At 50.9% G+C, this 111380-nt stretch overlaps 5 protein-coding genes across 15 annotated transcripts in view; 2 read left to right on the top strand and 3 right to left on the bottom strand.

Moving 5' to 3' along the window:
• Positions 1-24808: 24808 nt before the first annotated feature.
• On the top strand, positions 24809-29872 carry CRIP3 (cysteine rich protein 3). 2 transcript variants are annotated; one of them, XM_032140323.2, is made up of 8 exons: positions 24809-25411; positions 25752-25846; positions 26245-26302; positions 26395-26526; positions 27608-27679; positions 27812-27906; positions 28001-28058; positions 28237-29872. In XM_032140323.2, the coding sequence occupies exons 1-8, from the start codon at positions 25369-25371 to the stop codon at positions 28296-28298; spliced, it is 615 nt and encodes a 204-aa protein (XP_031996214.1). In that variant the 5' UTR covers positions 24809-25368; the 3' UTR covers positions 28299-29872. The 2 variants fall into 2 exon arrangements, with proteins under 2 accessions (XP_031996214.1, XP_031996218.1); XM_032140327.2 differs by lacking the exon at positions 26395-26526.
• On the bottom strand, positions 29387-35854 carry SLC22A7 (solute carrier family 22 member 7). The gene is given in 11 exon segments (XM_032140328.2): positions 29387-29441; positions 29867-30073; positions 31361-31469; positions 31710-31924; positions 32438-32547; positions 32872-32995; positions 34079-34271; positions 34274-34518; positions 34652-34755; positions 35046-35051; positions 35392-35854. Coding segments are annotated over 11 exon segments (1761 nt in total). The 5' UTR covers positions 35785-35854.
• A 9251-nt stretch (positions 35855-45105) lies between these two features.
• TTBK1 (tau tubulin kinase 1) lies at positions 45106-90549 on the bottom strand. 3 transcript variants are annotated; one of them, XM_058432342.1, is made up of 16 exons: positions 90322-90532; positions 87254-87415; positions 81135-81282; positions 80657-80730; positions 80313-80453; positions 79373-79477; positions 78911-78976; positions 78381-78473; positions 78169-78294; positions 76059-76213; positions 74757-74988; positions 74320-74495; positions 70661-71222; positions 64130-64408; positions 49113-50710; positions 45106-48385 (listed from the first exon to the last, which is right to left on the bottom strand). In XM_058432342.1, the coding sequence occupies exons 2-16, from the start codon at positions 87359-87361 to the stop codon at positions 47989-47991; spliced, it is 4260 nt and encodes a 1419-aa protein (XP_058288325.1). In that variant the 5' UTR covers positions 87362-87415; positions 90322-90532; the 3' UTR covers positions 45106-47988. The 3 variants fall into 3 exon arrangements, with proteins under 3 accessions (XP_058288325.1, XP_031997342.1, XP_058288326.1); XM_032141451.2 differs by lacking the exon at positions 64130-64408 and having other exon boundaries at positions 45106-48382; positions 90322-90549; XM_058432343.1 differs by lacking the exon at positions 64130-64408.
• A 12159-nt stretch (positions 90550-102708) lies between these two features.
• Positions 102709-106593, top strand: DNPH1 (2'-deoxynucleoside 5'-phosphate N-hydrolase 1). 4 transcript variants are annotated; one of them, XM_058432402.1, is made up of 5 exons: positions 102723-102938; positions 104133-104219; positions 105798-105866; positions 106050-106160; positions 106341-106584. In XM_058432402.1, exons 1-5 carry the CDS (start codon positions 102734-102736, stop codon positions 106487-106489), a joined length of 621 nt encoding a protein of 206 aa, XP_058288385.1. In that variant the 5' UTR covers positions 102723-102733; the 3' UTR covers positions 106490-106584. The 4 variants fall into 4 exon arrangements, with proteins under 4 accessions (XP_031997341.1, XP_058288385.1, XP_058288384.1 ...); XM_058432401.1 differs by having other exon boundaries at positions 104103-104219; XM_032141450.2 differs by lacking the exon at positions 104133-104219 and having other exon boundaries at positions 102709-102938; positions 106341-106593.
• A 727-nt stretch (positions 106594-107320) lies between these two features.
• Positions 107321-111380, bottom strand: part of CUL9 (cullin 9) — a 41828-nt gene continuing 37768 nt past the window's right edge. For all 5 annotated transcript variants that reach the window (XM_032141448.2, XM_032141446.2, XM_032141449.2 and 2 more), the window contains 10 exons: positions 111300-111380; positions 110989-111153; positions 110579-110742; positions 110123-110216; positions 109511-109585; positions 109261-109371; positions 109006-109123; positions 108505-108638; positions 107733-107806; positions 107321-107654 (listed from right to left, as the gene is read on the bottom strand). The exon at positions 111300-111380 is cut by the window's right edge and continues 60 nt beyond it. In XM_032141448.2, the coding sequence (XP_031997339.1) occupies positions 107459-107654; positions 107733-107806; positions 108505-108638; positions 109006-109123; positions 109261-109371; positions 109511-109585; positions 110123-110216; positions 110579-110742; positions 110989-111153; positions 111300-111380 (1212 nt within the window). In that variant the 3' untranslated portion in view covers positions 107321-107458. The remainder of the gene's footprint in view (positions 107655-107732; positions 107807-108504; positions 108639-109005; positions 109124-109260; positions 109372-109510; positions 109586-110122; positions 110217-110578; positions 110743-110988; positions 111154-111299) is intronic.

Below are 111380 nucleotides of genomic sequence, written 5' to 3'. Positions count from 1 at the left end.
CACATGCAAAAGGACAGAAGATAACATATCTAGATGTAATGATTTAAAGATTTACAGGCTTTGGTTCCATTTGTGGAGGATTAGGCAAGAAAGGTTTTGTAGAAAATAAGGGAAATGAGTATGTTTAAGGGAAGTGAACGAACAGGGTGAAAACAGGCAGAGTTACATAACGGGAGAACAAAAGGTAGAGGATGTGGAGAAAGCAGAGATAAAATCAACCATATTAAGATATTATTTTCTTTCGTCTCTCTGATACTCTGCCCCTGCTAAGTTTCCACCCAGCCTTCCTGTAACCACCTTCCTAAGGATGACTATGTTCACATTGTTACTGACTCTCACCCACTTATCTTCCTTTCTTTTCAGGGGCAATTCCAGAAGTCTTCAGATTTCCAAAAGGAAGGACTGCAGCAGACATTTCTGCCCCCAGAAAGGCAGGGATAGAAACCACAGAGGCCACGGAAATGATGGGTGCCCTTGTGGCCAGTAGGCAATCACCTGAAGGATCTGACTTCCAGAAGGTGGGTATGACTGATGGGGGTGGGTATAAGTTGTAGAGAAGATCCTGTCATTTTAGCTGCCAGGAAATGATGAGTTGGGTGATGAATGTGTATATTGTTGTACCTGCAGAGGATGAACAAGATTAGAACGTACATAGAGGGTATGTATTTTAGACTTGCCACTCCTCACCTCATTTAGCATTGAATAAATTATTCCTGAAGCCCCATCTCTCATTTTGTGCATGATACTTACATTAAAGCTATAGAGTTCAGGTCTTCATATTCTTCCTGGGCCCTGGGCTCCAATGTGCCCCTAAGTAGAACATCTCTTATCTTAGTTCTAGCCTCTTTTATTGGTCCATACAAAGACAAAGTAAAATTGGGTATATCGTTAGAAGATTGGGCTATGAGTAAGCAAAGGAGACTCAGTGAAGTGGGGACAATCATAAAGGAGATGTTTGATCCTTCGATATCAGACTACAGAGCAGCTGTCCACCAGTTTTCACTCAGTCTTGTACTTGTCCCACACACATTGAAACCTCTGGTACACAGTAGCAGGCAAGCATCATTTCAAAACATCAAGGAAACCCATTACTCTCTGCTCATTTAAAATGCCAGTAGGGGACCAGGCATGGTGGCTCATGCCTATAATCCCAGCACTTTGGGAGGCTGAGGTGGGTGGAACGCTTTGAGGCCAGGAGTTTGAGACCAGCCTGGCCAACATGGTGAAACCCCATCTCTACTACAAATACAAAAATTATCCAGGTGTGGTGGCGCACACCTATAATCCCAACTACTCAGGAGGCTGAGGCAGGAGAACTGCTTGAAACTGGGAGGCAGAGGTTGCAGTGAGCCAAGATCATGCCACTGCACTCCAGCCTGGGTGACAGAGCGAGACTCCATCTTGAAAAAAATAAAAAATAAAATCCCAGTAGGGGCTGGGCATGGTAGCTCACACCTATAATCCCAGCACTTTGAGAGGCCGAGGTCAGCAGATCAGTTGAGCCCAGGAGTTCAAGACCAGCCAGGCAACATAGTGAGACCCTGTCTCTACAAAAAATAAATTAGCCTGGCATGGTGGTCCATGCCTGTAGTCCCAGCTACTCGGGAGGCTGAGGTGGGAGGATCGCTTTGAACCCTGGAGGTTGAAGCTGCAGTGAACTCTGATTGCACTATTGCACTCCAGCCTGAGCAACAGAACAAGACCCTGTCTCAAAAATAAATAAATAAAAAACTAAAAATGGGCCAGGCGTGGTGGCTCATGCCTGTAATCCCAGCACTTTGGGAGGCCAAGGTGGGCAGGTCACCTGAGGTCAGGAGTTCGAGACCAGCCTGGCCAACATGGCGAAACCCTGTCTCTACTAAAAATACAAAAATTAGCTGGGCATGGTGGCATATATCTGTAATCCCAGCTACTTGGGAGGCTGAGGCAGGTGAATTGCTTGAACCCGGGAGGTGGAGGTTGCAGTGAGCCTTGATTGGGCTACTGCACCTCAGCCTGGGCGACAGAGACACCATCTCAAAAAAAAAAAAAAAAAAAAGGGCTGGGTGCGGTGGGTCATGCCTGTAATCTCAGTACTTTGCGGGGCCAAGGCTGGCAGATCACTTGAGGTCAGGAGTTCAAGACCAGCCTGGCCAACATGGTGAAACCCTGTCTCTACTAAAAATACAAAAAATTAGCCAGGCATGGTGGCGGTCATCTATAATCCCAGCTACTTGGGAGGCTGGGAGGCTGAGGCAGGAGAATCGCTTGAATCTGGGAGGCAGAGGTCACAATGAGCCAAGATTGCGCCATTCCACTCCAGCCTGCGTGACGAGAGCGAAACTCTGTCTCAAAAAAAAAAAAAAAAAGAAAAAAAAGGAAAAAATGCTAATGTGTACTCTTTTTTTTGAGACAGAGTCTTACTTTTCGGCCAGGCTGGAGTGGAATGGCGCAATCTCAGCTCACTATAACCTCCACCTTCCGGCTACAAACAATTCTCGTGCCTCAGCCTCCCAAGTAGCTGGAATTAAGGCATGTGCCACCATGCCCTGCTAATTTTTTTATTTTTAGTAGAGATGGGGTTTCATCGTGTTAGCCAGGCTGGTCTCAAACTCCTGACTTCAAGTGATACACTCGCCTTAGCCTCACTAGGTGCTGAGATTACAGGCGTGAGCCACTGTGCCTGGCCAAAAAATGCTAATAGGTACTTTTGTTCCTCTTTGTACTTTGGCATTACGGGCTCAGAAACACAGTGGGAATGAGAACAAGAACCTAGTAAAATTTAGCTGACCTTTAAATCCTGTAAACTCTGAGGTTTATTTAAATCTAAGCTGTGTCAATTCCAGATTTATCCTGAAAACTATTAGCCTGGTTTTGTTTTTTTGTTTTGTTTTGCTTTTGGGGTTTTTTTTTGAGACAGAGTTTCATTCTGTTGCCCAGGCTGGAGTGCAGTGGCGCGATCTCGGCTCACTGCAACCTCTGTCTCCCGGGTTCAAACGATTCTCCTGCCTCAGCCTCCTGAGTAGCTGGGATTACAGGCGTGTGCCACCATGCCTGGCTAATTTTTGTATTTTTAGTAGAGACGGAGTTTCACTATGTTGGCCAAGCTGGTCATGAACTTCTGACCTCAAGTGATCCGCCCACTTCGGCCTCCCAAAGTGCTCGGATTACAGGCGCGAGCACCACGCCAGGCTGGTTTTGTTTTTGATTTGTAAGTCCAGGCATTTTTAGAGTCCTGGAGATCTAGTTTACTGCCCAAATACATCTATGGTTTTAGTAACTTTCGGAAATTTTCATGATATAAGCAAAGCCATCAGTGGAATAAGAAGTCAATAAAGAGCAAAAAGTACCTCAGGGCCTCATGTTGCTAATATATTAGTTAAGGATTACTTATTCCTGAGGCATGACCTGGTGGATCAAGCAACAGAAAGCAACCTGGTGCTAGGGCTACCAACACGTTGGTCACCACCACTTTCTCTCCTTTGTTCCAGCCCAAGATCTGTTTCTTATCAACTGTCACATTCCTCTGTTCAGGGACAGTCAAAGATGTTGGTCACAAGCTTTCATACAAACTATGACTCACAGCCCTACCTCCATCACCTGCTTTGCTGCTTAGACCTCAGTTCTCCAATGGTGTCTGAGTTGTACTGATCTGGGGGATAGGTGAGGGAAAGGGAACATTTTTTAGAATACTGTTTTTCCTTTCGGACTTCTTTTTTCTGTTATTATTATTCAAAAAGCTTCATTTTTATTTAGCTTTCTGACTTCAATACTTTCACAACGATTTTCTGCTCTTCAGTAAGGAAAGCACGCTTGATCTTGTCATGAACACATTTAACACACATGGAACCACCATAGGCCCTGCTGACATGTCTTTTTGTTTTGCACGATCTCATAAGAACTTCAGGTCTCACACTACAAACCCCTTGAAGTCTGCGTGGGCACACACCACATGCAGAATTTGGTGCTTTCCCAACCTTCTTGGTATAAAGGTAAACAATTATATTACCAGGGGTTTGGGACAGCCTAGTTTTGTTAGAGGCTATATTGTAGGAAAGCCTATGATGGTATATCAAATGCTGGACCATTCTGAGTGCCCCTACACAAGCTCAAAGGACTGCTCCTGAGAGCTCTAGGCTTCCTCAACTTTTCAATGGTGGCCGATTGTAAAGGAAATATAGACAGGGGAAAGAGAACATCTGCCATACCTCTAGACCCCTTTGGATTTCTTTTATTTTATATGAATTCACATGTATTATGAATGATGAAATATTTAAGATCATTTTTATTGAATTACAGTTAATATGTTGAATTTCACATAACATAAAATTCACCTTTATTTTTTTGAGACAGGGTTTCACTCTGTCTTCCAGGCTGGAGTAGTACAGTGCTGCAATCATGGCACACGGCAGCCTCCACCTCCTGGGCTCAAGTGATCCTTCTACCTTAGCCTCCCAAAGTGATATGATTAGAGGCGTGAGCCACTGTGCCTGGCCAAATTCACCATTTTTAAGTGTATAGTTCTGTGATTTTTAATATCTTTAGTGTTGTACAACTATCACCACTATCTAATTCCAGAACATTTCCATCATCCTCTAAAAAAAACACATACCCGTTAGCAGATACTCCCAGTCACCCCTACTCCCAAGCCACTGGCAATCACCAGTCTCCTTTCTGTCTCTATGGATTTGCCTATTTTGATCATTTAATATAAATGGAATCATGCAATAAATTTCTTTTGTGTCTGGCTTCTTTCACTTAGCATGATGTTGTCAAAGTTCATCCATGTTATACCATGTATCATTGTATTTTATGGCTAATTATTCCACTTTATGGATATGCCATGTTTTGTCTACTAATTATTGGACATTTGGGCTATTTTCATATTTTGCCTATTATGAATAATCTATGAACATTCATGTACAAGTTTTTGTGTAAATATACGTTTTCAGTTCCCTAGGGTACACAACTAGGAATATATAGTCATATGGTAACCATTTAACTTTTTTCTTTTTTTTTTTTTTTTGAGATGGAGTCTCGCTGTTGTTGCCCAGGCTGGAGTGCAATGGCACGATCTCAGCTCACTGAAACCTCTGCTTCCTGGATTCCAGCAATTCTCCTGCCTCAACCTCCTGAGTAGCTGAGATTTCAGGCGCCCGCCACCATTCCCGGCTAATTTTTGTATTTTTAGTAGTGATGGGGTTTCACCATGTTGGCCAGGCTGGTCTCGAACTCCTGACATCAGGTGATCCATGCGCCTCGGCCTCCCAAAGTGCTGGGATTACAGGGTGAGCCACCATGCCCGGCCCCATTTAACTTTTTTTTTCTTTTTCTTTTCTTTTTTTTTTTGAGACGGATTCTCACTCTGTCCCTCTGTTGCCCAGGCTGGAGTGCAGTGGTGCAATCTCGGCTCACTGCAAGCTCTGCCTCCCAGGTTCAGACCATTCTCCTGCCTCAGCCTCCTGAGTAGCTGGGACTACAGGTGCCCGCCAGCACTCCTGGCTAATTTTTTGTATTTTTAGTAGAGATGGGGTTTCACCGTGTTAGCCAGGACATTCTAGATTTCCTGACCTTGTGATCCACCTGCCTTGGCCTCCCAAAGTGCTGGGATTACAGGCATGAGCCACTGCACCTGGCCTTAACTTCTTTTCTAAGTAAACTTTTATATTAAAGTACAATGTTCATATTTTAAAAACAGGCTGGGCACAGGGGCTCTTGCCTGTAATCCTAGCACTTTAGGAGGCCAAGGCGGGAGAATCACTTGTGTCTAGGAGTTCAAGACCAGCCTGGGAAAAATAACAAGACCCTGTCTCTACAAAAAATAAAAAAATTAGCTGGGCATGGGAGCAGGTGCCTTTAGTCCCAGCTACTCAGGAGGCTGAGGTGGGAGGATCGCTTGAGGCCACGAGGTGGAGGCTACAGTGAGCCATGATTGCACCACTGCACTCTGGCCTGGGTGATAGTAAAACTCTATCTCAAAAACAAAAAACAAAACACATTACAAGTGTTAAGCTTAACAATTTCACAAAGTGAACAGACCTAGGTAACCAACACTCAAATCAAAAAATAAAATATGACCAACACCCCGGAAGCTCCTCTCATGTTATCTTCCAGTTACCACTTCCCCAAAATGTAACCAATAATATGACTGTTATAACAATCTCTGGTGCTTTTTAAAAAAAAAGAGGTGAAATTTACATTATAAAATATGTAAAATTTTCATCACCCAAAATAAAACCCTATTTCCCTTAAGCAGTTAGTCCCCATTCCCACCTACCTGCAGCCCCTGGCAGTCACCAATCTGTTTTCTATCTCTATGGATTTATCTATTCTGGACATTTCATATAAATAAAATCATACAATATGTGACCTTTTGTCTGTATTTTTGTGTTACTATTTTTTCACTTAGCATAATGTTTTTGAGATTCATCCATGTTGTAGTATGTATCAGTGTTTTATTCCTTTTTATAGCTGAATAATACTCCATTATATGTATATATCACAATTTGTTTATCTGTTCATTTGCTGATGGACATTTGAGTTGTTTCCACTTTTGGCTATTTCGAATAATGCTGCTATGAACATTTCATGCATAAGTATTTGAGTACCTGTTTTTTTATTCTTTCAGGTATTTACTAGAAGTAAAATTGCTGGGTCATACGATTATTCTATGTTTAATTTTTTGAGGAACTGCCAAACAGTTTTCCGTAGCACCTGAATCATTTTACATCCCTACAGCATTGTACAATTTCTCCATAACATTTGTTATTCCTCTTTTTAAAAATATAACCATCCTAGTATCTCATTGTGGTTTCAATTTACATTTTCCTTATGACAGTGATACTGAGCATCTCTTTTGTTGTTGTTTTTGAGACAGGGTCTTGCTCTGTTGCCCTGGCTGGCATGCAGTGGTGGGAACATGGTTCACTGCAGCATCAACCTTCTGGGCTCCAGTGATCCTCCCACCTTAGCCTCCTGAGTAGCTGGGGCCAAAGGCACACACCACCACACCCAGCTAATTTTTTATTTTTTTGTAGAGATGGGGTCTTGCTTGTTGCCTAGGCTGGTCTTAAACTCCTGGGCTCAAGCAATCCTTCTGTTTGGCCTCCCAAAGTACTGTGATTACAGGTGTGAGCCACTGCTCCCAGCAGTGAGCATCTTTTCATGTACTTATTGGCCATTTTTTTTTTAATTGAGACGGAATCTCACTCTCTCACCCAGACTGGAGTGCAGTGGCACAGTCTCAGCTCACTGCAGCCTTCACCTCCTGGGTTCAAGTGATTCTCCTGCCTCAGCCTCTGTAGTAGCTGGGATTACAGGCGTGGGCCACCATGCCCAGCTAATACTTATATTTTTAGTAGAGATGGGGTTTTGCCATTTTGGCCAGACTGGTCTTGAACTCCTGACCTCAAGTGATCCGGCTGCCTTGGCCTCCCAAAATGCTGGGATTACAGGCGTGAGCCACTGTGCCCGGACTTACTGGCCGTTTTTATAGCTTCTTTGCAGAAATATTTATTCAAGTCCTTTACCTATTTTAAAATTGGAATGTTTGTCTTTCTGTTGTAGAATTGTAAGGATTCTTTATATATTCTGCATACTAGGTTTTTATCAGATACATGACTTACAACTATTCTCTAGGTTGTCTTTTCAGTTTCATGATGTCCTTTGATTGCCAAATCCAGGGTCTTAAAGATTTACCCTTTTGTTTTCTTCTAAGAGTTTTACAGTTTTAGCTCTTATGTTTAGGTTGTTGTTCCATTTTGAGTAATTTTTATATATGGTGTGAGGGATCCAACTCCATTTGTTGCACATGAATATCTGGTTGTCCCAGCATCATTTATGAAAAGACTGTTTATTCGCCCATTAAGAATCATGGCACCCTTAGTGAAAATCAGTTGGCCATAGATGTATGGGTTTATTTCTGAACTCATCATTCTACTCCATTGGTTTATATGTGTTTCCTTATGCCAGTCCCACACTGTTTTGGTTACTGTAGCTTTGGAGTATGTTTTGAAATTGAGAAGGAGGAGTCCACCAACCTTGTTCTTTTTCCAGATTGTTTTAGCTGTTTGGGCTCTGTTGCAATTTCATGTGAATTTGAGGATCAGCTTTTCCATTTCTGCAAAAAAGTCTTGAAATTGTGATAGGGAATGCACTGAATCTGTAGATTGCTTTGAATATTATCATCTTGATATCAAGTATTCTGATCCCTACATGTGGGATACTTTTTCATTTATTTAGGTCGTCTTTAATCACTTTCAGCAGTATTTTGTAGTTTTTGTGTATGTCTTTCACCTCCATGGCTAAATCTAATACTAAGTATTTTATTATTTTATATGCTATTGTAAATGTAATTGGTTTCTTAATTTTCTCTCAAAGTATTCATTGCAGGTATACAGAAACACAACTGATTTTCATGTGTTGATCTTGTACCCTGAAACTTTGCTGAATTCATTTATTTGTTCTAGTAGATTTTGTGTGTGTATAGATTCTTTGGGAATTTTTATTTTTATTATATTTTATTTATTTATTTACTTATTTGAGACAGTCTTGCTCTGTCACCCAGAATGGAGTACAGTGATGCGATCATGGCTCACTACACCTTCAGCCTAGGCTCAAGCAATCTTCCCACCTCAGTTCCCCAGGCAGCTGGGACCACAGATGTACACCACCATACCCGGCTAATTTTTAAAATTTATAGAGACAGGGTCTCACTATACTGCTTAGGCGGTCTCAAACTCCTGGGCTAGAGCAGTTCTCCTGCCTCAGCCTCCCCAAGTGCTGGGATTACAGGAGTGAGCCACCACACCCACCCTGGGATTTTTATATGCATAGAATCATGTCATCTTACAATAGAGATAGTTTTACTTTTTCTTTTTCTTGCCTAATTTCTCCAGCTAGAACTTCCAATACAATGTTAAGTAGCAGTGGTGAAAGTAGCATCCTTGTCTTACTGCTGATCATAAGGGGAAAACTTTAGTCTGAGTATGAAGTTAGCTGTAGGTCTTTCATAGATGGGCTTTATCATGTTGAAGGAGTTCCCTTCTATTCCTAGTATCTTGAGAATTTTTATTATGAAAGGGTGTTGGATTTTATCAAATATTTTTTCTGTGTCAATTAAGATGATCATATGTGGAGTTTTTTCTTTTATTAATGTGGTATATTACATTGATTGATTTTCTTTTCCTTTTTTTTTTGAGATATAGAGCCTTGCTCTGTTGCCCAGGCTGGAGTACAGTGGCGTGATCACAGCTCACGACAATCTCTGCCTCCTGGGTTCACGCAATTCTCCTGCCTCAGCCTCCTGAATAGCTGGGATTACAGGTGCGGGCCACCACGCCTGGCTTCTTTTTTATATTTTAGTAGAGACAGGGTTTCACCATTTTGGCCAGGCTGGTCTCAAACTTCTGACCTCAGGTGATCTGCCTGTCTCAGCCTCCCAAAGTGTTGGGATTACAGGCGTGAGCCACTGTGCCTGGCCTCTATTGTTTTTCTATTCTTTATTTCCTTTATCTCTGCTCTAATTGTTTCTGTTTCCTTCCTCCTGCTAGCTTCTCATTTAATTTACATTTCTTTTTTCAGTTCCTCAAGGTGTAATATTTGGTTGTTGATTGGAGATCTTTCGTTTTTTGTTTTTGAGACAGAGTCTTACTCTGTCACCCTAGCTGAAGTGCAGAGGCATGATCTCAGCTCACTGCAACTTCCACCTCCTGGGTTCAAGTGATTCTCATGCCTCAGCCTCCCAAGTAGCTGGGATTACAGGCATGTGCCACCACGCTTGGCTAATTTTTGTATTTTTAGTAGAGATAGGGTTTTACCACGTTGGCCAGGCTGGTCTCGAACTCCTTCCCTCAGGTGGATCCACCCGCCTTGGCCTCCCAAAGTGCTGGGATTACAGGCAAGAGCCACTGCACCTGGCCAGATTGGAAATCTTTTAATAAAGTAAGTGTTTACAGCTATAATTTCTCTTGGCACATTTTTAACAGCATCCTATAAGTTTTGAAGTGTTGTGGTTTTGTTTTTATTCATCTCAAAGTGTTTTATACTTTCTTTTATGAGTTCTTTGACGCATTGATTGTTTTAAGACTGTATTGTTTATCCAGGTGTAGTGGCTCATGCTTCTAATGGTTTACAGTGTAATCCCAGCATTTTGAGAGGCTGCGGTGGGAGGATTGCTTGAAGCCAGGAGTTTGAGATCATTTCAGGCAACAAAGCAAAACTTCACCTCTACCAAAAAATAAAAAATAAAAAAAGTTAGCTGGCTGTGGTGGCTTGAGCCTATAGTCCTAGCTACTCAGGAGGCTGAGGTGGGAGGATCACTTGATCCCAGGAGTTCAGGGTGCAGTGAGCTATGATTATGCTACCGCACTCCAGCCTGAGTGACAGAGCAAGACCCTGACTCAAAAAAAAAAAAAAAATGTGTTGTTTAATTTCTATATGCTTGTGAACTTCTCAGTTTTCCTTGTTATTGATTTCTAGCTTCATTGCATTGTGGTTGGTGAAGATACTTTTATGATTTAGGTATTTTTCTAATGTATTATTTTGTAGCCACACTTGCTTTATGGCCTAACACATCATCTGTCCTGGAGAATGTTTCATACACTTGAAAAGAATGCACATTCTGCTATTGTTGGGTAAAGTGTTTTATATGTCTGTTAGGTCTACTTGGTTTAGTGTTGTTAAAGTCTTCTGTTTTCTTATCAAAGTTCTGTCTAGATATTCTATTTACTATTGAAGTGTCGTACTGGAGTCTCCAACTATTATTGTAGAACTGTCTATGGTCAGCTGTCCATAACCATGGATTCCACATCCACAGATTCAACCAACCATGGATCAAAAATATTTGAAAAAGTTAAAATAAAAAATAATACAATTAAAAAATACAAATAAAAACAATTGTGGTATACTAACTATTTACATAGCATTTACATTTTATTAGGTATTATAAGTAATCTAGAGATTATTTAAAGTATCTAGGAGGATGTGCATAGGTTATATGCAAATAGTACACCACTTCATATAAGGGATTTGAGTACGTGCAGAGTTTGTTATCCAGCAGAGGTCCTGGAACCAATCCCCTGCATATACAGAAGGACAACCATATTTCTCTCCCTTCAGTTTTGTCAGTGCTTGCTACATATATGTTGGGCTTCTGTTGTCTGATGCATGTATGTTTATAGCTGTTATATTTCTTCTTGATCAGTTGACCCTTTTATCAATATATAATGACTTTCTTTGTCTCTTGTAACAACTTTTTAATTTTTTTTTTTTTTTAGGAAACAGGGTCTTGCTCTGTTGCTTGGGTAGGCATGAGTGCAATGGCAGGATCATAGTTCACTGCAGCCTTGAGCTCCTGGGCTCAAGCAATCCTCCCACTTCAGCCTCCAAGTAACTGGGACTATAGGCTCATGCCATGGCGCCCAGCTAATTATTTTAAAATTATTTTGTAGAAATGGGAGTCTTACTGTGTTGCCCAGGCTGGTCTTGAACTCCTGGCCTCAAGTGATCCTCCTTCCTCAGCTTCCCAAAGTGCTGGGATTACAGGCATGAGCCACTACATTCAGCCTCTCTTAACAATTTTTTTTACTTAAAGTCTATTTTATCTGGTGTTAGTATATCTATCTCAACTCTCTTTTGCTTACTATTCCCATGGAATATCTTTTTTCATTCTTTTCAACCTATGTTTATCTTTGGATCTAAAATGAGTCTCCTTCAGGTAAGAAAGGAGCTGTAAACAAAATTTTAAGAAGAATAAAGTAAAATAAAATGAATCTCTTATATACAGCATATAGTTGGATCATGTTTTTTCTTATCCATTCTGCCAATTTCTGTCATTGATGTTTTAGTCCATTCAGGTTACTCTGACAAAATAGCTTAGATTGGGTAATTTAGAAACAATAGAAATTTTCTGCTCACTTGCCTCTGCCTGGCCGCCCATCGTCTGGGATGTGAGGAGTGCCTCTGCCCGGCCGCCCCATCTGGGAGGGCAACAGGCTGTATCCATGGACATCAGCAGCAGTTTACATATGCAGAAGAGACAAGAATGGGATAACGGAGCACTTCAAATTACTACCAGAAAAAAATATTTCTCAAGTGTGTCCTGGCTAATAGAGAAATAAATTGCCCAAAATTATAAACAAGACCATTGTTTATAATGATGGTGCCACTGCACTCCAGCCTGGGCGACAGAGAGACCTCATCTCAAAAAACTAAGTAAACAATTTTTTTAAAATACTCAATTCATTTCCTTCTCTCATAGTTAATAAAATAATTGCATAATAAAAAAAGAAAAAAGAAATTTTGGAGCAATAAAACAAAATATAATCATTGATGATACCTAAATTTTAAAACAACAAATCCTTGTATGTTTTCCATTAACATTTGCAAAACTTCCAACTTTGTTGAATACCAAGCCTTATAATTATTCATTTACCATAATTATTAGTTGGTGTTTAAGTTAAAATAAATGTTTCTTGCAAATTAAAAAAAAAAATTTACTGCTCACAGTTCCAAAGGCTGGGAAGTCCAAGATCAAGGTGCTTACAGATTTGGTGTCTGGTGAGAACCTTCTTCCTCATAGATGAAAGTCTTTTCACAGTAACCTCACATGGCAGAAAGGGCAAACAGGTTCCCTGGCCTCTTTTATAAAGGCACTAATCACATTCATGAGGCCTCTGCCCTCATAGTCTAACCACCTCCTAAAGGCCCTATCTCTAAATGTTATTGCATTGGGGATTAAGTTATAATTATGAACTAATTCATAGTTGAACTTGTTCATAATTATGTTCATAATTGAACTTGCTTTTTCCTCAAATTTCCAGTACATTTTTTTCCAGCCTTTATTTTCCATCCCTTTTTTTCCCACCATGTTATCTTTTAAATCATGCATTAAGCAAATATATATGTAAAACTACCTACGATATCATAACTTTACACAAGATGATATAATTGTTTTGAGGCAGGGTCTTCTTCTGTTGCCCAGGCTGGAGTGCAGTGGCATGATCACAGCTCACTGCATCCTCAATCTCCTGGGCTCAAGCAATCCTCCTACCTCAGCTGCTAAGTAGCTGGGACTACAGGTGTGTGCCACCACACCTGGCTAATTTTTGGTTTTTGTGGAGACAGGGTTTCACCATGTTGCCTAGGCTGGTTTCGAACTCCTGGGCTCAAGCAATCCACCCACCTTGCCTTTCCAAAATGCTGGGATTATAGGCATGAGCCACAGCGCTTGCCAGATAGAATTCTTTTTTTTTTTTTTGGTGATGGAGTCTTGCTCTGTCACCCAGGCTAGAGTGCAATGGCGCGATCTTGGCTCACTGCAACTTCCACCTCCCAGGTTCAAGTGATTCTCCTGCCTCGACCTCCCAAGTAGCTGGGATTACAGGTGCCTGCCACCATGCCCAGTTATTTATTTTTTTTAGTGGAGACAGGGTTTCGCCATGTTGGCTAGGCTGGTCTCAAACTCCTGACCTCAGGTGATCCACCCACTTTGGCCTCTCAAAGTGCTGAGATTACAGGTGTGAGCCACCACACCCAGCCTCAATATAATTCTTATATGCAAGAAGCATTTCTATTGTATAAAGATACGTGTTTTGTTAATTAGGACCCTTGGGGTTATGTCAGAAACCTAATACTTTCTGTATTGTCTAGTGGTTAGGAAGAAGAAAAAAAGAAACCTAATGCAAATAAACTTAAGAAAAACGATGGGAATGGTGATTTATGGGTTGGTAACCAGGAAACTGAGAGCCACATCCAGAAGATCAGAGATGTCATCTGGATTCTTTCTTCCCCAGTCCTGCTGCTCTGCTTGGCCTTATTTTCAGAAGTCTCTCTACTCAGAGGCAAGATACCCCCTTCAGTTTCAAGCTGTCTGGTCCTTACAGGCTTCTATCTAGAAATTGAGAGTATATCCTTTCTCATAATACCAGTCTCAGGGAGGATGATGATTAGTCTGATTTGAGCCACATTTCTATACCTGAACAATTACTATGGTCAGATGGGTGAAGTACTCGGACCAGGTTCAGGTCACAAGCTCACCATAAGAAGGCAGGGTCTGTCTTATTAAACCACATAGACAAATTTGAATTAACATGGAATAGGGAGAGATGAGGTTCTTCAAAGGAAATGCTTCAAAGTAGAAAATAAAAATATAAAGCTACAAAGGTTCAGTACCTTCTTTGTAGACTTCTCTTTATGGCTTTTATCAAAAGATCAGTGTTCAGGTTCTTGTCTCCACTAAGATGCTGCCTTCTTTTTTGGTAATAGGAGGGTAGAAATTACAAATAAGGGCTTTATAGCTCTGCCTGTTGCAAAAGCCCAGGAGAAGAAGAGGAAAAGCCCAATCATTTTGGATTTGGGAAGAGGGTGGAATTTGACTCCTGATTCTGTGACCTTGAACTTCATAGAGGAAATGAAAGACGACTCTATAGAAAGGTAAGCATTTGCATTTGTCTGAATCACAAGATTAAACTGTTTTAGCCTCATTAACATAGCATTAACATAGTCTCATGACCTGTAAGGACTATCTTTGTATATTATTTAAAAATTACCCTCCAGACCTTAGCATGAAGATGAGGAAGTTACTAGGACTTTACGCCAACTCCATGGAGCATTGCCACCATCTATCAGATTTATAAGCAAGCTGACTACTGAGTTTCACTTCTTTCTATTTCTCCTCAGTTTCCAGCATATGGATACATTTTTCATGCTGCAAATTATTTGTAGGTAGTTCTTTTTATATATTTTCAGATGAAATACACATTTCTAAGTGAATACTTGAAAAGCCAAATCCATCTTTGCATGGAAAACCATCGTTTAAAGATGTTATTGATTTCTTCACAAACATAGGTTGAAGGCACTCATGGCAAAGGGTTAGGGTGTCCTTTCCTGCAGTCTTGATTCTGAATTAGTCTAGTTGATACCACTGAATCACAAAATGTAGTCTACTCAATATCCCTAAGCAGCTAACCACTATTAGCTTTATACAGAGTACTCTCAACAGGTTCATGTAATGGCAAGATGATGCTGGAAAATGAGGGGGAAAAAAATTAAACAGACTCTTGCTAGAGCCATAAATGATGTTTATAACTATACAGCAGCAGTTCTCTGCGGGTGGGGGGATTAGTATGTTTTAAGAAAGCAAATTCAGTCTTTTTTTGTTTTGTGTGTGTTTCCTTTTTTAAAAAGTAATATAAACTACAGAAAGTAAAGCTTTGTAGTTGGAACAGACATGCAAAAGATGCAATGAGAAAGCAAAAGGTTTATGGGTGATACGGATTAAGAAACACAACTATAAAGAAATAAGACTGATTTTTCATTAACTTACCAGAACTGAGTGATTTCCCTTTCAAAAGAGTTATCTAAGAACAAAGTTCTGGGTAATGCCTTAAAAGTAACAGGCATGGCCGGGCACAGTGGCTCACGCCTGTAATCCCAGCACTTTGGGAGGCCAAGGCGGGCAGATCACAAGGTCAGGAGTTCAAGACCAGCCTGGCCAACAAAGTGAAACCCCATCTCTACTAAAGATACAAAAAATTAGCCAGGGATGGTGGCGCATGCCTGTAATCCCAGCTACTTGGGAGGCTGAGGCAAGAGAACTGCTTGAACCCGGGAGGCAGAGGTTGCAGTGAGCCAAGATCACACCATTGAACCCCAGCCTGGGTGACAGGGCATGACTCCGTCTCAAAAAAAAAAAAAAAAGTCACAGGCATATGATCATATACTTGAACAAGCCTACAAAGACATAAATGGGTGGAGTTTGTCGTTGTAATCAAATTCACTGCAAAGCTAACCTGACACATAATAGCAGCCTTATTTATAAGATTGCTTATAGTTTACATAACACTTCCCCACATTCTCTTATTTGCCACATATTTAATGATAGACATAATTGTGCCACATGCTAATTAAGCTTAATTAGTAAGTTCTTATGAATGACTACAATTGGTGGGACTTGTTTGCTACCAAAAGCAAATTTTCAGTTCTCTATTTACTTAATTAGTTACCTACTATTTATAATCAGGATCAGCTTAAGTTATATTTTCTGTTTTGTATCATACATGTTGATCCTCATGTATATTAAGAAACAAAACTCCTGGCGGGGCACAGTGACTCACATTTGTAATCCCAGCGCTTTGGGAAGCCAAGACAGGAGGATCTTTTCAGGCCAGGAGTTCGAGACTAGCCTGGGCAACATAGTGGAACCCCATCTCTACAAAAAATAAAAAATTAGCGAGGTACAGTGGCACATGGCTGTAGTCCTAGCTACTTAGGAGGCTGATGGGGGTATTGCTTGAGCCCAGGAGTTCTAGGTTATGGTGAGCTGTGATCTGTACTTCAGCCTGCGTGACAGAGCAAGATCCTGTCTCTTGAAGGAAAAAAGGAAACAAATTCCTGAGACCTTATTCCTAGGGAGCTGAACTTCCTTCACTCCAGGACACTCGTTGTTACCAACTCTCAACCTCTACCAGTCCCCTCTTATTCCCACATCTCTCACTAGCACTCATCTATCACACTCGGGGGACTTGTATATTACATGTAACATTCATTCACCAGCAAGTATTTGTTGAGCACTATGTGCCAGAGATTTGAGCAAGACACTGGAAATATATGCAATGGTTGGCAAAGCAGCCTGGTCCCTGCTCTCATGGAGCTCACAGACTAAAGGGGCAGACAAAGCCCAGATTGGAGTGGAGGAGGTAGGCAGGAAGTTACCATATTTATTTCACTTTCTAAACTACAACCTGTCCTTTATCAATAATAAAGATGATGGGCTGGGTGGTGGCTCATGTCTGTAATCCCAGCACTTTGAGAGGCCAAGGTGAGTGGATCACTTGAGGTCAGGAGTCCAAGACCAGCCTGGCCAACATGGTGAAACCTTGTCTCTACTAAAAATACAAAAATTAGCCAGGCATGGTGGCACACTCCTGTAATCCCAGCTACTAGGGAGGCTGAGGCAGGAGAATTACTTGAACCTGGGAGGCAGAGATTGCAGTAAGCTGAGATCATGCCACTGCACTCCAGCCTGGGCAACAGAATGAGACTGTCTCAAAATAGTAAATAATAATAATAAAAATAAAGGATCTCTGTTTGTCTTTTATTTCTCATTTGGTTCAGCACTCAGGGAAAACACAGCTATCATAGTTTGGGCCCCCTCTACCCTCCAGCAGAGGATAGTGGTATGAAACAGTGCTTGGGGTCAATAACCTGGTGTGGAGTAGTTGAGGGGAGCTGAGGTTAGGCAGGAATTGATGAGGTGAAGATACTGGGGAAGTGAATTCTCAGAAAAGATGGCCTTTGCAAAGGCCCTGAGGCAGAATAGAACTTAACAGGTTCAAGAAGCTCATTTGATGTGGTTGGAGGGGTCGATGCAACAGGATAAATGGCCAGAAGACTGGAAAAGTGGAGGGTCCTGTCTTGAGGATACTGAGAAATCATGGCAAGGTTTTAATGACATTTCCCTGCCCCTTGCATCTCAACCCATTATTTTCCTGGATAGGCCCTCTTATCTTCAGGTATGGAGGTGCTGTGCAGACAAGTGCAGTATCTTTTCAGGCTGAAACACATGGGCAACTTAGCAGAAACCATGCTTAGGGGGGTATAGAGTGGAAAGAGTATGGGCTCAAGAGTCAGAATGCTTGGGTCTGTATGATGTTTTACAAATTTCTTTTTTTCTTTTTTTTTGATACTGAGTCTTGCTCTGTCGTCTGGGCTGGACTGCAGTGGTGCGATCTCGGCTCACTGCAACCTCCACCTCCCAGGTTCAAGCAATTCTCATGCCTCAGCCTCCTGAGTAGCTGGGATTACAGGCATGCGCCACCACACCCAGCTAAGTTTTTTGTATTTTTAGTAGAGACGGGGTTTCACCATGGTGGACAGTCTGGTCTTGAACTCCTAACCTCAGGTAATCCTCCCACTTCGGCCTCCCAAAGTGCTGGGATTACAGGCATGAGCCACTGCACCTGGCCAAATGTTTTACTAATTTCATAACCTTACCAAGCCACTTTCTTTTTTATGCAATTGGGAATGTAACATTTCTACCCTTCATCAGCTCTAGTAATGCCCTCTTTCTAACACAAGTTTCAAGCTCCTCTTTGGGAAAGGAATCACAGAATCATAATTGTTACATCATGAAGAGACTTTAAAGTTCTATCTGCATATGATATTTGGATACCTTCTGCAACACTGAGGATCAGTTGGTTTATTGTCCAGTATTACTTGTGTCCAGAAACAGGAAGCTCACCACTGTCTGAAGCAGCCACTCTGTGTTGGGGCTCTATTAAAAGGGTTTTGGAAGGGACCTAATCCAAATCTGCTTCCCTGTGTTCTCTCTCCAGGGGTCTTGGTAGTACCCCTAATGCCTTTTCCATGTGACAGCCCTCCAGGGACCAGAAGTCATTATCTCTACGGGACCACTTACTCACCTAGAATGGAAAAGCTTGTTTCTTCAGCTTTTCTAACAACACTAATCAAACGGTCAATTCCTCAAGCAAACACAATCCTGAAATATTTATGTACCTAATAATAGAGCTTAAAAACATGAACTAAAAAGTTAGTGGGAGATTTTAATAATAATAGCTATCATTTACTGATTACCTATACTGTACTCAGTGTTAAAGATACACAGATAATTCTCCATCAATTCTGTCAAAGTCAAACAAGTAAACAAGTGTCATATAATGTTACAGATACTGTAACAGAGAGGTCTGTGCAGGAAAAAGGCAGAGCGGGCACTAAGGGAACAGTCATCTTTGTGAGAAAGAGGCCTGCCTCTAATGGGAGATGACACAAACTGCACCTTAACAATTGAGTAATACCTTCTTTGAGGTGGACTTACCCATTGTAGTATTTATTAAAATATCATTTTAGAGACTTTAGTCACACCAACTGTTCTTCAAAACATCCACTGTCAGTAACTCAAATGCATTCCTACAAGAAATGTGTTTTCCCTGTTATTCTTTACATAGCTTCTGTTCGAGTCAATAATGGAAACCAGGCAAGGAAGAAAAGTGGACTACTGTAATTTGCTGTACCTGCAACTGCATAGTGCAAGTGTTTGGAAGGGTGGAGCCTCAACTAGTCTTTCCTAAGCACTGAAATAGACGAGCTGAAGCATATTGTGAGATTAGGCCATACAATAAAGGCCCTACAAGATGTGGGGAGCAGGAAAGCATTTGCCCCACTGACTCATTGCAAGCTGTGTGAAAGCAACATGGGACTCACACCGCAAGGTTTGTTTCTTTGTGTTGGGCCCTGTGCTAGATGCTGGGGTAAAGATGATCTGCCCAGGCAGATGAGGCAAGCACACAAGGTAATCCAAGACAGAAAGTGCTAGGGAACCTTGGAAAAGGATTATTTGATGTGTCCTGGAAGTTCTGAGAACCTGGGAAGATGAAATTAGCCTTCCTTGAGGAGGCAGCATATCTAAGAATAAACATACCAATGCAGTCCTCCCAACCTCCTGAAGTGGGTCCTTCTCTCTGAGAGCCATAGGGAGCAAAAGGCAGAAAACCTGTAGCTTCTTCCTGCAAGAAGAAACTAATGACTCGAAGATACAAGTGGCAAACAGGTATATGAAAAGATCATCAACATAATTGATCATAACAGAAATGCAAGTTAACATCTCACCCAAGTTAAAATGGCTTTTATCCAAAAGACAGGCAATAACAAATGCTGGCAAGGATGTGGAGAAAAGGGAACACTCATACACTGTTGATGGGAATGTAAATTAGTACAGCCACTATGGAGAAGAGTTTAGAAGTTCCTCAAAATCTAAAAATAGAGCATAGCAATATACGATGTAGCAATCTCACTACTAGGTATATATTCAAAAGAAAAGAAATTAGTGGGCTGGATGCTGTGGCCTGATCAGGCCTGTAATCCCAGCACTTTGGGAGGCTGAGATGGGCGGATCACCTGAGGTCAGGAGTTCGAGACCAGCCTGCCCAACGTGGTGAAAACCCCATCTCTACTAAAAATACAAAAAAATTAATGGCATGGTGGTGTGCGCCCGTAATTCCAGCTACTTGGGAGGCTGAGGCAGGAGGAATGCTTGAACCCGGGAGGCGGAGGTTGCAGTGAGCCAAGATTGCACCACTGTACTCCAGCCTGGGTGACAGAGTGAGACTCCATCTCAAAAACGAAAACAAAACAAAACAAAACCCAAAAAATTAGTGTATCCAAGAGATATCTGAGCCTGGACCTCATCTCTATAAAAAATTAGCCAGATGTGGTGGCATGTGCCTGTAGTCCCAGCTACTTGGGTGGCTGAGGTGGGAGGATTGCTTGAGCCCTGGAGGTCGAGGCTGTAGTGAGCCGTGATTGCACCACTGCACTCAACCTGGGCGACAGAGTGAGACCCTGTCTCAAAAAAAAAAAAAAAAAAAAAGATACCTGCACTCTCATGTTTACTGCAGCACTATTCACAATAGACAAGATTTGTAAGAACCCAAGTGTCCATCAACAGATGAATGGATAAAGAAAACGTGGTACACATACACAGTGGAGCACTATTCAGCCATAAAAAAGAATGAGATCCTGTCATTTGCAACAATGTGGATGGAATTGGAGGTCATTATGTTAAGTGAAATAAGCCAGGCACAGAAACAAACTGTATGTTCTCACTTATTTGTGGGAGCTGAAAAAACAGTTGAACTCGTGGAGATAGAAAGTAGAATGACAGTTGCCAGAAACTGAGAAGGGTAGTTGGTGGGGGTCGGGTTGGTTGATGCATACAATAAAATAGAAAGGATGAATAAGATTTGATTCATTTGATAGCACAACAGGGCGACTACTCCATAATAATTTAATAGCTTATTTTAAAATAAAATAGTATGATTGGATTGTTTATAACACAAAGGATACATTCTTGAGGTGATGGATATCTCATTTAACCTGCTGTAATTATTATACATTGTATGCCTGTATCAAAATATCCCATACAGGCCTGGTGCGATGGCTCACGCCTGTAATCCCAACACTTTGGGAGGCCAAGGCAGGCGGATCACCTAAGGTCAGGAGTTCGAGACCAGCTGGACCAACATGGAGAAACCTCATCTCTACTAAAAATACAAAAGTAGCTGGGTGTGGTGGTCCATGCATAATAGTAGTAGTGTAATCCCAGCTATTCAGGAGGCTGAGGCAGGAGAATCGCTTGAACTCAGGAGGCGGAGGTTGCCATGAGCTGAGATCATGCCATTGCACTCCAGCCTGGGCAACAAGAGCAAAACTCCGTCTAACAACAACGACAACAAATCCCATATAACCCATAAATACATACACCTACTATATAACCACAAAAACTAAAAATTATTATTATTTTTTGAGATTGAGTCTCACTCTGTTGCCCAGGCTGGAGTGCAATGGTGTGATCTCAGCTCACTGCAACTTCCGCCCAGGTTCAAGCAATTCTTGTGCCTCAGCCTCCCGAGTAGCTGGGATTACAGGCGTGCACCACCATGCCTGGCTAATTTTTGTATTTTTAGTACAGACAGGATTTCACCATGTTGGCCAGGCTGGTCTCGAACTCCTGACCTCAAGTGATTCACCCACCTCAGCTTCCCAAAGTGCTGGGATTACAGGCGTGAACCATCACGTCCAGCCTCATTTCTTTTTTAAATAATTTTTAGGCCAGGCACAGTGGCTCACACCTGTAATCTCAGCACTTTTGAGAGGCCGAGGCACATGGATCACTTGAGGTCAGGAGGAGTTCGAGAGCAGCCTGGCCAACATGGTGAAACCCTGTCTCTACTAAAAATACAAAAATTAGCTGGGCGTGGTGGTGCGCACCTGTAGTCCCAGCTACTCAGGAGGCTGAGGCAGGAGAATTACTTGAACCCAGGAGGCAGAGGTTGCAATGAGTCGAGAACGCACCACTGCACTCCAGCCTGGGCAACAGAGCGAGACTCTGTCTCAAAAAAAAGAAAAAAAGAAAAAAAACAAGAAATGAGAGGCAGAAACAAGACAGGAAAATTCAGTGGAAGCTAAAACTAATATTTTTCAAATTTGTTAAAGAAGAAGCCTTTCAAGAAACAGTTATAAAACTAAGGATCTTGAAATATTCCCTGAAACAAGAAACAAATAATGAGAGTGTAGAAAAGTTTGTTACAGTGTGGAAGGCTTCCACCCTTAGAACTTAACAAGGATGATAAAACAAGTGTTATAAGGAAAAAGGATTGATGGAGACAATTCAGAAACAGGAATATCCAGTGGAAGTTCATAGACCCCAGTCCCTACCCCATTACCCAGATGAAGGAACTGATGTCCCAAGAGGAGACACTTAAGACAGTGCTCCTTTCACCTAGCAGAGCACAGCACTGCAGTCCAATGACGAATTTGGTGCAAGCCCTTCCTCAACAGATTTGATGTAACAAAGGAACTTAAGAAAACTCAGTTTCATCTCCATCCTTCATGGAGGGATTGATTATTGTCTCCTCTGCTGGGACACTGGCACAAGTTTATCAGCTCTTCCCTCCAGCTCTTCATTGGCTAACTTTCCCCCCAGTGCCCCTGCTTTTTTTTTTTTTTTTTTTTTTGAGACAGTCTCACTCTGTCACCCAGGCTGGAGTGCAGTGGCATGATCTCAGCTCACTACAGCCTCAACTTCCCGGGCTCAGGTGATTCTCTCACCTCAGCCTCGCAGGCACATGCCACCACGCCCAGCTGATTTTTTGTAGAGATGATGTTCGCCATGTTGCCCAGGCTGGTCTCTAACTCCTAGGCTCAAGGGGTCCACCTGCCTCAGCTTCCCAAAGTACTGGGATTACAGGTGTGAGCCACCACTTCTGGCCACCTTTTTTCTTTAAAGTAGTTTTCTTCAGGTTCTATTGTTGTTGTTAAGACATTACTCATATACCATAAAATTCACCTTTTTAAAGTCTACAGTTCATGCTTTTTAGTATATTCCCAAAGTTGTACAAACATTACTGCTATCTAATTCCAGAACATTTTTATCTTCCCAGAGAAGCTTCGAACCCATTAGTAGACATTTCCAATTCCATCTCCTTGACTGGCCAACCACCAATCTACTGTCTGTGTCTATGGATTTACCTATTCTAAATATTTCATATGAATTGATTCATATGATATGTGGCCTCTTGTGTCTTGCTTTTCTTACTTAATGTTTTTATGGTTTACCTGTGTTGTAACATGCATCAGTATTACATTCTTTTTTATGGCTGAGCAATATTCTATCATACAGATATACTACATTTTGTTTATCCATTATCAGTTGATGAACTTTGGGGCTGTTTCTACCTTTTGACTATTGCAAATAGTACTGCTATGAACATTCATGTACAAGTTTTTGTATAGACATATGTTTTCATTTCTCTTGGGTATATACCTGGAAGTGGAATTGCTGAGTCATATGGTAACTCTATGTTTAACTTTCTGAGGAACTGCCAGACTGTTTTCCAATGTGGCCGCACCATTTTATGTTACCACCAACAATGTATGAGGGATCCAATTTTGTCACATTCTTGCCAACATTTGTCTCTTTAATTATAGCCATCCTAGTCAGTATAAAATGGTATCTCATTGTGGTCCTCATTTGCATTTCCCTAATGACTATTGATATTCAGCGTCTCTTCATGTGCTTATTGGCCATTTGTATATCTCTAGAAAAACGTCTGTTCAAATACTTTGCTCACTTTTAATTGGGTTGTCTTTTTGTTACTGCATTATAAGTTATTTATATAATCTGGTTATTAGATCCTTATCAGATTTGCAAATATTTCTTCCATTCTGTGGATTTAAATTTCTTGAAATATCCTTTGAAGCACTATTGAACTACTTTTAACAAGTATTTATCTGGGCATGGTGGCTCATACCTATAATCCCAGCACTTAGGGAGGCCCAGGCAGGTGGATCACTTGAGCCCAGAAATTCGAGACCAGTCTGGGCAACATGGCAAAACCCCATCTCTACAAAAAATACAAAAATTAGCCAGGTGTGGTGGCATGCGTCTGTAGTCCCAGCTACTCCAGAGGCTAAAGTGAGAGGATCACTTGAGCCGGGCAGGTGGAGACTGCAGTGAGCTATGATGCACCACCACATTCCAGCCTAGGCAACAGAGACCCTGCCTCAAATAAATACATTCATTAAAAAGACAAATATTTAAAAATTTTAAAGCAAAGCAGATTAGAAATGTGTAATTGGTGTTCATTTTTATTTATTTATTTATTTTGAGATGGAGTCTTGCTCTTGTCACCCCAGGCTGGAGTACAGTGGTGCGATCTCGGCTCACTGCAACCTCCACACCTCCCAGTTCATGCGATTCTCCTGCCTCAGCCTCTCGAGTAGCTGAGATTACAGGCATGCGCCACCACGCCCGGCTGGCTAATTTTTGTATTTTTAGTAGAGACGTGGTTTCGCCTTGATGGCCAGGCTGGTCTTGTACTCCTGACCTCAGGCGATCCGCCCACCTTGGCCTCCCAAAGTGCTGGGATTACAGGTGTCAGCCACTGTGCCCAGCTGCCTTACAGCTTTAGGAGTAAACGATTGTATACAGACCATGTTCTGAGGCTTCCAAACCGAGTCTTGAGTTCATTAAGGGATCCATCATAGTGATAGCTATAGCTGTTATAGCGTTTATATACCAGGCGCTGTTTGGGCACTCTACGTGTATTAACCTATTTAACTCTCATAACAATCCTATGAGGCAGAGACTGTTTTTTTTTTTTTTTTTTTTTTTGAGACGGAGTTTCGCTCTGTCGCCCAGGCTGGAGTGCAGTGGCGCAGTCTCGGCTCACTGCAAGCTCCGCCTCCCGGGTTCACGCCATTCTCCTGCCTCAGCCTCTCCGAGTAGCTGGGACTACAGGCGCCCGAGGCAGAGACTGTTATACTCATTGCACAGATGAGAAAATGGAGGCAGAGAGGGAGGTTCGGTAATTTGCCTGAAGTCAAACAGTAGGGTACCAGAGACGGGCTCCAGATTTTGTTGCTTTCAACCACTTGCTATACTGCCAAGGTGGAATTAAAGCATTTCAAAGAATGCCTACTCCCTCGCTTTGGAGAGAGTAGTGTTTTAATGGCGTCTGCACTGTGGACATTTTTCCTGTCCTTACCGCTCCAGAAACTAGTAGTGCTCCCTGTCCAGGTGTCTTCGTTACACATTTGCCTTCCCAGTCTGGAGTCCACTCGGCTTCAAGATCCTCTCTCCTCCCCGTGGGTCTGACCGAGGCTTTAATGCTCTTTGAAGTAACAGCGAAATAGCCCTTTGTCTCCCAAGTGGAGTGGTTCTAAATTTCTGGTAGCCAATGAGCGCCGCGGAACCGCGGATTCCGCCCAAGGAGGCTCAAAGCTGAGCCGTGGGTGGAGCCAGCGAAGGGGGCGGAACTGAGCCGCAGGGCGTACCTACTGTGTGCCGCGTGCGCTGCCTGGAGCGGAGCTATGAGCTGGACCTGTCCGCGTTGCCAACAACCTGTTTTCTTCGGTGAGGCCCGGGCTGCGGAGGGGGAGAAGATGGAGCGAATGGGAGCCGCTGGATTCCCTGAGGACGCAGAGGGCTGGCCACAGTGTAGTCCCAGACACCCTTTTCACCTGCAGCGGCTGGTAGTCTCCGCACCACCCGCTCCCACTCAGGTCTTCCCCCTTCCTCTGAGAGCTCTGTGGGTAGTATGAAACCGGAGGGGGATGGAGATGGCCTCCTGGAGACATTCATCTCCAGGGAGCAGGGCAGGCCAACCTAATTCCCTAGAGGGCCGAAGGGGGAAAGGAGGGGCTCTATGCTTGGACAGGCTCCTTGCAGCTCGGTTCCACTTTGTCCTCCACAGCTGAGAAGGTGAGCTCCCTGGGCAAGAACTGGCACCGCTTCTGCCTGAAATGTGAGCGCTGCCACAGCGTCCTGTCCCCTGGCGGGCATGCAGAGGTAAGATCTGGCCAGGGAGCACTGCCCTGTTTACATCACTGCCTCCCACCCCCCAGGCACCAGCCCCCAACTTCAGCCTGGAGGCCTGCCAAAGGGAACCTCAGTAGCCAACCCCAAGGCCGCCCACCTGGTGGACCCCACACCAGCCAGGATTTTGGGAACCTGGGTTGTGACTGTGGATCCCGCGGTTTTGGGGGTCAGCACCTCCTGAGCTGCTCTTGCTCTTCCTCCCATGACCACAGTGGAAATACTGGCATGCCAGCCCATCCCCCACCCCTCTCAGGCCCACCAGACTCAGCCAGTGGACAGACATACCTGGCAGCCTGTCTGGGGCGAAGGCCTGTGGGGCATGGCTCCCGCTGGCCTTGAGTAACCCACTTCCCTCTGCTTGTGCCCAGCACAACGGGAGGCCATACTGCCACAAGCCATGCTATGGGGCTCTCTTTGGACCCAGGGGTAAGTACCAGCCTTAAGGGGCACTTAAGCAGAACCCTCCTTGTGGCTGGGAGCTGGGGGCTCAAGCCTGACCTCCCCTATTCTCTCTTCAGGGGTGAACATTGGTGGTGTGGGCTCCTACTTGTACAATCCCCCTACTCCCAGCCCTGGCTGCACCACTCCTCTCAGCCCCAGCAGCTTCAGCCCTCCCAGGCCAAGGACTGGCCTCCCCCAAGGCAAGAAAAGTAAGGCTGGGCTCAGCTCCTCCCAGTCCTCCTCCTGACCCTTCCCCAAGCTGGAGCGGAGGGTGGGCCAAGTGGCAGTCTCCTATCCAGCCCTCTGCTTCACATTCTCACAACTTCGTTCTTGGCAAAATCTTCTCAACTACTCCCCGCTTTTTTTTTCTTCTTTCTTTCTATTCCCTCATGTCAGCTGCTGAGTTAAGAGGTAAATTGTGGGGAGGTCGAGGCAGGCAGGCGGATCATGAGGTCAGAGTTCGAGACCAGGCTGGCCAGCATGGTGAAATCCTGTCTCTACTAAAAATACAAAAATTAGCCGGGTGTGGTGGCTCATGCCTGTAATCCCAGCTACTCGGGAGGCTGAGGCAGGAGAATCATTTGAACCCAGGAGGCAGAGGTTGCAGTGAGCCGAGGTCATGCCATTGCACTCCAGCCTAGGCAACAGAGCGAGACTCCATCTCAAAAAAAAAAGAAAAGAAGTTAATTGGGCAGATGGCATTATCCCCTCTCCTCATATTTTACAGGTGAAGAAAGTGAGATCCAGACAGGGCAAATGACTGTCCATTCACAAAGCTAGTCAGAGGCAAAGCTGGCCAGGAACTTAGGTCTGTCCCAGGCCAGGGCTGTGGAAGGAATGACCTAAAGGAGAGGAGTCATTGGGATAAGGCCAGCCTCTCACATTCTTCAACTTTTCTCCTCTGGTCCCTGTTCTTTCCCTCCATTCCCTGAAGTAGGCAATGACACTGTGCTCCCCAACACCTGACACCCGTGCCATGGCCAGCTCTTATATCAGCTCAAGTTTCCTGAGGATTGAGTTGCTAACAGGGTTGGGATGGTGGGTACCTGAGCCCCTGGGAGGATGAGAAGGAAGCAGAAGGAAGCAGGTAGTCCCTAATACACATAGGGATGGGGCAGGAGGTGGAGTCAAAGGGGGCTCAGCTCTGGGCCTATAGAAGGCAGACTCTTGGGTGCCTGGGTGAGGCACTCTGGAATGAGCATGGCTTTTGGAAGAGGACAGTGCCATGTGCAGGCAGGTGCTGGTGGGCATCTCCACCTCAGACCCAGCCAGGGCCTCTTCCCCTTAAAGGCCCTCCCCCTATGAAGACATTCACTGGGGAGACTTCGCTGTGCCCTGGCTGTGGGGAGCCTGTCTATTTTGGTAAGTGACAGTAGAAAGCTTGGGGAGGGGGATACAGGGTGGGCAGCAAGGGGCAGGGAGGTGATCCAAGGCAGGTGGGTCTCCCTACTCTACCCCTAGAATGGAAGCATTACCACTTCTCTCCACCACCAGCTGAGAAGGTGATGTCATTAGGCAGAAATTGGCACCGACCGTGTCTGAGGTGCCAGCGTTGCCACAAGACCCTGACTGCTGGGAGTCATGCTGAGGTGAGCAGGGCAGGAATGAGTGGTTATGTTGGGAGGAGGCTGGAGATGGGAAGAGAACCAGGCTGAGACAGCTCTCTTTCTCTCTGTGTCTTAGCATGATGGAGTCCCCTACTGCCACGTCCCCTGCTACGGCTACCTGTTTGGCCCAAAAGGTGGGCAGCCCCATCCCAGACACTGGGCCTAAAGTATGGCATGTACATGGTCTGTGGGGATGTGTGGACAACTTCCCCTGTGGTTAAGCATACCCTGCCCACCCCCCGCCAGTTCCCTCTAGCCCTGAACCCTGCACCACAGACCCAAGGCCTTTGGTGATAGGGCTCTCTCTCTCAGGTGTGAACATTGGCGATGTGGGCTGCTACATCTATGACCCAGTGAAGATAAAATTCAAATGAGACACTCACAAAAAAGGTGACCCTAACTCAGGCCTCCCATCATGCCCCTCATGGTCCAATGGGAGCTACAAAAATCTCCAGTCCCATGGGGGTTGGGGAAAGTGGGATCTTGGGGGCCTGGGCCTAGGCTCCATGGTAGGCCAGAGAGTCTAGACTTTCTCTGCCAATTTTTTCCCTTTCCCATTTCTATCTGGTTAGGGAACAGCCCGTTTTGAAGGGTATCCTCCTCCTGGCCATCACAACCCCTTTCCCCAGCACATTCTGGAGCTTCAAGGTACTCATAAAACTTGTGTTTATTGAATTTCAGCCTCTCTGGCTTCTTCAATAAAATGTTGGCTCCCATGCCTTCAACTCTTCTTTGGGCATGAGACCAGTGGGTTGGAGGATGGGGAGTGTGGGGGTTGGGATGACATGCATTGCCCTGCAGGGTGCCTCGGAGGTAGCAGGGCCAGCCATGAGAACAAAAAGCTCTGTTCTTTTTGTCCCTTGGGCCTGGCATTGGCAGTCCTAGCACCACACAGTGGACAGCATGCCCACCAGCCCCATTGGTACCAGAAGTCTCATATGCTAGTCCTTTCTTTAGCACCATCTCTAGAAGAAGCAGAAGCACCTTATTCAGTAATTCATTTGAGCATGGCAACAGATCCTATGGTAGGGCCTCCCAAGAGGCTTCATTATCCATTTGGGAGATGAACAGACTGAAGCCCAGAGAGGGAAAGCCATATGCCCAAGGTCACACAGCAAGTTAATGGTGAAGGTTTTATCAGAGCCCAGGGCAGACTCAGTGGCTTCCTATCCAGGGCTCTTCCCATAGCTCTTCACCACTGCCCCAACCCAAGGGGCACCTTTATTTACAGAATCCTCTCCAGCCGTGAGAGGGGTGCCCAGCAGCCCACTGCATTCTGGGAAGTCAACTGTTCCTAGAAGCCAAATAATCAAGGATGGATGAGCACAGGGAGCGGGTACTGGCGGCAACTCCGGCCCTAGGCAGAGGGTTCGATACTCCCAGCCTGAGTTGCAGGGCCTGCCCTTCTGCTCTCCCAGCCCCCGCTGCAGAGCTTCTGTGGAGGGCCTGCCTCCACTCCCATTTAGTTCTGGACCTGCTTCATGGGCATCTCTTCCTCCTGAAGACTGGTTGGGGCACTAGGGAGGAAGGAGTCGTGAGCAATGGTGGGGTTTAATCCCCGAGCCTACCACCCCAGCCTGCCCCATCAGGGCTGTCCCAGGGCTCACCCCAATTCCTGGTATACAACGCCTGTACAAGTGACTCACACACATGCTTGTACACACCCCTGATGTGTAGGCATACTTGAGTGTGCACACATACACGTCTTCCTGAACAACCTTATGTATTTGTGTTCATACATTCATGTACACATTTATGCTTGCAGTTTACATACTCCCAATCATGCACCCTGAAACACTCACCTGTGCACACACACATACGTGCACCAAGTACACATGTGCAGATATAGTTTCCTGTCTGTATCCTAAGGTGTCAGGTATCTGAGCACCTGCATCCATATGCATGTGCTCACACGTACACAGACACAGTCCTGTGCACACACCTCTTTCTCTCCACGTCCTGGATGGTCTCTGGCAGCTGTGCCTGCCTCGTCTCTGGCAGCAGGAGGGCGGTGCCGGCAGCCAGCAGGGCGATCCCCCCATAAGTAAGCTTGGGCAGTGACAGCCACACTCCATCCAGCAAGGCCGCCAGTGGGGCCAAAGAGCCCCCCAGCCGGCCCACCAGTGCAGTCAGCCCCATCCCTGTCTGTCTGTTCAGAGAAAGAGGATGAGGGAGGCAGATGGTGTTCACACCTACCTGGAGTCATGCCCCACAGGGCTTCCCTCCAGGGCTGGCAGGCGCTGATACTCTCTTCTCCCCATACAGCTAAGAAAACTAAGACTTCTTTCAGATGGTCTTCCCACCCACCTTCAGGCCAGGAGACCCCAAGCCAGCACCCACCAGAGGACAGGGCCCCCATTCTGATAGAGTACCAATCAGGTACCACTAAAAGAGAAGACAAGTCACCAGACTGGGGGATAAGGAAAGGGTGATGTGGAAGGAAGAAGGTCAGTAGTTTGTACAGGCCCTGCCATGTTGTTCAAGGAGGCAAACCTCTTTCTAAACATGACCAGATGCCTAGAAGTTTAGATGCCTAGAAGTTTCCTCTTCCCACCTCCCAGTAGCTAGCTGAAAGACCTCCCCAGGCCTTTCAAGGGGTTGCTCTTGGGACAGTCCTCAAGGGCATCTCTGCCTTCCAGGGGTGAATGGGATGGGGGTGGGCAGAATGGGGCTTCTTGGGGCTGTTTTCTTTTTATTATTATTGTTCTTTATTTTAATTTTTTTCTTTTATTTATGTATTTATTTGAGACGGAGTTTCTCGCCCAGGCTGGAGTGCAGTGGCATGATCTCAGCTCACTGCAACCTCCATCTCCCAGGTTCGAGTGATTCTCCTGCCTCAGCCTCCCAAATAGCTAGGATTACAGGCATTCGCCACCACACCCAGCTAATTTTGTATGTTTAGCAGAGACGGGTTTTCACCATGTTGGTCAGGCTGGTCTCGAATTCCTGACCTTCAGTGATCCGCCTGCCTTGGCCTTCCAAAATGCTGGGATTACAGGTGTGAGCCACAGTGCCCGGCCTTGGGGTCGTTTTCTTAAGGAGGCCCAGAGAGGATGTCTGACGTGGCTCAGGGTCACATAGTACAGAAGATAAGATGCTCTGCCTTCTCCAAGACTAGGGCAAACACAGAGGGCCCTGATTAGCTCTGTATTCTGGGTGTAGTGTGGGGAATGAGTGAGAGGCTGGGTGCGGTGGCTCATGCCTGTAATAGTGCCTGTAATATGAGCACTTTTGGAGGCTGAGGCGGGAGGATCACTTGAGACCAGGAGTTTGAGACCAGTCTGGGTAATATAGCAAGACCCCATCTCTACCAAAAATTAAAATTAAAAAAAAAAAGAGTGAGAGAGACCAGGTTGTGGTGTGTGTATGTAGAAGTGTTGGTTAAGACACGTGACTAACAAGCTCCATACCCCAGATCAGTTGCAGGCTTCCTCACCTGAGCACCGTAGGGTACAACTCTGAAGTGAACAGGTAGGCAGTGGTGAAGGCAGCTTCAGAAAAAGCTTTCCCCATCACTGCCAGGACGGTGCTCCAGGACTTCATGTCTGGAGGGAAGTGGGTTCAGGTAGTGAGAGGGCCTTGGAGGAGAGCCAGGGGTGTTCTGGATAGGGCGCAGAGTCTCCAGAGTGGGCCGAACTTAAGTGGTGGAGAGTCTGAGCTCACTGGGTAAGAGCAAGGATCTGGGGGAGGAGTGGGTTCTTGGCCAGGAGGTGGGGTCTCCGGGGAGTGGGCAGGGTTCCTGGCCCGGCTTCTGGGGTGGGCAGAACCTATGAGACTGGGCTCACCGGAGGACACTAGCAGTCTAGTGCCGAATGCCAGGGCCGTGCCCAGCAGTGTCCCGGCTTGCGTGAGGCGGCGTCCTGCGTAGCGCACTGACAAGTAGACCAGCAGCTTGGAGGGCAGTTCCACGGCCCCGAACAACAGCTGCGTCTGGTACACATTCAGCCCCAGCCCCGACACATCCAGACTCAGGCCGTAATAGGAGAAGTTCACTCCGAACCTGAAAGGAGTCTCAGTGACACTTGATGGACCCTCCTTCCCATCCCTCTTTGGCCTCTCTTCTCAGGAAGACTTGGCATTTTACAAGGGCAATCTCCTTCCGTCTCTGCAACCCCCCCCTCCCCACACCAGGACCTTCCTTGACATCCATAATGCCCTCTGAGTGTGCAGCATGCGACAGTAGTCAAAGCGTCTTTACCCTAATTTTCACAGCAACCCTGACATGGAACTGACAACAGTCCATTTTACAGAAGGGACACTGGGGCTCTGAGTGGCTAAGTGATCTGTCCCTTTCCAAGTAAGGAAGTGGGAGTCTGAACTTGAACACCATGTGTCTCTGATGCCTGCTTCATTTTTTGACTTCCCCGGGCAGATCGCCCATGGAGGTTTATCCTCCTGCCCTCCACAGTGACACTCTACTTGTCCCTCAGAGCCCTTCTCACACTCAGCACCAGCCTGGAGTTCGCTCCTCCCTCCCACCACACCCACGCCAGACCCAAGCTAGCCTCCTCACCACACCACCACGCAGCACAGTGAGATGTGTCGGAGCCGTGGCGTTCGGAACAGGTCCAGGTATGAAGGTCTTCGGACCACCCGTTCCCCGGCGGCCACTTTGCTCACAGCCTGGTAGGGAAGGAGGTGAGGTTGTAACATCAGAGTTGGCTATGTGATCTCAATGGGACACAGTACTCTCCCCCCACCCCTCTCTGTTCTTCCCATCTGCACTGGTGGGGATGGAGATGCTCATGGCAGCTGAGAAGAGTGGGTCTCGAATGATGGATGTGGCCCACCGGAGCCAGGTAGGACATCCTAAAGAGTTCAGAACTCTCTGTGGGGGCCCAGGGGCTTTTCCTGCCATATATAGTGGGCTCTGGGAGGGAGGCACTTGACACAGCCCACCCCCACACACACACATATATGCATGCTCACACACACGTTCACCCTCACCTCCTGGCTGAAGCTGTCCTCACACACTGGCCGCCCATTGAGCCTGGCACAGTGGAGCAAGTACCTGTGGGCCTCTTTCACATGGCCTTGTGTCAGAAGCCAGCGTGCAGACTCAGGCACCCACCTAGGAATAGGCAGGAGGCCCATCAGCCAGAAAGTCATGACCCTAAGCCACATGTTCCTGGACATACGACAGGCTCTCAACTTCCAGGCTCTTGCTCATGTAGTCTCCTTAGCCTGGAACATCATCTCCTCCCCAAGCCCTCCACACTTGACGAGCTCTTATTCATCTTTTAATGCCCAATTTAAAAGCCACCTCTGAGCTGGGTGCAATGGCCCATGCCTGTAATTCCAACACTTTTGGAGGTCAAGGCGGGAGGGTGGGTTTGAGCCCAGGAGTTCAAGATCAGCCTGGGCATCATGGCAAGACCCTGTCTCTACAAAAAATCAAAAAATAAATATTAGCTGGGTGTGGTGGCACATGCCTGTAGTCCCAGCTACTCAGGAGGCTAATGCAGGAGAATCACTTGAGCCTGGGAGGTTGAGGCTTCAGTGAGCTGTGATTATGCCACTGTACTCCAGCGACAGAGCAAGACTTTATCTCAATAATAATAATAATAATAATAATAAAAACAATAAAACACCTCTTCCCACATTTCCTTGCCCAGGCCCAGGTCCTCCATAGCCTGGGAGTCCCTTATTCAACTGAATTGGCCTTACCCTCAAGACCAGCTCCCAGCACCAGCCACTCACTTCCCCCATGGGTGGCAGGAGGGAATGAGATGAAGGAGGGACAGACATGTAGACATATCCAGAAGGGTCATCCAAGGCCAAGTCATCTTTGGGAGGCAATGTAGTGCCCACCCTTCCTGTCCTCCCACTCTCCTGCCTGAGCTCCCCACCCCCATGCTGGCCCTGCCCCTATCCCCAACTCTCCAAGAGGCCAGCCTCAATTTATGTTTGGCTCTGCCTTTGTCTCTGACTCTCTGTATCTTGTTCTCTGTTCTCACTGTTCCTTGCCATCTTCTTTCTGTTGATCTCTGTCTCTCTGTCTCCTTTTCTCTGTGTCTCTTTCTGTCTCTTGGTCACTTACTCTGTTTCTCTTTCCCTTCATCTCTTAATCTCTCTGTCTTCAAATCTCAGGCTCTGATTAATCTCATCTTTCACTTCCTGTATCTCCCGCTCCCCAGCTGCCTGCAGTCCTCACCAGAGGCTGAGGATGCCTGGGGCACAAGGCAGGGTGACAGCTAGCAGAAGCCATCGCCAGTCCCGTATCAGGTACCCAACCAGTGCCAGCAGCATCACGCCTCCTGTCCAGAAGGTGCTGCTCAGGACTCCGGCCACAGTGCGGTGCTCCACATCCAGCCACTCCAACTCTGGGCCAGGACAGGAGACAGGAAGATGGTTAGTGAGGACCAGATGGGCTCAGCCTCACTCTGACAACTGCCTTCTTCCAGCCCTCTAGGTCCTGCCTGTTTCTTGCCTGCCTCACCCAGTGGCATCACGATGATGGTAAAACCAGCCAGGGCTGAGCCAGTGAGGGTGCGGGTGATGGCGAACATTACATAGCTGACAGAGGCTGCAGATGCCAGGCCCAGCACCAGGGTACTCACGTAGGCTACCAGCAGCAGACGCCTCCGCCCAAACCTGCAAAGGGGTCATGCAGGGTCAGTTCCCTGTGGAAGGAGCTTCTAAGGCATAGGTAGACTAGGCTCATACCCCAGCTAGTGGGAGAAAGTTCCCCCAGCCAGTTTCTTATTGGCCCAGTGCCTCACCCCACCTGTCGGACAGATATCCAAAGGCCACAGCCCCCACCAGCACACCGGCGAAGAAGAAAGTGGATGCAGCTCTGTTCAGACCTTTCTGCTCACACACCAGATCCCACTGTAAGGACAGGCAGAAAGGGACCTCCTATGAACATCAGCCCCTCTCCAGCAGGCACCAGCTCCTCCTCTCCGACCTGGAGCCTTCTGAGGCGAACTCTGCCATTCTGGTACCTCCATGCCAGATAATAAACCTCCCAACGATTCACGCCAGCTTGGGGAGTAGGAAACTTTGTCCCTCCCCAGTCCTGCAGCCTCAGCTTCTTCCCAAGGAAGGCCTCGACCTGCTGCCTCCCAAGGAGACTGCCTCCACCGACATTCCACCTCCAGATGGATTATGTAAATACCGACCTGGGACTGGAAAAGAGGAAGGGAGAAAAGAAGGCCTCTATTGTTTCTCCACCTCTTGCTGCAGAAGTTGCCTTCTCAACTCTTTGTCTCAACTCCCTGAAGCCACTTTAGCCCTTCCCTGCCTTAATCACCTCCCAATTAATGATGATGATAACAGTTCTTGTGTAGGATCCTGTTACTACAAGCCATGAACTAAAAGTGCCTCATATTCATAGCCCCCATCTACAGATTGGTAAACTGAGACTTTAAGAGGTAAAGTAATACATCTAATGCCCACACAGTAACCACCCAAGGCAATGGCAGGCCCCTCCCTCTCACATGTCTCTCAGCTTCTGGGCTTAAGTACCTCAGTTGCAATGGTAGAGGAGAACTCTGAGCGGTCGTACTCCCAGCCCTGAGAGCAGGGCACTGTGGCAGGTTCATCCTCCAGCTCCCCACGGCTCTGCCTTTCTTCCCCCAACGTGGTGTTGGGGAGAGCCTGGGGGTAGGCAAAGTGGAGGCAGGAGCTAAGCATGCCATCGGGCTCCCGGGGAAGGTGGGCCTCCAGCCAGGCATCCTGATGGCTGAAGTTGGCAGGGGCACCCGGCAGGGCACATCGGTGGGCAGGCACAGCAGCCAGGAAGATGGGCAGGAGGAAGTGCAGTGGTAGCAGCACTCGGGGCAGGGCCAGCAGTGCCACATTCCTCAGTTGGAAGGGCCCAAAGCCGCCCACCTGCTCCAGCAGCTCCTCAAAGCCCATGCTGCTCACCCACCAACTGTTTCAGGTGCAGCCTCCCTCTAGTATCCAGCCAGCTCAAACTGCCCACCACATAAACCCTTGGACTCTGGAGGCGGGAGTGGATGGACTGAGTGGAGAGCCTGCAGCCAGAATCCAGCCCTCAGGGGCTGGCCCAGGACTGGGCCCTCCCCAGCCATCAGGTCTCCAGGGACCTCTACCTGTCTTGCCTGGTGCCTGGGGGAAGGGGAAGCCATCCATTCAGAGGTCACTGGCTCGTGGCTCTGGGGCTTACCCATTAGTGTTCAGAGACCAAGGCTACCATGATGAGGTAGCTGGGTGATGGCATAGGAGGTGAGCCCCTAGCCCCTTGGTCAGCAGAGCTCCCAGGATCCCTAAGAAGAGGAGGCCCCTGGGGCCTGGGGCTAGCTCTCCCAGGGTGCCCTTTGTCCTATGAGACCTTAGGTCAGCCTTGCCTATTTGCAGCTACAGCCATGGCCTGGCCGACAGCCCAGGATTCAGGACTGAAAGCTGGATCCTAACCAGGTTTCTTTCCGCTGAGCCATGAGGCCTCCTCGCATCCCTCTGCCCTACTGGGAGCTGATGCCCTGGCCTAAGACACACTTGTGATGACACTGGGCAACTTGATGTCTCTGAGGGTCCCAGGCTCGTCCCATTCCCACTTCACTCAGGGACTCTCCCCATACATATGGTTCCAACTGTCTGTCCCATTCCCCTATTTCCAGCAGCTTCCTAAATTACCTTTTGGAGGGATAGGGAATGGCGGGGGGCGCGTTGCCAAGGTACCTGCGATGCCTAAGATTACCTTTTGGAGGGGTAGGGAATGGGGGAGGGGGCGTTACCAGGGTCTTGTCAAAGGTACATGCAATACCTAAGACTCAATGTTCAATCTGACCCTCCCACTCAATTCTCAATCATGGTCCCTGCAGCAAAAGTACAGCAGAAACCAGCAATGTCTGCTTTATTCTCATCTGATTCTCCAAACACTTGGCTGGCAGACCCACTAGTTTAATCCAGCTCCTACTTTGAACAGGTCAGAAAACTAAAGACAGGGTGGGGACCTGCTGGGGTCACACAATGACTCAGCAGCAGAGCTGAAGAAAAGACCAGGTCCCCTGGCTCCAGACCAGGAATCTCACTTTTGACCTAAGCTGCTGAGCTGGTGATGTCCCAATCTGCTCCAGGCTGGGCTCCCTGCGAAAGTGCTGGGAAAGGAGCTAAATCGATGGCATGGCGTGTGTTAATGGGGGTGCTGACAGCCATGGAGTGAAGCAAGAGGCAGTTAATGGTGGTGGCAGTGACAGGGGGTGACAATAAGAAGAGACATTTGAGTCTCTAGTGCATCCTCGCCATTCTGGAGGGTACATAGATGCCTCAGACACGGTCCCTACCCTTAGGGAGCTTACAGGAGGGTTAAATAAGCTAACCCTCCCTGTCTCCAGTCTCACCCCTTTCAACCGATTCTCCATACACTGGCCACAGTGAACATTTAAACACAAATCTAAGAGGGTCACAACCCTGTTTAAAACCCTTCACCAGCTTCTACTGCCTGAAGGGGAAAGTCTAGCTCCTTAGCTTGGCCCTTATGACTTCCCTAGGACTAGATCCTCTCCCCCAGTCCACCCCTGACCCCTCTCCAACATGCTCCCTTCCCTCTAGTTCTCTGCACACACCAGCTCATTGGCGTGTCACACCCTAGTGTGGTCCTTTGGACAATGTGGCCTCCTCATTCACCAAGTGGATGTCCAAACCTCCCTGAAGACCAGCTCAAGGGGAGACACCTCCACCCCTCTCATCCTCACTCACGTGTGACCTCACACTGTTGGCTCCTCCCTTATTTAATACTATGTAATCATATTATTAATATAAAATGTATAAAATATCATAACACTTTGCAGCTCCTGAGAGGTAAGTTTTGTGGTCACCCCATCTCCATGTCCCATCCAATGGCTCCACAGGGTAATACTCTGAAGTTTTTCCACAGCCAGAGAGGACAGCTAACGAGGCCAACCTCAGCCATTGGCTGTGACGCCTTAGTTTTCACAATGGGAATTTCTCTCCTGCTTTAATATCAGAAATAGCTGATAATCATACAGTGATTACCTCTCCCTCTTGACACTGGCTCCTAGGAAACTCAAATCTAAATCTGCAGCCCTGGCCAAGCACAGTGGCTCATGCCTGTAATCCCAGCACTTTGGGAGGCCAAGGCGGGTGGGTCACCTGAGGTCAGGAGTTTGAAACCAGCCTGGCCAACATGGCAAAACCGTCTCTACCAAAAATACAAAAAATTAGCTGGACATGGGGGCAAGCGCCTGTAATCTCAACTACTCAGGAGGCTGAGGCAGGAGAATTGCTTGAATCCGGGAGGTGGAGGTTTCAGTGAGACGAGATCGTGCGATTGCACTCCAGCCTGGGCAACAGGAGTGGAACTCTATCTCAAAAATAAAAAATAAAAAATAAATAAATCTGCAGCCCCTTTCTCCAGAGAGTAATTTGGCATTAATTTTACCTCTGGCTCCATCTTATTCCCTGGCCCTACCCCATATGGAAGCTCTCTTCTCTGATGTCATTGAAGAATGATGGTGACAGTGAACATGATGGCTGATGATGGAGCTGGACAGGCAGATATGAAATGCTGAGTCTAACCAGAGGATAGATCGACTCTGAATCACCAGTTAAGAGCTGGTTTTGATTGTATTTTAACCATCCTCCCACCCCTCCAACCTGGGAATTCTAACCTGAGCTCAGAGGCCAAGGTAGAGACCTTCATTTATACCAAACTGGATGGAGAGGAGCCTTGTGCAATGGAAAAATAACTCCTGGCCACACATGGTGGCTCGTGCCTGTAATCCCAGCACTTTGCGAGGCCAAGGCAGGTGGATCACTGGAGGTCAGGAGTTCGAGACCAGCCTGGCCAACATGATGAAACTCTGTCTCTACTAAAAATACAAAAATTAGCTGGGCATGGTGGCTCGTGCCTATAATCGCAGCTACTCGGGAGGCTGAGGCAGAAGAATTGCTTAAACCCAGGAGGTGGAGGTTGCAGTGAGCTGAGATTGCAACACTGTACTCCAGCCTGAGCACAGTGTAAGAGTAAGATTCTGACTCAAAAAAAAGAAAAAAAAATAACTCCTTAATTGGAATTATTACTAGAATTATTGGAGGGTTCAGGAAAAATACATTCTTGGAATAAACAATTTGAGATTGCTTGCAATAGGGAATTCTTGCACTTCAGGCCTTTTACTCTTTTGCCCCCTCCCCATTGAGTGACCTCAGATGACCTATCCATCTTAATTGGGGCTTCAGTGACCATTAACCATTGCTGCAACCCATGTAATCATTTCCTACACTGTTGATGGTGGCAATGATAAAATCAATTACAGTGGTAAGTATGGTGATGGATGGTATAATAGGGAGGTGGGGATCCTGGTGATGGAAGTGATGGTGACAGGGGTGATTGGAGTAGAGATGAGAGGATGGGGCCAGGGCCACTGGTAGTAATGATGTGGTCATGAGGGTAGTGGTGGTGATGAGGATTATGTGATAGATGTGGTAATGATGGTGACAGTGATCTGGCGATGGTAGTGATGATGTGATGGTGGTAATGGTAGTGGTGATGTGGTGATGTGGTGATGGTAGTAATGATGCTGGTGGTGATGTGGTGATGGTGATGATGGTGGTGATGTGATGGTGGTAATGATGGTGATGTGATGGTGGTAATGATGGTGGTGGTGATGTGGTGATGGTGGTAATGATGTTGGTGATGTGGTGATGGTGGTGATGATGGTGGTAATGATGATGTTGCTGATGTGATGGTGATGGTGAAGGAGGTGATGACACCGTGTAAGCTCCCTGAAGGCAAGGACCTTGTCTTTTGTTTATCATTATGTCTTCAAAGCCTAGTGGAGGTGATGGTGATAGTTTGGGAGAAGAATGTCTGTGATCTGAGTGAAGACGAAACTAGTAATGGTGGATAATGAAGACAGAGGTGCAGATTGTGGTAAAATTGGTGGTGGTGGTAATGGATGGTGTTACACCACTTCCAGTTTAAAGGTGAGGAGAAATGCAGAAGATGCCACCTGGAGCTCCTGAAAATGGGCTTACGTCATATTACCTCTAACCCATGGCCATGCAGACTCTCCTTCCATATCACCTCATCACCTTCGGCAATGAGCAGGCTCCTGAAACTCCTGAGGACTTAGAAAGATGGTTCTAAGTCCTTTAGCCTTGCGTTGGCCTCATCTCTTGTTCTGGCCTTGACTCATCAGTAGCCCATGGGAAAATCTCAGCAGGCCCCAGCGTCTGATGACTAGAGACACAAGACCCTCCACATTCCCACCCCTGTCTCTTTTCTGAGGGGCCCCTCTCTATCAAAAGGAGCTCATCTAAATGTCCCCGGTCTGTGGCACCCATCTAGCCCCTGACAGAGCAACCTTGCTCCAGCCATGTATTTCTCTGTGCCCCTGCCCTCACACCTCTCTTTGACCACGGGACAAAGAAATGTCTTTCTGTGGGGGAACAGGGAGAAGGTCTGCCAGGGACCAGGGAGGCCCTCACATGCAGAGCATCAGGTAGTCCCTGACAGCCAAGCTGGGCCTTGGGAAGTGAGTGTGCCTGGCAAGTCTCAGGCTCCTGGGGGCAGGAGGTAAGCAGAGGGTTTTGCAATGCCTTAAAGCCCTGTTCCTTGGCACAGCCTGTCCTGGCTCCAAGCCTGGCCCTACTCCCTCCTCACTCTTCTCTTCCACTCCACGATTTATGCCTGTGACTCCCCACACTGAACTCCATGCAGTCTCGCCCCCCACACTTTGCCCGTGCTGCTCCCCCATCTCCCGGGAATGTCCTCTCCTCTATCAGGCCAGCTCCTGTTTGTTTGTCCTTCAAAATTCCGTCCAAGAGGCACATCTCTCTCTAGGGGTCTTCCTTGAAGCTCTCAGTCTGGGTGGGGAGTTCCTCCCTATGCCTTGAGTATCAAGGCACATGCCACATGTAAAATGAAAGTTAATTTCCAATCACTTTTTTTTTTTTTTAACTTGCTCTGTCGCCCAGGCTAGAGTACAGTGGCATGATCATAGCTCAGTACAGCATTGAACTCCTGGGCTCAGGTGATCCTCCTGCCTCAGCCTCCTAAGTAGCTAGGACTGCAGGCGCATACCATCACACCCAGCCCCAGCTACCTCCTTCAGGGCATGCTGTGCTTTGTCTCAGCGCCTGGTCAGTGCCCGACATCTGGCATAGCCTCTAGCACATGTTGGGCTCAGCAGTAGTCTGCAGAATTAGTTAAATTAATGGGTTGGATGAATGAAAGATGGATTAAATAAATAATGAATGAATAATCCGTGACATTCATTCATTCAATCTCAATTATCGAGAAAATTTAAAAATACAGTAAGGTACCATTTTTGTCTATTTAATTATTTGGGGGAGTTTCTCCTAGAATTAGACTTGAAGAAGTAAGATAGGTTGGAGCCAAGAAGTTCTAGCACCAAGTTTAGCACTATTTAAAATAGTGAAAATAGTGAAAAGTCGGAAAGAGTAATGAAAAATCAATATAGAGATGGTTAAATAGATTATGGAACATTCCTGCCATGGAATATGATGTAGCTGTTAAAAAGAACACAAGGATTCTCATGATTGCTGGTGGAAGTATAAAATGATGTAGCAATTTTGGAAAAGTTTGGTAATTATTCAAAATGTTAAACATATCATTACCATATGATCCAGCACAATTCCACTCCTAGGTATATACCCAAGAGAAGTGAACACATACATCCAAACAAAAACTTGTACACAAATGTTCATAGCAGCACTACTCATCATAGCCTAAAGCAGAAACAACCCAAAGTCCATCAACTGACAAATGGATAAACAAAATGTGGTATGTCCATATAATAAAATATTATTTGGCAATAAAAAGGAATGAAGTACTGATAAATGCTACAATATGGCAGTATCTTGAAAACATGCTAAGTGAAAGAAGATAGTCACCAAAACATCATATATATGTGTATATATATATATATATATACACATATATATGATGGGAGGACCACCTGAGCCCAGGGCTGGGGAGGGGCATTGAGGCTGCAATGAGCCATGATTGTGCTGCTGCACTCCAGCCCGGGTGACGGAGTGAGACCCTGTCTCAAAAAAAAAAAAAACGTTTCAGGATAGTAGGTATAATATGCTCTTCTTTTTATTTATAATAAATATTATATATAGACAGAGAGCGCTATTAATTACAAACAGGAAAAAGAAGGTCTGAAATGGTACACACCAAGCCATTTGCAAGAGTTACCTTTATGTGGTCAGCTTCGTGGATAGGGAGGGGGCTTTTATTTTATATGCCTTTAGCATTTGCCTTTTTACCGTAAGTATGTCCTGCTTTTGACAGTTTAAACAAGAAGGAAAGTGAAATCACATGGAGATTCCACTGAAGGCTAATGAATCAGGGCCTAGAGCACGCTGGCATCCATGCCAACAGAAAGAGTGTCCCAGGAGCCAGGATGTTTCTGGAATGCCAGGGAGTGGCCTTCTTGGAGGGACAGCAGGACTTTGCAAGCCTGGGCCTTTTTACCTTGGATCTCAGACAAAGCCAGGAGCCTGGCCTGGACCCAAAGTTGTTTGTTTATATATTGACGAGGTGAAAGATTTACACCGAGTGAACCTAGGGTTCAAAATTCCCAAGCTCCTACAGTATGTACACCAGAACAAAGTCTCCTTTCTGCCCAGCTCTCCCGCCCCATGGCAGCCAGACACCTCTCACTCATCTCACCTGCCTTTCCAGACACAAAATTGTACATTATATGTACGCTTCTTTTTCTTATTCTTGGTCTTGGAGACTGGTCCATAAGTGTATACTATACAAAGAGACAACTCCTTCATTAATTTTTTTTAGAGAAAAAGGTCTCACTATGTTCCCCAGGCTGGACTCAATCTCCTAGGCTTAAGCAATCCTCCTACCTCAGCCTCCCAAGTGGCTAGACTACAGACACATCACAGCACTCAGCTAGCGCCCCTCATTTTAGAGTCTCACAGTACCCCATGGTTGGGGCCCCATTTTATGGGTGGGCCATGTTCTACTGAGCAGCCCCAATTGGGCATTTAGATTTCTTCTGAACTTTTATAGGTCCATAGTCTCTTATCCAAACTGTTGGGATCAGAAGTACATACATGTATGGTTGACCTTTGAACAACACGGGTTTGAACTGCACTGGTCTGCTTATAAACTGATTTTTCTCAGTAAAAGTCACAAGTTTTGTGCCTGCCTCTCCCGCTCCCCTTCCATCTCCTCCACCCCTGCCGCCTCTGCCACCCCTGAGACAGCAAGACCAACCGCTCCTCTTCCTCCTCCTCCTCCTCAGCCTTCTCAATCTGAAGACAGCGAGGATGAAGACCTTTATGATGACCCACTTCCACTTAATATCTTCTCTTCCTCATGGTTTTTTAAATAACATTTTCTTTTCTCTAGCTTACCTTATTGTAAGAATACGGTATATAATATATATAAAACATATAAAATATGTGTTAATTGACTGTTTATTATTGGTAAGGCTTCTGGTCGACAGTAGGCTATTAACGAAGTCTTGGGGGAATCAAAAATTATACGCAGATTTTCAACAACAAGGGGTTCGGTGCCCCTAACCCCTGTGTTGTTCAAGGGTCAGCTATATATATATATATATATTCAGAAAGGTAATCTAGCACATATTCCATATATTGTAAAATACCCTAATAGTGGGCCGGGCGCGGTGGCTCACGTCTGTAATCCCAGCACTTTGAGAGGCCAAGGCAGGCAGATCACCTGAGGTCAGGAGTTCAAGATTAGCCTGGCTAAAATGGTGAAACCCCATCTCTACTAAAAATACAAAAATTAGCTGGGCGTGGTGGCGGGCACCTGTAACTTTAGCCATGGGGCGGCTGAGGCAGGAGAATCACTTGAACCCAGGACGCAGAGGTGGTAGTGAGCTGAGTCTGCGCCACTGCACTCCAGCCTGGGCAACAAGAACAAAACTCTGTCTCAAAAAAATAAAAAATAATAAAATACCCTAATGTGACCTACCCCATCATCAAACATGTTAATGTTTCCACTGCAAATATGGATAAGTGGAATTAATAAAGATTATAAATAGTCTTGTCAGGTTTTTTGTTTTTTTTTTTAATAACAAGTGAGTGTGTGCCAATCTAATGGGAGAAATCCCAGTTTTCAGAACTTTCTGGGTTTCACAAGTGCAGATGAGGCTTTCTGGAGCCATACAAAGAATACTACAGTGAATAATTTTGGACACATGTAATTTTGCAAGTGTACAAGTACATCCACAGGATACAGTTCTAAAGTAGAGAAGCTGGGACACAAGCTATGCTCATTTGTGATTTTGATAGATTTTTTCACAATAGTAACTTTGCCTGTGAGCTGCTACACTGCATGGTTTTCCAGACACTCTCAGTTTTGTCTGTTAACTTTGGGGTAATGAAAATTCTTCCTCGAGAGTGGGAAGGAGGAAGAGAAGTGAATTAAAGGGTACAGGCGGGGTGTGGTGACTCACCCCTGTAATCCCAACACTTTGGGAGGTCGAGGTGGGCCAGTCATATGAGGTCAGGAGTTCAAGACCAGCCTGGCCAACATACCAAAACCCTGTCTCTAGTAAAAATACAAAAATTAGCCAGGCATGGTGGCGCACATCTGTAATCCCAGCTACTTGGGAGGCTGAAGCACAAGAATCGCTTGAACCTGGGAGGCGGAGGTTATAGTGAGCTGAGATCACGCCACTGAACCCCAGCCTGGACAACAGAGCGAGACTTCCTCTCAAAAAAAATAAAAATAAGTAAATGGTATAAACATACAGTGAGATAGAAGGAATAAATTCAATGTTCGAAAGCTGAGTAAGGTGACTATATTTAACCAAAATGTATTGTACTTGGGTAATTGAAGCCGTAAACACCCTGGCTTGGTCACTACACATTATATACATGTCACAAAATTTCTCATGTACTCCATCAATTTGTACAAATTATTTAAAAAATTCTTCCTCCTGGCCTCTCTGCACAAAGCCAGACTCAGGGTCTCTGGCCCTCAGGAAAAGCGTCCAGAGGGCTGTGAGAGTGTACGCTTTGCAGTCAGAAGGAGAGCAGGACAGTCCCCTTCCTCCTCTGTGACACTGAGCAAGTTACCTGTGTCTGTCCTGAGCTTTCATTTCCTCCCCTGCCTCCAGGACAGTCCCTTCACACTTGCCCACCAACCTGTGCTCCACTCTCCTGGCAGACCCGGCCCCAGGAACTGGGTTTTGCCTGCCCTCCCGCAGGGAAGAAGAGTCCAAGCCAACAGAAAAAGGTCCACAGGCTTTTTAATGGTGTGATGGCTACTTCCCTTCCGAGACCCGATCTAATCATTGACAGTGGCTTCCAGGGTGTTGGGGTGGGGTGGACAGGTGCAGGATGGGCAGAGGCCATGCAGTGACTGGGAAGGGCTTGGGGAGGGGTGTTACATTCTGTTTGGCATGTAAACATTCTTAGGTGGCTTCCCGAGGGAGGGGAAGGGCAACTCCCTGCTCCCCACCCCATGCCCACCAGGGCTGGTCCCTGGAGTTGAGAAGACTGAGCAAACCAGGCCCCTGTGAGGAGCTGGGAAATGGGGAGCCTGGGGCACGGCCCCTCTCCTCTCCTGTGCCCCCTTCGTGCACGGTGCAGCTGGGGAGGGAAGGCATGTGTTGGGGTGAGCAGACCCCGCATCTGAGTCAGTGACATAGGTTGTTGTGATGGGGAAGTGCTGAGGGAGGTGGTGTGACACTTTTACAGAGGAAGGGCTCAGGACCTGGAGGCCTAGTGGAGAGAATGAATGCTCAGGGGGAAGAGGCTGCAGCTGGGGTTGGGGGCACCGGGAGATGTGGCTTCCTTTGCCCTGGATGCTTCCTGGGGAGAGGCAGAGGCAGTCCCCTAGGTGACCCCTTCCCCACTGGCCCACTTTCCCTCCCCCACCTCGCCTGGTGACATTCAGTGACTCAGAGGCCTGAGGTCAGTTGGGAGCCCTAGGGAGGTTTGGAATCCCAACGGCAGACTGGGTTTTGCGTCTCTGCCCGCTCCAGTGCTGAGTGAAGCTGGGGGTAGAATGGACCTGGGGCTCTCTCAGGCCCCCCTCTTCCTCCCAGCTCCAAACCAGGGTGTTGTTGGTCCTGGGGCAGAGGTGAGGCTGGGGGCCCTACATTCACGGTTCGGTTGGTGGCAAGGAGCAGGCCCAGGGCCTGGGCACCAGGAATCATGCCCTGGTCCCCACCTGGCACGAGCTGATTGTCATTCGGAGAAGCTCTAGGTGGGAGGCAGTGGCCCCTCCTCCACTCCCTCTGCTGGACCCAGAGGGCAGTAGAGGGCCTTGGGAGGGCCTCAAGTTGACAAGGAGGGCTCTGTCCGGAGAATTTTCCTGAGTGTTCTGGGAGCTTCTGCATCAGTGTGGGGTGGACGTCAAAGGCTATCCACCCAGGAGTCCTCCCCTCAGCTGGTCTGCAGAGAAGCCACCACCCTGGCCTGGAGGTGGCTGCCCAAGCTGCTGACTCTCCATGAGGGGAAGGCTGCTTTCAGGGTCAGCTGCCTTGTGGGCATCCTTCCGGGTGATGGTGGCTGGACGCAGCCAGACTGCTGGGGCACACTAAGGCCTTTCTTCCTCTTTCCCTGGATGTCTTGGCTTGCTCTCTGTGACTCAGGGAAGGACAGAGAGGCTAGGCCAGGGGACAGAGGCTACAGGGGCCTGTCCAGATAGGCAGGACTGGCTGTCCCATCTGCAGCCAGTGTGCTGCTTGCCCCAGATGTAGGCAGTTGAGGCTCATGATGAGGTGGGGTGAGCTATGCAGGAGCCAGAACCCAGGAAGAGTCCCCACATCCATTCCTGGAGTAGAGCAGCTGCACCGGCTGGGACAGGGGCAAGAACGAACAGGCTGAAGGGTGAGCTGAGGGAAGAGTGGGCTTGGGCTGGGGACCCATCACTCAAGCATACAATCTGGAAGTTAGAAGGGCCTTTCTGCCTCCAGGTGCCAGCTGTCTGTTGGTCCACCTGTCTCTGCTCTCTCTGCCCATTGCGGGAGACGATGCCTGAGCCAGCCCTCCCTCCCTCCCACAGGCGGGAGGACAGGGAGGGTGACCCCACCAGAACTGAGTCCCCGAATCTCCGAAGGGCCAGCGCAAAGATGGTAACCAGCCACTCTCCACCCGCATTGAACTCAGGAAAGAGCAGGTTGGCTGGAACTGCAGTAGGCAGGACTGAGGTTAGATGACAGGAAGGAATTCCTGATGGTGAGGGGTCCTGCGCACTAGATCAGGGGAACAGGGGAGGGAGTAAAACTTTGTTAAAGCCCCCTCCAACTTCCCACCGGGAAATACTTGCCCAGGAAGGCAGCCCACACACTTCCTATGGTTCCCACAGAGGCTCCACCCAAATTTAGGAGGCAAGAGGTTTCTGCACCCCAGAGGTGCAGGGGAGCACATCCCCTGCCCACAGAATCACCTGCCCACCCATCTCCAAGATCACTTGCCCACTACCTCTCACCGAGTTGTCCAGGATGGAGCCGACTTTGGGGCAGGTCAGACCTGCCCCCTCACACCTGAGTAGACCGATGTTCCCTGGGTACCCAACCCCAGCCTGGCAGTCCAGAGGCCGTCCCTGGCCACAGTGGCTCCCAGAAGACTGTGGGGCTGAACCCTCGGGGGGAGGCTGGAGCCTCCACTTCTGGAATTGGAGGCTGCTTCTCTGAAGGGGTGAGGGGACTTTGGCTGGAAAGGGGTCGGAGGAGGGCAAGGTGCCGCAGGAGGTGTAGGCAAGAGGTTGCTGGGGGAGCATGGAGAGCAGCCTAGGCCTGGTGGGCCAACGAACCGGGCGTCCCCAGAAGTGGAGTCCTCGATGAAAAGTGGCTGAGCCTTCCCCGGGGCGGAGAGACTGATGTGAGGCTCGCCGGCCTGACGGGCGGCGGGAGGATGAGAGGACACAGGGCGAGGAAGGGGAGGCAGACCCTTCCCGCGGTGCGGGGCCGCGTCCCCCACCGGCCCTAAGGCCTGGCGGGGCGCCGCGTGTGCTCGCGCGCGTCCTCGCGGGTGCAGGCGGAAAGCTGGGGCCGTGGGTGGCGCGCGTCGGGCGCGTAAGGCTGTGCTGGGAGCTGCTCCAGCGTGGCCGGCTGCGGGTGGGGGGCCGGGGTGAGGGTGGGGGACCGCGGAGAGCCGCGGGCGTCATTATCTGGCCCCAGCCCGGCCCTCCGCGCCTCCTGCCCGGCCTTTGGTTGTTGCGCGCTGAGCCTGGAGTTTCCCTCTAGGTCCTTTCTTGGAGCCCCCGGGGGAGGGGGTGCCATCAGGCTGGGCCCGGGCCGGCAGGACGCCCCGGGGCGGAGGGACCCCGGGCCGGGCCTGGTGCGAGGGGGAGGGGCTCTCTCTGCGGGACAGGGACTGGCTCCGGGGGGACGCGCTGGCATTGCGCGGGGCGGATGTGGACGCGGGGAGGCCCGGGCTGCGCGGGGCTGGGGGCCTGGCTCCGGCTTGGGCTCGCCCTGGGCCCAGGCCGCGGCCAGGAGGTTGTTTGGGGCGGAGGTCAGCAGCAGTGGCCGACCCTGGGGGCGTCTGCAGCTGGAGCCTGCTTGAGAGCAGAAGGCAGGAGAAAAGAAGAGGGCAAAGAAACAAAACAAGGAGAAATATTTCAGAATCCTCCTGGGCACTGAGCACTGGAGTCCGGCATCCTCAGAGCTGAGACTGAGACCATGGCACAGATGGGTAAACTGAGGCCTGACTCTCTGTCCTCCAGGGCAGGACCTCGAGGGGCCACACGCTTCCAGGCTGCTGCTGGAAGAGCCTGCTGCTGGCTTTCTTTGGGGTCCTCATTTCATCTTTAAAATTCTCATGGATTTTGCATTCTAATCTAGAATATACCTATGTTTATATTAATATGAAATAATGTTTTCTCCCAAGGAGTCAAAGCACTAGGCTTTATCCTTTGGCTTCCAATGCCCCATGGCATACCAGAAGCTGTGTGTGGACCCACTGGCCCCCATCAGCTTTTCCTAAGCCTGGCCTCTCCGGCACCCCCTCCATACATGCTTACTGAAGCCACTTCCCTGAGCCCAGTGACAGGGCTGGAACCCCAATCAGAGTGAGGTAGAGCACAGTTGGGAGGTGCTGGACAGGAGGTGTCACTGAGGGTCCCTCCTGATCTTCCATAGCCCCTGACCTTGGTTCTGGAGAAGCCCCTGCTGGTGGAGGCCTGTGGCCACCCTCTGCCCACCCTGGGGCTGGCAGCGGTTTCTCACCTGCTGGTGGAGGCCTGTGGCCACCCTCTGCCCACCCTGGGGCTGGCAGCGGTTTCTCACCTGCTGGTGATGGCTGTGTCCGATGCTGGGGCCGCGCCATGGGGTCTGCTGGGGGGCTGCTGGGCTGCAGCAGGCACGGGCATGCGGAAGCCAATGGGGCGGGGAATCCGGCTCCGGGTGGCGGCTGCCCTCCCAGCCTTCCTGGGCAAGGCCGCTGTCGGCTCAGAGGCGGGCGTGTCCTCCTCGGAGCCCGTGCCTGAGAGGGTCTCAGAGGCACGGCGCTGCTCCTCACTGGAGGAGGACGAGGCCCCTGAGGCCAGCCGCAACAGCAGGCGGCCCTGCCTCTTCTCCATCACCAGCCGCGCCAGGTCCTGCTGCGGCCGAGCCCGCTTGCTCCACCGCTCTTTGGCCGACAGTGAGCCTGAGGGCTCCGAGCCCGTGTCCTCCTCAGAAAGCAGGACAGGGATACGGCTCCTGGGGCGAGAGCCTGGCATAGCATGGCGTCTGGGGGAGGTGGTGGCCACTTTCTCAGGGTTTGGCTCCAGCGGGGACACCGGGGCTGGCCCGTCTGCAAGGGCCGGGCCGTTGGGCAGTGAGTTTGTGGCCATCTCTGAGGGGGTTTCCCCGGGGGCCCCAGACAGGGCAGAGCCCTCTATCTCGGCCCCATTCAGCCCTGACAGGGCGAGGCCGTTCTCCAGGGGAGCTCGGGCCCCCTCCTCCACAGCTCCCCCATCAGAGGCCAGCTCCAGACCCAGCTCGCCCCCAGCGCTGAACTCCTCAGACCGCAAGGCTTGTCCACCGGAAGACATGACGTTGAGGTGGGTTTTCTCCGCAATGTGCACAAAGGTCCTCTCAACTTTGGTGAAGGGTGAGGAGGTGACTGCCACGCCCCCGGCCCCTGTGGTCACTGTCCCGGCCCCCAGCCCTGCCCCAGGCCCCGGGGGCTTGGGCTCAGACTTGAGGACAGAGGACAGGGTGCCTGGCTCAGATACGTCCAGCTGGCTGCCCGTGGGCTGGGGCCGCTCATGCTGAGGAGTGAGGGCGGCCAGGGTGCCCAGGTCGGGGTCGGGGGCCAGTTCAGCAGTGACGGGCGACTTCTTCATGTCGCCAGGAGAGACAAGCACCAGCGTTTTGGAGCCCTCCTCAGGCTCCAGGTCCCCATCGGCCATGGAGGCCCGGCCCCTGGACTCCTTCTGATCGTCTGCCAGCAGTGTGGACGGGGCACCCTCCTGGCTCCGGTCGGTGCTCCTCTCACTCCCCTCACTGCTGGAGCCACTGCGAGGCCCCAGCACCTCCCCCAAGGCAACTGCCGCTGCACCCTCCTCCTCCTCTTCCTCCTCCTCCTCCTCCTCCTCTTCCTCCTCCTCTTCCTCTTCCTCTTCCTCCTCTTCTTCTTCCTCATCCTCTTCTTCCTCTTCCTCATCTTCCTCCTCCTCCTCCTCTTCCTCCTTCCCATTAGCCTGAGGCTGAACAGGAGCCAGCGGGACCTGGGGGGTGGTGAGCAGCATGTGCGAGAAGCCCACCCTCCGGACCCTGTTGAGCAACCTCGCCCGTTCTCGGTAATCGGAGAGGTCTCTTTTGAAGTCCTGGTAGGGCAGACTCAGAGGCACAGCTCGTGGGAGGCCATTCACCTCAAATGGGGGCGCCACGGAGAACACCTGCAAGGGGCACACATAGGGACCCTCTGAGGTCACCCACCCTCCTGGGCCCAGGAGGCCTTCACCTGCACCCACAAGCTAGGAGACTCACAGGCCCGGGTCGTCTACCAGAGTGTGAGCTCCATAAAGGGAAGCACAGGCACTGGGTCTGTCTTGTTCACTGCTCTGTCCTCAGGCGCCTAGTGAGTGCTCAGCAAACCTCTGATGAATGACTGTCCATGCTCTAGGTTCCCTGAAGTCCCAGGCCCTGATCCTGTTGGCCTTTCTGCCTCCCAGCCTCTCCATGTCCCCAGCCCCTCTCATCACCATGTGCATCCTGCACCCGAGTCAGCAACAATAACAGAAAATGAAAACTGGTAGGAACCACGACCACCACGCAGATCAGCCCTTCCTTTTACAGATGAGAAAGCCAGGTCCAGAGACGGGCGGCAAGTATCTGCGCCACTTCCTGGATGGGCTGTGCCAGGCTGGCTCCTAGATGCCCTCAGTACCACCTCAGGGTGTGCAGTTTCTCTGTGGCCAGAGCTGGCTGCCCAGGGCCACCAGATCCTGTGCTGGACAAGGGCAAAGGCGGGGCTGTCCTCTACCCTTAAAAATGCAGGCTGGCCGGGCGCGGTGGCTCACGCTTGTAATCCCAGCATTTTGGGAGGCCGAGGCGGGCGGATCTCGAGGTCAGGAGATCGAGACCACGGTGAAACCCCATCTCTACTAAAAATACAAAAAAAAAAATTAGCCGGGCGTGTTGGCGGGCGCCTGTAGTCCCAGCTACTCGCAGAGGCTGAGGCAGGAGAATGGCGTGAACCCGGGAGGCGGAGCTTGCAGTGAGCCGAGATTGCGCCACTGCACTCCAGCCTGGGCGACAGAGCAAGGCTCCGTCTCAAAAAAAAAAAAAAAAAAAAGTGCAGGCTGGGCCCCTCGACCTCCAATCCATCCTCTCAGCCAGGAATTTGTCCAGCCCTCAACAGGTATACTTGAGCTTCATTCCATTTTCCTCTTCAAAGCTTTGTGCAGAGCCCTTGGCAATGTGATGGACAAACCAGTCCTTGGTTTTCTAGACTCTTGCCATGTCCCCCTTAGCCTCCTTCCTTCCAGACTAGAAAGGTCTGACCACCTGGTCAGGACCTTGGCTGCTGTGTCTCCTTCACTCTAGTTCCACCCTGTTCAATACACAGACATCCCCAGGCACCCACCCTGATGCCCCGGGCCCATCAGGGCTGACACAGCTTTGTTCCATGGTGGGACAGTGCTGACGACGTCCAGCACTTTGCTAGTGTTTTCGAACACAATGGGCTTCTGTCTTCCTGAGCTAGCAGAACACAGCCCATCCAGACCAGAAGCCCCGGGGATATCTTGCCTCCCCACTTTCCTGCCCATCCACGCTGCCAAGGAGTCCTGCCAAGCATCTTTCTTAAACCTTTCTGTGTCTGCTACCCCAGGCCCACGAGCACAGCCTTGCCTTTCCTGGCGGATCCCCAGCCACCGGCCTGTTCTCTCCATTCTGCACTGCCGTCCATCCTTTTTACATCTGCCTGAGTGATCTTCCTGAAACTTCATCTGATTCCATCTCTCTCTGCTTCAAATTTGCTGTGGCTGCCACAGTCCTTAGGAGACAGTTCAGATCTTTTTTTTTTTTTTGATATGGAACCCTGCTCTGTCGCCCAGGCTGGAGTGCAGTGGCACGATCTCAGCTCACTGCAACCTCTGCCTCCCAGGTTCAAGTGATTCTCCTGCCTCAGCCTCCCTAGTAGCTGGGATTACAGGTGCCCGCCACCACACCCAGCTAATTTTTTTTTGTATTCTTAGTAGAGACGGGGTTTCACCATGTTGGCCAGGCTGGTCTCAAACTCCTGACCTCAGGTGATCCACCCACTTCGGCCTCCCAGAGTGCTGGGATTACAGGCGTGAGCCACCACACCCGGCCTAAGACAGTTCAGATCTTTGACTTGGTCCATGAATCCCCCACCCAACCGTGACCTGACTCCTACCTGCTGCTCTGGCCTCACTTATTGCAACACCCTCGGTCCCCTGCCCCTGCCTACACTCCACCCATTCCGATGCTTCCAGAAGTTCCTAAGTGCATCTTCCAGCTCACACTTAGCCCAGGCAGTTTCCTTCACCTGGGGGTCCCTCTCACCTCCTCTCTGCACATGATAACTTCCTACCCTTCCTTCAAGACCAGCTCAAACAGCTCCTGGTCTTAGCAAAGAAGAGACAAAGCCTTCCTGTCAACTTTCCTGTCCACCCACCAAGCAGATTTACTCACTCTCCCTTTTCTACTTGTTTTCCACATCCTTCCATGAGAGAATCTCCCACCTATTGTTCTACATGCGTGTATTTATAGGGTTCTCTCTCCTGATACACAGAGATCCCTGAAGATTTCTTCATTCACTACTTCAAGAAGTGGTCTTTGAATGTCTCTTTTCCTGGTCACCATGTTATAGTCTAAGAATCAGTGGATCAAGTATGAACAAGATGGAGACTGTCCTTATTTTCTCTGTATCAGGAAACTAAGTGGGGATATACACATTCCACAAAGGTTGTGATCATAAATGAGGTCATATAAGCAAAGGTCATATAGCAGTTGCTCAATAAATGTTAGCTCTCTCCCACCCCTACCTCCCACCTCCTGCTCTGCTCGCCTTGGTTTGGAGGTCATTGGCCCCCTCCCCAGCCCCAGAAAAGCCTGGATGCCACACCTATGGGGAATAGAGTGTGAGGAAAGGAGGGGGCTCTGCCAGTCGAAGCCTCCATGCAAATAGCACAAAGCCTGATGGAGAGGAAGGCAGAGACCTCCAAGGCTGAGGATCTGTCCAGGGCTGTGGCTGCTCCCCTTCCCAACTGCCATGATCTTCCCTGTAATCAGACCATCAGTGAGGATTTGGTGGGGTGATGCAAGAAGATAGCTTCAGATTCCAACAGGACCCCAGCAACCCTGTTTGGGCCAGGTAGGGAACTTTCTTAGAAAACTTTTCTTAGTTAGAAAGTTTTCTTAGAAAGCTTTCTCAGAAAGCTCCCTACCTGGCTCAAACAGAGTTGCTGGGGTCCCCTCAGCCTGGGGAACATGGCAAAACCCTGTTTTCACTAAAAATACAAAAATTAGCTGGGCGTGTTTGCGCCCAGCTACTCGAGAGGCTGAGGAGATCAAAGCTGCAGTGAGCTGTGCTCGCACCACTGCACTCCAGCCTGGGCAACAGAGCGACACTGTCTCAAAAAACACAACAACAACAACAACAACAGCAAAAACTTTGTCCCCTCCACATATAGGCTGGAAGTGTCCAGAAGAATTTACTTTTTCTACACAATATTCGTTCTTATTAATCCATTCATTCATTTAGCAAACACTAGGCACCAACTCTGTGCCAGGCCTTGTGCTGGGACACTTTGCCAGTCACCAATGTTATGGCTAGAGAAAATGGCTGGGTAGAGGTGGAGGGGCTGCTGTAAGCTCCCAGGTGAGTGAGGACCATGGGGTGGGTGGGTGCTGGCGCTGACAGGGACAGGCAGACAGACAGAGAGCTCTGAGCATGTCTCTCTCCCAACCACCTCTGAACTCACCCAACTGGCACCAGACACATCCTGCCCAGTAGGGATGGCCTTTAACTCCACCAGGCCACCCATCCTCCTCAGAACCTTTACCTATTGTCCCTCTAATCCCTGGCACCTTGGTTAAAGACACCCTTTCCTTTGCTCTCTGGCCAGGCCCTGGATCTCTCTGAAAAGGCCCCATGTAGAGAATGGGATCCCCGGCAACACACACACACACACACACACACACACACAGTGCTCACATTGGATGGTTGTAGGTGGAACCCTTTTTCCTGCCTCCAAGTCCTCCCCTCCTATTACCTGGGAGAGAGGAGGAATGAGAACTGAAAATCAATGATCAGTCATAAAATCAGACTGGGAAACTGAGGCACAGAGAGGGGCATGGATTTGGGCATTGGTCCAGGTTATAAAGCTCATCCATGAGGGTGGCCCAGGACCCAAAACTCTTTCCAGTGTCTCCCACTCAGTCCCACATGGGGACACCTGGAACCCTCTGCCTTTTGGGAGGAAGAGCCCTGAATCTCAGGGTGAGGACAACTTTGCCCTAAGGATCACTGCCACCCCCACACCAACCTAGGCATGCTGGCTTTTCGGTTTCAAAGTCCCTCTGCCCTTCCCCCATCTGGCTCTGTGCTGGGGAGGGGCAGAGCCTGGGCTCAAATTCCTCCCTCCTCAGAGAGTAGCCTAACCCTCTCCCTGCCTCTCCTGGATGCCCAGTGAATTATTCATCCATTTGCCCATTTGATCTTGAGTTCATTCACTCAGCCAGTGATCCACAGACACGGTCAGTGTGTCTGGCCCTTTAGCTGTCTGACAAAGTTCACACCTTCTTGCTTCCTTCTCAGGGCAGCAACCTTTATGATTCTAATCTGCTTATTGTGGTTCCCAGGCCTGGCTTGGCACAGCATTGTCCAGAGTTGCTTTTTAAAAATACACAGTCCTGGATCCTACCCCCAGATTCTGTAGGTCAGAGAAGAGGCCCAGAAATCTGGCTGTTTTAACGCTCCTTAGTGATTCAGAGTTCAGCCAAAGGCGTATGTGGTAAGGGTTGGGCTGTTGGGAGAGGAGGAGGACAGGCCAATCAAACTGATACCCTCAGAGAGAATGAAAGCCCCAGCCCCTCCCCTCCATGCACTGTGCCTCATCTAGAGGGCTAGGCCTCACCAGCTCCAGAGCCCAGCCCAAGTCCATGTTTACTCCAGTCAGGAGGAAAAGTGAAGGGAGAGGATGCACCAGACTCTGATCTTCAATTGCCACCAACAAAACTGGGCTCTCATGCCCTTGGGGAAACTTCTCTGACACCGACACTGGAGACAGGGCTCCACTTAGCCCCATCCTTAATCCCCACACAGGGTGCATGGAGCCACTCCTGCCTGAACCCCAGACAGCCCCAGACTTCAGGCACTGCACCCCGGCCCACGGCCCCAAAGTCGAAGATGCGGGGCTGGGAGGCGATGTGTGACGAAAGCAGGAGGGTGAGCCCTGGCTCCCCACTCCTCCCATGCTGAGGTGGGGGGCTTGTGCCTCTCACAGCAGTTCCTCCTCCTCTCTCAGAAACTGCCTCGTGCATGCCTCCCACCTCCTCTCCTCCACTAGGGAAGAAGCACCCCCAACGCCCCTGCTCCTCCTGCGAGGAGATGAGATGTGCCTGCATCACCTCTGTCAGCTCCGCACTCAGCACCGCCTCTCCCAGACCCTTCACTTGCATTTGTCTGTCTGCGCCACCACCCTACAAACGTCTCTGCCAAGCCAAGAGCCCTCCCTCCACTCCACCCCACACCCAGGAGTGCCGGGGAAGGGGAAGGTGGTGGAAGGGGTAAGAAGACCCGGGAATGTGGCCACCTACCCTAGGTCTATGCAGAACTGCACACACTTGACCCCACATCTCTGTGTCCAAATCCCACCCTTGCCTGCCCCAGAGTGAGGAGTTGGCAGCCTGTGAGGGGCGTCTTCTAAATGCCCCGGGGCTTTGGGAATGCAGCTGGATCTTGCCCCTTTGCCTTTCTGTTTGGCAGTGTGCGGGGATGGGGCGGAGGTATGGGGGGCCTTCCTCTTTTACACTGTCCTCCTCACCTTTCCCCTCTCTCTCCAGTCTCAGAAGTCTGCCATTATTTCCTTCTTAGTGGCCCACCCCTCCCACTGACTGAGTTCTCCTTCAACCCATGTTCCATCCCTGCACCCCCAACCCCAGGCTCTCACAGTCCATGCTCCAGTGTCCCTCGGCGGGCCACCCCCACCCTGGCACCCCCAAGGCCAGGGCTGCATCTCCCATATCTCTCAGATTGCCCATCGTAGCAGAGGGCCAGGGGCAGGCTCCTCAGTGCAGTGTCCTCTCACAGGCCTCTGGCACCCTAGCTTTCTAGTCCCACCAGACACTTGGTCTCAAAAGCCTGATCCCACAGAGAACTGATCACTGGGCCTGGTGGGCCCAACCCCCTACTTCTACACACCCTCCATCCCCACCTGGAAGTTGGCAATTTGGAATTGAGTCCCAGAGACCAGAGTCCACTCACCCCTTCCCTCCCCACCCATTCAGTGAAAGGAGACTGCCATCAGGGCAAGGGTGACTCAAGTCCAACTAGGCCCAAACCTCTGGGGTGCCCTCCTCACCCAGCTGCCTGGCTAAGGTGTGGACGAAGCTCATCCACTGACCTGGAACTTGCCCACCCCTCAGTCCCAGAGTCAGCAACAGACTAGCCCCTGCCCTCTGCCCAGCCTGGCGACCTCAGAGCCAGGGTCTACACTGAGAGCTGGGAAAGGAAGGGGGAGGGTGAAAGAAAGCAGGCGGAGGCGCAGGTTCCTGGAAGGCGTCTTTAATCAGGATTTGGTAGTACACAAGCTCTCCGGATTGTCTGCATTAACATACAGGGACTTAAAAAGGCACAAGATCCCTCGCACAGCGACGCGTGACGGCGGGGCGCCCCCTCCCCGCCCGTGCGCGGCCGTGTGCGCGTGGGTGCGTGTCCGTGTCCCACCCCCGTGGCGGCGCCGCGCGTGTGCGTGTCGGTTTCAAGTGTTGGATTTGTACAGTACTCGCAGTCTAGGGGCAGGGGGCTCAGTGCATGCTTTTCTACCCGGGCCTGGGGCCACCCCCCGACGCCGCTATGTACACTAAGGAGGACGCACCCCGGAGAGAGAGAGGAAGAAAAAAAGCGTCCCATCTTCGTGTGCGTGTGTGTGCGTGTGAGCGTGTGTGTGGTTTTGAGTTTTTCGTGCATGCTTCCGCTGGCCAGGGTCGGGGATAGTGCAAGCGTATAATACAGTATTATTGCAGTACAAAATGGGGGGTCGAGAGAAGGACTTACGATGGGAGGGGAAGGCTCAGGAATAAACCGACTGGGACTCAGGACCTCCGCGAGGGTCCTCTCGCTGATCCCCTTCCTATTCCTCCCCCACTCCGCCCCCACCCCCGCAATTAGAAGGCGTCTCCTTACGCAGGAAGGGGCTCAGCTGGGCCCCAGTGCTGAGTTTCTCTGTCCCATCAGTCCCGCTTCTCCGGGGGCAGGGGCCAGCCCCTCTCCTCGCTCGACACTGAGAACTCTGAGGGCCCGGAGCCCCGCCCCCTCCCCCACGGAAGCCCCTCCGATCGGGGAGCGGGGTCGACGGAGCAAGTGCAAAGGAAGCAGATGTTGGTCCCTGAGTTTTATTTTCGGGGGTGGGGGTGTGGGAAGAGCTGGAAATGGGGGGGCATGTTTGGTGACCCCCAGGGCCCTCAGTGGTGGGATGGGGCAGGGGACGCGGACTGGGGCGTAGGCAAAAAGGGGGCTGTTGGGTTGCTCTGAGAGACCTGGGCTCAACGCTCTGCTCCCCCTCAACTCTGGGCTCTTTGGCATCCAATTGCAAGGCCAATTATTGGGGCGGGGGTGGGGGGCAGCCCGAAGGGCAGTGAGGTAACGGGAGTCAGGGGTGGGGCGACAGGGCCTTCTGAGCCTGGAGGCTTAGCCGAACGCCTCCGCCTGTCCCCACCCGCACCCCAGCCTGGCAGCACTGAGGGGAGCCCCACTCCAGCCCGCCCCCGCCCCGGGGCCAGGGACCCAGAGGCCGCCAGCCAGCAGCAGGGAAAAGCAAACGAAAACGGGCGCGAAGGCGGGGGCGACGGGGGCGGCGGGGGACGCGAACCCAGGGGAAGCCTCGGCGGCGGGGTGGGGCAGGAGCGCGGCGGGGCCGAAGTCCGGCGGGGGGGTGCAGGACGCCGCGGGGCGCTGTGTGGGGCAGGCGGTACATTCGTGGCGCTGGCCGCGGGGGCGGGCGGGTGGACGGGGGCCCTGGCTTGGGGACCTGCGGGGGTCCGGCTGCGCAGTCCTCGTGCGCTCCCGGCCGGGGCTGCTAGTGCAGGGTCCGGAGAGTGGGCGAAGTGCGCGCAGCTAAGGAGGGAGAGTGTGTGAGTGTGGGTGTGAGTGTGAGTGCGTGAGGGCCGGTTAGTGAGTGGCCAAGTGGACCCCACTGCCAGCACCCCCACAGCCTGTGCAGGGAGGGAGGGTGCGTGGTGGGACTGACGGCGGAGCCAAGCGGAGGAGAGTCTAGGAAGGTTCTAGAAAGGAGTCCTGTGGGCTCCATTTCCCCCTCCTCTCCACCCCTTCCCCCCACCTCATTTGGAGGAAGGGCACTCAGGCTTGGAGCCTCCTGGGCTGGGACGCCCACTGGATGGTGTGTGGGGAACCAGAGGGATATCGGAGGGTTGTGGCCCTCAGACGTGGAGCCTTTCCCTTAGGGAGAAGGATGCTTGACATTTTCAGGGGCTGACTGTATGGAGGGTGGGCTGCTTCCTGTCCCTTGAGTTGAGTGTGTCCCAGGTCTAAGTGGAGTTTGGGGTAGGGTGAGATGGGGTTCAGGCCCTCCTGAGAGATCTACACTTCCATCCCCAAGTACCACATCAACCCAAGGACAGCAGAGGATACAGCATTTTCCAGGCTCCCCACACACAGCTGGAGTTGCCCCGATCCCCGGTCAGAGCCACACCCTCCCCAAGTATGGTCCCCTCCACTGCCCACTCCATATAGATACATTTACACAGCTCCTTCTGCCTACCCAGGGGCCCAAGGCTCCCCGCACCACTGCCTGAGCAAGACAGCACCACCCCTCCCCAGAAAAAGGGATCTAGGCAGGACAGAAGAGAGAGCGAGTCCGAGTCCGGGGGTCCTGGGACCAGCATGGCTCAGAGGTGCCACCATCCCCCACCCACTGGGCAGGGCTGTGTCTGTTTTCCCCAAAACTGGAAATGCAAAGGGATATCGTTGGGTTCAGGATGTTAGCGGTTGGGATGAGTGTTCAGTGGTTATTGCTGTGACCCAAGCTGCCTTTGAGTGTGTGGGGCATGTATATTAAGTTATCAAAAATTTACTAGCGCATTTGTCACGGACCCAGGGTCCTCAGAACATGCCCTCTCCCATGGAAAAAATACTAGTCCCACCAGGAGGCCCCCACTCACCACAGAAAGGTCCACTGGCTCCCACACTCATTCAGGCACTTATGCACACCACATGTATCCACACAGCACACACCACACATCCCCACTGGCCAGGTTCGAGTTCCTGGGCAAGAACACTGTCGCCTTTCAGTGCTGCAGCCCTGGACAGAGGGTGGCGCAGGAAGTCCTCAGGCTCACAGTGGTTGCAAAATGAGTTTAGGTCACCTCTGCCTGTAAACCATTTTGGTTTGGTTCATAAAGTGATTTTTCTTTTTAAAATTAGATGCCAACAATTAAAAGTTGAGAGATTTCAAATAAAAATTAGAAGACAGTGGCAACAATTGGTTGAGCTGAGGATGGTAGGGGCATGGGAGTTCCCCTGTTTACCACAGTCCTTGAACCTGCCACTTCCCTGACACTGTTTGGATCTTGTTGATGTATGAGTTGGTGACACCCATTCGGTGCTCACAGATGCCAGTCTCTTCCCCGTCTGTGAGCCTGACCCCTGGGACCTCACCAATCCCACTGAGGTCAGGCTTTGGAGCCCCTGCTTTCTCACGCTAACTCCTCCTCTGCCCACCTGATCCCCAGAGCTGCTGTGGGATGCCTGGGGCCATGTGGGATTGAGGGGTTGGAGGTCTCTGGAGAGACAGGGTCCAGCTATTTCAACCAACCCCAGTACTCTGGAGTGACTCTCATCTGGACGCCACCCCATGGCAAGGTGGGAATGGGAAAGGAAGGAAAATATGGCTTGCTGACAACTCCCCTCTTTTCTATAGACTGAGGAGGGGACCCACCGCAAAGGACAATCAACCAACCAATACACAGACCAAGATGTTTCACAAACTCTGTCAAACAAGACCTCAGATTATTCGGCATGGGTGGGTTTTTTATATGTTCTGGTAAATAAAATGTTCTGATTAATTTGTTAAATGCAGATAACACTGGGATCTACCTCATAAGCTATCATGAGGTTTAAATGAGTTAATTTTGTAAAGTGCTTAGATCACTGCCTGGCACATAATAAGCACTGTGTGCCAGTGGCTATTAAATAAAATCACAAATAATTGTAAACCACCACTAAATGCAGAGTGAGACTATCAAGTGCGAAAACACCACTTTCAAAATACAACAAAGACAGCTGTCTCTTTTCAAAGCTGACCCCGAGGAGGCTACACGCTTTCCCCAAGCAGGGTATCAATCTTGAAACATTCTGGCCTCCTCTTGGGAAATGCTTCAGAAAACAAGAGTGACAATATTGCAGGCTCACAGCATCCCCACCTAGCCTGGGAACCGGAGACCGGCAACTCGACCCAAACCATGTGAAGCTCTGCCGAGCTTCACGTGAACTTGATCCAACACAAGTGGCTTAGATGACCTTAACAATTTCCAAGAGTCAAAGCCACCCAGAAAAGATAATGTTATTAAGATCACCTGTTAGCTCAGAGCTTTATGGCTTACAAAACACTCTCCCCTCCACCATGGAGGATATACAAAAAGATGTCCCCCTAAAGGACAACATGCTTTGAACCATGGCCTTGCTTTAAAGGACACACCCTCTCCCACAGGTGTCAGTTCTGAGGTGGGAGGTGTGTGTTTGAAAACTCAGCCACCTTCTCTGGCCGGGCGCGGTGGCTCACGCTTGTAATCCCAGCACTTTGGGAGGCCGAGGCGGGCGAATCACGAGGTCAGGAGATCGAGACCACGGTGAAACCCCGTCTCTACTAAAAATACAAAAAATTAGCCAGGCGTGGTGGCGGACGCCTGTAGTCCCAGCTACTCGGAGAGGCTGAGGCAGGAGAATGGCGTGAACCCGGGAGGCGGAGCTTGCAGTGAGCCGAGATTGCGCCACTGCACTCCAGCCTGGGCGACAGAGCGAGACTCCGTCTCAAAAAAAAAAAAAAAAAAAAAAAAAAGAAAACTCAGCCACCTTCTCAATGCTGCAGGATTTCCCACTTCCAAAGGCGTTGGAAACACTAATATGTATGTAATGCTAAAATGAGGCTGAAGCCAGTGCCATCATCTTTGATATTTCACAAGGCACTTTGGGATCTTAGAGTACCTCAGGGTTCTGGTCACTGAGATGGAGCTGTGCTCAGGGTTGAGTAGTGGAACCCTCTAGAAGGGAATGCTGGATCACAGAGTGCTTGGTTTCATCCAACCCCAGATTGGGGGGGATCCCTGCCCACATTGCTGCTGACTTACGGAGCAGATGGTGGGCAGGTTCCCTTCACTTCACCTCCTGCCACTACCTGGGGTGGATGGGAGGAGGGCAAGAGGAGGGGGCTGGGGGAGGCAGTGCCAGCAGGAGGGGAGTGGGGCCACTGTTCAGCCTCACCCCCTCACCTTTGTGCTTTTTGTTTTCTGTCCCTTCTCAAAGGGTCCACCTTGACCCTCTCCTGCCTACTGCCTGAGCAGGGTGCAAAGCCATCCAAAACAGCCCAGAGGGCAACAGAGGCTTGGGTCTGGGGAGATTCAAAAGTGAGCAGCTGAGATGGGGGTGGGGGTGGGGCACAAGTATTAGAACCCAAATCTGGCCTTTGTTGCCAGATGGAGAAGGTGCTCTTGGCCCAGACATCCTCAAAAATAAATAAATAAATAAATAAATAAATAAATAAATAGACTTACAAAGAAAGATTTTGGGGAAAGGAGTGTGTGGCTATGGAGTGGCTTACGTGGATGGTGTGGATGAGCCATACCACAATCGTGGCCCTCTGTGTGGACAGTTTGGCTCCAGGGCACTGCCCACCATACTTATGGCACCCCCAGGCAGGGGCCAGCCTGAGGCCTCTACTCTAACCAGAGCCATCTGGGGAATTGATGGGCCAAGCAGAGGTTACAGGGAGAGAGGGGTAGAAGAGTGAAGCTGGGATGAGAGTAGGTACATAGGAAACTACCAATGACTGCATAGACATCTTTCTGGCTCCCTAACACACATGTGCATACACACACTCATACAACACTGTGCAACTTGCGCACGTGCCAGTCACATTGAGGTCTATGTAAATGGTACTTCCTGGAATTACACAGTGCACAGCCTGAGCATTCATCCATGGCAGCCCTTCCACATGCACAAACACTCATTCGTAAGCACACTCTTACGCACAAGTGTACACGCATGCACACAAGCAAACATACAGTCTCACTGAAATAAACATTTTGCAAATCTTTGCGCCTCCTCCCCTCCCCATACAGGCACTGCCCTTTCTGGCACCCACTTCACTACTACCGCATTCCACAGGGGAACAGAGGTGCTGGCTGACACGGGCAGGATGAATAAAGGGAACCTTGGGCTCCCTGCAGTGAAGGTTGGGGGCTGAGAAATGGGCAGAAGAGGCATGAGCAAGCTAGCATCCTGACACTTCCCCACTCCCAAGTGTCCAGATCCCTATCCAACCTGCCTCTCTTCTGCTGTGTCTTCACCACCGCCCTTGGGGCTGACCGAGCACCTGCAGGAAGGAGTCACCCTCTGAGAAGGGCAGAGGTGGGGCCGCTCCCACCTAGGATTTGTCCTGAGACACTGGTTTTGCTGACAAGCACACGGTTTCTCACCTCATCCTTAACAACCACCTTTGCTGCCACTGCTTCTAAGCTGGGTCTCCTCGTTGCTCAGCTCCAGCCTGCCTTGAGAGGTGAATCCCAGGCCCCTCTCATCCATCCTCAGTTCCTGAGGAGCGGAGGACAGACACCCAGTCCTACCAGGGAGTGATGGCACAGGTGTTTTGGGGGAGGGGCAGCCTACCATGGACTGAGCCTTTCTGGGGTAAGATGTGTGAGGAAGGAACTCTGTCCTCAATGATGATGGCCTGGGAAAGTCTCGCTAGGTCACAGGGCTGCCTCCCCCCATCACTGAGCACTGAAACACTCCCCACCACATTCCAAACCTGGCTGTCCTGGCCTCCATCCCATACACGGGGCCGCGCACACACACACACACACACACACACACACACACACACATATACACATCACGCAAGGAGGGTCTTGGCCTCCCACCAGCCCCTCGGGGTGGATCAGACCCAGCCATGCCAAGAGATCACAAATTAAACAGAACAAAGCCCATGCCAGAGTGCCTGTGGCCCTGCAGGCCTCATCTCCCTGACACCTTACTGCCCACTGGACTCTGGACCCATCAGTGGCTCCAGCTGAGCGCCCCTGCCCTGTCCTGGAAACTGTACCACCAGCCCCACCCCTCCCTGCACCATTTGGCTGGCACCTACAAAGGAAGCTAATGGGGGGGGGGTGGGACGGAGACTCTGCTTGGGGTGGGAGTATTACAGTACCTTGGGCCAACGTTCTAGGGGGGCTGTATTGCATGATGGGGTGGGATGGGGTGTGTGAGTGTGTGATTATTGCGTCCTGGGAAGGAACCATGGTCCTCTGCCTGCTCCCCACCCCCCCCCCACCTGCCCCCTCCAGGAGGGGGGGGGCCCAGCCTAGGTCTTGTGGGTGAACCGGGCCCACACCTGCTGCAGCTGGGACCGCGAGATGCGGAGCACCGAGGGCATGAGTCTGTGGTTGCCAGCAGCGAGGGGCGCGTGGCGCCGGTGGGGCGCCCGCACAGGGCTGCTCTCGGCCGAGCGGCTGCGCTGAATGAGGGAACCGGAGGAGCCCGAGGAGCCGCCGCCGCCGGGGTGAGGGTAATGCTCCGTCTCCAGCGTGGAGGAGGAGAACACGGAGGACGCCAGTCGTCGCAGGGGGCTGTACCGCGGGAGGGAGTGCCCCGAGAGTCTGTCCTCCTCCAACTGAAAGAGACCAAGAGAGTGGAGGGAAAAGAGGTGTCAGGCACAGACTCGACAGCTCCGTCTCCGGGGCCACCCACCGCTCACAGCCCCTGCGGCGCCGGCGTCCCAGGCAAGTGGGCGGGTCAGGCAGGGTGGAGGAGGGTGCAAACCACCCGCCCCAAGGTCCTGCCTCAGAATCTAGGCTCTGGCCTCCAACGCCCTTCCCCCTCCTCCTCCTCTCTGGAACTTCTCACACTATGGTCTCTGCAAGGAGACCATGGTCACTCACCTCCTCCGAGAAGCCTTCCTGGCTTAGTCCTACCTAGCTCAGGGTTGTTCTGGACTGGGGAATCCATTCTCTGGGGAAGGTGGCTCTGTGCTCTGAGAGAGTTCCTTGCCATGTGTTGACAGCTGTGTGCGGCCTGTCTCCCCAGCTGGATTCTGTGCTACTCATTAGGTCTCAGAAACTTTCCCTGTACACCCTCCGCCTTGGCACCCCCGCCCCATCACAGGGAGGTGTGGGGATCGGGGTGACCATGCGGCATAAGGTGGGACTCTAGAGCCCAATTACTCGTGTTTGAATCCCAACTCCACCACTTAAAATCTGAGTGACCTTGAGCAAGTTACTGCATCTCTTTGAGCCTCAGCTTCCTCCTCTTTAAAATGGGGGTCATAATGGTGCCCACCTCAAAGGGTGGTCGTGAGGATTCAATGTTATAAGATGTGCAGCACTCGGAACAGCACCCGTCACGGAGTAAATGCTGCGCTCTTCACTGGGCCATTTTAGTATCTAATTTTAAATCACTCTTCCTAATGAGGGAAGGGATGGACTCGTAGGAGGAGGGGCAAACTGAAGTCATTTCTTGAACGTGGCTTTTTCCCTGCCCCCTCAAAGTCTGAGCCTCCAGGCAGCTTGTGTACGGGGCTGGGCAGAGCTGCTGCCTCATCGCCTTCTGGAAGAATCCTGCTCTGTGCCCCCATGCCCTCCGAGTGAAGTGGAAGTGTCCCAGATACGTGGGGGTAGAAATGGCACCCAGGGTGTTACCGGACCTCTCCTAGCCTGACCCTCTCTCTTCCTGAGACTGAGGCCAGTTGAAATAGCTTCTACAGTGGCAGCAAGGACTGGCTGGGCCAGCTCCTCCAGGAAGGAGGGGGCCTGGGACACTCAGCTCCAGCATCCCTTGCTGCTGTCAAATGGGGGCACAAGGGACTTGGCATGGAGCCTCCAGCAGACTAGGGAAAAGGGAGAACATTCTAATAGGACTGGCTTTGCTTCCACCTTGCTTTCCCTTTCAGCTTCTTTTTGGCCAAGTCTAGGATCCTTCTGAGCTAGTCCCATCTGTACCAAGGATTAGGGGTCTAAGGCCCATCCAGAGAGACCAAGGGACAGAGGCACCACCGTTGCCCAAAGCCCCCTCTCACAGCACATGTGGGTGGCTTGAGTTAACATTCCAGCCAGAGTTTGCTCAGCTGCCAGGCAGAAGGATTTTTCATAGGATGGCATTGAATCCCAGAGTGCTCTTGCCCTTCAGATTGGGCACCACTTGTGGCCACCTGCTTGTCTTCAACACCAGTTGAAATATTACCGCTGTGAGACCACTCCAGCTCCCTCCCCTGCAAGCTCCCAGCTTCTAGCAGGTAAGAGTGCTCTCCCTGATGCACCTGGATTGTAAACATCTTTCTAGACCTTTGCATCTCCACCCCACCACTTGTGACCTTAAGCTCCAAAAAGGCAGGACTGGGCAGCTTTATTCATCTTTGTCCCCCAGCCCCTAGCACACTGCCCAGCACGTGGCAGGGAAATGCTTTGGTGGCTGCCGGGCAGTGTCTGTGTACTCAGTGCATGCTGACCTGCTGTGCTATCGGTCAGAGACAACCAGTAAAGGAAGGCAAACAGCGCTCCCCCAAATCACACACTTGCTAGCCTGCTTCACCCTTGCCCTAGCTTTTCCCGCAACTCCTAATTTGTACCTTAAATTTCCTTGAGAAGAAAGCCAGGTGTGAAAGAAGAAGAAAAAACAAAAAACAAAAAAACCCACCATCACCAAGGTAGATACTTTAAAATTGTGCCTGCTTTCACACTGTTTCCCTCCCGCTTCCCCACATGTGCAGGTGACAGAGTTGTAGGTGCTCATAGTTTAAATGATTGGTGTTATGAGGAAGTTCACACATCAGGCACTGAGAAAATTGAGCTAGGTCTAGAGAGGGCGCCTCGAAAAAACGTGGTGGGAAAGAGGGAATTCAGCAGAGACTTCCTGCCTGCCCTGAGCCGCATAATCTCCGCCCGTGGGTGGAGAGTCCCAGAAACTGTGATTCTAGGAAGCAGCCAGATTTGGGAGGTCCTGCCATAGGCCCAGGCTGGGGTCACCACTTCCTTCAGGCCAGCCCAAAGACAGAAGAAAAAAATAGGCCAGTCCATTTCTCCCTGCTCCTCTACCCTTGATGAAGGAAGATCTCTGCTTCACCCCGTTGTCCTGAAGTACTTGGCAAAACATGTTATACCCCATATGTTCATCAAGAGACACACACAGAGGCTGCCCTGCACACTGACATGCCCACAGGCACACCTGCTGACATGGCCCAGACAGTGGGTATGCACACAACACACACACACACACACACACACACACACACACACACACGCATGCTCCAGGCTCTCTCTGATCCTGCACAAACCATCTGCTCTCTCTGGCCTGTATGTTTTCTGTTAAACTCACAGACCTCAGGCCGGGCGCAGTGGCTCATGCCTGTAATCCTAGCACTTTGGGAGGCTGAGGCAGGCAGATCACCTGAGGTCAGTAGTTCAAGACCAGCCTCACCATGGAGAAACCCCGTCTCTACTAAAAATACAAAATTAGTGGGGCATGGTGGTATGCCTGTAATCCCAGCTTCTCGGGAGACTGAGGTAGGGGAATTGCTTGAACCTGGGAGGCAGAGGTTGCAGTCAGCTGAGATGACGCCATTGCACTCGAGCCTGGGCAACAAGAGCGAAACTCTGTCTCAAAAAAAAAAAAAAAATTTGCAGACCTCAGACGGAATGGCTCAGAGCTCAGATCTTGGAACGAGCTGCCTGGGTTCAAGTCCCAGTGCTAACACTTACCAGCTGGTGCTGGGCTAAAAACTTTGCTTCTCTGAGTCTTAGTTTTCTTACTTTTAAAATCAGGATTCCCTGTTCATAGTGTTGCTGTGAAGAATATACATGTAAACATGAAAGTGCTTAGGACAGTGCTAACTATTGTTGTCATTATTAGAATTATTACTCCAATTGTTATCATCAATAGAAATGCTTTGACATTCTAGGCATCTGTGGTTCTGTACACACTTGCAGACCTGCTGCATATTCTACACAAATGCAATAACGTGTGCACCCACATGCAGGCACATACATGTGGACACATCCATCCACCAGTGCATGGCTTGAGCTCCGCTGACACAAATGCACGTGCACAGGGGCAGAATGCTAACCAACCTCGATTCTGTACACTGTGGGGAACCCAAGGCCCACAAACACCTCACCCCCAAAGACACACACAACTCATCTCTTGCTGACACAGTTAGTGCCTGTCCCTGTCACAAGCAGGACCCGAGCCCGAGACTGACTGATTACAGAATCAGCCTGTGCTTCCCCACCCCACCAAATCTCTCTCTCCCCACACCCTTGGCCAGAATTCCCCAAAGAGAGGATGAGTCCCAGGACACAGGTAGGAATCTGCAGGTAAGAAAAACTTTAGAGATGAACCTCAGAAGAACCTCAGCTCCCTCATCTGGAGGCCCAGAAAGGGACACTGACTGGCCCTCAGTCACTGGGAAGGGAACGGCAGAGCCAGGTCCAGACCTCAGTCTCCCGACTCTAATTCTGGGCTCTCTCTTGACACTGTCTGTCACCCTCCCTAGACTCTGCACTTCCTGCGGGTACAACCTATTGTGCAAGTCACCTCTGATGCCTGTGGTACATGGCACACAGTAAATACTCAGTGAGTGTGGATGAATAAATGGGAGCGGAGCAAGGACCCCAAACACATTTTGCTCCCTCTCCTGCTGCCTGGCGCTGGGTGTGGTGGGAGCAATGGCTACTCACAACACAGTGGTGCTAGCCCACTGACTGCCCGGTCTGCCAGGGCTGCACCTCCAACTCAGGCCAGCTAGGGCCTCTCTGGGTGAGGACTCACAGGCCCCACTTTTTGAGGCCCCAGTTTCCAGTGTCCAGGCAAGGCCGGAATGCATGCTCCCCAGGATCACAGCTTGGAGGTCCTCTCTTCTAGAAGGGACCTCTAGATACCGATGGGGTCTGAATACACTCCTGCCCACAGCGGCTTTTCCCAGGGCACCCATGTGTTCCCAGGCAAGGCCTCCCAATCTGAGCAAGTGGTAGAACTGGCCCCTGGCCCAACACCTGGGCACCTCCCAGAGTCACCTAGAGTGTACGCCCCCAACGTGGGACCACTAAGTGGAACGCGGCGCAGCCCCTGAGCCCCTTCCGGCATCCCCTCCATGACTCTCCCCAGCTCCTCTGTGGGTTCATGAACCCCATTTGGCACACAGTGCTAGAGTTTTCCTCGATTTCCCAGGTCAGAGGTCAGCCTCTGTCCCACATAGCAAAGCCTGGTCAAGCCAGTGGCTCTCTGCCTATTCTGACACCCTGTCCTTGTCAGAATAACCTAAATATCACGAGACGTTTTGCAATTTGGCCACCATCTGGCCCCTCCCTGCCCTTCCAGCTTTGTTCCTCAGTCCTCCCACACAAGGAGGTGCCACTGCAGCCAGACTGGGCTCTCCCAGGGCACCCAACACACCTGTCCCTGTGCTCAACTATAGTCTCTCTCGCCTTGGCTCCACTCCTCCCCACGGCCATCCACCTGGCTCTCAGAGCTCACCTCCTCCATGAAGTCTGCCCTGATCATGGGAACCACTTCCCACTCCTCCCTGCTGCCCTCCAGACCTCTCCTGCCCTGATTTCGGGGACCTTCTCCCCGGTGCTCCTCCCATGCTCCGACCTCTCCCTCTCACTCATCATGTAGAGCTCCTTCTCCTCTCATTCCCCATAGATGTGAGCACCTCTCAGCTTCCACCCTCACTTTTGGGTTCTACACCCTGCACAGTCCTCTTGGGTAACATCACCCATTCCCATGGTTTCCCAAACCCCGAAATCTGTATTTCCAGGTGAGATCCCTCTCCTGAGCCTCAGGTGCCTACACATGGACATCCTTAGATTCCGTGAGGTCATTGTATTTATTTTATTTTATTTATTTTATTTTATTTTATTTTAGTCAGAATCTCGTTCTGTCACCCAGGCTGGAGTGCAATGGCACAATCTTGGCTCACTGCAACCTCTGTCTCTCGGGTTCAATCAATTCTCGTGCCTCAGCCTCCCAAGTAGCTGGGATTACAGGCAGGCACCACCACGCCCAGCTACATTTTTGTATTTTTAGTAAAGATGGGGTTTCGCCATTTTGGCCAGGCTGGTCTTGAATTCCTGACCTCAGGTGATCCACCCACCTTGGCCCACAAGCCTGAGCCACCGCACTGGTCAGATCATTGTATTTACATCTGAATTCTCACTCCCTTCAAAACCACTCAGGCCATCAGCCGAGACACGAGATGCCCTGGCCCCCACTCCATCACAGCCCTCTTGGCCTATCCCCAACACCCTTGGCACTATCCACCTTGCCCCACATCCACAGCCCCACCCCAGCCCAAGCCACCGGGGCACTGTCTTGCCTGCCACGTGGCCTGCCTGCATCTCATTTCATGCCATTTCAATCCATTTTCTACACAGCAGCCTAAGGATCATTCAACAGTACCAATGTAATCATGTTGTACTCCTGTTTAAAAGCCTTCAGTGGCTCACCAAACCTGCAGCATCAAGCCCCGACCCCTTAGCATAGCCCCGAGACCCTCCGTGGCAGGGCCCAAGGCTGACCTCGCAGCCTTGTCTGCTGCAGTGTGCCATCAGCTCAGTGTTCTCAGATCGCCCCCTCCCGGCCTGTGCAAAACACTGTGCCCGTGGCCTGCAAGGCCTTTCTCCTGCCTTTTCACTTGGTTTCACTGCTCATAGTGCCAGACTTAACTCAGAACTGAGAGGGCACTTCCTCTGGGGAGCCTTGCCTGCCCCCCAAACATGGTTTCAGACCCTTAAGCCTGTCTACCTCCATCATGGCCCTGTGACTGCTGGCTTACTGGTCAGTAGTGCCAGCACACATGGAGCACCCCAGGCCTACACACCAGGACTCTGGGCATCTGGATATGGGGAGTGGGGTGCAAGCCCAACCTTACCTGTCTCTGTGGGCCTGTGGGGTCCGACTCTCTCCGTCGAGGGCGGGGTCCCGAGTGCAGGGGCGAGTGGGAAGGGCTGCCGGGCGTGGGGGGCTGTGACGTCTCGGAACGGCCATCGGCCTGGCTCAGCTGGGGTGGCAGGGGCTGGGGTGGCAAATGCGGCAGGTCCTCCTCCGCCAGTGCCTGCATGCTGCGTCCCCGGGGCCGGACGGTGGGCTCTGCCCCCAGCCGCCGCCGCTCCTCGCCCTCCTCGGGCAGTGGCCGCAGCTCCTCGGGCTCCTCGTCCGTGGTGCCCGACGTGCTGGGCTCAGCCCCCGGAGGGAAGTCCTTGAGCTCCGTCTCCTTGTCGATGATGACCCACTCTTTGCTGTCGAAGTCCTCCTCCTCAGCCAGCGGCACCGAGCGGAAGGCGTTGCTCAGGGCCTCCTGCTCCACAGAGGCTGACACGTCCATGCGGCCGCTGGCCTGTCGGTCAGCGTGGCCTGTGTCCACTGACAGCATCTGGGCTGGCTGAGAGGAGCAGGCCTGGCGCGAGGGCGAGCCAGGCAGATCCATCCGTGACCTGCAAAGCCACCCCTCATGGGGCTCAATGCCTGGCCCCACTGGACCCCCAAGGACCCCACGCCAGCGGCAGTGTGGGGCGTGACTCCCAAAACCTCCTGACCACAGTACCCCTCCCACCCTGAGCCAGGCCAGTTACCTCTAGATTGTCACCCTCCAACCTCACTTCCTATCAAGGCTTTGTTAGTTCGTTTGTTAGTTCGTTCGTTCATTCATTCATTCATTCAACAACTGTTTTTGAATGCTTACCATGCTCCGGGAATACAAACAAGCAGAAAATAAACTCAGGTTTCTGTGCAAGGAACGCTCTCTCCTGGGCCACCCTAGGGAAGCTAATCTTCCTCAGGCAAGCTTTGTTCTTACCTCTCCAGTGCTCACACCCGCCAGTGGCTGCTTCCTGCTGCTTCTAGGCAAACACACCCAACTGGCCCTTGAGTTTACAGAGGGCTTTCTAGCCTCTTCTGCCACCACCCTCCAGGCCTGCCTGGCTGGTTTCTTCACCCCCAAGATGGCCTTGTTAGTCCCAGTTCAACAAACTCCAGTGACTCCCCGGCCCCAACAACAAAGTCCACATTCCTTGGTTTACACTCAAGGCCTCTCACAGCCTGACTACAGCTGTCTCCCCATTTCCCTCACCAGCCCCATCTCAGATTCCACCCTTAAGGCCCACCCCCAATGTAGCCTCTCCCCACAGGACCTCTCCCCACACACAGCCTGTCCTTCTACTCTTTGCTGTCTGATACAGGTTGGCTGTCTCTTTGGACAGGTAGCCTGCCTTTCCCATCCTGCAAGGATTAGTGCATTGTATCTCTCTCTCATCACAGGGTGAACTTCATGTCTGTCACATAATCTGTCTCCCCAAGAGACTGTGAGCTCTGCCGGGCAGGACCTGGGTCCCATCTGACTTTACCCCAAGGGCATTGATCCTGCCTTGGGACATCTCTTCTGTCGTTATCTTTTTTTTTTTTTTTTTTTTGTGACGGAATCTCTGTCACCCAGGCTGGAGTGCAGTAGCATGATCTTGGCTCACTGTAACCTCCACCTCCCAGGTTCAAGCTATTCTCCTGCCTCAGCCTCCTGAGTAGCTGCGCTTACAGGTGCACATCACCATGCCTCGCTAATTTTTGTATTTTTAGTAGAGATGGGGTTTCACCATGTTGGCCAGGCTGGTCTCGAACTCCTGACCTCAGGTGATCCACCCACCTCGGCCTCCCAAAGTGCTGGGATTACAGGCGTGAGCCACTGCGCCCAGACTCGTTATCTTGAACTGTGCTGTGAATCTCACATTACTTTCAGAGCTTCTCAACTTGGGGCCATGCCAGCCCCAAGAGGCGGATATTTCTGATTGTACAATAGTGTGGGGGGGATGCTACACAAGAAAGAATTGCCCTCTCTCAAATGCCAGGGTACCCCACTGAGAGCCACCACGGAGGCCTAACCTATCTGGGGTTTGTGCCACTCCCTCACGTTCAGGCTGTGGGCAGGGGGCTGACTTTCATTCTCCCCCAGCATCCAGCCTGTGGTTCAATGGCTCTTCAGCTGCAGAGGCAGGGGTGCAGATCAGAACCGCCTGTGGGGCTTTCTTAAAATACTCCCGCCCCAGCCTACGTGGGACCTGCCCAATCTGACTGTGCACAATATTTTTATTGACTTGTTAATAAAGACTTAAATAAAACATCCCTGAGAGAGGCCACCTAGGGTCTTATACTTATGCTCCCATGTAAATGGCTGATACCATTTCCTTTCTGAGGCACGGTTTGTTTTGATGGAGTAAAGGGGAGAAAGGGTGCCAAAGAAGGCTCAGGGCTAGTGGTGCTTGTGTGTGTGTGTGTGTGTGTGTGTGTGTGTGTGTGTGTGTGTGTGTGTTTGCATGTGTGCGTAGTGGGAGCTCAGACGGAGGGTTGGAGACAGGAGGCAGTGGGGTGGGAAATCCGAATCCCAACTGCTTTGTACTGTCTCCTGCTCCCGAGTGCCCCAGAGCCCACCCAGAGCCTCTGCCGTCTATGATATCCTGTCCAGCCCTCAACTTTCTCCACCATCCCTGCAACTGGGGTTCACTGTGAGCCAAACTAATTTGTTTCTTGTTCCCTAAAAGCAGGCAGCCCTTCAGGACTGTCTCATTCAGGGCATTTCCCACCTCTCTTCTCCACTCATATCCCTTCCCAAACTGCCTTTCCTCACTTCTCTGTCACCAGGGAGAGGGACTCCAGGCTACCACAGACGACAATGGTGTTCTTCAGTCCCAGGTAAGCCAACCTGTGTGAGTGTGTAAGGACTGAGGTTGCTCACGAGGAGACACACGGAGTGGATGCCAGAAAGGATACCGCCTTATCCCCAGGACTGGGTCTTTGGAAGAGACCCCTTTTCTGTTGCAGAGAAGGCCCCAGTCCTACTGTGGAGTGAAGTCCCACTCAGAGGCCAAGAGAAGATGGAAACATCTCTCAGGGGCCTCCCCACCTGATGTTGTCCCACCCACCACCAGCACAGGTGGGGACCGGGCCCTGGCCCCTGTTGTCCACCCACCATCTGAGGTCAACAGACCATTCTCCCACCTTCCCATCTTCACCTCCTAAAGGCTCACCTAGCTTCTCAATGCTCCTTTTCCCCAACTAGGTTCCCGCTGGTCCCCTCCCCTCTGTAACTTCAGATCCTTCAGCCCTAACCCCCAAAACTTGCCCTGCTCTGTCTTCCAGCAATTCCCAGGCCCCCTCCCCCAAAGCTGAAGAGATCCTACCTCAGCTGCACTTGAAGCGTCTATAATTAGTCTCTAGGAGAAGAGATTCTGGAAGCACACACGCCCACCAACCAACTCACCCCTCACCCTTCCTGGGCCCAGGCACCCCGCCTGTCCCTCCTGCAGCCTGCACTCCCCCAATTCCCTTTCCTGGCATGAGCCGGGACCTCTCTGGATCCCCCACTGGCTCTCCCAGGCCCTGTCTCTGGCCCCAACTGAGTCTGACCCCAGGCCCAAGTATAACCCTCTCAGCACTTCCCAGGGTCTGCCCACCTCCACCACACATCTAACTTTTCCTCCAGACCAGCCACGTGAAGGCGGAGGGGGCCTTGCGCCCCAACCATGCCCCTGGCCCCAGACCCACCTCCTCTCAGGTAGCTCCACTCGCCCGTCCGCCGTGGACAGCCTTTCTGACTCAGGGCTGTTCACCCTCCGGTAGCGCAGAGAACGGACTGGGGTTGTGGGAGAGTCTGGGGGGGCACGCACCGGGGAGCTGGGGACCCCCATGCCTCGGCTCTGTTCCTCCTCCACACAGGGGCTCTGCAGGAGAGGGGAGTGCCATGAGCTGGGGCTGATGAGGCAGCTGTAGGCGGATGGTCTCCTCGGGGTGAAGGAGACAGAGGATGATGATGATGGGAGACACAGCGAGGCTAGTGTGGGGAGGGACCGGGAAACAGAGGCAGGGCAAGCAGGCAGATGGCTGGGGACAGGGTGCTTAGGAGGAACAGGGCGGGGGCCCAAGGCTGGGAATCGGGGGTGAGAGAAAAGGCCACCCACGCCCTTCGCCCTGGCTGCAGTTACTTTGCCGATGTTGATCCGGAGTTTGTTCCGGTTGACATCTGTCTCCTCCCAGACTTCAGCCTCAGGACCCCCGGGGTGGGGGACAAGGTGGGGACTGGGGCCCAGCCCCTCAGAGGGCCTCCCGGGCAGAATCGGGGGTGCGTTCTCCTGGTCACTCAGGTGCTCTCCCTGTAGCACATCCTCAGTGTTCTCCCGGAGCAGGTCCCCGGGCACTGGCGTCACATTGACCACCCTGGAGAGGACAGGAGGGAGCCATGGGCAAGGCTGGCAGGGGTGCCCTCTCCTCCCATGGCCCTCTCCTACCAGCACAGACCTGGAGACCACCCCCAGGAGCGGGCACAGAGGTAGTCCCGTTAGGGGTGAGAGTGTCCCTAGGCCCATCACCATTGCTGGCCCACAAAGCCTCTGAGACCAGACCACCCTCAAGTTGGCAGGGGCCACAAGGAGATGTAGCCATCTAGCTCTGTTGACTTAGCAGATCTTGCTGTCATTCAAGAACCTGCCAGATTTCCATTGGTGTTCATTGTCTGGCTTCCTTTAGACCCAGGAATGGATCTAAAAAGGAGACTCGCTTTGAAATTCCTTTTAAATTTAGTTTTCTTTTGTTATTATTTTGCAGTGTGGGAGCATAGATTGAAGTTGCCCTGAATATACACTTAAAATTTTTTTTATTTAATCTTCTTTGATGATTAAACTTTCGAGTTCTTTAAGCAATGTCTGTATGGAACTGGGCACTGTAATGTGCTACCAAGTCCTGTTAAGTCTCCTTCCTAAATGTGTCCCCTGAAGCCCCTGCCCACTTCTCTCCTTGGCTTGCTCCTGGGGCTGGGTGGAGAGCCCCTTCTAACTTCAGCTCCTCCCTCTACCAGCTCTGTCTTTGTGCCTGTCACATGGTTCTGAAATTGCTGACCCATCGATTTCAAACATCCCAGACTCAGCTGAGAGTGCTTTGAGGGCAGGAGCTGTAACTTTCAGGTGTATAGCCTCAAGACATGGCCGTTAAATTCATGCATATGAATGATACGAAAGAGAGAAACTGGGGGGCTCAGGTAATTTCACTTAGGGTTCCCTGCTCCCCCAGGGACCCACTAAGGTCAAAAACTCCAAATGAGGAAGATGCCCACTCTATGCTCAGATTGAAGGTGGAGATGTGGCAGAGTTTCCCAAAGTCCCAGAACTCCACTAAGGATAGGAAAGACAGCCAAGTGTGTCCAGGTAGGAAGGGAGGAGAGGAGAGGACCGCCTGCCCTCTTAGGTAACAGCTCCAGGCAGGGGCTGCTGGCTCGCCTTCCTGAGACTCACCCAAACATGGCTGCCGTCTGCCGGGTGTTCTGCTGGGGCGGGGTAGAGGTACTCGTGGACAGGAGGGCATCGGTGCCTGCCTTCTCCCAGTCAAAGGCCTCATTCTCGGCGATGCCCCGCTCCTTCATGCTGTTCTCAAACACCGACATGATCAACTGCAGGGGGTGAGGGTGGTGGGAGGACAGAGAGGTGACCCAGGGGCTAGCCAGGAAGAAGGGGCAGTTGCTGGGATCATAGGGGGAAGACAGGGACTTTCCAGGACAGGAATGGGCCTGGAGGGGGCATTGGAAGGAGAAGGGCACATTGATTTTAAATGAAAACATGCACATGATATGCAAATCAACATGCAAATTATCATCTTGGATTAAGCCCCACTGACTGGACATGAACCCTCTGAGATCTGTCCCCTGGTTACCGTCTCCAAACCTCCTCTGCCATTTCCACCATGTTGGCAACCCTAAACCACTGGGAGTTTCCAAACCCACGCATGGGGTGCTGCCTCTGCACAGACTGCCCCTCTGCTGGGGCGCCCCTCCCACTCATCCTCTGCTCTCTGCAGCTTCCCTTCTCTTCACCGTATATTCTCTCCACCATACAGCTGCCCTACAGGGCGCAGTGCATCAGTTTGAATTGTCTACATGCCTGTCTGTCAACTCTGCATCCCTAGCAGCCAGCACAGGGCCCCAGCCTGGGGGGTGCTCGTAGCTTTGTGGCCTTGGGGATCCCATGAGGCTAAGCCAAGATCAGGGGACATCTCTGCCAGGCTCTGGGTTCAGGAGGTGGCAGACAGCTATAGACCCTCTGAGGTCCCCAGAACACTCCACTTCTGGCTTGGCTGTCTCCAGAGCACAGGGCGGGTTCTCTCTGCTGACAGGACCCGCTTAACTGAATGCATCCTGTGTGCCTGAGGCTGTCTCTGCTCCTACAGTGTGCAGCATCGTGCCTGGCGCATAGTGGATCCCAGGCAGAACACTGCTGATGTTTCCCCCATTCTCTGATCAGGGTCAGTGGGTCCTATGGGGTGTGGTGATGGAGGCTTGGAAAGAGCACTGGACTCGGAGTCAGAAGATGTGCCTGAGCCCAGCCCTGCTCCTAACCACAATATTGGGCCTCAGTTCCCTCATCTATGAAATGGGCATGATCATCCCACTTGCCTCCTGCAGAGTTTTCGTGTAAAGTACTTAAAAGCATTTGGCTTCATTAATTGTTTTTGTTTATTTGTTTGTTTGAGATGGAGTCTAGCTCTGTCACCCAGGCGGGAGTGCTGTGGTTTAATCTTAGCTCACTGCAACCTCCACCTCCCAAGTTCAAGCAATTCTTATACTTTAGCCTACTGAGTAGCTGGGATTACAGGTACCCACCACCACACCCGGCTAATTTTTGTATTTTTAGTAGAAACAGGGTTTCACCATGCTGGCCAGGCTGGTCTTGAACTCCTGACCTCAAGTGATCTGCCCGCCTCGGCCTCCCAAAGTGCTGGGATTACAGGTGTAAGCCACCGCACCGGCCAGCTTCATTAATTGTTAAGAGCTGGGGCTGGGCACTGTGGCTCACACCTGTAATCCCGGCACCTTGGGAGGCCGAGGCAGGTGGATCAAAAGGTCAGGAGCTTGAGTTCACCTGACCAACATGGTGAAACCCCGTCTCAACTAAAAATACAAAAATTAGCCGGGCATGGTGGCACCTGCCTGTAGTCCCAGCTACTCGGGAGGCTGAGGCAGGAGAATTGCTTGAACCTGGGAGGCAGAGGTTGCAGTGAACAGAGATCAAGCCACTGCACTCCATCCTGGGTGACAGAGCAAGACTCTGTCTAAAAAAAAAAAAAGAGCTGGAATAATAATATAAGGAGCATTCATTATCATCAAAGGCTTGCTTGGAAGCTTAAATGAGTTAACGCATGAAAAGCACTGAGAACAGGGTAAGCTCTTGATAAATCTTGGCTGTGACTAGTTTACAAGAGCATACATGCCTTTAGTGCAGTTAGAAGACCAAGGGAAGAGGCTTGGGGACAAGGCAGGGCCGCGGAGCCTCAGCAGGAGTGAGGTCTGATGGGGGACAGTCACCCACAGAGTGGTGTCTAGGGAGCAGGGGCAGGGTAGCAGGCTCCCACCTGGTAGTCAGGCTTGGTGAAGTAGTCGAGGCTGGCAATGTGGTCCAGGAAGAGGTGGAACTCTGACGGCATGTGCTTCAGCAGCATCCGGTGCTCATACTTCTCCTTGATCATCCCTACCTGTTCCTGGAGGCAAGAGGCCACAGGGAGATGGAGTTCCAGCTGCCCTGACACCTCTTCTGCCACCTCAGACCCAGCTGCCTGGGGCTCACCTTGTCCTTGATCTTCCTCCAGGGCAGCTGGCCCACCGCAAACTCCACCAGCATGTAGAAGAGGGACCACAGGTCATCGTGGCGGCCCATCTCCTGGAGGTGGGGGGAGGGAGTCACCTGCAGCTCTCAGGTCCTTCCCTGCTAATGGGCGGCTGACCCTTCTCTGAGGGGCATCTGTCAGGGAGGCCTGACACCCAGGCCCCTAAGGACATAACTGGGGTCTCCCTGAGGCCGCAGCTCCATCCCCAGCCCTCCAACACCCACAGAGTCCCACAGCCAAAACTACCGTGTGTGCTTCCTCACCCGACGGGGGGCTGTAGTGAGAACACAGAAGATGGGGCTCCCGAAACAAATGATGAAGGGGACACTGAGTCTGCCACAGAGGGGACTTCCTCCAGCCCAGGGTCTCTGGGGTGGCAGATTGCAGCACCTGCCCCACTCTCCTCTCCCCACCCCTCCCCAGAAGCACACTGCACCCTGACCTTGCCCCTCCCACCTCCACATCCCGCACCCCGGGCTTTGCCACTCACCCGGTTCTTGTGGGCATTGACCGAGGCATAGCGAACAGTTCCTCGAAACCCGGCCACATTCCGAGGCTGCAGAAGGGAGACCACCAAGAACGTCACCCGCTGTGCCCTCACCTCAGCCACCTCTCAACCCTGCCACCAAGTCTAACTCTTCACCCTGACCACCTCCCCTGGCTGAGGAGGTGGGCCTGCTCTCTGACCTTCCAGTCCTAAACCCGCCTGCTGACCCTGCTCCCTGCCCAGAGTGGGCAGGAAAATCACAAGGTATGGATGTGGCATCCCCCAGGAGTGCAGGCTAACGGAGAGAGGGGACAGGCCGAGTGTGGACCCCAGAGCTAGGTGGCGCTGATACTGAACACAAGGCCAGGCCAGCTTAGGCAGCTGTAAGAAAAGTGTGTGAAGGGTCCCCAGATTTGGGAGTAGGGGGGAGTCCTCCACTGTCCTCCCCACCCCGACGGTACTCACGGGCCGCACATCCCCCGTGGTGTTGGTGTACTGCCGAGCCAGCCCGAAGTCCAGCATATAGCACTTCCTGTAGGTGGAGGGCAGCCTGCCCATGGCAAAGTTTGACTGGGGGAGACAGCAGCTGTGAGCCCTGGGGGCCCTAACCCCAGCTGGGCCACCTCAAGGGGCACCAAGAAACAGCTCTGCAGCTGGTGAAGGGCCTTCAGCCCCACATTCACTCGCCGGCAAGGAAACATCAGTATTCACATGTGTGCACAGGTCACGGCCTCTCATCTGAGGGACGGGGGTGATCATCCCCATTTTAGAGATGAGGAAACTAAAGGTCAAAGAGCTTAGGGAGCATCTCTGAGATTACACAGCAAGTGGTGACTCAGCCACATCTGTCTGGCTCCACATTTTTGGGACTCCCCAGCAAGGCAATGTGATTTGGTGTAACTGGTGTGGCTGCCTAAGGCAGCAGGCCTGCTGGGTGGCCTTGCACCATCCAACTAACATTTCTGGGCCTCAGTTTTCATCTCTTTAAGTTGGAGGTTTTTTCCTAGCACAAATATTCAAGATGCCACAAAATCAGCTACTTGGAACTCCTTGCCAAGCCCCAGCCCCTCAGTCCCTTTCCCTCGATCCCTCCATCCTTTCCTAGCCCCTTCACCCTCCTAGGTTCCAGGACTGTCAGGTCAGGGGCAAGGGATAAGGAACAGAAGGGAAGAACAGAGGAGAGGCCTGGGCATGACCGAGGGGCAGGCAGGGGTGCATGCTCCTGGGAGCAGGGGAGAGGAAGAGATGGGGCCTGGGAAGGAGAGCAGGAGGGGCTTGGGGAGAAGAGGCTGTCCCATCACAAGTCCCAACCATGGTTGCAGAGGAGAAACCAGGAGACCCAGGGAAAGAATTGGGGGTGTGTTCTGGAGGAGGGAACAGACAGGCGTGTGGGGGCAGTGCTCACAGGCTTGATGTCACGGTGCAGGAAGCCCACAGAGTGGATGGCCTCGATGGACTCCAAGATCTGCTTGCCCAGCCGCAACGTGGTGCTCAGCGTGAAGGTGCCTCGCGGCTGGCTGCGGCGCAGGTCGGCCAGGTTCCGGCCCTGCATGAGGATGGAGGTGGGGGGTAGACTCACCCTCAGCCGTCATCCCAGACACCACCATTGTGATACTCTTCCCAGCCTCACTCCAAAGTGTTGTGCCCACTCCCCGCTCCCAGGGCCACAGTCTCCCTTCCCTTCCCCTGCCCTGGAGTCACAGCCCAAGCTCTTAGAGAGGGGAGCGAGGATGGGCCACGGGGACTCACCTGGAGCTGCATCACTACATAGTTAAACTTCTCGTTCCTGCCACAGCCAATGAACCTGCACACATGGTCCTTCCCTGAGGGGCACAGACATAGGTCTTCCAGCTCTTACTCTTTCTTCCTCATTTCCAACCCTAAGGTGAGTTCCTAGTGCACTCTTGATTCCTGGTACCTCCAGTGCTGGCCCTGTGAGCCCCTCTCTTGCCACCTCCCTGGCCCTAGCCTCATCATGTCTCCTAGAATCCAGCTCCATCACTTCCTGGATCACCAACCCGGCCTCCAGCCCCATCACTCTCTTAGACCCCGGTCCCATCTCTCTTAGACTCTGGCTCCGTCACCTCCCCCTTGGCTCCTGACTCCATCCCCTCTTCCCTCTACCACACGACATCTCCTCCCTCACCCCAGCTTCTGATCTCATCACCTCTCTTAGCCCCTGGCTTCATGATCTCTTCCTTCCCATCCCCCTGCCCGAGGCCCGAACCTTGCAACTTCTTGAGCACGGCCACCTCCATCTTGAGGACCTGCTTGGGCTGCTGGGCTGACTCCACCTTGAGGGCCACATTCTCCCTGGTCAGCAGGTCCATGGCCTCGTAGATCTCACCAAAGCCCCCGCCCCCGATCTTTTTCAGCTATGAAGATGAGGGGATAGGGGGTGCTCAGGGATCAGGCTGAACAGCTTCTCATCCCACCTGCTGCTTGGTTGCATCCTTCATTGGTGGGGAAGGGGAGTATCTTTTGTTTTCTTTTTTTTTTTTTTTTTGAGACGGAGTCTCACTTTGTCGCCCAGGCTGGAGTGCAGTGGTGCCATCTCGGCTCACTGCAACCTCCGCCTCCCGTGTTCAAGCAATTCTCACACCTCAGTCTCCTGAGTAGCTGGGGCTACAGGTGCACGCCACCATGCCCTCCTAATTTTTTATATTTTTAGTAGAGACAGGGTTTCACCATGTTGGCCAGGCTGGTCTCAAACTCCTGACCTCAGGTGATCCAGCTGCCTCGGCCTCCCAAAGTGCTGGGATTACAGGCATGAGCCACTGTGCCCGGCCAGAAGGGGGTATCTTTGAAGAGGAGAACCTCATGTCTCTCTTCTTTGCCCCACCCCATCAGCACCCCACCTCCTCTCCTAGTGCCCTGGGACAGACGGCTCAGCTCCTGAGCAACCACACACACACACACACACACACACACACACACACACACAGCCAGATGTCAGAGTGGGTAGCAGGAAAGGGTAAAAGACCTGTGACCCCGTATAGACATGGAGAAAGCCTAATGTAGGATTCTGAGGAGACACTGGGCCACCCCTGACCTTTTCTTCTCTAGAAGGACAACAAATATCATGTTCCCCCATCCCCTGTGTAGACTGAGCGACCCCTATCCAGAAGGAAAACCAATTCCAGGACCTCCCAGCCTCAGGGCGGATTGATCCCCTGGGGAAGCTGGCACTTCCTGGGGTTGGCAGCCACCCAAGAGTCACAAGAAGGAGAGAGTATTTGGGCAAAAGGGGATTCAGCAAAGGGTGTTCATGGCCCATGCTCACTGCCGAAGCTCACATCACATCACTCCCTAGGTCCCTGGTCAGATGCCCACAACCAGGATGAGCCTCCTCTCCAGGGCTGGAGGCACTGTGGGAGCGTGGTGGGACCGGCGCCTGGAGGGAATGGAGCAGCGGTCTGATCCTCTCGGCCTCCCCCTCCGGCTTCCCAAAGCAGGCGTGAGAAAGGCGGGGAGGAGAACCGCAAAAAAGTGAAGGAAGAGCTGGCAGGGAGCCGAGCAAAGCTGAGTTCTGGGGAGGGGCTCAAAATCATTTCAGCTCAGAGGCCCGGGGGTCCTGGAGGGTGAGGGCTCTGCTGGCAGGCATGGGGAGCAGGGAGAAGGTGCTGAGTTCCAAGCTGAGACTGGTTTGGTTTAAGAAAGATGTACATGACCTCAGAGGAGGTCCACTGAAAACAGAAAGAGAAAGAAGGATGGAGAGCTTGATGCTCACCCCCTCGGGCAGCTGCCTCAGTGGGGGCCTGTCCACTCTGTGCACCTTCCCAAACCCTCATTCTGTCCTGCTGGCTCGTGGCTCTGATCAACCTGCAGACTCTGGCCACTCAGCCTCCCTCTTGCATCTCTGAACCTGCCCCGAACATCTGTTCAGCACCCAGATGCCTTGTGATTGTTTAGTGGTGGTTGACACTGCGGAATGGAGGGAGGAAGACCGGGCGGAGCTGGAGGGCTAGGAGTTCCCAGGTTACCATTGAACTCACTCCAGAAAGAGACAGGAGCAGGAAGGGAAGATTTGGAAAAGAAGCAGAATGCTGGGTGGGTATTTCAAGGTGCTTGTGTCTGGGAAGAAGACAGGGAAAGAGGAAGGAGGAAGAACAGTGAGAAACCAGAGTTCCTTTCTCCTAGAGATGAAATTTAAAGGCAGGATTTCAGAGCCAGGAGGGGACAGACTCAGACTAACAGGAAACAACGGCATGTCTGCCTCTGGGGTACTTTAAATTCTGGGGAGATGCGAATATCTTCTAGATTCCTTTATGGTTTGCTTGTGCGAGAACAGAGGAAAGGGCAAAGGGGAGGGGAAAACCGCATCTTGGTCTCACAGATGTCATCTCAGTTAATCCCCAAAGGCTCCTGGCAACACAGGTGAGGAAGGTCATGTGATTCCCCATTTCGCAGAGAAGGAAAACTGAGGCACGGGAAATGCAATACCTTGCCCCACATCACACTGCTAGTTAATAGCAAAACCAGGTCCAGGCGCAGTGGCTCCCGCCTGTAATCCCAGCACTTTGGGAGGCTGAAGTGGGTGGATCACCTGAGGCCAGGTGTTTGAGCCCAGCCTGGCCAGCATGGCAAAACCCCGTCTCTATTTAAAACTACAAAACATTAGTGGGGCGTGGTGGCGGGTGCCTGTAATCCCAGCTACCTGGGATGCTGAGGCAGGAGAATCACTTGAACCCAGGAGGCGGAGGCTGCAGTGAGCCGAGATCATGCCATTGCACTCCAGCCTGGGCAACAAGAGAGAAACTCTGTCTCAAAAAAAAACCAAGCCAGGCAGGTTTCATTTAAACCCAGGCAATCAAATGCAGAGTCCATAATGTTACAGAAACTGTGGACCCATCAACATTCAAAGTGTGAGTGCTGAGATTCAAGCCCAGATCTGCCAGACTCCGAAATCACTGCTAGAGATAAGTTGGGAAGGCTCGGGACAGCTAAGACATTTATGACACCTACTTCCCAATTTCCCAGGGTGCCCTGGGGTATTTCTCTACCACCTTCATTTCCCAGCAGAACTTATTTCTCCTTCTTTACACCCCTCCTTCCCCACCCACCCCCCACCCATTATGGAACCTCCATAAGACAGGGAACTGGGTATCTTCACCACCCACTCCACCAACATCCCTTCTCCCTTGCACCACAGCTAGGCCTGGCTTATCCATGAGACATAGTGACTAGGCCCCTGATACCTTTAGGGGGACCATGAAAATGTTTTAATTTCTTTTAAAATCATAAGGGAGGCCAGGCATAGTGCCTCATGCCTGTAATCCCAGTACTTTGGGAGGCTGAGGTGGGTGGATGACTTGAGGTCAGGAGTTTGAGACCAGCCTGGCCAACATGGTGAAACCCCATCTCTACTAAAAATACAAAAATTAGCCGGGTGTGGTGGCGGGTGCCTGTAATCCCAACTACTCAAGAGGCTGTGGCATAAGAATTGCTTGAATCTGGGAGGCAGAGGTTGCAGTGAGCTGAGATCTTATCACTGCACTCGAGCCTGGGCGACAGAGTGAGACCCTGTCTCAAAAAAATAAAATTAAAGAAAAAATCATCAGGGAAAAAAAATGAACGTTTAGATCAAAGAGAACAATCTAGTATATAATATTAATATATTCCTCTTTATACCAATGCAGTCATAAAATACAATTTTAAGTACTTTCTTATGGAGGAAGGGGCCCATGAAAGTCACAATGTGGCCCTGCCCACAGTCCAGTGACAGGAATATTCTCTCAATCTCCCTTTTCTCCACTCCTGCTAAATTTTACATGATCTCAGCCCCTGCTGAAGGACCTCACTAAACTAGAGGAGAAATATGACACAATAGGATCAGCACTGGTCCTTGGGAGGAAGGAGACCTGGTTTCTTGGCCAGCTCTGGGTGACATGGGGTGAGTTTCTTAAACTCTCTGAGCCTCCACTCTTCCTCCTCTGTAAAATGAAGAGAGTTGGACTAGAATTGGTCACAAAGGTTTCTTCGGCTCAGTGGTCCTGATTATTGTCAGACAGATCTGGCCCCACCTACTAGTCATGGAAATCTGGCAAATTAGCTAAGCAATTTCCTCAGTTGCCACACCTGTGAAATGGGATTAATAAATGGGAATACAAATCTACTTGGTAAGACCTTGAGATAATGCACATAAGGCATTTTGCACAGTGCCTGGCAACAGTGAAGGCTCAAAACAAATACTAAGTCATTATTACTACTATTGTTTGCTATTCCGATTCTGAGAAGCACCCCTCAAGATGAATAAGATGTTATTATTTTATGTTTTTAGAGACAGGTTGACCAAGCTGGATTTGAACTCCTGGGCTCAAGTGATCCTTCTGCCTCAGCCTGCCAAGTATTGAGGAGTTATTTATTTATTTAGAGGAGGAGTCTTGCTCTGTCACCCAGGCTGGGGTGCAATGGCATGATCTCAGTTCACTGCAACCTCTGCCTCCCAGATTCAAGTGATTCTCCTGCCTCAGCCTCCCGGGTAGCTGGGATTACAGGCGCCCACCACCACGCCCGGCTAATTTTTGTATTTTTAGTAGAGATGAGGTTTCACCGTGTTGGCCAGCCTGGTCTCGAACTCATGACCCCAAGTGATCCTCCCACCTCGGCCTCCCAAAGTGCTGGGATTACAGGTATGGGCCACCATGCCTGGTCCACGTATTTATTTTTAAATGCCACATCTAGTGCCACTGACCCCCTTTATCTCCTGGCCACCGAGATCTATGGGCAGTTTGCCTTGGTTCTTGAGCTCTGCCTCCCACCTCAGTGCCATCCTCACCGGGAACAGGCTGAAGGGAAGCATGTGGCCCCTCACCCTCTCTAACACTCCAGGGGTGGGAGTCGGAGCTGGGGGTCGGAGGTGAGGAGAGGTCGGCATGCTTGCCCTCCCCCCAGCTCCCTGCTCCATTTTGCTCCCCACTCATCTTCTACTCCTTCCCTCAGAAATCACAAAAAAGTTCCAGCCTAAACTCAACATGTGTGTAAAAACTGTCTTTTCCTCACCACTTCAGTGCAAATGTCATTCTGCCTCCAATCCGCCAGAAACTAAGCTCCGGTGCCAGGGGCCCCGAGGTTTCGGAGGAACACTCCTCTCTTTGCCAGATCCTCGTTCCTTTTATTACCGCCCTGGCTGTTCCTCCCCCGATTTCTGTATTCTCCCTCTCAGGAAGTCCCCACTCTGGGACATAAACAGCCCCTTTCCTCATCCCTTGGGGACCCCTAGAAGTCTCCTCCTCTTCACCCCTTCCACTCCCAACCCCCAGTCCCAGAGACATCTCTGAAAACGTCGCCACCGTTGCCTCTTTCTAGGCTTCTAGGGGACCTGCACGGCCGGTGGCTGTTGCCGTGGAGACCCGCCTGCACCCGGGCCTCACCCTCCTCTCCAACTCCGCACTCCCGTGAGCTGAGCCTCCCCACCACTAAAGCACGCGGGCGCGCACACGCGCCAAGCACACACGCACACACACACGCGCACACACACGACTCGGAGTGTACCTGACCTCTGTTGTTCTCCCTCCCCTCCCCCTGGCTCCCCACTCCGGTGCAGTCCCACAGGCTCACACACGGGTTCCCCCACACTGCCTCTCACAGTCCGCCCCACGTTATCCTGTCCCCACAATGATAAGAGGACACCAGAGCGCTATTAAGTGACGGAAAAAGGGAGGTGATTTACAGTAGGTCTCGCTCCCCAAATACTATCATTCCCCCAGCCCTCACGCGCCCCCTCCCAGGCAGGCCCGGCTCCCGAGGAGGCTGAGACTACAACTCCCAGCAGGCCGAGCAGCCCGAAGCCCCGGGCTGGAGGAGCAGGGCACGCCGGGAGATGGAGTCTCGCGGTGCTGCACCTGCCGCAGGACCCGGCGAGGGGAGGAGGCTGGATGGAGAAGATGGAGTGCGGGTGCGGTGGGAGCAGCCTGCAGGGCCTCTTTCCCCAAACCCAAGCTTTTCCGTCCTCTGCGGAAGCGGAGGGACACATGCTCGTCCACTGCCCTTCTCCAAGGTCCGTCAGAGAAAAAGCTCCCTCCTCCACCCCTCTTCCTCCTCCCCACACTGGCCTCTGCAGCTCCTGCCCAGACATCCAACCAGGAGTTGTTCTAGGCTTGGCCTGACCAACGTGACCTAGCGGGGAGAGGGATGAGAAAGGGCGGGGCTGGAGAGAGGGGACTGGGAGAAAGCTATTGTCCACACGTGTTGGCAAAAATAATGACCTGCAAGCAGTATGCAAATGAGCTTAGAGGCACCTCCCTCTTAGGGTAGGGGAGCGGAGGGCACCGGTTTTAACAAGTCTCCAGGTCCTCGCCTCCCTCCCCGCTACCCTCCCTCTGCCCTGCCGGGTCACTCACTCACCACCTTCCAGCGATCCTTGACCACGTAGTTGGCCGGCAGGATGTCGGCCTGCTCCCCTCCCCCACTCATGTTGGTTTCGTCCTTAAGGGCGGCCGCTAGGCACTGCATCCGCCAGCCAGAGGGAGGGGTGTCCGCAGGGCCTGCCCTGAGGGGGCCATCTACCTAGGGGAGTGCGGAGGGCCTGTGAGGGCGGGCTGCGTACCCAGGACCACCTGGCAGATATGGAGGAGAGGAGCTCCACTTCTGCCCTGCATTCTTCCTGGCCCAACTGGACAGATGCTCCAGGAGTTACCAGGGGAAAGATTGTACAAAGGCCAGTGCAAGGAAGATACAGACTACAAACTAGAGATGTTTAAAATAAGCAACAGGACACACATGTTGACCAATGAAGAAGAGGAAAATAACAGTGAACAGGCCGAGGGGAAAGAGACATATGCTAACTGATGCCAGGAAGACTTGCTGACCAAGGGGGCATACCAGACTGGTACCCTTTCCCTTGTAGGGGAGGCCTGGGCCTTGGCTCCCCCTTAGGGGAGTCCCTGTGCCACAAAATGTCCATGGAGCTGTGCAACGGAGGCTTAGTGAAAAGGGAAGACCTGCTACCCAAGGGGTGACCCATGGGACACCCACACCAAAGTGACTTGCTAATCAGCCCTGGGAGACGTGGTAATCAAGAAAATGAGGGGAGGCACTAAAGCACCTTGAGGGTGGTATTAACTGAAGGGGATGGAGGTGCTGAGAGTCATACACCTTTCTTAGGGTGAGCTGAACCCACTGACACAGCCATGGGGTTGGGAGGTCAGGATATGAGAGATGGGGTGAACACAGGTGATGGACTCAAGACATGGATTTCAGATGGACAGCCGCCTTGTGGCCACTGTAGAGGGACAGAGGTGGGCTGAATTGGGGAGGGCAGGAAAATGGGAGGAGCCTAGCAGGCGGCAGGAGGAGTTGAAAGGGAACAGCAGGTCTGGGTGGGCATGGAGTGAGAGAGCCTCTGACCACACCTTTCTGTGTCTGCTTAGGAATCAACAAGAAAGAACACATCTCTCCTCGAATTAGGACAGGTAGAATTTGGATATCAGGGAGAGTTTCCCAATAGCGGGGGTTGGGAAACACAGGCACATGTTACCGGAGAAATGCCCATGTGTGCGTGTGTGTATGTCTGTGTGTATATCTGTGCATGTATTCTTCTGTGTGTATGTGTCTTTGTGTGTCTTTCTTTGTCTATCTTTTCTGTGTGTCTGTGTGCTTTTCTACATGTATCTCTGTATCTGTGTGTGCTTGTGTGTGTTTTGTGTCTGTCTGTGTGTGATGTGCATGTGTGTAGGCACGGGGCCAGAAGACATGACTTTCTGAGATCTCTGCCAAGCCAGGACAGGATTTGGAACCAGGATACCTTCCTCTTCTCTTTCCCTCACACTTTTTAGAAGCACACTACCGTGCCCTCACAACGACCCTGGAGAGTCACAAATAGTGAAAGAGGGAAGTTACTTAGGCTGGGGTTTGGGGTTGTGGGTGGCGGGAGGAGGGTGGCTAAAGAGATCTATAGATGGGGTAGAAACTACATAAACCCACCTTTCCTTGGGATGAAATAACTTCCCAGGGCTCCTGCATCTAGACATCCTGCCATAGGGGACAGGGTGGGACGTGGAGGTGTGGAAACCACCTTCCAATTCATGATGTGCCATGGTGGACATATGGAGAAAGGATCTTCATGGGGAGGGATGCTGCCACTCCTTTTCTCTTTCTTCAAGTGACTAAGCTGAGCTGTTTCCTCCAATCCTTACAACTTCAGAATATCAGGACTTCCCTCCTTCTGCCAAAGTGGGATATGGGGGCATCAGGAATCTGAAGGGCAGTGAGGGCAATGGCAGGATGAAGGGAGAGGTAGGGATGGGGATTCTAGAATAAAGGTGGAGGAGACAGGTTGAGGACAAGACTGAAGAAGCAATTGAACTGGCGGGACGGGGCCTTCGAAAGTTGAACTGGGTGAACTCTGGTGGGCTTTCCAGTCCTGGGACAGTGGATCTGTTAAGTTGATAAGGAAAATTTGTGTCCTGCTCCCATTTTATAGATGAACAAACCAAAAAGAAACGGATGAGGCAAGAGAAGGAAGAGTGCAGCCAGGTAGATAAATGAGGGTTACCTGCCTCTCCCTCCCCACCCTCCTTCTCTCTGTGTCTGAGGACTACGCTCAGCTGAGACTCGGTTGGATGATACAAACACGGGACACTTGGCTGTCTCGTTACTGCTGTCTCAGGCCCCTGTGTGCGCATGGGGGCATGGGCGCGTGGTGAAGGCGAGGTCTTATGCAGGAGTTTGTATGAATATCTGTCAGAGAGTGCAGGTAGGAGCATGTGGAGTCAGTGATGGTACATAGGGGTACGTGGAAGTGGTGGGAGCTCATCATGGCCTGTGAATACAAGTGTTGATGTGTAACTCTGCAAGGTGTCAGCAGGTGTGTGTGGGAATCTGGGAGCCCAGGTAAGGAGAGGTGATGGAGACCAGCGAGGGATGATGGGAACAAGTGAAAGAGGTGTGGAGGGAGGCAGAGGGGAATGACAGGGATGAGGAGCGACAGGGTCAGAGGAGGGGGGTGGGTAGGATAGAGACCGGTGAGAGATAATGATGACAGGCAAGGAAGAGATAGGACCATGGGAGGGATCTCTGGGCACAGTTGAGGGGGTGAGGAAGTATGGTAAGAAGGCAGGTGGGAGGCATGGAGGGACTGAGGACAGGGAGGGAGGTTACGGAGACAGCCGAATGACTCGTCAGGGATGACAGGAGATCCAGGGGTGAAGCCATGGGGACAGGGGACGGAGGTGAGTGGGGAGGAGCAAAGTGCCTGGAGGACGGGTTGGGGAGGTCTGTGTGCTGGGGACAGGGAGCGGCTCCAGGCCTCGGCGCGGCCCAGGCGGTGTAGGCCAGCGTCCCAGCCCAGCGGGCGGCGACAGCAGCGCGGAGGGGAGCCCAAGAAGGCTGCGCTGGGAGGCGAGCCAGGCGGAGCCCCCTGAGCCCACGAAGGAGCCCCCACCCCGACCCCGGCTCGCCCCGCCCCGCCTCACCTGCTCTGTGCCCGCTGCGGCTGCGGCTGCGGCGGCGGCGGAGGCAGCGGCTCGGGGCGGCGCATCCCCCGGGGCCGGGGCGGGGCGGGGGCGGCTCAGTGCGGCGTTGGGTGACCCGCTCCCTCCGGCGGCGGCGGCCTTCCGACCCGGACCATCCCGGCCCGGCCCGGCCCGGATCCTCCTTGGGCGACGGCGGCGGCAGCGGCGGAGCGGGGAGCTGCCCACAATGCACCGCGCCGCCAGCATCAGCACCAGCCCTGACATCACCGCCCGCCGCCCGCTCTGACATCACGGCTCCTCCTCTGACATCACGTTCCGCCGGCCCCGCTCCGCTCTCCTCCGGCCCTGGGACTCTCTGGCTGTCCCGCTCCAGCTCTCAGGTTCTCCTTACAGCTCTCTGCCACTCACTTGACTCCATCTCCCAGCACAGCCCCATCACTCCTTACCTGTTCCCATAAAACTCACCTGTCTCCATCACGCTTTATCTTCCCCACTCCCAGCATGTCTCTAAAATTCCTCACCTGACCCATCATTCTCGCCTAATCCCCCACTCCATCCTCTACATGTTTATGTCGCCTTTCTCTAAACTCATTCCCCTCTTCTGTACCCATCCTCCCATACGTCCCCATCACCCACCTCTTCTGGGACCATCCCACACTCTCACCCACCACCCGTCATGTGTAATTCTCACCTCACCACCTGTATGCTTTATCTTTTGGCTCAATCTGTGTCTCTCTTTCTTTGGCCCTTTCTTTTATTTGTGGACAAACTCTGCAATTGGTTTTTACTGCTTACCAAATAAGATGCACACTCTTTACTGTGACATCAAAACACCTTCCCAACATGGACCCATAAGGCCATTACTCCCCTTCTGACATGTTGGGTTACTCAACAACTCAACATTCCAACTTTCCTTGAACAACAAATCTGCATGCTACCTGTCTCTTTCAGTTTCTTCCTTCTTTTTTTTTTTTTTTTTTTGAGACAGGGTCTCACTCTGCTGCCCAGGCTGGAGTGCAGTGGTACAGTCTCCGTTCATTGCAACCTCTGCTTCCTGGACTCAAGCGATTTTCCAGCCTCAGCCTCCCAAATATTTGAGACTACAGGCGTGAGCCACTATCCCCGGCTAATTTTTGTATATTTTGTAGAGACGGGATTTCACCATGTTCCCCAGGCTGGTCTTGAATTCCTGAGCTCAAAGCCATCTGCCCACCTTGGCCTCCCAAAGTGCTGGGATTACAGGCATGAGCCATTGGGCCCCGCCAGTTCTTTCCTTCCTTAATGCCTTCAACAAATGCATACAGAGCAACTTCAATAATAATAACAACAACAATGGGCCAGGTGCAATGGCTCACGCCTATAATCCCAACACTTTGGGAGACCAAGGCAGCAGGATTGCTTGAGCCCGGGAGTTCAAGACCAGCCTGGGCAACATAGTGAGACCTCATCTGTACAAAAAATTTAAAAATTATCTGGGTCTGGTGGTGTGCACCTGCAGTCCCAGCTACTCGAGAGGCTGAGGGGGGAGGATTTCTTGAGCCCAGGAGGTCAACACTGCAGTGAGCCATGATTATACTACTGTGCACCAGCCTGGATGACAGAGCGAGACTCTGTCTCAATAATAACAACAACAATTGCAGCAGTTATTTACTTCTGCCAGACACTACTCTAACTTTACATATGTTAATTCCTTTAATCCTGATGACAACCCTCTGAGGTAAAAGTACTATTGTTATCCCTTGTTTTATAGATGAGGAAACTAAGATACGGAGAGGTTAAGTAATATGTATTCAGTTACACAGCTAGCAAGTGGCAGAGCTAGAATTCAATCCCTGGCTCTGGAGTCCATGGTTCTAATCACCACTTTGGGAGGAAGGATCATTGAGCCTGCAGGAGTAGTCAGGGAAGGCTTCTTGGAGGAGGTACATTCAACTGTAATTTGAGGAATTAGTAGAATTAGTAGAAGTTTGCCAACAGACAAGTGGGGCCAGGGCAGATAATGAAAGAGACTTCCAGGCTGAGAAGACAGCATGAGATGAGGCTGGGGCGGGCATGTGCAAGATCATGAAGGATCTTGTGTGCAGTGCTAAGAAGATTAGATTTTATCCATTTGGTTTTTGGAAGCATAGTGGATACTGTGGAGAGCCATTCAGATCTCCCTCCAGAATCTAGATGCTTATTCTCTCAGATATGAGACGTTGAAGGCTGACTGCTTTCAGCTGACCTGTTCTCTGGGAATTGCCCTTGGCCAAGGGAGCTGCCTCATCCAAGATCATGCCCCCTTCCTGGGACATCCCACATCCAATTGATGAGTATAAAGGCCTGACCCCCTTGCTTCAACTGGGGACGGCTCTGAAGAGATATCCCATTTTCAAAATTAATAGGGACAGCTGAGGCTTCTATTGAGACTACATCAGAGCTCAACTTTCCCTTCCACACAAGCTTGCCTTCTTCAGGTTCCTCCTGAAGGATCAACCTCCACAGAGGTTGATCACCAGAGCACTTCCCAATAAACTTACTGCGTGATCATCTCTGTCTCAGAGGCAGTGTCCTGGGGAGCCTGATTTTCAGATAGGAAACCACTGAGGAATTTTGAGCAAAGATGAGACATGGTCTGATCTGAGTGTTGGGTTAGAATTCTAGTTTCTTTTTCGCTTTTGTTTTCAGTACTTTAAAACTGTTGCTCTATTGTCTTCTAACTTGCATTGTTTCTGATGAGAAATTTGCAATTATCCTATCTCTGTTCCTTTGTATGAAATATATGTCTTTTATGCGTCTGTTTTTTGCTTTGTTTTGTTTTGTTTTGTCTTTTGAGACAGAGTCTCTCTCTGTCACCCAGACTGCTAGAGTGCAGTGGCACTATCTAGGTTCACTGCAACCTCCACCTCCCGGGTTCAAGTGATTCTCCTGTCTCAGCCTCCCGAGTAGCTGAGATTACAGGCATGCACTACAACACCCAGCAATTTTTTGTATTTTTAGTAAAGACAGGGTTTCACCATGTTGGTCAAGCTGGTCTCAAACTCCTGACCTCAAATGATCTGTGCACCTCGGCCTCCCAAAGTGCTGGGATTATAGGCATGAGCCACCGCACCCAGCCCAATGCCTCTGGTTTCTTTTAAGATTTTCTCTTTGTCACTGAATTTAGCTATTTAAGCTATTTATGATGTGTCTGTTTTACATAGTTTTATTCATGTTTCTTGTGCTTGGGTTTGTTGAGATTCTTGTATCTGTGCATTTATAGTTTTCATCAAGTTGGGAAATTTTTCAGCCATTGTTTTCTTAAATATTTTTTCTGCCCTCCCCTTTCCTTCAGGGACTCCAATTACCCTGTATATTAGGCCACTTGAAGTTGTCTCACAACTCACTGATGCTTTACTTTTTCCCAGCCTTTCTTCTCACTGTATTTCATTTTGGATAGTTTCTATTGCTGAGTATTCAAGTTCACTAATCTTCTCTCTTACGGCATCTAATCTAGTATTAATTCCATCCAATGTATTTTTCATTGTTGTTTACAATTCTGGAAGTTCGATCTGGGTCTTTTAAAATCTTCCATATCTCTACTCAGTTTTTTCTTCTAACTTCTTAAACATATGGAATAATTATAATGACTGCTTTAATATATTTTTCTACTAATTTTATCTAAACAATTTCTGGATTAGTTTCAACAGATTTTTATTCTTACTATGGGTCATATTTTCTGCTTCTTTCCATATCTACTAATTTCTTACTGGATGCCAAATACTGTGAATTTTACCTTGCTGAGTCCTGTATATTTTTATATTTCAGTGAATATTATTCAACTTTGTTCTGGACTGCAGTTAATTTTTAAGAAGCAAAAACAGGCTGGGCATGGTGGCTTATGCCTGTAAATCTCAACATTTTGGGAGGCAGATGCAAGAGGATTGCTTGAGCCCAGGAGCACAAGACCAGCATGGGCAACATGGAGAGACCCTGTCTCAAAAAAAAAAAAAAATCAAAAATCAACCAGGCATGGTAGCATGCATCTGTGGTCCCAGCTACTTGGGAGGCTGAGGTGGGAGGATCGCTTGAGTCCAGGATGTCAAAGCTGCAGTGAGCCATCATCATACCACTGTACTCCAGCCTGGGTGAAAGAGCAAAACGCTGTCTCAGAAAAAGAAAAGAGAGAGACAGAGAGGGACAGACAAAGAGAGAGAGAGAGAAAGAAAAACCAGTTTGATCCTTTCAAAGTTTACTTTTAAGTTTTATTAGGTTAGACCAGAGCAGCCTCCAGTCTAGGGCTAATATTTCTCTCCCACTAAGGCAAAACCTATTTTGTTTTTTGCTACTAAGGCAAAGCCCTGTGAATTTTCCATATAAGCCAGTAGGAACAGGCACTAGTTCCATCCTTGTGTGAGCTCAAAAATTGTTAACTCAGCAGCTTTCAGATGTTTTTCCCCACCACAGGTAGTTTCCTCATACACATGTGCTGATCGGTCCTCAGCTATCTATTCATGGAACCCTCTGAACCTCTCCAAAGCTCTCTCCTGTCCTGTACGCTCTCCTGCAAACTAGCGGCCTTGGCCTCCCTAGACTCCCAGCTCTATCTCCTTGGTCAAAGAGACAGCCAGGCTCAGCCTGGGTTCCTCCATCCTGCAGCCTGGTAACCTTGCAGGCAATAAGCTGGGGCAAATGTAAACCTCGTCTACTTTGTTTTCAGTCTTTCAGGGATTACAGTCCTGTTCTGTGCTGCCTGATGGCCAGTGTTCAAACATTATTGCTCTATATTCATATATTCTGTCCAGTTTTTTAGTTGTTAAAGATGGGAGGGTAAATCTAGGTCTTGCTGCTTCTTGGCCAGAAGAAGACATTTGATCTAGGTGTTACATGGCAGGAGTGTGAGGATAGACTGGAAGAGTTTCCCCAGATGCTTGATTTCTGCATTCCTTGAGTCACTCAGCCCTTTGCACATTAATGTATGGCGTTAACCTGATTTCTCCTATTCTTGAGCTAAGGCCGGCTCCTCCCAAAGCCAAATGGAGTCAAAAATCTCAGCTGCTCTTCTTTACTCCTTTTTATAGCTCTGTTAGTGCCCATTGAATGTCTCACACAAAATAAATGCTTTTAAAATGTGTCCCCAACCTGTACATTAAAAGGGATATAAGGCCGGGCACAGTGGCTCATGCCCGTAATCCCAACATTTTGGGAGGCTGAGGCAGGAGGCTTGCTTGAGCCCAGGAGATCCAGACAAGCCTGGGCAACCTAGTGAGACCTCGTCTCTCTGGAAAATAAAAATAAATTTAACAAAAATTAGCCAGGTTTGGTGGTGTGCTCCTGTGTCCCCAGCTACTCAGGAAGCTGAGGTGAGAGGATCGCTTGAGCCTAGGAGGTCGAGGCTACAGTGAGCCATGACCATGCCACTGCATGCCAGCGTGACAGAGCAAGATCCTGTCTCAAAGAAATAAATAAAAGGGACTTAAAAGATAAATAAAAATAGGTAAAGTTAAACTATACTGTCTAGAAATGCACATTTGGGTGATAAAACCATAATGAAACTTAAGGAAGTTTAATGATGTCCTTCCTTTCTGTCCTCACTATAAAAGTAAGGGTAGTGGTTACTTTGGAGGGAGTAAGGGGGCCATTTGGGATGGTGCACATGGAAACTTCTGGGTAGTTGAAGATCTATTTTGAGATGATATGGGTGCAAGAGTGTTTGTCTTATAATAATTCATTTGTTTAGGTGGTTTTCGGTAGCTGGGTTTGATTTTATAATAAAAGTATAATTTTATTGGTATGCCCCCGCATGAATGAATGAATGATTAATACATCTGGGCATTGAGTATCAATGGTTGCTCACATCAAAACAGAGAGACATCCAGATGCTATGTGCCCATGTTGGGATTACACACCATCCCTTGTGAAATAGCCTTGCCCAAATTCAACCTGAATCTGATTAAGCCTCTACATCCAACTCCAATGTACAGGAAATAAGGAATATAGAGAAACACGTCCAATGACATCACAGGGCTATAACTGGCAAACTTCAGACTGAAAGGAAACTGCAGGATGAGAGAGAGAAAGAGAGAATATAGGGGGAAATGTATATATTAAAATAGACTTAAAAGGCATGTCAACCAATCATAATATGTGGATCTTGATTTTAAACAAATAAATTAGAAACATTTATAACATTTGTAAGACAAGAAATTTGAACACTAATGGAATATTTGATGACATTAAGAAAATCTTGTTAAATTTTTTAGCTATGATATCATAATAATATTTTAGTTCCTTTTTTTAATAAGACAGGGTCTCACTATGTTGGCCAGGTTCATCTTCAACTCTTGGCCTCAAGCAATCCTCCCACCTCAGCCTCCCAAAGTGCTAGGATTACAGACGTGAGCCACCACGCCCAGCCTTGGTTACATTTTTAGTAAAAAAGAGTTATCTTTTAGAGACATATACAAAAAATTTATAAATGAAAAATGTAATCTGAAATTTGCATCAAAATAGTACAGTGAGGAAATTTAGTATGAATACAGATGAAACAAGACTGGCCATAAATTGATAATTATTAAATCTCATACTATTTTCTCTACTTTATATTTTGCTTTGTTAAAAACAGTTTTACTGGCCGGGCGCGGTGGCTCACGCTTGTAATCCCAGCACTTTGGGAGGCCGAGGCGGGCGGATCACGAGGTCGGGAGATCGAGACCACGGTGAAACCCCGTCTCTACTAAAAATACAAAAAATTAGCCGGGCGTGGTGGCGGGCGCCTGTAGTCCCAGCTACTCGGAGAGGCTGAGGCAGGAGAATGGCGTGAACCCGGGAGGCGGAGCTTGCAGTGAGCCGAGATTGCGCCACTGCACTCCAGCCTGGGCGATAGAGCGAGACTCCATCTCAAAAAAAAAAAAAAAAAAAACAGTTTTACTGTTGTAAATGGCAGGATTTCCTTCTTTTTAAAGACTGTTTAATATTCCATTATACACACACATAGTGCCACCGCATCCGGCTAATTTTTTAAATTTTTTGTAGAGGCGGGGTCTTGCTTGTTGCCCAGGTTGGTCTCAAACTCCTGGGTTCCATCAATCCTCCCACTTCAGCCTCCCAAAGTGCTGTGATTATAAGCATGATCACAGTGCCCAGCCTACTGTAGCTTTATAATATATTTTGAAATCAGACATGAATAAACCTGGAGGGTATTATAGGGAAATAAGCCTGTCACAGAAGGACAAATAATGCCTGAATTCAACTCATATGAAGGATGTATAATGGGTAAACTCATAGAAGCAGGCCAAGCCTGCTAACAAAAATTGGCCAGGTATGGTGGCACCTGCCTGTAATCCCAGCTACTTTGGAGGCTGAGGTAGGAGGATCACTTGAGGGGTCGAGGCTGTAGTGAGCTGTGATGCCGTGATGATGCCACTGCACTCTAGCCTGGGTGACAGAGTGAAACCCAGTCTCAAAAAAAAAAAAAAAAAAAAAAAAAAGAACCTTTCTGTCACTCCCAAAATGTTTTCTTGTGCCCTCTGCAGGCGATTCCTGCTCCCACCCCCAGCCAGCCTTAGGCAACAACTGGTCTGCTTTCTGTCTCGCCAAACATGCCTCTTCTGCACATGTCAAATAGAATCATATGATATGTAGTCTTTCGCTATTCTCTGTATCAGCATATAAATTTGACATTTTCTATAATAAATATAATTTTTGTTTAATTGAAAAATGACTTGCATTTGTATAGCATTTTATTTTTATTTTTATTTTTTTTTGAGACGGAGTCTCGCTCTGTCGCCCAGGCTGGAGTGCAGTGGCGTGATCTCACTCCGCCTGCCTCAGCCTCCCAAAGTGCTGGGATTACAGGTGTGAGCCACCGCGCCTAGCCTATATTTTCTAATGTGCCTTCACATACTTCACTGCACCATGCTAACCAGGTGACTAGGGCAGGATAACATTTCTTACCAATTTTATAGATGAGGAAACAGGCTTGGAGAGTTTAAGGGACCTGACCAAGGTCACAGAGATAGTAATGGAATCAAGGTTGGCCTCCTGGGGCCGGGCACAGTGGCTTAATGCCTGTAATCCCAGCACTTTGGGTGAAACCACATCTCTACTAAAAATACAAACATTAGCTGGGTGTGGTAGTGGGTACCTGTAGTCCCAGCCACTTGGGAGGCTGAGACAGGAGAATCGCTTGAATCCGGGAGGCAGAGGTTGCGGTGAGCCGAGATCACACCACTGCACTCCAGCCTGGGTGACACAGCGAGACTCCGTCTCACAAAAAAAAAAAAAAAAAGGATTGGCCTCCTATCACCTGGTGAGATATTTTCCCTGTCAAGCTGTCTCACTAGGCTCCCCACTGCCCTCACTCCTCCAGCCCGTCACCTAGTACCCCGTCCCTCCAACTCAGGCCTCTCTGCATTGAACCGGAAGGTCTGAGCTGCAAGTCATGGCTCGCTCTGAATCCTCACCCAACTGACAGTGGACTAGAACCAGTCTCAATGCCTTGTTTCCCATCTGGAGAAACACAAAATGTTCCTTCTACACTTTTACTCATCTATTCAAAATATCCCTTCAGCCTCAGGTAGAAAGGAGACGCCAGCCAGAGCAGAGGTGTGGCCCCCAAAGAGATGGGGGCTGGCTGGTTTATGTATCGATTTATTTACTTATAAGATACAGAGGCCACTTTAGGAGGCCGAGGCTGGCACATCACCTGAGGTCGGGAGTTCGAGACCAGCCTGACCAATATGGTGAAACCCCATCTCTACTAAAAATACAAAATAAGCCAGGCGTGGTGGCGCATACCATGTAATCCCAGCTACTCGGGATGCTGAGGCAGGAGAATTGCTTGAAACTAGGAGGCGGAGGTTGCTGTGAGCCGAGATCGCGCCATTGCACTCCAGCCTGGGCAACAAGAGTGAAACCCTCTCTCAAAAAAAAAAAAAAAAAAAAAAAAAGATACAAAGACAGAAACAAGATGGTGTGTGTTTGTGAATGTGTGTTCCTTGTCTTTGGGGGGAACTGGAGGGAAGATGTGAGTGAGGATAAGGAGCGTTGGGGAGGTTGCCTGTCAAGTCCGCTAGCACATGAGGCCTGCTTCCTAATCTGTGTATGCATGTTTGTGTGTATGTGAGAGACGGCACCTGGAGGTGGAGGGACAGGTGTGCAGCTGTGTCTTCATGTTTGCCCCATGGTCCCTGTATACCTAGCTGGGCCCAGCAGAGCAGTGGGCAGAAATACTCTGAAATCTCTGTCTCCCTTTTGTATCTTAGCATTAAAAATATACATATTGTTGCATCTTCTCTGCAATCGCACACTTCAGTATTTTAATAGTTATCTTTCAGGAAGAATACGGAAGAAAACACTGATGGAGTTTTCCTCTGGGGAGTGGGGCTGGGGTCTCAGGACTTTCTTTCCACTGCATACTCTCTTGTTCCATTTGAAGGTTTTGTCATATGTTTGTGATTGTCGTAATAAAATGAGGGTGAAATCAGTATTGGTGAACAATGAGTGCTTGCCTGTCTCCCTGAAGACATCGCCTCTATCAGCCTACTTACTACAGGGCTGAGCAGACTACGAAGTGCTGTGAAATACATCCTCTCATTTAAACCACTCATTCATTCAACAAATATTTAATAAATGTTTCTTATGTGCCAGGCATAGTTCTAGAAACTAGGGAATGGGCTAGGCACAGTGGCTCACACCTGTAATCTCAGTACTTTGGCAGGCTGAGGTGGCAGGATCGCTTGAGCCCAGGAGTTTAAGATAAGCCTGGGCAACATAGTGAGACCCCATTTCTACAAAAAATTAGCCAGGCATGGTGGCACTCGCCTGTAGTCCCAGCTATTCTGGAGGATGAGGAGGGAGGATTGCTCGAGCCTAAGAGTTTGAGGCTGCAGTGAGCTGTGACCATGACACTGCACTCCAGCCTGGGTGACAGAGCAAGACACCATCTCTTAAGAAAGAAGAAAAGAAAAGAAAGAGAAAAAAGAGAAAGAAAGAAAGGAAGGAAGGAAGGGAGGGAGGGAAAGAAAGAAGAGAGAGAGGAAGGAAGGAAGGGGAAAGAAGAAAGAAAGAAAGAAAGAGAGAAGAAAGAAAGAAAAGAAGGAAGGAAGGAAGGAAAGAAAGAAAGAAAGCAAGCAGGAATACAGCAGTGAAAAACCTTCTACTGGGTATAGAAAAACATGCAACAAAATTAATAAGTTATATGGTGTATGAGAAGGAGAAAAGGCAAGGTAGGGAAGGGTGATAGAGAGTACTGAGGGATGGAGGGCTGCCATATTGAATAGGGTGGTCAGGGAAGGTGGAGTGTGAACAAAGACTTGAAGGAAATGAGGAGTGAGCCAGGAAGCTACCTGGGAGAACAGGGTTCCGGGCAGAGGGAACAGCAAATGCAAAGACTCTGCGGCACGGGCATGGCTGACATGCTTAAGGAACAGCCAGGAAGCCAGTGAGGTGGCAGAGAAGTGAATGAAAGTAATAGAAGCTGGAGTTAGGGAGGTAAGAGGGTGACAGGATCATCTGGAGCCTTGTGAGCTACTGTGGGGTTTTCAGTTTTTACCCCAAGTGAGATGGGAAACACTGGAGGATTTTAAGCAGAGGAGGGTCATGACCTAGATCACTCAAGCTGCTGAGTGGAGAGCAAATTGTAGCAGGGAAGGGCCAGGGAAGGTGTATAGAGAACCCTTGACATAAGTAATTCCATCTTAGAAAGACTCCATCACTGGGTGCATTCGCTCATGCCTGTAATCCTAGCGCTTTGGGAGGCTGAGGTAGGGGGATTGCTTGGGCCTAGGAGTTTTGAGACCAGACGTGGAAACATAGTGAGACCTTGTCTCTACAACTTTTTTTTTTTTTGAGATGGAGTCTCACTCTGTTGCCCAGGTTGGAGTGCAGTGGCGTGATCTCGGCTCACTGCAACCTCTGCCTCCCGGGTTCAAGCGATTCTCCAGCCTCAGCCTCTGGAGTAGCTGGGACTACAGGTGTGTGCCACCATGCCTGGCTAATTTTTTGTATTTTTAGTAGAGACGGGGTTTCACCATGTTAGCCAGGATGGTCTCGATCTCCTGACCTCGTGATCTGCCCACCTCGGCCTCCCAAAGTGCTGGGATTACAGACATGAGCCACCGAGCCCGGCCAATTTTTTTTTTTTTAATTAGCTCAGCATGGTGGCACGTGCCTGTAGTCCTAGCTACTCAGGAAGCTGAGGTGGGAGGATTCCTTGAACCCTCAAACTTGAGACACGAGTTTGAGGCTGCAGTGAGCAATGATCGTGCCTCTGCACTCCAGTGTGGGCGACAGGGACCTTGTCCCCAAAAATAATAAATAAATAAATAAATAAAGTTTTTTAAAAACTTCATCTTACATTTCAAAAGGCATCAAGCCAACAGGGTCCAGATGTTCGCCTAACCAATGGAGACAACACCCAACCAGATAAGGGCATCACCCTTTACTATAAGTCCTCATCAGAGGACTCAAGGACCATAAAATGAGCAGGACTTCAGCAACTAGACACGGCCACCTTAACAGACCGAGTCTTGCTATTACTCGTGACCAGCACCTGGTGCCTTCCTCTGAAGGCTCTGCCCAAATCAAGGACTCTTCCTTGCGAGCTCTTGATGACTATCCCCATCAGGCCAGGACTCTGTCCACAGCACTCTCCTTGGACTGGTTCGTTAACCCCTTTTCTCTTGATGTTAAATGTTCTTGTGTTTGACGTGAAATTTTAACCTGAAACATTTATATCCTTACCTATAATACTATGTATGGTTTGCAATACAGTCTGACCTGTGGAGTGGCTCCAGCTTGCATGCCCGCGGCTCTGACTACCGAGTGAACAGGTGGTCCTAAGGAGAACTGCCTTCTTGGGAACTCCATGTGACGCCTAGCTTTTGTGATTGAAATAGCATCAATAAAAACCTGATCTTGTGGGTAGACACAAAGGTGGGTGGACCTGGTTCTGTCAGACCTTGAGCAGCTCACGACATGCGGAGACCTGTTAGGAGGCTGTGGAGAGCCGGGAGGAGGCTTAGACCAGGGTAGTGACCCTGTAGGTGGTCGTCAGATTTCAGATTTGGAAGGACGAATCCACACGAGTTGTCAATGGATGGGACGCAGAGTTGGAGAGAAAGGGAACGATCCGGATGACTCTGAGGGTCTTGGGCCTGAGCAGCTGGGAGGATGCAGCTAAAGCCGGCGAGGAGGAGGGGAGCAGAAGCGGGTGAGGTGGGGAAGCCCTCGAGTTCTGCCTGGACAAGGTCAAGTTAAGGTGCGTGTTAGGCATCCGAACGTCAAGTCCGGGAAGGGTGTGTTCCCGAAAGGGTCCCGGCTGGATCCTCCCAGTTCGTCGCCCCCATTCCACAGGTGTAGACTCAGCAGCCGGGCTCTGCTCTGGGCCGGGCGGGATCACGTGGCCGCGGGTTGGCGCCCCCTGGCGCCGGAGAGCGCGAGCGACTGGGGAATGGCTGCTGCCATGGTGCCGGGGCGCAGCGAGAGCGGGGAGCGCAGGGAGCGCGGGGAGCCTGGCCGCCCGACCCTGTACTTCTGCGGGAGCATTCGCGGCGGACGCGAGGACAGGACGCTGTACGAGCGGATCGTGTCTCGGCTGCGGCGATTCGGGACAGTGCTCACCGAGCACGTGGCGGCCGCCGAGCTGGGCGCGCGCGGTGAGGCCCTGGGGACGCGGGCGGGGGCCCGGCTGGGCTGGCAGGGACCCGGCCTGTCCCCACCCCAAACACCCCCACCCAGCAGCTGCGCTCCTGGCGCCCGGAGCCCACCCTTCTACCCCGGTGCTCCATCCAGCGCCCCAGCCCGAGAAGGAAACGGGCCGGGGCTCGGGCTTCATGGGTCCCAGCAAGCCTGCGGGTGTAAGGCAGACTCAGCATTATCTTGACCTTTGGTTCCTTCTTGGAGAACTCTGTCTTCAGCTGCTTTCAGAGCGTTTGTAGGGTGCAACAGAAAGAAGGTGGATTGGGCTGCTTTGCCTGGGCTCAGTTCCCACCTCACCCGCTGGAATCTTTTCCACCACCCAGCACGAAAGGTATCCTCCTGCCTTCCCACCAACTTTTTTTGTTTTGTTTTGTTTTTGAGATGGAATCTCACTCTGTCGCCCAGGCTGGAGTGCAGTTGCCTGATCTCGGCTCACTGCAACCTCCACCTCCCGGGTTCAAGTGATTCTCTTGCCTCAGCCTCCGGAGTAGCTGGGACTACAGGCACGCGCCACCACACCCGGCTACTTTTTGTATTTTTAGTACAGACGGGGTTTCGCCATATTGGTCAGGCTGGTTTTGAACTCCTGACCTCAGGTGATCTACCCGCCTCGGTCTCCGAAAGCGCTGGGATTACAGGCAGAAGCCACCGCCCGGGGCCTGCCTCCCCTTTTTCTGTGAAGACATCAGCACGTCTTAGACCCGGCTGACCCCAGTTCTCACTATTACCCTCTCTCACATTTTTGTTTTGTTGATACAAGGGCCTGTCTGTCGCCCAGGCTGGAGTGCAGTGGTGCGATCATAGCTCGCTGCAGCCTCGGCTTCCTAGACTCATGATCCTCCAGCCTCAGCCTCCTATTAGCAAGCACTGCAGGGACACAACACCATGCCTGACTCAAAATTTTTCTGTAGAGATTGGGAGTCTCACTATGTTGCCCAGTCTGGTCCCGACCTCCTAGCCTCAAGTGATCCTCCCGCCTCGGGCCTCCCAAAGTGCTGGGACTATAGATGTGAGCCCCCGTGCTGGCCTCATGTTCTCTTTCAGGCCATTATTGTGTTCTGCTCCTGGCTGCTGGGTTTTTCTTTCTCTTTCTATTTATTTAGTTATTTATTTGGAAACAGTCTTGTTCTATTACCCATGCTGGAGTGCAGTGGCAAAATCTCAGCTCACTGCCAACCTCTGCCTCCCGGGCTTGAACGATCCTCCCACCTCAGCCTCCCAAGTAGCTGGGACTACAGGTGCGTGCCCCCATACCTGGTTTTGTATTTTTTATAGGGACGGGATTTTGCCATGTTGGCCAGGCTGGTCTTGAACTCCTGAGCCCAAGTGATCTGCCTGCCTCGGCCTCCCAAAAGTGTTGGGATTACAGACATGAGCCACTGAGTCTGGCTGGATTTCTCTAAAGCATACTTTGATGTGCTGGTCTGGAATCTTGCAGATCCTTCCAGTTTGAAAACTGTATCTTGAATGCTTGTGCTTCTGCTCAGAAAACCTTAAGTGGCTTCCACTTACCCTACCCAAGAGCAGACCCACAGTTTGTGGGACCTTATGCAATTCTGGGAGACCTCGTTAAAAAAAAGACAAAAATCACAATACAAAGTTGCTGATGGTTTGGAAAGGGCCTGTGCAAGTGGAGGACCCTGAAGCTTACAGCTCATTAGTTCATGGTATATCCAGACTGCCTGGTGGCTCTCCAGGTCTTTAGTGTCATCTGAGGGAGCCTGTTAAAAACGCAGGTTCTGATCATCTGGGATAAAGCCTTTGAATGTGTACTTTTTTTTTTTTTTTTCCCAAGACAGAGTCTTGCTCTGTCGCCCAGGCTGGAGTGCAGTGAAGTGATCTCCGCTCACTGCAACCTCTGCCTCCCTGGTTCTAGCAATTTTCCTGCCTCAGCCTCCCGAGTAGCTGGGATTACAGGCGCCTGCCACCACGCCTGGCTAATTTTTTAATGTTTAGTGGAGATGGGGTTTCACCATGTTGGCCAGACTGGTCTCAAACTCCTGACCTCGTGATCCTACCGCCTTGGCCTCCCAAAGTGCTGGGATTACAGGCGTGAGCCACCACGCCCGGCCCAAATCTGTACTTTTTTTTTTTCTTTTTTTTTTTGAGATGGAGTTTTGCTCTGTTGCCTAGGCTGGAGTGCAGTGGCGCAATCTCGGCTCACAGCAACCTCCGCCTCCTGGGTTCAAGTGATTCTCCTGCTTCGGCCTCCCGAGTTGCTGGGATTACAGGTGTGCACCACCACACCTAGCTAATTTTTGTATTTTTAGTAAAGATGGGGTTTCACCATGTTGGCCAGGCTGGTCTTGAACTCCTGACCTCAAGTGATCCACCCGCCTCGGCCTCCCAAAGTGCTGGGATTACAGGCATGAGCCACCGCGTCTGGCCCTGGAATCTGTACTTGTAACAAGCTCCCTAGTGGTCCTACCCTGATGTGGTGGGCTGAGACTCACCGTCCTGGAAGATAACATTTAATCAAGCTAGGACCCGAGATCCCTACCCTCTGGGCCCAGGATGCCACTCCTACTTTTGGCTAAGTGCCCATGCACCTTTTCCTAATCACTGTCATCCACAGTTAGTGCTGCTGATGTTCTCATTCAGCCCTAATTACACGTCCCACCTTGCACAGGGTTGAATTTTTCTTTTTGTGGCTATTCCATTTCCTCGCTGCTTTGATGAGATTGTCATGTTTGGTCAGGTCATCTGGCACAAGGCTCCCACCCTCCCTGAGCAGGGTGGGTATGGACATACAAGGGCATAGGAGTTACCAGGAGCCAGCATGAGGCATGTCCTTGACCAGCTTTCCCTTAACACAGGGGAAGAGGCTGCTGGGGGTGACAGGCTCATCCATGAGCGGGACCTGGAGTGGTTGCAGCAGGCGGACGGTGAGTGGCGCTCCCTCCTTCCAGCACCTAACTCCTCTGGAGTGCTGGGTTCCCCTGGACATCCCGGCCTCCACACCTAGAAGGGACTCCCAGAGTTCCCTCCTCACCACAGCCACACCGTCATCTTCCTTATGAACCCCAAGTGCCCCCAATGCTGAGGCTTCCTCTCATCTTTCCTCCCAGTGGTCGTGGCAGAAGTGACACAGCCATCCTTGGGTGTAGGCTATGAGCTGGGCCGCGCCGTGGCCTTTAACAAGCGGATCCTGTGCCTGTTCCGCCCACAGTCTGGCCACGGTGAGCACCCCAAGCCTCCCTCCTGGCTTTCTGTGGACCCAGCCCTCAGCTCCTTCCCTGGTGGGCTCTGAGCACCGCGCCTCTCCCAAGGGGTGAGGGAGCTGTGCGGGTGTGGATGGGAGGCAGGGAGCTGTGAGGGTGTGGATGGGAGGCAGCCTCACCTTTCCCTGCCCTTTCCAGTGCTTTCGGCCATGATCCGGGGAGCAGCAAATGGCTCTCGGTTCCAGGTGTGGGACTATGAGGAGGGAGAGGTGGAGGGCCTGCTGGATCGATACTTCGAGGCTGATCCTCCAGGGCAGGTGGCTGCCTCCCCTGACCCAACCACTTGACTTAATCTCACTTTCTGAAATTCTTCTATTCTCAGACACTGCTCTAGTACCATTCCTTCCTCTTAGCCCCAGGAGCAAATTAAAAGGTACAGTTAAAATCCTAACTTTCTGTCTTGTGTGAGTCATGGGGGTGGGGCAGGTCCTCAGTAATACCCTTTCCTGCCACATTTCACTTCAAGATAGACGCTTTAGAAATCTCTGGGCTGAGAGGAGGACAACTCCTAATGCCCTCAAGCCCCCTCCTCCCCAGGAACACTTGGGAGGAGGGCCGGGCGTGGTGGCTCATACCTGTAATCCCAGCACTTTGGGAGGCCGAGGTGGGTGGATCACGAGGTCAGGAGATCGAGACCATCCTGGCTAACTCGGTGAAACCCCATCTCTACTAAAAATGCAAAAAATTAGCCAGGCGTGGTGGCAGATGCCTGTAGTCCCAGCTACTCGGGAGGCTGAGGCAGGAGAATGGCGTGAACCCGGGAGGTGGAGTTTGCAGTGAGCCCAGATCGTGCCACTGCACTCCAGCCTGGGCGACAGAGCGAGACTCCGTCTCAGAAAAAAAAAAAAGAGTTGGGAGGAAGGTTGCTCCTGCAGGTGGCCATCCCTCTCTCCGTCTCCTCTGAACTGGGCTGGGGCTGCACCTGGCCCTTTCCATGCCAACCTTCACTTCCCTTTATCAGCTTAAGTCAAATGAGTCTGCTCTGAGCCTTCTCGGAGGATAGAAGAGTCCGGAGGTCTAAAGGAAACAGTAAAGATGAGGAGTGTGGGTAGATGTGACGCCAGGGCAGTGGCAACTGGCTGGTCCCTGGTGAAGCTGTCAGCCTGCTCCCAGAGACGTATGTGAGAAAGAGACCTTTATTCAGTAAACAGGAGGCACTACAGACGCTGGGAAACCCCCTCCCCATGACAGGGGCAGCTCCCGCCCCCTGAGCCCCGTGACTCTGGGGCTGCTCTAGGTGTTTCCTATCTGCCCCCTCAGTCATAGGCCTCATCTTCATCCTCCTCCTCATCACCAAAGAAGAAAGTCTCTTGGTCCAGGTTCTCAGACTCATCGTAGGAGAAGCTGTCATTGTCCAGCTCCTCATCAAACTCATCCTGCTGCCACTCGGGCACATCATCCTCATCGTCTTCCTCCTCCTCTTCTGCCTCTGGCCCTGAGGAGGCCTGGGGCCTAGGGAGAGCCACCACACTCAGCCCAGAGGCTGCCATGTCCCACTGCCTCCTCCGTGGCTCTGCCCACCCCACTTACTGACTGCCGGGCATGTTGGGTCCTTTTGCCTCCCAGGCCTCTACTGATGGACTCTGAAGACCAACCCGGAAATCCTGGTGAGCAGACAGAAGGATTTGAGAAGGAGGTAGAAGGCATGGGGCCTTTGGACCCAGCATTCCTTCCACTGATGCTCTGGGGGGCCAAGCTCCTGCTAGACTGCTCCCCTCCCAGCACAGCACTTCATGAAACACTGCCTTCGTGAGTTCACTCAGATGGTCTCCGGGGATACAGGGTACCAGGGGGAGGCACACCACCCTGTGCTTAAAGAGCTTACAGAATCTATTTATTGTCTTTTCTGCCCACGTGACTTACCAGTCAGTAAGCAACCTGAGGACAGGATTCACAGTTTAGACTCAGCATCGGTGCATCAGAGCTGGAGAGAGCCTGGGAGAGCTCTTGCTCCAGTGACCCCAATCCCCTGATGCCCACTCCTAGGATTTCAAATCCATATCTGGGAAGTATGGTCTGGAAAAGTTCCCCAAGTGATTCTGATAGGCACCTGACCAAATACCCTTGATGTGGGCTAGCCAACCCCTTTATTTTGTAGGAATCCCCAGGAGGTGAAGTGATAGGGTCAGCATCAGGCAGGTTGGCCCAGAAGCCGGGATGTGCGCCCAGATCTCGTAACATCCATTCACCCGCTTTGCTGCCTTTCCTTCTGGACTCACCCCAGGGCAGGGGCTGTGCTGGGACAGGAGGACCACAACTCCTACAGAATGCAGGAGCAGAAGGGGTCTGGGCCGCGCAGTACCTGGGCGGAATGCTGCAGGATGGCAAGCAGCCTCTCCTGGATCCGCCGGAGCAGCTCCATGCCTGTGCTGAGGCAGTCTGCCCGCAGGAGGCGCAAGGAGGAGGCCAGGTCTCTGCACCGCAGCAGGGTCTCCTCTGCAGAGGGGGCAGGCACAGAGGCTCCCTCCCTTCTCATTCTCATCCATTCTTTCCTCCAACAAACACCTATGGAACATCTACCAAGAGCCAGGTGCAGCTCTAGACATTCTCATGAAGCTCCCTAGGGGAGCAGGGTAAAGACCAGAAACCAAGAAACATCCACGAACATCTGCGCCCTTGGGCACCTTACAGTGTAGGCTTTCAACCTGAACTTTAACAGCCAGGCAGTGAGAAGGCCATGAAGAATGAAGAGGAAGAGGACACAGGGAAGGCAGGGGTGCCGCTTGACCTGTCCGGGAGGGGCCGGGCTGTGCAGCAGAGGGGAGGAGGCAGGAGGAGGGCCTGGCTGGCAGGGGTGGCTCACCCAGGAGGATCTGCAGGGCATTGGTGTGCAGCTCCAGGTTCTCTGTCTGTTGCTCCACCACATCCATGTACTCCGCGTCCTGGCTGTAGAAGCTGTACACGCAGGCGTAGGCCAGCACCTGCAGGGGCTCCCATCAGCTCTCCTGCCTGCCCTCTCCTCATTCCCTTCATCCGGGCAAGTCCGATGAAAGCAGCCAAGCCTCCCAGACCCCTTTGGCACACCCCTCCCCTGCCCTCCTCCCCCACCCGCTACCACCTTCCGAGCCTGCTCCAGTCCCTGGCAGGCATCGTTGAGGAAGGTGAAGGATCTGGGCGGGGGCACTTCATGGATGGCAGACACCCGGTTCCGCAAGTTCACAGCAAACTCCTGTGTGGAGGAAGGTGTATCAGCACCAGCACAGGTGGCACAGCACCACCTGCCCGGTCAAACCTTCAGCCCACCCCCTCCACCCCACCACCCCAACCTGCTTCTGCAGGCATCTACCCGCTGTTTCCTCCCAGCTCACCCTTGCCTGGTGATGGAAAGTGCACCTCTCATTATAGTCCTGAAACCGCTTCTCCTGGCGAGCTGCCTTGCTTACCTAGCAAGGATACGTTGAGAGGGCTATTGGGTGTTTTGTTTGGACAGGAGGGAGTTAATAAGTGGAAAAGCCAACATTCATGGAGGCCTTTCTACACCTCCCCCGATTATCTTCATTCAGTCCTCATGACTGTGTGGGGTAGGTCATATTATTCACCCCTTTTGCAGAGGCTGTTGAGGCTTGGAGAAGTAAATGAACTTGCTCAAAGCCACATGCTAAGCAGCAGAGCCAGGCTCTAACTGCAGGGTCCCTACTCTTTCCTGCTCTGCCCTGCTGCCTCCTGAGAGTGCCCGGCCCTCCCCAGCCTTTCTGTAGCCACCTTGGTATGAGAAGTCCTGTTCTGGAGCTGAAGGTCCCTGTGAACAGACTTTCCAGCATCTGCAGGCCCAGGTGGCTCTGTCTTCCCCACACTGAGCCTCTATCCCAACAGCTAGAACACTGCACTGCACACGGAGCCCTGTCTGCCCAGGACCTGGTAGCATCACCCTTCCCCGACGGCTCTGGGCCTCTTCCCTCCCCCAGTGCCCAACGCCTTACCATGGCAGAGCAGTTGTAATAGTCTTTGTGATTTGGCTTCCAGGACTTGAGGCAGCGCCAGCAGAATCCATGGTTACATTTGGCACAGGTCATGCTATGGAGGAAGCTGGTTGGTCAGGGACTCCTGCCTCTGGGCAGGGGCGTGCCAGGAATGCCAAGGGCCCGGATGCACCCCTGTTGATGCGGTGGCCTCTGCTCCTGCCCTGATAGTCTCCTTAGTCATACCCAGCCCTGCTGAATGCACCCCTGCTTTTGAATTCCCCCAGTCAGTGTGGACTTACGAGTGGGAAAAGGAACATTAAGATCCAGGAAGTCACCGTGGAGGCTGCCATGTGAGGGGCGGCTGAGGAACCGCCCTCTTTTGCTGAGCTTTACACTAAGCCCGTTCCCCACTCCTTCTGCCAGGCCTCCTCCCCCACCCTTGCCTCTGGCTCCCCAGAGTACCCCCCTTCTTACTGCAGGCACCCCTCGTTCTTCTCGATGGGAGCCTGACAGCTGGGACAGCGCTTGGAGATGAGCTTGGCCAGGTGCTTGCTCTGCGCCTCCACGCTCATGCCATCGTAGTAGCCACCATCATCGACCCACTGAGACATATGGCCACAGCTAGCAGGGTAGTGTGCCTAGGGCAAGAGGGCATGGTGGGGACACAACTGAGCCCTGAGGGCAGCACGGCTGGTGCGCACAGGAGAGAGGGGAGCAGGCACAGGTCACATTTGGAGGGCTCCAGGAAGAGGAACAGAGCTCAACTGGGTGGCAGAGGCTGAGGAAGGACAAGTCACAGTCTGTGTGTGTGGCAGGGAGGGGGTATTAAGCAGGGAAGGAGCGTGAATCCTTGCTCAGGGTCAGGGCCAGTGTGGGGCTCCCACCTCAGGGAAGCTACAGTTGAAGCATGAGGCCCAGCCACACTTGGAGCAGGTGGTCCCACAGCCCAGGCCCTGGCGGCACAGGATGCGGTCGCAGCCCTGGGGGTTGGTGCACCAGGTCAGGTTGGAGCAGCTCTCCACATAGCCACGCAGGAGCGCCTTCTCATACTGTGGAGACGCAGGTGCCACGAGGTGAGGGTATGGCTCTCCAGGATGTCACACCTCCAGGCCCCCAGCACCCCGTAGCTCAGCCCACTCCCTGGGGCACGCTCCTTTGGCTCTGCACTGGAGCCTCTCTCAGACAGAGGGGATACCTTGGAGATGACCTCTGGCGAGGAGACGATGGCACGAATGAAGGCTCCAGTGGGCTGGGCGGGGCAGTCGGCAATGGGGCA

The sequence above is a fragment of the Hylobates moloch genome, unplaced genomic scaffold (genome assembly GCF_009828535.3).
Source record: "Hylobates moloch isolate HMO894 unplaced genomic scaffold, HMol_V3 SCAFFOLD_20, whole genome shotgun sequence".
Taxonomy (NCBI): Eukaryota; Metazoa; Chordata; class Mammalia; order Primates; family Hylobatidae; genus Hylobates; species Hylobates moloch.
The sequence above is the reverse complement of the archived record's forward strand: the minus strand, read 5'-3'. Positions and strand labels throughout refer to the sequence as shown.

Coding starts and splice junctions, on each gene's coding strand:
- CRIP3 (XM_032140323.2), top strand. CDS start 25,369: ATGAGCTGGACCTGTCCGCGTTGCCAACAACCTGTTTTCTTCG. Junction 25,847..26,244: donor CCCCTGGCGGGCATGCAGAG/GTAAGATCTGGC, acceptor GCTTGTGCCCAG/CACAACGGGAGGCCATACTG. Junction 26,303..26,394: donor GGCTCTCTTTGGACCCAGGG/GTAAGTACCAGC, acceptor TTCTCTCTTCAG/GGGTGAACATTGGTGGTGTG.
- TTBK1 (XM_058432342.1), bottom strand. CDS start 87,361: ATGCAGTGCCTAGCGGCCGCCCTTAAGGACGAAACCAACATGAGTGGG. Junction 80,731..81,134: donor CGTGCTCAAGAAGTTGCAAG/GTTCGGGCCTCG, acceptor TGTGCCCCTCAG/GGAAGGACCATGTGTGCAGG. Junction 48,386..49,112: donor GACACAGCCATCACCAGCAG/GTGAGAAACCGC, acceptor TCTGCTCTCAAG/CAGGCTCCAGCTGCAGACGC.
- DNPH1 (XM_058432401.1), top strand. CDS start 102,734: ATGGCTGCTGCCATGGTGCCGGGGCGCAGCGAGAGCGGGGAGCGCAGG. Junction 102,939..104,102: donor CGCCGAGCTGGGCGCGCGCG/GTGAGGCCCTGG, acceptor ATTTGGAAACAG/TCTTGTTCTATTACCCATGC. Junction 104,220..105,797: donor CCAAGTAGCTGGGACTACAG/GTGCGTGCCCCC, acceptor CCCTTAACACAG/GGGAAGAGGCTGCTGGGGGT.